Source organism: Pangasianodon hypophthalmus, chromosome 10 (assembly GCF_027358585.1).
Source record: "Pangasianodon hypophthalmus isolate fPanHyp1 chromosome 10, fPanHyp1.pri, whole genome shotgun sequence".
Taxonomy (NCBI): domain Eukaryota; kingdom Metazoa; phylum Chordata; class Actinopteri; order Siluriformes; family Pangasiidae; genus Pangasianodon; species Pangasianodon hypophthalmus.
The window spans coordinates 16203877-16348055 of NC_069719.1; the positions used below are offsets into that span (position 1 = coordinate 16203877).

A 144179-nucleotide genomic window follows, 5' to 3' on the forward strand; every position below is an offset into this window, starting at 1 on the left:
ATAAAACCCTGTATTCTGTTTTCTGTATATACACCAAAGTGAATTTATGTAAAGAGACAGAGTCATTACGGTAGGTGATTAGTAGAGAGGAGTCTCACTGAGCCATAGACAGACACACACACACACACACACACACACACACACACACGGGTTTGTGTTACTATCCTTGTGAGGACCTTCCATTGACAATTATTAATACAGCTAATTAATGCTGTGTTTATTCCTAAACCTAACCCCAACCTTAACCTTAAAAACTAAAAGGAAACCTTTCAGCTTTTTGGTTTTATATTCTTTTTAAATAAAAGCTGTAGTTTTTATTTACAAAACAACAAAAAAGTCATTTTGACATCTGCCAAATGTCCCCACAAGGTCAAAACTGAGATATTCTTATCCAAGGAGCCTTTGGTCCCCACACAGATACAAAAACAAAGACACACACACACACACACACACACACACACACACACACACACACACACACACACGCACGCACACGCGCACACACACACGTTTTTTTTCTTTCCACAATCATAGTAACACGCCCAGGCCCCGGCTCATAATACTGGGCTGAGTGTTTGTTGACTATACACCCGACACCATTGCTGCTGCTGATAGTAACCTTACACGAGCTGAACTTCTGGAGAGAGAGAGGGACAGTAAATACTGTAACATTCAACTTTTCTGACGCACAGAAGCAGTCCATGAAGCGCTGCAGATATGGAATGTAAAGCGCAGCAGTGAAGCTTTTAGCGTAAATACGTGTTTAGAGCTGAGACTCACAGCTAGAGTGGGGCTGTCAGTGTGGCGGCTTGTGACAGCGCGGATGAGTCCGGCTCTCCAGCCCCAGCGCGCCACGCCGCCCAGCTCGCGCTCCTCTCCGCCGCTCACGCACAGGAAGCGCCGACCCACCAGCTCCATGTCCCCGCCGAAGAAAAGTGCCGCAAACACTATATCCGCGGAAAACTAACTTCCAGGAAGCGCTCCGACTACCGTATAATCATATTTCAAAACAAATAAAAACAAGCCGACTAAGGAAATAACGGGGCTGGAATTGTCACTGTGACAGAATACCGGGTGACCGGTTTAAATTCCCTGCTCACCGTCTCCGGCTACAGAGCGGTGTGTGCGCGCGCGCCGTGAAACTGATTTACACTGAGAGTAGTAACAGTCATTATGGCTCTCTCTCTCTCTCTCTCTCTCTTACTCACTCACTCACTCTCTCACATGCTCAGTTTCTCTCTTACTCACTGACACACACACACACACACACACATTTGTAGTATTCATCCGCCGTCACTAAATCGCGATGTAAAACACACGGCACTAGCAGACCGCACACATTCAAGTCTTTGTCCTTCCGCCAGACAGAGTTCACTCGCTCTCTGAGTCTATCACTACATACAGGAAAAAAATAGTCCGTCCTGTAATTTATAATTCTAAAATGATCCTTCTATATAACTGCTTTCCAGCTGATTAAGATCACAACCCATGAGTCAGTGAAGCTTTAAAACAGATTTATAAAATGATTCAGGGACTAGATAACTGTCGGATTAACAATTCACTATTAACTCTTTACTGCCCGAGATGATTAGGACTGCATTAAGATTATTAATGCGTTTTGGGTTATATAAAAATATTTAAAGACAACAAAAAGGACCTATGATGAGTATATATATATATTTTACTTTAGTCAGCTAATAGTTTTAAACTAACTTGCAGTAAACCCTAGTAGTAATATAGATGTAATTATAGCTTAGATGAATATAGCCAGCTGACACTGTATGATATCAGTGACACAGTAGGGCAGAAGTGTTGTCACTCTCCATAACAACACCATATCATATAGCAAACTACATTTTCTTATTTCATAACCTGGACTGAGCTGATGAGAAATTCTTCAGCACATCACATGGCATAGCCACAAACCAGAAATGACACAAATGACAAGAAATTAGATGAGTTCTGGAGTGACTTGCCAATGACATCTTAATGACTATGGCTTACTAATGCATAATGTGGTTGTTGTTTCTTTGTACACCAAGAAATAGGCTAATGAACATAATTATAAGTTGGAGTGTGAAAGAAAAATAAAAACTAAACAGTAAATTATGGGTCTATGGTGATATGATGATTTAGCAAAGGACATTGTATGTAATTTTGGAAGTAGGCTAACAGTCACTCAGCAAAAGTTGTGAACAAAATAATCCCCTGTTGACACTCACACTCATTTCCATAAAACAGCCTCGTCAAAACCAGACTCTCTGATTTGTAGTCACAGTTCCACACTACCACCTGCTACCACAGGCCAACTTGCGCCATGACAACTCATGTGAGTAAATATATCCCCTTAGGGTACTGGAGACTGTGTCTATTTTAGATATCTTACACACTAGCTGTCCTTCCTCTACAGTTACAACACACTAGCTTCCATCAGCACCACTGGCATAGTATCAGGATTGTTAATTAACGCGTTCTGTAGCGTGCTATATAATCTGTTTTATATCGTAACTGGAACATAATTTCATCCATAACCATCTCCACACCCTTTACAGAGACCGTAACTCTAAAGGAGTTCATGTATTTGAATATGAGCTTAAGTTCCAAACGCACTAGCTCGCGCACACGTCATCTGCTGATGCAGGTCTTATACGCGTCAAGGTTTTCTTTGTATTTCAGTTGATCACCGCTAGATGTCGCACTTTCCCAAAATCCGGATTTCACTACAACGCTTACCTGATTAATAGAACTTCTGTAGTTATTTTGCTCTCTGGTGGTGATCATGATCAACTGCTAGCACTTAAACATAGGTATAGAACTAGGGCCTGGGGTTCTCAGACTTTTTGCAGGCAGACACAGCATTTTTTTTAAATGAACATTATTTAAACATTATTAATATTTCAGTAATACTCTGTGTATTTTTGTAGCTATTCCTGAACTTTCGACCGCCAAAACACATTAGGTCCAAACTGACATTATTTATAGGTCTACATGTTTTTGAGTTATTGAGGGTTGATTACACCAATTCATTTGAAGAAACCAATTAAACCGCCTAATAACCATAAAACCTCAGTAATGATATCATACCTTTGATAACGGTGGGTTGTGATTTCCATCGCCGCACCAAACAAACAAACAAACAAACAAACAAATAAATAGCGAATCACTGGCTATGTTTATATATATATATATATATATATATATATATATATATATATATATATATATATATATATATATATATTTGGCATGGATAATAATGTACATAATAAATCTTTCTTCCTTTATATATGTTGTGTGCGCATTATGCTACATTTCTTCAGGTCATTAAAATGATAAAATATCATAAAAATGCCTAAAAATATATATAAAATGACCGCTTAAACGTTTATACGTATACGACGACATAAGTTTGCCTACCTTTAAGCCAAAAATAAATAATAATAACAATAATAATAATAATAATAATAATAATAATAATAAATTAATTTATAGCAACAAGACACTTAGTGTGTCCGGATTCACAGATGCTCCTTTATAATAAAATATAGCAAAACGTAGCCTATATACAGTCACCCAATATTCGAAACCAAAAAACACATACACACACAAAAAAGATATGATTTAGAAAAAAAAAAAAAACACTTTATGACGTAGGCGTGCGTTTGTGGGCGTGGCCTATGTGAAGATCACCTCCACTTCTCGCCTTTCTTCACTTCAGACGCTGGACTTCCTGTGAAAGGTAAACAAATGGAACACCAAACACCGACCTGTCAAATGATTCAAAATGTAACCCGCAAGCGGGTGTTTAAAGGAGCGAAATGCCTGGACAGAAAAGAAAATACAACGTTCGTTTTCCACCCGTGAGTAAGAGCAAAGGTTTCTTGGTAATTTGGAAGTTTTTCTGTGCGTGAAGTCTCCTCACACTGAGCCAGCCTGTGTTGCATTCCCAAGCAGGGTCGCATTAAGAAAATCATGCAGAAAGATACGGAGGTGGGCAGAATGGCCACTGCTGTTCCGGTTATCATATGTATCCTTTAAGAGCACTGTTTGCTGTTTATCTACCTGATGCTGAATGTTAATTTCAAGAAAAAAAAAAACGTTAACCCTGTTATGTTCCCTGACTTGAAGCTAAGCTAAAGCTCTGGAAATGTTCTTGATCTCATTGCTCACCAAGACCAGCTTAATCACTCAGTCCAAGAACAGCAGAGTCATGTCCATCAACCACATGTGAGTGGCTAAACACATCTTAGAAATTTTACACTTACCAGCATTTACAGTCATTATTCTGCTCTTCCTTTTTGCCTGTAAGTAAGTGTGTGCAATGTGAAATCTTACACATCCTTGCACTTGAATGTTCATATGCTTAACCCTCTATACCACCATATTCTCTGTTTCCTACATCCTCCAGGAAACAGTGCATTGAGTCTGAGAAGCTGTTTGACTTCCTGAAGGAGCTTGCGGAACAGGCCTCCGGCTCGTCAGCAGCCAAGGAAAGCAAAGCCAAGGGCAAGTGTTTGGGGCACAGGTACATATCCATCCTTCAGCTGAAGACCATTGTACAGTTTTATTGCCTGTGTAGTTTTGTCATATCACAATGAACGCATTATTTCTCAGCACTCATACACATACCAGATGCTTTGGAGATGATATGCCAAGGATTCACTGTCACATTGTAGTTGCATCCTTTTGAGAATAAATGTTGACCTCCATTCTAGAAAGAAGTGGCACAACATGGCCATCAAAACCAAGTCACCAGAGAAGGAGGAGCTGCCCAAGAGGCATAACACTGAGCCTTCAGACTCCTCTAGTGTAGGAAATATTTTTAAAACCTTTCCTAATACCGTTTAATGTCATGCTCTAAGCTTCAAGCAACACAGTGGACATGGTATCTGGACACAGTAACACTGCCACTGTGAGCTCTGCATTGAAAATGAAGCTGTGTGCACACCCTTCAGCTCTCTGCACAAGTTTTCATTCACAGTTTAACATAATCCATTTCGCTTATGTTGTGTGTTTTGCTTATGCTTGATTTCTCTCTCCGTCAGGAGTCTGAGCTTGTGATCTGCTTGGAGACACAGTCACCTTGATACCAGCCGCTGAAATAGTGAGTCCCACTCTTAAGATTCATTAATTCATTCTACTGCATGTGCTAAACAAGGGCAGGAGGACATGAATCCTCTCAACATTGGTTATACAATAGATAATAAGAAAAAATGGTCTAAATAAGAGGTATTCTCCATGTTGCATCATCTGTATTATTATGTTATGATGTTCAAATGTGTTATTTACTCTTCTAGCTGGCTCTGTAGCTCACCTCAGTGAAAACTGCAGCAATATTTATGAAGACCCAACAAGTTTTTCTTTTAATATTTCCCAGAAAAAAAATTTTTAATTTGTAATTTTTTGCTACCGAGGCTGAATTAAAATGCAAAGAAAACTAAAATATGACAAAAAGCTTAGAATTTGATAAAACAAAAATGTCACTATATATTTGTGAAAATGTTAATGCAAATATCTTGATGTTCATGACTTTAGTATGTTTTAAATCCTTGTAAGGAAAATGACTTTGTGTTTATGCTGTAAGGGAGATATTTTTTCTATTCTGAGCACTACTGCTACTTTTTTCTTTTCCTCTGTTGGATTCATAACTGTTGTTGAACCTGCGACTGTCTAATGTGTTAAAGAGCTAATGAAATATCAATGCTATTGAAGTACAGAACTGTTCCTTAACCAACTTTAATTTACTGTTCATGTAATCCAGAAGAAAATGGGCTTTGTGAGAATACACACAAGTGGATGTATTTTATAGCTACAACACTATGTAATGTTTTAAGGTTTTCAGTAAAGATGTTCTGTGGATGTTACATGAATTTTGAAAGCCATTTTCTGCTCTTACTTAATATTTAACAAATTACTGATAGTTACAAATACAGCCAGAAAAAAAACATCACTAAGCATTATAAAAAGGAGTGAGAGGTTGATGAAAATGTAATTTTATTTTAAGAAAAAGTGAATGGAACAGTTTCACCCGTTTCCAAATTGTGATGCTGAGGTAAAATAAATAAAATCAGATTTCTATAAACCTAGAGCATTTCCTGATTTAAAACAAGACTTTTTGTTATGAAATGAGTTCATATACTTTTTTTTTTTTTAATCTGTACTTATCTTCTGCATGATGTCTTGAGGAAAACTGCTCATTTGAATATCAGATACATAAAACAGACAAAATCTGCTGGGAAATTAATACATTACTTAAATGAATTCAAAAGCAGTCACATAAAAAAAAATGCCCACTTGCGTATTCGACACAAATTCTAATATATAGTCTGCTGAACTATATACAGGGTCTGGTTCAAGCCTGGGTCCTTTTCTGAGAATAAATGTTTCAGCAAATATCACATTTTATTATAATACCTTATGATATCATGTTGATAAACAGTTATAGAAATGAAGATTTTTCTAATATTTTTGTCATATCCAATCAGAACAAAACAGATTAATTTAGTGGTTTGACAGTTTATTCTGCTCGACTACATGACATGAACAAGTCTTTGCCATAGATCCATACGTTAAACTCTCAATCCAAAGAAGGCACTAGTCAAGTCTGCCCCTGTCCAGACAAGGTCAGGAGGTGAGAGTGCCAAATGTAGGTCTTACTGCACTACAATAAAAATGTTTCTTACATACATATGCAGATGATACATGAAAAGAATGACTCAAGTCTCCCCCTTTCTTACTCCATGTCAATCATAGTATCTATTCATTTTCTTTTCTGATTTTTGGATTTTTTTTTTTTAAACACAGAAACCAAAACCAGAAAGGTAGAACATGGTGCAATGTTAAGTCTGTTTTTCAGTAGAGTCACATTCCAGGTGCTCATTTGTACACAGGGAAGAAAAAAAAAAATCAGCCAAAATAGTGATGGTTGAAGCTGGAGCTCAGCAGAGTCGTGCACCAAAGCCAAATGTCTGTTTGATGGCCTGGCAGTAGTACCTCTGCCAGCCTTCTCGTGTGCGGTCCTCCTCACTCTCTGGTACAGCTCGACACTCGATCTTCAGCTCCGTCTCATTGCCCTTGTCTATGAAGGTCAGCGTCACTGTCGCATAGTGCTCTACATCCCAGCGTAGACATGGACATGCAAGACAAAGCGAATTGAAGCAAAGTGAAATGAAGCAAACAAGGAAGGCTTAACTCTGATTATAACCAAAGCAAACACCAAATTTTTGTGTCAGTGTTAAGCCCTCTATTTAGGCATGCCACAAATATGATGGAAAAAGATTTTTATAATAAGCAGACTACCTTACACCTATTACAACAAAATAATGTTTAGGTAAACAATTTGGATTTCTCTCATTGTACTGGAAGCTGATTATAAAAGTAGAAGCATAGCTAATTAGGCAAAGACTTGCCTTTTCTATAATTGTTCAGACAACAAGGATATAAAAATGCCTTAATCCTCCTTTTCTACATGTTTACAAAAACCTAATGAACAGATTAGAACTGGATAAAATTATCTATAGTTTTTTCTTCAGCAAATTAAAAATTATGGATGATAGGCAAAAATTAAGCAATGGCAGACACTGTGTTCTTTCTTAGTGTGAAAGTATATTTCAGTAAATCTATCAATATATCCATCAATACATTTCTCAAGAAATCATTATGTAAATGATAAAGCACTTATTTATAGATTCATTTAGTTTCATATTTATTAAAGAATATACTGATGAATTTAATAACGTGTTTTTAAATTTGGAACTCTGTCCTCCATACTCATGCAATGTGGTGCTTCTTAAAGTTTCATCTCTTACCGCTTGGCCACGTGTTGTACCTCCATTTCATGACTATCTTCTCCTCAGGAACCTGTGGAAACCCCAGCGAGATTTTCAGTCATTATTCACAGAACTATAATTTTCATGAGGCGAATTAACTTATATTGTAGATATGAAGCACCTGTCTCTGTAACTCATGCCCTCATGTTTAGCAAGCTGAAGATTCTCCACAAGAATGTGGGTGAACAAACAGCAAGATAATCTCACAAATGCATACATCTGAATTGTACAACTGTGGCCTGGAGTCACCCCAATATTCAACCTAAACCATTCACAGCAGTGACACTGTGACCTTCTTCTCGTCTTTAACCCTCGTATATCTCAGTGTATGCACTGCTAATGTAAATAAGCAGATTCTCACCAGCTCCTGGAACTCTCCGAATACATTTCCACCCAACAGACGGAACTTTCCTCCCTTCTCTGGCTCAACCACGGCAGCCGTGTGTGTAAACGCCTGCACCATCTACGGACACACACACAGAGAATTCACTACATCATTATAAAAAGAAAATACTCAAAAGAAAATACTCAGCACTTTCCATGTGTTAATAAATGGGACTACACTGACCTCTTGGTTGAGGAAGGCTCTGTAGAGGTCCTCCGGTGAAGTGAGGAAAGTGTCTTTCATCGAGAACTTGCAAGTGGGGATCTTCACTCCTGTGCAGGGAGGAGGAGCTGCACTGCCTGAGCCAATCTGTACATGAAAATTACCCAAACACCATGACAAATCAAAGCCCAAATTAGATAAAGCCATGGTCTTTTAATCCATTAAAACATATTACTCAAAATTAATTATAAAATTAAATATGATCCTTTTCAATTTAGAGGATTCATTTGTGCCACCAGCAAATGCCCAAGCCTACCTGGGTTTTGTCCATCTTGACTTTTGCCTGAGAGGTCGGCTGTTTGGTCACCCCATTGGCTGTCGGTAAGATCATACCCTGCGTGAACTCTGCAAATAAGAGGTCAGACAAATTCATCATGAAGCTGCACACATACAGTATAAAGCCAACATACTGAATAACTCCTAAACTTTGATAAAAGACATATTCCAATGTTATTTGTGGGGCTGATGATTAACCCCAAAAAACAAAAGAGAAAAGACTTTCTGTTATAAAATAAGATGCTTTCTGATTTGTTCTTATCAGCATACTTCATGAAATTTAGGTGTTTTTAATATTTAAAACTAAATCTGGCTTCATCTGTTGACCTCTAGTGTTTCCTCTCTGCAACTGCAGCGTACTACTGTCCTGCACTGCAGGGAGCCAACTCGCCATCAAGGTGCCACACCTTGCTTATAGCCCTTTCACACATCTGTATCCAGAGCTAATGCAGTTTCTCTTGTAATAATTAGGTTAAGGGTAAGTGGTTGCTAGTTCTTTACTGGAGTATTAACAAAGCAGGCTGTCATAAGCTCTGTGAGAATGGCTGACCTGTTTTGAGAAGCTCAACGTAGCTGTCTAGTGCCTCGCGGACTTTCTCTGCCCCCTCCACTTTCATCAGTGTAAAGAGTGGTGTGTCAGGCTCATCTTTACAAAGGGACACAGTGATCTGTTTCCCCCACCAAGAAACAAAAGCCACAATTATTGAACAGTCTGATAAGTGGCAGCCTTAGAAAAAAATATTTAGGAATAGTAAGAATTATAAAAATAAATAGATATGAATAATGAGAATCATTTGAATGGGTGTGTAATGATCAAACACACACACACACACACACACACACACACACACACACACACACACACACACACACGCCCTGCATGTATACACATAATGTAATCTGATGATGGGCTTCTCAGGGAGAAAAACGAAAAAAATAACAATAATGTATAATACAGAGTGTGCTCAAGTGTTTTGGGCACTAGAATAACTTACATCAAGGTCCTCCTTATCATTTTCGTCAGAAAGGTTTGGAATTTCAACATCGCCTTTGTATTTGATCCCCGATTTCGTTGTCCCTATTTAAAAAAAAAAAAAAGGAGTAAAAATGATCTATTATGATTAAGGATTGCTTCAGTGGCACAGGGCCTGAAAACAGTGGGGGGAAAAAAGCTATAGTCTTCAGTAGATTTTCTAACCAGGTTGGAAAACACTGATGCACAAAACTCCACAATCACTGCTTTAAATCAAAACATACACATTTTTTATTTAAGAAAACATTTCTGATGAAAAAAAAAAAAAAGAGACTATCTGAACTGTCAAGTTCTTTTTAACCTGTATTTAAATTTTGACTGCTTAAAAATATTTGATGTCTGAATACATGTGAAAGCTAATGCATACGTGCTTATTTTCTACTGTCATAGTATCACTACACTATTCCTATTCGCTTTCACAAGGAGAAAATATGATTTTATCATAAACTTTACTGTCTCAGATGTGTTCATATTTATTTACCCACTGTACAGTTTTCTTGTTGCTGATATTTAACATTTCTTAGATCCACAAACATCCTCTATTTTCAATTGGTCATCATGCAGAATTCTTTTAAGTTTAGCTTCTCCAACACCAATCCAAAATAGCTTCCTGTTCCCTTACTGTGCTCACTACACAGGCTGGAACGCATTACAGAACCTGCACTGTGTACTATCTGGCCAGTGGAAAGCCAGTTAAGGTTCAGCCACAGGACAAGTCTGAGTCAAATAGGTGGCACAGGTTGGTCCTTATTTATGTATTGTGATTTCAAAAGACACAAATAATAGAAATATGCTGCAATAAGAAAATAGTATTGAAAATGAGTAGTATTTAAACAGCGACATTCATTCTGACAGCCATAATGTTGATTATGCACCAACACACATGGCTGCCAACCTCCACCTGCGATTACATGTTGGTGTATACTTTATGATTATCTTGTTCTCACCTTTCCACTTGGCCTTTAAGTTCCACTCGTAGAAGAAGATGAGCTTTCCTTTGCGGTTGTTGATAGAAGCCTCTCCTTCCATCTTGCTGACCTCTGTGATTTCACACTTGCCCTCATCGTTTTCTACTTGCAGTCCCACCAGAAGCTCTTTCAACTTCTCTGATGACCAGTTTGTGGCGTCCCTCTCCGTCCTAACCAAGACAGCAACAGCTTGGGTTTACAAATCCAAATCACAGATACAGGGACATAGCAAGTTTTACATCAGCACTTAGCGCATGAAGAACAGTTGTCTAACAGTCAAGAAATTACAAAGTGCAATATTTACATGACTTTGTTTGCATTCATTAAGAAAATCACTGCACATATGATGACATAAATGCCTTTGCATTCACTTGGAAGACAACTGACTTAATGGCAACTGGGAAAAAAAATTAAAAAAGGGAGGGGGTGTTGTGAGTCTCTCTCGTCATCCCTAAAATATTGTTCGAAACGTAATTTAGCAGGGCATGGTGGTGCAGCAGGTAGTGTTGCCACCTCACAGGTTCGATCCTGAGCTCGGGTTACTGTTTGTGTGGAGTTTCTGTGTGGAGTTTCTGTGGATGTTTTCCAATCCCCCAAAACACGCATGTAAGTAAACGTGAGTGAGTGTGTGTGTGTATGGTGCCCTTCGATAGACAGGCGTTCCACCCAGGGTGTATTCCTGTCTCACACCCAGTATTCCCAGGATAGGCTCTGGATCCACCACGACTCTGACCAGGATAAAGCAGCTGCACAGGAGGGATGAATGAACTTAATTTAAATTATATCTGCAACGAATTCTTCTTCTTTATTATTATAATTCTTCTTCTGGTAGGCTTGTGGACACTCAAACGTGATTTAATCCCAGAAATAGATGCTTGTTACTATAATTCAAGGAATCGTTGTTGGTCCCGATTTTTCTAGATTATTCACCCATGTGGAGAAAACGAGAGGAAACAACTAGAACAGCCTGGAAAGCATCTCTCCAAAGCAGTGCAGCTCCTGCCTATATAGGCAACATCTCGTTATTAATGTTGCCCGTGTCCCGTGTCCAGAACCCATCGCACTGCTGTGGATATACTGTAGCCACCTCGACTGTGGTCCAAAGGAAGCAACACAATCAGAGGCTACGGAGTGTCCATGTCATGATTAATGTAGCCAACAGGCTAACACAGCGCCTGTAAAACAATGCTACATGTCTAAGCTAACTGCCGACAACCTCCACGTCTATCATAAATACTCCCTCGTCCGTCAGCTATTAAAATAACCTCGCTATATTACTGGCACACTGTTTAAAAAAAAAAAATACATATATATATATCTATATATGTAATGCTAGCTGGTTACGTTGGCGCCGGTGATGTTGCAGGCTATGTCTCCATGGTTAGCAAAGATGGCTATCAGCAGCCACACGCCGGCTCAGCGTCCTTTTCTCATCTTACCAGTGCCAATTGTTGACATTTGTAGCATCCGCTCTTTCTTCCACAATCCACCGAGGGTCCCCTTCTCCCCACTTAGCCATGTTTCCTCAAAAGTACAGGACGGATTATATCAGCGGACAGACGTCTGAAACAGTCGGGTCAACAAGCGACTTCTGGAACACTCTTCACGCGAACCTCCGATTTTGTTGCCCGTAGAAATTACTGGAAACGGAATTACGTGTAACATTTAAAAAGCTCCGTGTGCGCACCGCGGCTGTTGGGACGGTTCCCGTTTCTCTTTTCCGTCTGATCTCTTGCTCAGAATAATAGTAAATTATATAAATACTTATTATTTTTTTTTTTTTAAAAAGATACTGTATCAAAATAATGCATTATTTCATTTGGTTATTGCTTTATTAATTTTCTTTTTCTTCAAAATTCTTCTGTAATTCCGTTCACATTTGTTCAATTTATGTATTCGTTTATGTAATATTCATTCATTCATTCATTCATTCATTTCCGTGTTTTTCCATTATCCATGAAAGTATTTATTTATTTATTAGTTTAGACAAATGTATTTGTTTGTTTGTTTGTTTGTGTGTTTCTATTCTAGATGCCCGCTGTTTCCACATTCACGCATGCTCTGTAGATGCTGTGATTTGAAATACCCACTAGTGGATATTGGTAGTATTGCAATTTAAAACTGCCATAGTTCAATCGCCTCCCTCAGCCTGTGGAGGCAGTGATAATAAATCATTTTACCACACACGTTTTTGAGAGAAAATGCCACACCCTCCATCAAAACAGCTATCCAAAGACCCTCTCTCCAAACACATGCACATACACAACAAATGAAAGATGGAAGAGAAAAGCAGTAACAATTTTCTCACACACAAGCAGTTTCACACACAATCTTACACCTGATTCTACAGCAGGAAACTTAGCAAACCTACTCTAGGTTTGCAGCCACCTGGTTGGATAACAATTTTGCACTTATAACCATGACACTCACACTTATTTGTGGTCACTACACTATTTCCTGTCAGAAAGAATCAAACAAGCTATGACGTCAGTTTTCAGTTTCTTCAAACTTTTTCAAGTCTCACCAATGATGAAAGGTTTCCTGTTGGGAAACATACTGTAGAAGCACAGAAAATTATGCCAATAAATGCATCGTATGCATCTAAAAATACATAAACAGCCTTAAGTAAATCATGCTCACCTTTCATGTCTATTTTATTAAATTGCTGCATTTAAAGTAACTTGTGTGGCTATAACATAAAATTTAAATTAGATTGCTTACTGTTCAATTAACCTATGTGCTTCCTATTTTGGAAAGCATCTATATGGTGATATATATTAATGTTTGTCCCTTAAAAACCCTCCCTAAATGAATACTTATATTTTATTTTCGAATTTATTCATTTTTTTGCTTGTTTAAATTCATGGTCAGGCTACTGAATAATTTTCAGTAGCAATTTCAGCATATGGTTTAACATAGATGTTAACATAGCTAACTAACCTGGTCTAGCATTCTAACGGTGCCTGCATTGATACACTGCTACTCTCTATGTCTGTGACAAACAATCTGTTTTTTTAATGTTTTTTTTTTTACCGAAGAGCTAGTTATAATGTTACTGTTCTGTGTTGGTTGTAGATCTGGAGTAGAGACAAGCTGGCTCAGAGTTGCAGTTAATATAGAGTACTGAACAATAACAAATGACCTCCTGAAGTTGACTGACAGATAGTCATGAAATGAGAGAAAGACGGAGAGAAAGAGACAGAGATTTAAATGTTTAAAATGTGTCAGAGAGAGAGGGAGAGAGAGGGTTTATTTTTTTTTTATCAAAGAATATGTTTAATGTATTATTAATTTAAAAACACAGTGACATTATAGGGGGTATACTGCCCCACTGCTGAACTTAAAGGCTAAAATAGGGCAAAAAGCAAATTATCTTTATCTTCAAGATCAGTCAAATAAAAATCATAAGAGAGGAGATTTACAAAGACAAGGGCAAATAGATCTCATCTTATTTAAGTCTGTCTTATTTGTTCAACTGAAGTGTTTTAGATTATTTTTTATACCACCTTTTTGATAAATGTTCTCTACGTAATGCAGCTGAGATCTAAGCCACCGGTAGTTCTTAGTGTAAAGGAAGAGGGTGTGATGTGTTTTAGCATGACGGATATGTAACTCAACCACCACACTTGTTCCTATTTTTTTCTTTTCTTGAAAGTACAGCGTGTGATTCATCTAGAACATCCATCTGTGCTTGTTTTATGTATGTAAGTATTATAATTATTTTAATCCATATTAGGATTGAACAGAGAAAATCAGTGTACATCTCTTTTTAAATTCATGTGTGCTTTAACAGACCATTAATGCTGGTTCCTAGTGTTTTAGAGAACTTGAATTGGTCTGTTTGAACTGTGTTTAATCTGCCGTGTGAAAAACTTCTCACAGTTGGGCATGATGTTTCAGCTACATTTCTAATAATAAAAAGAGAAGAAGAAGCTACACTATATGACTGTTTGTGGTCTGTATTGTGAACCAACTTTGCACAGAAATAGTACAAAGTGGCACTTTGACGGAAAAGATCATGCTAGATAATTTTAAACCACATGTGCCTGAAGGCACCACATTTATATTTATTATACCACTTGAGTACATACATATTTAATAGAGCTGTATCTTTAACTATACGGATTACTGATTCAGTCTCTGTCTCTCTATTGCCAGTATTTCTGTGTTTAGTGACCATGGAATCAAGTAATGGAACCTCATCCAATGGACTGAATTCAACATTCAACTGCAGCCTTCCCTATGAAAATGACCGACTTCCACTGCTGGTTCTGTATGGTATTGTCCTCATTGTGGGAGTACCTGCTAACATTGTCACGGTCTATCTCACTTTCCTCGAGGTGCAAAGGAAGAATGTGTTGGGAATCTACCTGCTGAGTCTGTCTGTCTGTGATCTGATGTACTTAGGCACACTACCTGCATGGGCCGTTTACATACACCATGGCCATCACTGGTACTTGGGCTCTCTGGCTTGTAAAATGACAGGCTACATCTTCTTTAACAACATGTATATCAGCATCTTCCTTTTGTGCTGTGTGTCTGTGGACCGTTACATTGCTGTGGTGTATTCGTTGAAATCTCGAGGTTTGAGGCAGATGAAGTTGGCTGTGATAGTCACTTCAGTGGTGGTAGTTGTGGTGGCGCTGGGCCACATGCCAGTGTTTACCATGGCAGAGGGTGAAACAGAAACAAAACAGAAACGGTGCTTTGAGCCTGGACAGAACACAGCCACCTTGACTGCCTTCAACTACGCCCGCTTTGTTATTGGGTTCTTCATTCCACTGTGCATTCTGCTGGTCACCAACCGTGCCATTCTCTCTATGGTCCAGGCCAGTGCTGGCTTGAATTCAGAGCAGAAGATCAAAGTCCGGTACCTCGTTCTGGCAGTAATCCTGTTCTTCCTGGTCTGCTTCGCCCCTTATCACATTATTCTTTTGCTACGGGCTGTTAGTTTCCATTTCTCAGAAAGGCCCTGTACCTTTGACATAACACTTTACTCACCGTACAGCATCTCTCTGGGACTGTCCACTCTTAATAGTGCTATGAACCCAATTCTGTACGTGCTGGCCAGTGATAACATGCGCAAGGAGATCTGCAGAAGCACGTGCTGCCCGTACAGTGGCCTCTTGTCTAGAGAGGAGGCAGGACCAGCCCTGTCATCACGGGGGCACTATCAGAGAAACTGTCCTGGGGCGAGGTCAAGTGAGGGGACACAGGAGGGTTTAGTGGTCCTGTGACATGCAGAATAAAATCATGTGAAATTTGTCTGTCTGATCAAACTGTGATGGGCAAACACATAAGCTATGTATGTTTGGTGGGTGTTTGTGTTTGTGTATGTTCTTAGGGGTCTTTTTTAAAAGGTTTATCCTTTATATATATTGCGGGGCTGGATAGGAAGTATGCATTAAAACATGGCACTGGACTAGCAGTGACTTTTTTCTGACCTGGCTTTACATTCCCCAAACTGGTGAGATTTGATATTTTCATTTTGGGAAAAACATGTTTAAACATTGAACAAGTTTTAGGTCTTACATTTACGTACTGTCAGTTATTTTATACCCTTGCTAACAGAGATGAAACTTCCTATTAATCACATAATATCAGACAATCGGATTGCCTCACAGGCCTATACATTCCACTGCCTTGCTGCCAGACTCAGTATAATAAAAGCAGTCTTGAACTGTTAAAACCACACTTCTTGTTTTAGCAGGAAATAGTTTGACATACTACAGGGAACAAAAGCCATTGTTGCTTAAGGATGTGCTAAAAGACATGTGCACAGTATAAGCCGGAATTGAGTTGTACAGTCATAATGAGCAACTGCACTGCCTAAATAAAAGCCCTGTCAGATGATGCTGCTTCCGTATCTGTAGTATGTGTTGTGTGGATGATCACTGAATTGTTATGACCACAGCAGTTTCGGATACCTGCACTTCTGATTTATCTTAACAATAGACCTTTTATAGGCCTTTAATCTCAACAATTATTGGCATTGTATTCGTATACTTTATGTTCAAACCATGCTGCAAAAGAATTCACTTAATTCAGGTCATTATTTAATTTAATTTAATTACTAAGTGCAGAAAAATAATTCAGAATTAATCCTGCTACATACTGTCATCCATAAGGATATGCACCTTAAAATTAAAATACAAAATGGCAGTTTTTGCACAGTCTTACCGAAATCGACAGCTGAAGATTGGAAAAAGGCCAGGCTGTCCAGTTACAGTAAGCCTGTGCCCACTGTAGCCTCAAATCCTTGTTCATGGATGACAGAGTGTAAGCTAACAAAGGGAATCTGCGGTTGTATTCCATCTGCCTCAAGGTTTGACATGAGATACTTTTCTTTTCACCATGGTAGTAAAGAGCGGTTGTTTGAGTTACAGCAGATTTCCGGTAAGCGCGTCTCAATCTGTGTAAACTCTAGAGACTGTTGTGAAGATTTATAGTTTCTGAATTACTCTAACCAGCCTGTGACCAGACTTTGTCATTGTCAAAGTCACAGAGATCATATTTTTTCCCCATTCTGATGTTTGAGAGGAGCATTAACTGAAGATCTGTAGCACAGCTGCCAAAGATGATGATTGGCTGATTGGATAATTGCATGAATAAGCATGTGCACAGGTGTTCCTAATAAAGTGCACGGTGCATGTATATAATACTTTTTAGATTCAATTATTTTACAAGATCAAAAATAGACCAGAACATAGAATGTCATGTATACTGGGGAAAAAATCCCGATGACTGAATATTTCTTGGGGGTCAGGCTCAGGCACTCATCTTTGGAAGGTAGAAAGAACGCCACACAGGTAGATCTATGTACCCTTTGACAAAGTAATTAATGAAATATTGATAAAGAGGGAGGGGAGACCCTTAAAGATTTTGACTAACAAGAGTGTCTGGGGCATACTGTGTTGCTGAAGCCATTCCAACATTGACTGTTGATGTCAAACATACACTGCAATCACATCCTGTTTTGCACACTCTGGGAAGTTTTTGATATTACAGAATTTCGAAGTGCCAGTTCAGAATGTCTGTATTCACTGCACACTTCAACAGTGAGCTTAGTAGGCCTATTGCAATGACTGCTATAATTTGATACCTGGTGAGCGACTACCTTGTACTGGTAACCCTTACAGAAAAATCACATACATACAAAGTTTTTTTTTTTAATGTGAAAAACATGTGAAGGTGCATTTCAACCTAAAAAAAATCAAATGTAAAAAAATGTGATTATATGTGCAAAACATAATATGAAATCTAAATGTTACATGTGAATTGTGTGATTATTCACATGTAAATTCATGCAGCTTTTCTGTAATGGAAATTTTGAAGTAGGTTCCTGATGTCTGTTCTGTTCTTTCCACCTGAAAGCTTTGTTGATGGCTATATCATGACCTTTCCTTCACAGAATTGTATTGTAGGTTATCGTATCTTCAGACAAGGCAGTGCACATGGTCAGATGGTGCACATCACAGCAGTCTTTAAAAGTCTGAAGGTCAACATTAGGAAATTACCTAAGAAAAGGATCTTACCACATGAAAGAGTTGTACTCATCCCCTTGCCATTTCTACTCATTACTGTTGATTTCTTGTGTAACTTATCTGCATACTTAGCAATTTGCTCTGGTTTTGAATGTTTTCTGATAACACTGTAGTTAATTTGCTATTGAAGTGGCCAGTGAGTGTACATCCTCTCTCTCCCTGGCATTTGTAACATGTCTTCTACTACATTCTGTCTTAAAAAAAAACACCTTCCTTTCATTCACTCTGACTGTGGGCTAAAGTGGAAATAATGAAAGAGAGGTGGGAGAAAAAAACATGGGGGCGGTTTGAAGGGTAAGAATAAGTGTAGTAAACTTCACTCTTTCTGCTCTGTGTTGTAGAAGTTTTTATGTGATAAGTGTATGAATATGTGCTAAGTAGATTACATAATACTCCAGATAAGATTTTTCTTTCCTCCTCATTGAGTATGTAACACAGATTTAAAAATCGTACTTTACCTGAATGGGAACTGCAGTACACAGAATTTAATAATCGTATAATCCTGTTACAGGACTTATCCTTGTAAATGTCTAATGCTTATGTACATATTATCGAACCTACAGCCTCAATATTAATCTAAATATGCTAAATATATAAGGTCTGGCATCATATATATATAAAAACATATCAATATTGCAAAAATAAATAAAATAATATTCCTTTACTAATATAAAGCAAAGTTGAAGCTAATATATATGAAGCAAATATACAGTATATCAGATCAGTCTGACTTGTCTTTAACGCCTCACTTGTGTAAACTGACATTTTCACCTATATACTCTGATCAGCAATAACATTATGACCACCTGCCTAATATTGTATTGGTCCCCCTTTTGCTGCCAAAACAGCCCTGACTTGTCGAGGCATGGACTCCACTAGATCCCTGAAGGTGTGCTGTGGTATCTGGCACAAAGACGTTAATAGCAGATCCTTTAAGTCCTGTAAGTTGCGAGGTGGGGCCTCCATGGATTGGACGTGATGGCCAGCACACCCTATTGGATTGAGATCTGGGGAATTTGGAGGCCAAGTCAACACCTTGAATTCTTTGTCATGTTCCAATTTTACAGTGTGGCAGTGCGCATTATCCTGCCGAAAGAGGTCACTTCCATTAGGGAATACCGTTGCCATGAAGGGGTGTACCTGGTCTGCAACAATGTTTAGGTAGGTGGTACTTGTCAAAATAGCGTCCACATGAATGCCAGGACCCAAAGTTTCCCAGCAGAACATTGCCCAGAGCATCACACTGCCTCCGCCAGCTTGCGTTCTTCCCATAGTGCATGCTGGTGCCATCTCCTCCCCAGGTAAATGATGCATACGCACCCGGCCATCCACATGATGTAAAAGAAAATGTGATTTATCGGACCAGGCCACCTTCTTCCATTGCTCCATGGTCCAATTCTGATGCTCACCTGTCCATTGTAGGCACTTTCGGTGGTGGACAGGAGTCAGCATGGGCACTCTGACAGGTCTGTGGCTACACACCACATACACAGCAAGCTGTGATGCACTGTGTGTTCTGACACCTTTCTATCATAGCCAGCTTTAACTTTTCAGCAATTTGTGCTACAGTAGCTCTTCTGTGGGATCAGACCAGACGGACTAGCCTTCTAGTCACACTTCCCACGCACATCAGTGAGCCTTGGGCCCCCATGACCCTGTAGCTAGTTCACCGGTTGTCCTTCCTTGGACCACATTTGGTAGGTACTAACCACTGCATACCGGGAACACCCCACTAGACCTGCCGTTTTAAAGATGCTCTGACCAAGTCATCTAGCCATCACAATTTGGCCCTTGTCAAAGTCTCTCTAATCTTTACGCTTGCCCATTTTTCCTGTTTCCAACACATCAACTTTGAGAACCGACTGGTCACTTGCTGCCTAATATATCTTAACCCTTAACAGGGTTGTTATGTTACAACCTTTATGTTACAATATTATACACTTCACCTGTCAGTGGTCATAATGTTATGTCTGATCGGTGTACATAAGGTATGTTCAATGTATTTAGTGTTTAATAAATTCGTATTTATATGTCAAATAGCACATAGTGTGGAAAAAGTGCTGCTTGTACTGTAGTTACATAATACTTTAATATTAAAACAAAATAATCCATTCAGTTCATTCAATTCAAATGTTTTATTTTTCTGGAGCTATCTCCTCTTCCAACACCTAATACTGGGAGCATAAAAACAGTGATATGCTTTAGGGCATTTTGTGAATCATTAATCGGTATTTTGACATGCTTACCAAAAAATGCAATGGCTTTGAGCAGAGATTTTGGTGGGACAGGACAACATTAATAACCACATAGCCTCAAACAAAATTCAGTTGAGAGGCTAATCACACTCATGCTATAGGCTACTATGTAGTGAATTTTTTTAGTAAGGGTGTAATAGGCAGTTGAGAGTCAGCAACATACAGGCATCCAGCATACAGTCTAGTGGCCCATGTTGAGTGATTTTAGACATACATTTGTTCAGCTGTGTTTAAGGAAATGTCAATAACCAGGTTGACAGGTTTCAGCCAAAAAAAATAAAAAATTCAGCCCATCTACATCTCAAAAACACACAAAAGGCCTGAAGCTAGCCCCCAAAAAATCAGGAAATGGAAAGGGGGCATTCTTCTCAGCCTCTGTGTGGCAAACAAGTAGTTCACACATATTTTTGATGTACAGATATATCCACTCCATAATCCCTCTTTCCCTCTCCCAATACATCTTTGCAATACATCTTACAATAGAAATGGTTCAGTAGATTACAGACAAACTGCCAGCACTTGATTAATTTGATATATGATGAATAAATATCTAATTAAAAACTAAATTGACTAAATTGACTCCTTACAGGCTGGAATTCAAAACAAATTTAAGTGTTATTAACTGTCTGTCCACTGCTCCTACCCCAGTGAAACTGCTCATAGAGTGAGCTTGGTGCAGAGCGATCCCTGCCACTATGGGCCTCTATTGGAGCTTGCTGCAGGTCCCATTTTCTGAACACCAAGTTGAAATTTATGAAGATTAACATTTACTGAATGACTGATATAATTGAAGCTCTGCCTCACTTGCCTGTTGACGAGCTACCACTGCAGAAAAATTTAACTATTAATTATGGAGAGTCTTGACAACTAGTTTTCTACTAATATACAATTCATGTCTAGGGTTGTTCAAGCATGTATTTACAGCTTCCATTTCCACTACTTGGTTTCACATGTAAATAAATATGTCTGACAGTGAGGTAGAAATGTTTCCATATGATGCAAAATGTACTGAAAGTACAACAGTGGAAAAGCTGATGGTGAGATATTGATAGCCTAAATTTCCCAGTCTTGGTGTTGACAAGCAGGATGACAAGGAACTGTTGGTGTAAACCTAAAAAACGGGTAGGCAATACTTTTGGACTGATCTGCAAAAGCAATTAGCCACTAAAGCTCCAGGTTTCTCCAGATTACTTAAAGGGAGTCAGTGAAAAAACTTACAGGACGTCCCTGTTTCAGAACAGATTTGTAGAAACTTGCTCTGTAAACACTTTATTTTATTGCCTCAGACACAGTTTATATATATTTTTGCCTAATTCTGGACTTAATTTGGTTGTTAACTATGATATTTTTTGGATCAAGCATAATGGATGTATACACAGAGTCAATTTATTTTGCATTCAGAATATTCTCAAGCCCTTGTAACACTTACTTCTAATGTGTGAAGCTCAACAAAAAAAGGTCTTTTTCTGTGTTAGTGTTAATGTGTTGATATTTTCTCTATTATCAGAAAGACTGATGTTATTCTGTGGACAGAATATTAGTGTTTTACTGCAGTAGGCAGTGTGTGTCATTACAGCAAGTCTTTCTTGTCCTGATGATCCTGTAGTCTCAAACTGTACTGGCTGAGCCACTGGCGAGAGATCTGGTAGAAGAATCCAGGTGAATTCTGACACCACGTGGGTGCTGTTAGCTACACACACAAATACAGGACAAGAGTTTACTTTCAGCCAGAATTTATAGTTGCCTGTAAGTGCACATTATCAAACCAGAACACAAATACAAAACCACGAACAACACTACAATAAATTCAATTTTTTTAAACTGCTGTGTTTCTCAGTTTGTTGTTTGTTTTTGGTTTTGTTGTGTATCTTGCTGTTGTGTTTTTAGGCTTACTGGTGTGTTTCTGAATTTTGCTGCTGTTTGTTTTTGGTTTTGTTGTGTTTTCTATTTTACTATTGCATTTTTAGTTTGTTACTGTGTTATGTACTTGCCACTGTATATGTATGTGTACAGTACGTGCCACTGTAAAGACCCATTGTTACAGTGGATATAAAAAGTCTACACACACCTGTTAAAATGGCAGGTTTTTGTGAAGTAAAAGAATGACACTAAGATAAATCATGTCAGATCTTTTTCCACCTTTAATGTGAAATTGTAAAGTATACAAATAAAGTGAAGAACAATCAGAAACTTTTTCAGGAAAAAAAAGGAAAAATAAAAACAAAATAAAAACAATAACCTGGTTGCATAAGTGTGCACACTCCTAAACTAATACTTTGCTGAAGCACCTTCTGATTATATTACACCACTCAGTGTTTTGGCTAAGAGTCTATCAGCGTTGCACGTCTTGACTTGGCAATGCTTTCTCAATCGTTCTTGCAAAAACATTCTAGATCCATCAAATTGTAAGGGCATCTCCTGTGCACAGCCAGCTTCAGGTCACCCCACAGATTTTTAGTTGGATTCAGGTCTGGACTCTGGCTCGGCCATTCAAAAACATTGATCTTCTTTTGGTTAAGCCATTCCTTTGTTGATTTGGGTGTGTGCTTTGGGTCATTGTTGTGCTGAAAGGTGAAATTCCTTTTCATCTTCAGCTTACTAGCAAACACCTGAAGGTTTTGCACTAAAATCGACTGGTATTTGTAGCTATTCATGATTCCCTCCACCTTGATAAAAGCCCGAGTTCTGGCTGAAGAAAAGCAGGCCTAAAGCATGATGCTGCCACCACCATGCTTCACCGTGGGTATGGTGTTGTTTTGGTGATGTACTTTTTTTGCATCAAACATACCTTTTGGAATTATGGAATTATTATACCTTTTGGAATTGGTCTCAACAGACCATAACACATTTTGCCACATGGTTTGGGGTGATTTAGTCAGGCTTGGATGTTTTTTGTGAGAAAGAGCTTCCATCTAGACAACCTACCCCATAGCCCAGACATGTGAAGAATATTAGAGATTGTTGCAGATATTCCTGCAGCTCTTTTACTGTTGCCTTTGGTCTCTTGGCAGCCTCCCTGGTAAGTATTTGTCTTGTCCTTTTGTAAATTTTGGAGGGACATCTTGTTCTTGTTGATGTCACTGTGGTGCTCCATTTTCTTTATTTGTTGATGATGGCCTTCATGGTGTTCCATGGTACATCTAATGTTTTGGAAAATATTTTATACCCTCTCCTGATTGATACCTTTCGACAAGTGAGATATCATGCATACTTTGTAAGCTCTTTCCAGACCATGGCTTAAACAGTTGGATGAAACCAAGAAGATGTGAGGAAAATCCTACAGAAACAGCTGGTCTTTATTTGGGATTAATCAGAATAATTTCATTGATGACAGCTGTATGATAATTACTTTTGAACATGAGATTGAATGTGATTGGTTCATTCTGAACACAGCCACATCCCCAATTATAAAAAGGTGTGCACACTTATGCAACCGGGTTATTGTAACTTTTTCATTTTTCATATTTTTCCCTAAAATGTTTCTGATTGTTTTTCACTTAATTTTTATATATTGTAATTTCAAACTGAGGTTGGAAAAAGTTCTGACATGATTTATCTTGGTTTCATTTTTTTTTTACTTTGCAAAAACCTGCCATTTTAACGCAGGTGTGTAGACTTTTTTTTTTTTTTTTACATCCATTGTATCTCTTCAAAAACACAAACCTACCTTAGTTTGAATGAGAGCAGAAGAGGAACTTTCAGGCTTCTCAAACCCAAGGTGAGGTAAATCTCTGTTCTGCAAATGTAATAACCAATGGCTGCTTACTTCAGTTAATCTACTTGCACCCCCTAGTGCTCTAGAATAACCTAGAAAAATTTTCATTTTCTCTTCCAAAATCATCAATTTTTCTGCATAAATTGCATCCTGTCTGGTCTTAGTAGGTTGCATGTTTGCCATATTAATCCAAACCTTTACAGATATTATTATTATTATTATTATTGTATCAGATATCAACAATTTAACAGTTGTAAATGTGTCTGTACTTTGCTTACCTGCAAAGTGTTGGATTGTTTGAGCTGTAGTGTGTCAATGAGCTGCTTGTGGGAATGCAAGTTGGGTTTAGAACCCGTGATGCTTGGAGACTTCGGCTCACACAACAGCTGGTGGTAAAAGCTGGCACCCTTTCTGGACCGAGACAGAAACAAAACACAGATATTACAAATGTATGTCCTGTTTGTGGTTTGTAAATAATCACTGGTGGATTGAAGTGAACGACAGAGTGTTCCAAACATGCAGTGTGTGTAAAATGTCTTACACTGCAAGCCGCCAAGCAGATAAATTTTGTGGCCAGGATTTTGTCCCAGATCGTCCACAACATACATTCCATTAGTTGAAAATATTTTTCAGCTTTTCTCATAACATGTCATGTCTCACCTTAATAGTACTGCTGGCAGAGGAGGTGTGTGTGTGGAGATGTGCAGTAGCTGTGACAGTGGCAGGACATCCATCATGTCTGTATCTCTCACCATCTCCTCAAAATGAAAGCAATCATGGATCACAGTCCAGGGCTCATCACCTCTCTCTACCTGCACATACACACGCTTTAAGCTCTTCAGTAGTCAAAACATTTTTCCATGCACTTTGATTTAGATCACTGTACATGGAGAAGTTTAGGTGTAGTCACCTTTTTAATACTTGAGTTTCATTTTCAGATAGCAATAAAAATAATATAGCATTTATCAGTATTTTTATGGGTCTGAAGAATTTTCCCCATAATTGTAGAAGTAGTGAATAAAATTAATCTATTAGAAAAAAAAAACACTCAAGGGATAAGGGAAAAAATTTTTAATGCTTTGGATAGTTAATAGTTCTAGTTTTCTAAAAGGATTCTACTAAGAATCCCAATATTAAAATACACTAAAATACACTAACTCTAAATGAAACTTTCGGCTTGATGGTTCGTGTACTTCTCCAGAGATTTTCACTTCCCAAGAATTACTACTGTGATTATAAGTTGTTGCTTTGCATGTAACCTAAACACCAGAGACAATGTTCTCATATTGTCCTGTACATTTTCACACACTCAGTACTGTTAGAGTACTGTTCTACTTTAATTCATCACTAGATTAATATCAAAACCAACAATCAGGACTGTTTGCACAGTTAAGGCTTCTTAGCTTATCAAACGGGTTCTACATCTACATTTATCATTTATTTTACTTAAATTTTTTAAAAGATTGCATTTTCAATAAGAACACTGATTCACACTGAGTTCTGGGTGTGTAACTATATTTAGTGGCATTTACAAATGCAACTGTAATGGATGTTGGTGTGTTTACTGTAGCATAGGCAGAAAAACAGAAGTTTCTCCCCAGTGCATTCTCCTTTCCAAACCCCAAAATATCCACAGAACTCTTGTAACATATTAGAAATTTACTGGCAAATTTGTATGCATGAAAAGAACTTTACAAGTCATATTGATCACAACTATAAAGATGAAGAAAGAGCTTCCATTTAGTTGCCAAACATGTCACACATCATAGTTGAAGTATAAAAAATTACCTTGTGTTCATGACCAGAAATTTGTCCTTCCTGAGACGACAAGTCTGCAGAATCACTCTCTTCACTGAGATCTTCTTTAAAACTAGTCCAGTCCCCAAAGCCACTGCTGTCCCTGTGATCCTCATCCCAGTGCTCAGAGCTGCAGGTGGACCAGTCCCCAAACTGTTCACATCTCTCAAAGCCATCTTCACTAAGGTTCTCCATCGCTGCACACTCACACTTCATAGACACACCTCTTTCATCTAATCTGTGCAATAAAAATCTAATGCACAGCTTAAAGCAGGTAAAATAATCCACTGGCGTCTTCAAGCTTTGCTGGCAGTAGCAGCTGACTTTATCATATCTCCTCCCTCATAGTCCTTCTAATCTTTCAGCAACTATATAAACAACTCCGCTGTGATTAGTACATGCTTATGTTTTCAGTCAAAACTCCTCATTGTGAAGGCTAGACCTCAGTTCTTTAACTCACGTCTTTTATTTTTGGTGACTATACACGTGTCAGATGTTGTGGGAAGTTCTTTTGAGTAGCAAGAAAACAGGAAGTTGCCATTGTGTTTCATCTGAACACATGAAGCCAAACAGTTGCTTCCTCTGACTGTATGAGCTCCTGCAATGAGTTTTCTGTGTTAAGGTCGAATTTCCTGGAATAGAAGACAGAAGAAGATGGAGAGAGTGAAGGACATGCTGGAGTTCACACAGCCTAATGAAATAATTTTACATGAACATATACATTTACATCATATCTTGGGTTTTGTTTAGAAATTATGCTGCGATAATTGAATTTGATGACATCTTAAATCTGCATATTACACATACAAATACTCAGGGCTGAAGGAAAAGAGGTGTTTTTTTTTTTTTTTTTGCCTGGTAACTCAAGCACACTTTCGCTTTCTCTAGTCTGATCTTTTGAACAGATAAAGTCTTAGCATTTCACCTGAAAATGACCTCAGATCAGTGATATTGTGCAAAGAAAATGTAGAAACACAGACATGCGCAGACGCGCCTCTCACTGACAGCTGCCACTTAATCTGTTTACTGTCGTTTGTGTAACATTTGTCTAAGCTGTTAAATATATTAACTTCATTATTTATTTATTTTAAAGCTTGATTTGCAGTTTAATAGTGAGCCAGGTGATATCTTACTCCTGAGCACCAGGTTTCTCCTGTACTAGTGTGAGCTTTAATTCATTAGCAGCACCTTATCATTTTCTAAGAAACTGGGACTCTAGAGTCAAGTATCAGTTCCTATCAGAGTCTAAACTGCAGGAAATATCACTAAGCATATACAAGATGATATCATATACAAGATGATATTGTTAAATTTCTGAAAACATAAAAGAAAACAGTGTACATACTTTTTTTTTTTTTTTGCCGCTGAGGATTAACACACAGGTGTGCGATGTTCTGACTAAATGCTTCCGCACCGGTGAGCCTCTGACGCAAACAGGAGGAGCACAGGATGAGCGCAAATCAATCTTTCTCTCTCTCTCTCTCTCTCTCTCTCTCACTCACTCACACACACACACCTAGCACAGGTATGTAAAGGATCAGTCCCCTCCTTTGCTTCACTGACATTTTCTAAATGGTATTACATAAGGTGTACCCATACAAATCATTATTACTATTTAGGGAGTTGTGTGAATTTCCAGAAACAGAAACATTTGTTTTGAGAATGTTTTGAGCAAACAGATTTGCTCTCTTTAAAATGATTTTTCATTCATTCTTTTATCTTCAGTAATTGCTTTATCTTGGTCAGGGTGGTGGTGGTGGGTCTGGAGTTCTATGCCGGGAACACTGGGCATGAGGAGAGACACACCATGGATGGGACGTCAGTCCATCAGAGGACACCATGCACACACATTCATGCCTAGAGTAGGCAGTCCACCTAGACAATATGGCCAAAAGTTTGTGGATGTTTGACTTGCCTGATTCTGGGGCTTCCCTAAACCGTTGTCACAAAGTTGGAAGCAGACAATTGTATAGGATGTCTTTGTATGGTGTAGCATTACAATTTCCAGCATGATAATGCCCCTGTGCACAGTGTGAGGTCCATGAAGACACGGTTTGCCAAGGTTGGACAGAACCCTGGCCTCAAACCCAATGGACACCTTTGGGTTGAATGGGAATGCCAACATGCCTCCTCACCCGACATCAGTGCCTGACTTCCCTAATGTTCTTATGGCTGAATGAACACAGCCTTGCTTCAAAATCTACTGGAAAGCCTTCCCAGAAGAGCGGAGATTATTATAACAGCAAAGGGGGAATAAATCTGGAACAGGATGTCCAAAAAAGCACATATAAATGTGATGGTCAGGTATCCACAAACCTTTGGCCATATAGTGTATCTTTGGCAGGTGAGAGAAAACAGGAGAACCTGGAGGAATCCCACATGGACATGGGGAGAACATGCCAAACACTGCACAGACAGTGAGGTGTGAGGTGGCTATGCTATCAACTATACCACACACTATAAAGCCAAACAATACTACTAACCGGATGTTCAGTATGAACACATTGTGACTAGGAGTCCTGGGATAAGCACAGGACAGGCATCCATATGGGACCACAACATCAGAAGGTGGGTTAAGTACAGAAGCACCAAGAAGTAGTAGAGAATCAGAATGAACCAAATCAGATAGTCTTATCACTTATCATAGTTTTTTAAATATTGCAAAATCAAGACTTATATACTGTAATCCTTATTTTAATGTAATCTTATTTCTGCCATTAATGTATGCTGATAAAGCAGCTTTAGAAAAATCCAAGTCTAGACCCCTCTGCCATAAATACAGCACTTCCTTACTCCTAGTAACAACTAATACACATAATGCCAAAAGCATGTGGACACTTGACCGTCTTGTGCTTGTTGAACATCCCATTCCAAATGTGATCCCCTCTTTGCTGCTATAACAGCCTCCAGTCATTTGAGAAGGCTTTCCACTAGATTTTGGAGCATGGTGTTCAGTGGGGTTGAGGTCAGGGCTCTGTGCAGGTCAGCTGAGTTCTTCCACTCCAACCTTGGCAAACCATGTCTTCGCTTTGTGCACAGGGGCATTGTCATGCTGGAACAGATTTGGGCCCCTTAGTTCCCAGTAAGAAAAATCTTAGATCTACAGCAAACAAAGGCATTCTAGACAATTGCGTGGTTTCAATTTTGCGGCAACAGTTTGGGGAAGGCCTACATATTTGGTGTTTGGTGTTCAGTGCTGTTCGGTGTCAAATCTATTTGAACATTTTAATGACATTAAATGCAGCATGGACATGAAGTTTTTGTAGCTAAATAGTGATAAAACTGAAATAATCATCTTTGGTCCACCAGTCTCATCTGCTGGTATTGTTAATCAGTTAGGTACGCTATCTTCCAATGTGTGTGATTATGTCAAACTTATGTCAAACTTTGGTGTTATTCTAGATCCTTCATTGTGTTTTGATAAGTAGATTAGTGCTGTTGTAAAAAGCAGCTTCTTTCAGTTGAGATCTATTGCTAAAATCAAGAAGATGCTATCTTAGCAGGATCTGGAAACTGTAATTCACACATTTATAACATCACGGTTGGACTACTGTAGTTCCCTTTATTTGGGGCTGCAAATACACAAATGGCAAATGGCTTTCTATGCTGGCTGTCAGTCAATTTCCGCATTGAATTTAAAATTTTATTATTTGTTTTTAAAGCTTTGCATGGGCTTGTTCCACAGTACACATGTGATTTCCTTACTCTGTATACTGCCTAGGTATTCCCCATGTTAACATTTCAAGCATTAAAGAGAAGAATAAACACTGCAATCAGGCCAAAAATATAACAGAAATGAGGATCCCTTTATTATAGACAAGCTTTAGGCTTTATGAATGATACAGATTATGAGAAAACTCAAAGACAAAGATGTAGAAGATTTTATATTTCAGTATCGGTCTAAATCACAGAGACCAGACGAGAGTCTCTGCCTCAATTTCTGACAGCAGAACAGTACATGTGTGCTGCCTATGCCTCACACAAATATATCCTGAGAGTTAGACTGAGACAATCTTTACTCAGAGAGAAGCAGATGACACCAGCATGATCATGACTACGGGTTAATGTAAAAAGGAACAATGGTTTTCTGAAATTCATGTTAGTACATTTGTCAATTCTAAGATGCTTTAGACTCTAATTTGGCCTGGATTCAGGTAGAGAGGTTTTTAGAGAAACCCTTCTCTTAATAACTGCGACCGAATAAGGTATAGTACTGGGCTGGCTCTTTGCCGCTGACGCACATCTGGCCTGGCTGGAGGGTCTTTAGTGGTTGGAAGGGGATGCACAGACTCTTGGCTCCCATTGAGGGTGCACCTGGCTCCAGATCCTGATCCCTATGGGCAGGAAACAGAAGTAGGGTATGTTAGTGCTAAGTGTGTTAGTGCTTAGGCCAGGAACAACACACGGTACTCTCTGTGACATAATGGGATAATAAGTAAATATGGTTGAGATTAGGTAGTGCTAGTATCTTACTTCGCAGTGGTCTTCTTTATCCAGTCCTCACAGTCAATGCCTCCACAGAATGGGATCTGTACAATCTGTGAACCATTAATAAAGTACATTGTTAGTGTACATTGATTAGTTTTGGCCATTGACACAGCTCAACTTAGACACAACTGAATGAAATGCACACCTTTCCCTGGTCCAGCTCTTTCTGGAACTCTTCCATAGTGTCAACTGCCACCATGTGTGTTTTCATATCAGCAGAAGCCCTTGAATAATATACAGATTAAGTTTTATTATCATTATTATTATAAGAACATTGTCATAGGAGTCTAAGGGACCTATTTCTCTTAATATATAATGACGGAAGAATGCATGATAATACACAGATGTGTTCTGGTAATTAGTTATATGTTTATGTACACATGAGTGTGTACCGTTTGAAGAGGTTGTCCTGGATCTCCTCAAGTACGTGCGTAATTTTCTTTTCAAGCTCCCCATCTTGAAGTATGATCTTCTCTCCTGTGTCTCTCCTCACTGCCACACACTGGTTCTGCTTCAGATCCTTTGGTCCAACCTCCAAACGAATTGGCACACCCTGGATTCAAGTAATAAAACATTTATAGAATTATTAACCCAGAGAATTATGGAGAATGCTGAGGATCACCTAAAGAGAACATATGTTTACCTTCAACTCCCAGTGATTGAACTTCCAGCCAGGTGAGTAGTTGTCACGAAGGTCAGCCTTCACCCTGATCTCTGCTTTTTGCAGCCTGGAGAGATACTTGGAGCATTGAGCCAACAGGAGCTCCTTCTCAGCTTCAGGCAGAGAGACTGTGATACCACAGGGAATGATGATCACCTGAGAGAACAAAAAGTGAAAATGTGAGAAACTGAAGTTCAGAGGTACTGAGAGAAGCTTCACTGAGTCTGAGCAGTTTGTACCTGCAGACAGGCCACTCTGGGTGGCAGCACCAGGCCCATGTTGTCTCCGTGCACCATGGTCAGGACGCCAATGGTGCGTGTGGTTATACCCCATGAGTTCTGGTAGGCCAGCTGTTTCTCACCAGGCTTCTTCGGGTCTTCAAACATGATCTCAAACATCCTAGAAAAGTTCTGGCCCAGGTGATGTGATGTGGCACCCTGAGAGAACACAAAGCATCAGATTTAACCTCAAGTTCTCTCCTAGTATGTACACCAACTCTAATTGACATTTCATTTAAGAATAGATAATTAAATTGGTCTTATTTCAAAGAGGAGAGCTGTATAATTTACCAGAAGAGTGAGCACTGACCTGAATGGCTCTTCCACTGGCTGAGATAAAGGCCTCTACGGTTGTAGTGTAGTCTCCTCCTGCAAACTTCTCTTTCTCTGTTTTCCTTCCTTTAACCACAGGGATGGCCATGAGCTCTTCATACACCCGTGCATACAAGTCCAAAATCTGTAGAACCTGTTCTCACAAACACACACATACATGTACACACTGCAGAGGGTTTTATTTACAAAGGTAACTGCAGTAGCACAACAGGCTCATGTCTAACCTCCTCTGCAGCCTCCTCCTTGGTGGCGAAGGCCGTGTGTCCCTCCTGCCAGAGGAACTCTCTGGTCCTGAGGAAGGGCTGGGGGTGCTTGAACTCCCACCGCTAAGCAAACGAGATTAAAAGAGAATGTTAACAGGCTAATTTTAGTGTGGACCAGCATATAGAGCTCAAGTATCAAATCAGAATAGTCTTATTAAACCCATTAAACAGGTCTAGACCTTGGTATTACATAAAACTTTTCAACTTTATTTTTATTATAATGTTAATTAATATTTTGGTGTAAAATTTCACATTTAAATACTTTATTTAAAATATTTATAGCATAAATTCAGACAGAACCTTATAATTCCAAGGTCTTGAAATGAATTTCTTCACTTAAATGTGTTTATTTAATATTTGCCACATTAAATAAATGGCAAGAAAATCCATCCAACAAATTTCCACCTGAACATCTAAAACATTTGTACATTTTATTTTAGTTTCTCAAATTTGCATTTAGGAATGATTGGATGTATTGAATTCTTTGCATTGGTGCGTGGATTTTTCAGGCAGTCCAGCTACGCTCTGATTGCACACGTGTTTGAGTGCTTCATCCCTAACCTCATCATGTCTGTTCTGTTTCAGCCAGTTTCATTACTACAATCATACCTAGTGTTATTTTAAGTGATTATATTTTAATTGATTAATATAACTTAAGTTTAGCACTGTATTGTAAGCTAAAAAAGTAAATGAAAACTATCAACATGGCACTATACAAAGCTGTTTGAACCTCAAGCCATTAACTTTGATCCGTTAATCAAAGCCAGACTGAGCACAAAGAGAGGTGCGTCATTGCACAGGTGGAACAACGTTTTAAAATACTCATTGTGGATTTTCCTGACATTTATTTTAAATGAGTGCACGTGTTAACATGCTTTGTGCTTTTATATTTAATGGAACAATCTTGATTTCAACTCACCACAACGTTACACCACTGATTGAGTTTTATTGGCAGATCTCTGTGTGACTGGACCCATTTAGCATAGGCGGGGTACATTACTGAAAAAGAAGCCAAAAAAAAAACCCCACTTTTGCACCAAGGTACTCTTTTTGATGCTATACTAGGTCACGTGAAATCTATCATGTGCCTCACCTGTCTCACTAGTGGGACGCACAGCAATAGGCTCCGCGAGTTCAGTCTTCCCTGATCTCGTCACCCATGCAACCTACACAGAGAAGAGATCAGAATGTATGGCTTTCCTCCAAAACGCCTCCCTATATTTCAGGCTTTTGGAAAATTGATCCATACCTCAGGAGCAAAGTCAGCGATGTGAGTCTTCTCCTTCTCCAGAGCTGCTTGAGAGACAAACATGGGGAAGTAGCAGTTCTCCACTCCTAGCTTCTTGATTTCCCGGTCAAAGAATTCTTTGATACTCTCCCAGATTGAATAGGCCCATGGCCTCAGCACGTAACAACCACTAACATCGTAATACTCAATCATCTCTGACTTGGTAATCACCTGGAGACACAGCAGAATCCAGTTAAGCATGAAGATGTCACAAACATTTTATTTCTGCATAACACACAACTGTAAATGACATACAATATAAATCATACAACACAATACCTGAGAGTACCAGTCAGCCAGATTTTCCTCTTTCTTTGCCTCAAGTCCTAGCCTAAAGTATAACAAGGAAATACAGCAGAAAAAGTGAGCGTACTGATTAAGCAATGTTGCACGCACAATAGTGCATTATCTAAGGCACCCGCACTGCAGGTGAATCACAGTCTTGCCAATATTCAGCACAACTGCACGAATGTGAGTGTTTTTATACAACAGTTCTATAAACAAGAAATAAAATTCGAGTAGTTGACATTTTGGACACAATATGGCCAAAAGTTCTGTTTATTTTTGCTCCACTAGGGGAAATAAATCCAGAAGAAGCTACACTCACTTTATTGCATGTAGGCCATCTGGCTAGCTAGCTCACATTGAGTTGTACATTCTCGTTAAAGGTGTTTCCGGCAAAATTGGCTTCCTTTTTTCCTTTTCATCTTCAACTGATGAGCTTTCATATTTTATGGCAATATTCCTAAAAAAGTACCATTTGCCATGTCCACTGACACTACTGTAGTAACCGCTTCGAACTAGGAAGCGGAATTTTTGGTGAACACAGAGGAGTGGATTGCACACAGTGAAATGTCCCACTGTGGTTATAGGAAATATAGGCACTCTTGGAATGCTGGTTGACCAATCAAATTAGTGAACTAACTTTTGTATAATGTTGGTTGGTTATGTCACTTTAAGTCTGTACATTGTTTAAAAAAAAAAAAAAAAAAAAATAATTTTTTTATATATGTATATTACCAAGACGACTTTTAATAATATGATCCCATTGAGCATTTGAACATACCAAGAAGCTTCTCTGATACCGATCTTGTTCTCATAGTGATTCATTATGTATATACACTCACTGAGCACTTTATTAGGAAACACCTGTACACCTACACACTCATGCAATTATCTAATCAGCCAATCATATGGCAGCAGTACAATGCATAAAATCATGTAGACCTGGGCCAGCAACTTTGGGTAATGTTCACATCAAGTATCAGAATGGGTATATAATTAAAATAAATAAATAAATAAATAAATAAATGTGATCAGCGATTTTGACCATGGCATGATTGCTGGTGCGAGATGGGCTGGTTTGAGTATTTCCATAACTGCTGATCTCCTGGGATTTTCACGCATAACAGTCTCTAGAGTTTTCTCAGAATGGTGCAATAAAGAAAAAAAATCCAGTGAGCGGCGGTTCTGTGGAAGGAATCGCCTTGTTGATGAGAGAGGTCGGTGGAGAATAGCCAGACTGGCTCGAGCTGACAGAAAGACTACAGTAACTCAGATAACCACTCTGTACAATTGTGGTGAGCAGAAAAGCATCTCAGAATGCACAGCATGTCAAACCTTAAGGCGGAAGATCACGTCGGATCCCACTTCTGTCAGCCAAGAACAGAAAGATGAGGCTGCAGTGGGCATAGGCTCACCAATACTAGACGGTTGAAGACTGGAAAAACGTAGCCTGGTCTGGCCAGACAGTCAGAATTTGGTGACAACAGCAGAAATCCATGGCTCAAACCTGCCTTGTTTCAACAGTCCAGGCTGGTGGAGATGGTGTGGGGAATGTTTTCTTAGCACACTTTGGGCCCGTTAATATCAATCATTCATTGAATCATTAAAGCAATCAATCATCGCTTTAATGCCATAGCCTATTAGAGTACTGTTGCTGACTATGTGCATCCCTTCATGGCCACAATTTACGCATCTTCTTATGGCTACTTCCAGCATGATAATGCACCATGTCACAAAGCAAAAGTCGTCTCAAACTGGTTTCAGTAACATTACAATGAGTTCAGTGTTCTTCAGTGGCCTTCCTAGTCACCGGCTCTGAATCCAATAGAACACCTTTGGGATGTGGTAGAACAGGAGATTCGCAGCATGAAAAGGCACCTGAAAAATCTGCGGGAATTGTGTGAGGCAATCACGTCAACATGGACCAGAATCTCAAAGGAATGTTTCCAACATCTTGTGGAATCCATTCCACAAAGAATTAAGGCTGAGAACAAAAGGAGGCCCTACCCAGTATTAGTATAGTGTTCTTAATGAAGTGCTCCATGAGTGTATAGTCCTGATAAATGTCCTCGACCATAGCGCATAATCTGAACTGAAGTGACAGACATGAATGCATTGATCGAGATTTAGTCTTGGAGGTTATAACCAGTTATGGCGGTACTGTAACAACGTCCAAACTTTCTCAAGCCTCCACTGACATAACCATTCTCAAGATCTATTGTGTAACCATTATAACCACAGAAAATATGATAGATAGATAGATAGATAGATAGATAGATAGATAGATAGATCACTTTATTCATCCAAGAGGGAATTTCACCTATTACAGCAGCACAGAGAAAAAGTATAACTATATATACTATAAAAGTATAGTAAAAGTAATTTATCATTATAAATGAAAAAAAAAAAAAGAATATATATTCTTATATATATAAAGAGTTATATAAAGAATACAGTGTAAGAGTGCAATGTGGTAGTGCAGTCGGGTGTAAATATTGTAGATATAAGCAGCAGACTTGAGTAGATTTAAAGTGGCAGTGCACTGCAAACACTGTCAACAGTGTCAACATTGTAAACAGTGATAAAACGAACAGGGATATACAGTATGTATATAGTGAATATGAGAAAAGGAAAGAAAAGGGGAAAATGAACAGAAGTAAAACGGCAGCGCATATGGATATGAATAGTGGATAGTGGTAGCCCACAAAATCTTTTTAGGTGTCATACCGTGTTTGTTTCTTCAGTCCCTGACCCTCTCCTGCTCCTCCTGCCCCACTCTCCTGACCCTGTTGAGGTTTTTCTCCTCCTTTCTGTGGCTTGCGGCCTCCTCCTCCTTGTTTCTCAGAAGTGTTCTCACGCTCCTTGCGACTCTTGTCCTCTGATCCTGTGCTCCCAGTTCCCGCTGTAGCACTCATCGGCTTGTACTCCTGTCCAGTGAGAGCTTTGTACTGGCCCTTCAGCTCCAGCAGAGTCTTCACTGCCGTGTCCACCTGTTCCTATTCAAAGAAAGCGAAAGGAGGATGTAAATAAATAAATAAAATTTGTGATGTAAAAGAAAAATTGTGATGTAAAAAAAAAAAACCACAGTATAAATCATGTGAGAACTTTAACCTTTAATGTGCAATTGCAACGTGTACAAATAAAGTGAAAATCTCAGAAATATTTTACAATATTACAAAAACAAAACTCACAAAAATGTGGTTGCATAAGTGTGCACACCCCTAAACTAATACTTTTTTGAAGCACCTTTTTATTTTTGTTATTTATAAATAAATAGATAGATAGATAGACAGATAGACAGATATGCAGTTCAGGATCTACCAAATTAATAATAAGCAGTGTGTGTACAATGTGAGGCTCTGCATCTCCCCAGATTTTGTGATGATTTATTTATTATTTATTTTAAGCACTCAGCCTTTTTGGATAAATGAGCTTGACACATCTTGACTTGGCAATATTTTCTCACTCATTCTTGCAAAAATGTTCTACAATCTGTCAGAATGCGAGGGCATCTCCTGTGCGCAGCCCTCTTCAGGTAACCCTACAGATTTTAAACTGGACTCAAGTCTGGGTTCTGGCTGGGCCATTCCTAAATGTGGATCTTCTTCTGGTGAAGCCATTCCTTTGAATTCCTCTTCATCTTCCACGGTCTAGCAGATATCTGAAGGTTTTGCACCAAAATTGGCTGATATTTGGAGCTATTCATGATTCCCTCCACCTTGATTAAAGCCCCAGTTCTGGATAAAGAAAAGCAGCACCAAAGCATGATGCTGCTGCCACCACCATGCTAGATCTAATATAGGAACTTCTTTTTCCCCTCTCTCCTGATCAGTACCTTTCTACAATGAGATCCTGTTCATGCTTTGTAAGCGTTTTGGGGACCATAGCTTTTGCAGTAGAAAAAAATCCTACAGGAACAGCTGAACTTTATTTGGGGTTAATCAGAGTCACTTTAATTGATGGCAGGTGTACATTAACTGCTACGTAACATGAGTTTGAATGCGACTGGTTGATGTGACTGGTTCACAAATCCACATTTATAGGGTGTGTACACTTACGCAACCTAAGTTTTCAATTTTTCTTTAAAATGCTTCTGATTTTTGTTTTCCCATTATTTTTATAGCTTGTACATTAAAGGTGAAAAAAGTTTTGACATGATTTATTGCTGCTGTCTATAGCAGAACACTACTTGTTAGAGCAAACATATAATCAATATACACCGATCAGCCATAACATTAAAACCACCTGTCTAATATTGTGTATGTCTCCCTTGTGCCACCAAAACAGCTTTGACCCCTCGAGGCATGGACTCCACAAGACCTCTGAAGGTGTGCTGTGGTATCTGGCACCAAGACATTAGCAGCAGATCCTTTAAATCCTGTAAGTTGTGAGGTGGGGCCTCTGTGGATCAGACTTGTTTGACCAGCACATCCCACAGATCCTCGATTGGATTGAGATCTTGGGAATTTGGAGGCCAAGTCAACATCTTGAATCCTTTGTCACGCTCCTCAAACCATTCCTGAACAATTTTTGCACTGTGGCACGGCGCATTATCCTGGTGAAAGAGGCCACTGCCATTAGGGAATACAGTTGCCATGAAGGGGTATACTTGGTCTGCAACTATGTGTAGGTAGGTGATACATGTGAAAGTAACATCCACATGAATGCCAGGATCCAAGGTTTCCCAGCAGAACATTGCCCTGAGCATCACACTGCCTCCACCGGCTTGGCTTCATCCCATAGTGCATCCTTGTGCCATCTCTTCCCCAGGTAAGACACACACACGCACCCGGCCATCCACATGATGTAAAAGAAAACGTGATTCATCAGACCAGTCCACCTTCTTCCACTGCTCCATGGTCCAGTTATGATGCTCATGTGGCCATTGTAGGCACTTTCGGTGGTGGACAGGGGTCAGCATGGGCACTCTGACTGGTCTGCAGCTACACAGTCCCATACGCAGCAAGCTGTGATGCACTGTGTGTTCTGACACCTTTCTATCATAGCCAGCTTTAACTTTTCAGCAGTTTGTGCTACAGTAGCTCTTCTGTGGGATCAGACCAGATGGGCTAGCCTTCGCTCTCCACACACATCAATGAGCCTTGGGTGCCCATGACCCTGTCACCGGTTGTCCTTCCTTGGACCACTTTTGGTGGGTACTAACCGCATACTGGGAACACTCCACTAGACCTGCCGTTTTTGTGTTTCCAACACAACAACTCTGAGAACTGACTGTTCACGTACTGCCTAACATATCCCAACCCTTGACAGGTGCCATTGTAATGAGATAATCACTTCACTTCACCTGTCAGTGGTTTTAATGTTATGCCTGATCGGTGTATATTCTGAATAGAAACTGAATTTATATATGAATTACAAAACTCAGAACTTACAAAAAATAAATCATCACAGAGTAAATGTGAAGGCTTAAATGTACCTTTGGGGCTTTCTCTGTTTTGAGCTTTCTCACTTGCTCCCCCTGCTGGGCAACCTGAGCATACAGAGCCTGGGCCTGAGGGGACGCGCTGGACTGAGGAGGTGCGGGGCTGGCCTGTGCAGGGGCTGAAGCAGCGCTGGGAGCCTGGCCTGGTTTATACTCTTTTCCAGTTTGCTGCTTATATTCAGCCTTCAGTTCCAGCAGCTGTTTCACAGCAGCATCCACCTGGTCCTAGAATAGGAAGAAAACATCACTTATGAATTAAAAAAAATACAGCATTGTAACATTATGGTGACATGAGCACTGCAGGTATAGTTATGAGCTAATGATTAGATGATTTTGAGTTCAAACTGTAGGCCATTGGAGGTACTTTTTGGGCCCTTGAACCCTCAGAGCCTCAACTCTGTGATTCAAGATGTATCCAAACTTATTTGTTAGTCACTTTGGATATAACACCCTGCCAAATCAATGAAGAACTCGAGCAGCTGTTAAAAAGGCACAAGAATACAAACCTTAGGTGCCTTCTCTGTTTTCAGTTTCCTCACAAGGTCACCCTGCTCTGCCACACGTTGATATATGTCCACGGGGTCAGTGTTGAGGCTTTTGGGTGCTGAGGAAACTGTTGGCGTGGTGGCTGATGGAGTAGAGGCTGATGGAGCAGAGGCTGATGGAGCAGGGGCAGCTCCTGGCTTGTAGTCTTGACCAGTCACCTTCTTGTACTCTTCCTTCAGAGCCAGCAGCTGCTTCACAGCAGCATCAATTTGCTCCTAGGGACATAAAGAAAGTTAATTTAATTCTCATTTTATTAAAACCTAAGAGGCTGCTAAGCACATAACAGACCTTAGAATCATGCAAGGTGACCAACTCCCATTCAGACTAATCCAGCTAGGCTGGTACTTTAACATTTCACTAGAAACAACAGAGTTTCCCCCCCTAAAACTTAGCTGCAAACAGCGAAAGAGATACAAATTAGGTAATGACACAGGGCATTATACACACTGCCGTCCAGAATTATTAGCGTCCTTCATGAAAATGAGTAAAATTATATATAAAAACAAAAATATATAATAATTGCATGTGTTCTATATAAAAATAGAACAAATTATATGTTCCTGTATATTCTTTTTAGATATATTACATATAACCGCATATGCAATAAGTGATATTTTGAGTTCATCCAGAGACATATAGTTTTATTATGTAATGTTTTTTAAAGAATGTTTTTCCCCCAAACACAAAAACCATCAAGTACTGCAGTTTTTTTTTCCTACAAAACTTTCAAAATTATCAGCACCAGTATAATTAATATTTTATGATGCCTAGCACTGGGACTCATCCTGTAACGTCTAACGCTGTTAGAGACACTTTTAAATGGATCTCGATCCACAACTTAATGGCAAACATCTTAACAGCAAACATCTTATTAGGTCTGTGCATGTGGACTCCCCTTCACTTCAGACCTTCACTTGGCAGAGACAACCAGGCTGAAATATCCGGCAGCCTATGGCATCATAGGAACTCAAGTTAAATCATAAGTCAGGATGTACAATCGACCTAAAATACACGTTGAGAGTAGTTAGTTTAAAACTAGCACTGTAGATTTTTGTGTGGCACCACAGACACTTAAGGTACGTCATAAACAGTATGACGTAAACATAAAATGTTCATAGATCAAAACTTTTTGTCTATCTTATTGTCAATAATGTCAAAGCAGTTTTTTTTATTAGTAGTATAAAAAATTACCAGATTAATTGATTACTACAGTGTAAATTGAACATAACATCAGTTCCAGAGCCTCACCTTCGCTGCTTTCTCTGTTTTGAGTTTCCTGACCGCCTCTCCCTGTGCTGCCACTTGTGCATAGAGGTCAGCAGGTGAGGAGCTAGATGATGGGGCCGGCTCTGTTGGTGCTGCAGAAGGAGGAGCCATGCCTGGTTTGTACTCCTGACCTGTGAGCTGCTTAAACTCAGCTTTTAGAGCCAAAAGCTCTTTCACAGCTGCATCTATTTTGTCCTGTAAAAGACAGTGCAGAAAATAAAAAAAAGAGAATGCATTAATACAAAAAGAAAAATAGCTGGGTTATTAAAAGTATCTATTAACTCAGACAGAGGCACACCTTGGGTGCTTTCTCAGCCTTCAGTTTCCGCACCACCTCGCCTTGCTCAGCTACGCGTGTGTAAGGGCAAGACGAAGATACGCTTGGGCTTTTGGCTGCAGGGGTTGCAGACACTTCCGGCTCAGCGCTTACCTGAGGACAAATACACATGAACAGAACCATAAAACAACAAATGAAAGGAAAACTATTCAAAGGATATAATGGCAAATGTTGCACTCACCGGCTTAGTGGTTGGCTGGCTCTTGCTTTTGTCCTTGGAGCCAGATGTGGGCATCTCCTTGGTGTGGCCATCTGGAATATACAGCAGGATACAGGGGCTCTCCTTACAGCTGTGAGGACTGGACAAGTAGGTCAAATCTATAGGTCAGTACAGCCTAAATCTTCAAACTACAGTATTATAATTCATTACAAAACGTTATAATCAATCATATACCAGCAGCTTCATTAGCCAAACAGAATTACTAAAACTATATTAACCTGACTGGTTCATAGGGCTGGTCACAGATATAGAAGCCCCTCCTCTGCAGCTGGATGACGTCACCTTTCTTTAAGTCCTTCAGGCATGGGTCTCCAAGCATGATCTCCTCTGTCTTTAAAACACAGACAGACAGACATTGTGTCAGCATAATCCTCACATCTGCATTTACTTATCCGCACTGTAATCTGATATCTGCAAAAAGATTCAACTCTGAATTGAATTTTCTATATAATAAATCAGAATATAAAACAGAGTATAAGACCAGACATAAATTCTGTCAAGAGAAATTGATGCATGTATATTGCTTCATTCAATTCCTACTGTACTACTTCTAAAACAGGACTTCTATTTGGCTTATTAGGTTACACCACTCAGACGTGGCATTAATATCTGTGCCTGTTGAGGAATGGATCACACTTCATCTAAAAGATATTTCTTCAAAGTAATATGTATCAATTTGAAGAAATATCTTTTAGATGAAGTGTGATCCAACTTAACTGGAGCAAAAGAAACTGCATATAGTCTGGAAAAATCTGGTATAGCAATGAACCATGCTCCAACAGCCTGAGCAGTCACCTTGCTGTTCTGGTTAATGTAGTCCTTGAAGTTGTCGTCTTTGCCCAGCACAGGTTTGGTGATGAGGTGCTGGTAGTTGACACACACAGCAGGGGTGAAGGGAGCTTTGGGGGTTTCAGCCAGCCAAGTGATTTTAGTGGTCTTCTTATAGTCTGTGTTCTCCAGGTTCAGGCGGCCTTCCAGAGATGAGATGGTGCCACTGCTGTCTCTGAAGCAGACAAAGTTTTAAAAAAAATTATCAGGACTTTGTCTTGTGTTTAATCAAGAGATATGTTAAATGTTGAGTGTCCATTAGCTGTCAGATGCCAGAAGTATTTTACTTGTTAATTTTAGTGATGATGATGTTGCCCCAGTTAATGAAGGTAACAGTCTCTCCCTCAGTGAAGGTCTCAGCATCTGCCCCCTCAACAAACACCTTTGGGCCATACCATACCTGCTTCATCCCCACATCTGTGTTCTACATAGGAAAAAAGAAAACACTTAAATTCTCATTGTTCAACCACACCAAAGCACTCTCTGTAGTATGATACTCGATAAGACTAATTCAGCCATTAATTTATCCCTGATTTCAATTTCCTTTTTTGAAATTATTGTGATTAAAGTGATTATGGAGATTTGAAATTATTGTGATTTAATCATCCCCAACCCGTACCCTATAAAAGACAGGAGGAAGTGCATTTCTGGTTTAAGCAGAGCAGGGGAGGGTGTACTAATATTCCCAGCAGTACAGTCAGAACTGCAGCATTCACAAAAACTCAGCAGGATTCTGGATTTTTAAATGATTCTGCAGTAATATGCAGTAACCCATTAAAAAAAACCCTAACAGCACATGTTGATATAATTCTTTCACAAATTGGTTGTCTAATGTTCACACGGCTGACATTTTCTCTGTTCATGCTGCTTAGAGTTGAGCGGGAGAGAGTGCAGGAGAGTGCCGGTCAAAAGAAAAGCAAAACGGCATATTTAATCACCTTCTAATTATCATCACCATTAATATTTATAAAGTGTTAGATCTGACAGTTTGCTGTAGGCCCATTTAATCTTTTTGGGTCAAAATCTTTGTTTCTTTTTCCTTCTGAAAGATTTCTGTGGTAACTATAAACTGACGTTGAATGTATGTGTCTAATGTCAAATGTCAAAGTCAAACACACACCGATAGATTTTATTTTACTTTAATGAACTCAAAACTTTCTCCATTTACCTGCGGGTAATGCGAGTCGAGAGTACGGAGATGGGAGGTAGGGGACACAAATCATTCCAGAATTACATGTTCATTGGCTCAGGTTTTATTGGGGAAAAAGAAAAAAAAAAAAAGACTGCCCTTTTGGCATATTTTTAAGTGATAAATCGTGCTAATTTTTTCTTTCTTGTTTTCTACATTGAGAGCATGGTCAGGGGAGCCTCTGTTCTCGGAGCTGGATTACGTGGCAATGTAATACAATAGGGATGATAATATCATTATATCCCACATGCCTAGCATCATCCCTTAAAGATTAACACTTGGTATTTACCTTGGGATGTTTGGCCACCTCCTTCATTTCTTCCTTGGCATTGGAAATGGAGATGGGAACGACCTGTGAGCTTAGCAGGGCAGTGTACCTGGGTGCTACCGGGTCAATGACCTACAGCAGAGAAAGCAAGAAAAACCAGGAGACAATGATGAAGAGGATGACAGACAGGGAAAAGCAAAACATTCTGCTATTGCAAGAGCCCAAAAAGTTAACAAAAAGGAACACATGATGGAGGAGAGACAGATGAAGTGCTAGGAAAGCTGAACTATTGTGTATTTTCCACAAGTTACATCCAAAAGAAGAAGATTAAAACGGTCTGAGTTTTCCACGATTACATCAGCAACTCATACTGAGTACTCAGTGTAATGTGTGACTACAAAACCACTGCATGAAGCAAAATGTTTTAGGCTTAAATTATTAAGTTGCAAAACAACAGAGTCCAACTGAATGTAACTAGGAGTCATGAAGTGGAATACTATGGTGTGTGGAATCTGCCAGAAGCTGTATGAAGGGAGGGAGCCACAAAAAAGCAAATACACATTCGGAAAGCCAGGAGGAGTGACGGTGTCAGGTGCCATCACAGAAAACTGTTATAACATATGAATCAGATGTATTAAAACTTTATAAAGATTGCTCACTTAAAAAATATGCACAACAGACACATGTTCTTGCCAAAATTACACTTTTGCCTTCTGTGACAGATGGCCGGGGGGTTGGAAAGATAGAATGAGAGGAACTATAAATATTGAATAGAAAGGACAGAGAAGTGAGAAGGGAAAACAAGAGGAGAATGCAGACAAGGACAAGGAGGAGGAGTACCTTTTTACAGCTAACTGGCAGCTTGGAAACAGAAGAGTGAGATGCATTTTAATGCAGAACACAGGACAAGAGTTCAAGAGGTCAGACAGTTCAGGTCAGAAAGAATGGAAAATGTTTTCAAGTGCTTTGTCCTTGCTCCTATCATTCAGTAACACCTGAAGGATGTGTAAACTATCCTCCACCTGTGCCTCCTCCAGTCTTTATTGGAATAATGGGACTATAAGTTGCAGCCAGATCAGAGTCAAAGACCAATTACAGGGCTATCCTTCTACACAAACAAAAAACTAGTAATAAACAAAAATGTTAATTGTACACTAAGAAAAGTGATGAGAGAAAGGTAGCGTAATTAAAGAGCCAAGAAATGTCTTCCTGACTGCAACCGCAATAAGATGCTGTTTATAGCATGTTACAGGTTCAAGCGCCAAGTGAGCAGGCAGCTTAAGCCAATGGCACGCTTTTGGTCGAGAAATGAGATGCAGATGATGCAAAACACTATGCAGAATGTGCTGATTATTTACTGTGCAAATGACAGGTAATGATCTCCAAGGGTTTAAATCAGACAGGCTGCATAGCCGATATGCTGTCTTCATAACATAATTAAGACGTAGAGTTTCAAAAGAGCAGCTGCCAAAACAACACACCTACAACAAAATAAAGGGGGTGGGGTGCGGGTGGTGGGGGTCTAGAGTTAACAAATTGCAAATCAAAACGTAGTACGAGGCAATGAGATAGAATGATGAATGAAAGCATGAAGGAAAGAAGGCGAGGATAGGAGTTAGAGCCATGCTCACACAAGGCCGGGAATGAGGAAACACAACAGACTTAAAGAATACAGGGCCCTCTTAATGTGCAAAGGGCATCCAAATGTAGATTAGGCAAGCAGCATAAAATTAAAATAAATAGTGGATGAATCTTTTAGTAAGAATAAATAGAACATTATATCAAAGCCCAATGTATGTAATCAGTCCACTGGTTACTGTCAGGTGTCTGAGTCTCTGCATCAAGCTTCCAGGAAAAAGTGCTGATTGCAGAGTGCTTTCTGTAGTTTACTGGAAGCACTTTTGCAACTCATGTCCTACATCAGCATGCTTACTGAGAAGTGTGACACTACCGACCACAGATGCTGTCTAACTGAATGCAATATAAGACTGCAGATCTTTACCTTTTTGTTGAATGACCAGATCTTATCCCACTCCATGTTGACTACAGACCTGGATCCACCCTGTGTGAGGACAGGAAGTGTAAGGAAATAAAGACAAAACATACGGACACACAATAAAGACACACACATATGCATAAAGGGTCACATACCTGGGCAGCAATAAATTGCTTGAGCCCTTCAACGGTCATTCCCCTGCGTAGGACTCCTCTGACCGTGGGGAATCGTGGGTCATCCCTGGGGGGAAAGACAAATACCATCATTTGTATTAAACAGTAAAACTTAAATACATATGGCTACACAGTTCAGTTCACCGCTACACATATGGCTACACAATTCAGCTTACACACACTTCAATCATGAGCCTTTATTTCAGAAGGTTTGACAAAGTTTTGACAAAGTTCTCTGGAATAACTCACCAGCCATCCACATAACCCTGATCCACAAACCAGGTGAGTTTCCTCTTAGAGAGCACAGTGTTGTTGAGATTGAGTCGAGCGTACTCCCAGATGTAGGGCTTCCGCAGCCGCAGGGCATCGATTACCCAGTAGAACTGCTCATCTCGGTCATGATACTCTGTGGTGCGGAGAGCGTGGGTCACACCCTCAATGCTGTCTACGATGGGGCAGGCAAAGTCATATGTGGGGTACACCCTAGAGCAAGAGAGCAAGAGACATCTGTATAAACAAGTCAAACTCAGAACACAAGTCCACCAAAATTATTCATCAAAGTTATGTACAATCAAACAGTTAAATCATAAAATGATTATATACACGTTTCAATTACAATATCATGTTGGTATTCAACATTTATCTACATTTGATGTGTCTGTATAATTAAACTTGCATCTAGGAGACCACGAAAACTTGCGTGTAACATCTGGTTTCCAATTAAAGGTATAATTAAGGACGTCTTAAAACACTGATACATTGATTATTGATTGGCACATTATTTTCTCAGTGTGTTTGCTAGCTTTTTCACATTGTAGCGTATTAGACTACCATTTAATATTGCCTGGCGTAATAGCTGGAACCTAAATGTCTTTTTTTTTTTTTTTTTTTATAAACATCCACCTAATTTTCAGCATTCTGATAGACTCAAGTCTTTTTGAAAGTTCTTTTTGCAAGACTTCCAGTTGGTCACTTCCATTTTTTTTTCAGCTGACTAGTTTGTATTCATCACAGCATCTATCGACAATATCATTTTACATCTCATATCTAACATTAATAGTTATGGATTCACAGAAAACTGGTAATGTTTGTGCAGTTAGGGGTTGCCATAAAAACTGGAACAAACAAAATATTTTCTGTGCTGTGTTTTGACCATAAATGGCGCACCAGAGCCAAATGTGAATGTGAGACACCATAGGATCTCCAGCCACCTCCTAAACATGAAGCAGCTCTTCAGCTGTGGTTAAAAACTTTGAATGTAAAGGAAACACAGTAGGTTTGCTCTTTTCACTTTGTGGAGCCTTACTCAGAGTAGAGAAATGCTGAAAAACTCAGAGGCGGCGTCTTGTCAGGAAAATATCAGGGGTTGTTTGTACTCTGATATAAATGTGAGGCTGGCTAGATAGCAAGCTAACGTTAAGTTACGTCTGTTCATAACAGCAGCTTGCAGAGTCAAATAGCTACGCTCATAGTTCAGAATTAGCAGCTAACAAAATGCAAAAATATTGCATCTGAATAAAGGTAGAGGTCTTCTATTTACATTTCTACTTAAATGACAAAATGTAATACTTGGAAATGTACTGGCAATATAGGTATCAAATATGAAAGTATGGCGAGTTATTGCGGTTAACGGTTACAGTTTCTATTAAGGAGACCTGAGTGACTGCAGAAATGAGTTAGCTGTTCATGTCTTCTCCATACAGGTCTTAACAGAAAAAAATAAATAATAATGGCATCATCATAACAAATAACAGCAATAACTCACAGTATTTTTGTTACTGGAAGTCTAGAAAATGAATATTTGATTTATTTTGGCAATAAAAAAATGGAAGAATGATAGGCTGAAATGCACTTTAGGGAACCAAAAATGACTTTTCTGGCACCTTTAATTTTTATTAGTGTAGGCTAGAGTAGAACATTCAGTGTCTGTGGCACCTCTCTCTCTGTAAACTGAAAAAAAAACCAAGTTATGTCTAGTGCAATGGGAAACTTTTTCAACAGATATCAACAGATAATATGACAGATAACTAGAAACACGTCCTTGTTCTGAATGTTTGGACATAACTTGTTTTTTTTTGTCTCCAGTTGGCAGAGTGAGAGGTGCCACAGAGCCTGGAGTCTCCTGTGTGCAGTCTCGCCTTTAACAGTAGCCCACACACAAAGGTCAGGCTATACACACATTATGACATCCCTGTATAAAGACATTTAAGGCATGTGCGTATGTGTGCGTGTATGTACGCACTTGTATGTGTTGCCAGTGCGGGGATGGGGGGTGTTTTTGCAGCGGTACAGTGTAGGGTCACGCATACAGCCGTTGTTGGAGTTCATATCAATCTTAGCTCGCATACAGCAGGTCTGACCATAATCTGTGCCTGCCTTCATCTCCTCCCACATCTGGAAGTTCTTCTCCACAGCTACAGAGAAGGGGAAAAAAACAGAAAAAAAAGAAATAAACTATTATTAGTTGTCTTCATTTCAAGCCATCTACAAGCCTCAATTTCTGCACAAAGCAGCAGCAGGAACTCACAGTTGTTGCGGTTGTGTGACTCGATTCTTTGCTCCCTCTCCTGCTTCATGGTGTCAGGGGGAGTGTTGTCAATGTAGGCCTTGCCTTCCTGAAGCAGCTGCTCGGCCAGACGCAGGATGGTGGGGAAGTGGTCGCTTGTGTAGGTGAACTGATCTGGCTTAATGTGCAGCATGGCCACATCCTCCAAGATCACCTACAGCAAAAAAAAAAAAAAAAAAAGCAGCATCTTACCTCAGAAACTACACAAGAGCCTTAAACGTTTTAGAAGTCATCCTTAAAAATAGAGAGAGAGAGAGAGAGAGAGAGAGAGAGAGAGAGCAAACAGCAAAGCTGCTTGTAGAAGTAGTAGGAACTGCGGGTAAGAAAGAAATGTTACACACCTTCTCAAAGTCCTCCTTCTCCTTCTCAGGATTTGTGTCATCAAAGCGCATGATCAGCTTGCCCTTGAAGTTAACCTGGTAGTGCTGGTTGAGAAGGGCGGCCTTGGCATGGCCAATGTGCAGGTACCTGCAGACATTATTGTGACATTAAGGAACATTTTAGAACTATGTGATAAATCTGAGGGGCACAGCTCAGCGGTTTTGAACCACTTTGTCCTAGGCAAGCTTTGGCCTTAACGTACCCACTGGCCTCCGGGGGGAATCGCACCACGACTTTGCCCATCTCAGCACCAGGCAGCTCGACAAACTTCCCAACATCCTGCTTCTTCTCTTTCACAACAGGCTGAAACAGAAACGATGAAAAACAGAATAAAGTTCTCTTTGAAAATTCCTTTACATTTTTTCCCCCCAGCATATTGATTGTGTTTATGGTATTATTAAGTTTTGTACCACATGTAATTAGGGTTTGCTTGAAGGTACAATTTGTAATGTGCAATTATAATTTCTACAACACAGAGGTTCAGCTCAAGCCCTTTATCTTGAAACTCAATGCATCTGTAATTTCAACATAGAGGTTTGGTACGCGTTGCATGGAAACGGAGGCCTGTTTAATGGTACAAACATTCATAACAATGTAAAACTGCTGTGTGTGGTTGGTGCCTTAGGTCTATGTCATTTAGAAAAGAAAAAAAAAAAAGAGAGACTTACAGTGGCCTGGCTGCCAGCGAGCTTGCTGGCCCACTTGGTGCCCACCTCACTGAAGGGCACCTGAGAGCTCAGGAAAGAGAACCAGCGGCACACATGAGGAAAGGAGCCGGGTTTAGCCTGCACTGCCTGCCACTCCCCACTTCCTATAGACCGGAGAAAACACAAACTTCTATATTTCATGATGGCTTCATTAGCAGAGTGACCAAGCAGACTTTTCTGTTACTAAGAGATGTTTGAATAAAGCCAGGTTTATGCTAATACAAAATGACACTGATCAGGTACATCAGTTACCTTTGAGAGCAGCCCACACACAGAGATCAGCCAGTGTCACGGTGTGTCCCACCAGGAAGGTGCGCAGTGACAGTGCTGCATCCAGCTCTGTAAGAGCCTGAGCCAGGTCTGGCTGTCCACTCAGACGCCGGGCGCTGAACTCAAGCCAGTGGTCCACCTAGAGACATACAGAACGGCTTATACGGCACTTATCATAGTATTAGCACTCAGTGTATGGCAATTCTACAAAATCATAAAGTAAAATAAGCGTGCATTCCTAATATTCTCTGGAAGATTATTCCTGATTTTAGGGATGATAAAAGCCTGTCTCATCAGAGTGAACTGCTTGTGAGGGGCTAACTAAACTTTTTAAAGCTTTACATTTGTCAAACTGGAACAGACTGGTTAACAGGGAGTCTGAGTAGATCTCATAAGCCTGTACACGCTCAGAGTGTCCTGCTGGTAAGGAAGCAGACTGAAGATTATTTAAACATACTGCAAGACAGAAAGCTAGTAACATCATCCAGTCTGGCATGTACTAGTTTCTGAGCTTTGTGTACATTTTATCTTGGACCACCTGAGAGAAGACACTTTAAATAATGACACACCAGTACTGAACGCTACACCAAGGTTTTTAGTGATCAAGCTCTAAGGAAACAAACCTTTTTCCAGACTGACTTTTGTTTTTATCAGAATTGAATAAACCTTTTTTCAGACTGACTTTTGTTTTGATCAGAACTGAATAAACCTTTTTTCAGACTGACTTTTGTTTTTATCAGAACTGAATAAACCTTTTTTCAGACTGACTTTTGTTTTTATCAGAATTGAATAAACCTTTTTTCAGACTGACTTTTGTTTTTATCAGAATTGAATAAACCTTTTTTCAGACTGACTTTTGTTTTTATCAGAATTGAATATATTTGTAAGGTTTAATGTCTTTAACACAGCCTTCCATTTTGTGTAGCAGTGTCGCTGAATCTGGCTCAACTCATCAGTCTACATTTTTGTATGGTGTGGGAGCAAGAAAAAAAGCCTTATTCTCTGACCTCAGTTTGTTCCAGCATGTTGGAGCCATACAGACCCAGACTGGGTGCTACACGTGCAAGGTAACGTGTAATGGAGTTCACATCACTGAACTGCACCTGACTAAAAAAAAAAACAAAAGAGAGAGAAATGGGAGAACATGGGGGTGTTTCATAATGAACATATTCTAAATTTCCAAGACAAACCACCCCAAACCATAATCATTTATTCATTCATTCATCTTCAGTAACGACTTTATCAGGGCCGTGGTGGATCTGGGTTAAGGGAACACTGGGTACATGTGGGAATACACCCTGGATGGGATTCCAGTCTATCCAAAGCACCGTGCATATACATTCACACATTCATTCACACCCAGGGGCAATTTACAGCAGCCATTCCTCTTACCGGCATGGTTTTGGGAGGTAAATGGGAACCCACATTAACATGAAAAGAATATGTGAAACTCCACGCAACCACCCCATAACAATGTATTAGAGGTAAAAATAAAAGTAATAAAGATCAGTCATCTTTTTCACATACATATCTGTTCAGTTTATGTTGTACAGTACGCACAATCATAAGAACACTCACTCAGAGACTTGGAGCTTGGTGTCTTTGCCTTCCTCCACAGAGACACTGATGCTGCCCTTCACATGCTCTGCTGCTAACAGCGCCCCTGCAGGCACAGAGTAGTACTACAGGTCACATCATGTGGTCTCAACATGCAACATACACATAAGGAGAAACAGAATTGTGTGGAACATCAAAGCCAGTGTGTCCCAAAAAAGGCAAACAGCTGCTGAACCTCTGCCCCATCAGATCAATGTACAGTGTACAATGCCATTAAACACTGCTCGCATACAATCCTGTCACACCCAAGTCTATAGGGTAAAATGATGGCAACCTGTCTTTCAAGTGGTTTTATATTTCACCTGCCAGCCAAACTGAAACTGCAGGCAAATAAACTGGCTGTGGCTGGCTATTCTTTGTGTCTCCCTATAATACTAGAGGCGGTAACACAATCGAAACAACATAAGGTAAAAAGCAAGCGGACATGATTTAACTCAATTCAATGCCAGCTTTACTGGCATAATCATTACAGCCAAAGCACTGAAATAACAGAGAAACTGTTATACAAATAGCAATAAAAAAAAAAAGAAAAAAATATATAGAGAGAGCAAATCAAAATAGAGATAAATAATAACAGAGCAACGGTCAGTCAGGGCTTTGTGTGTCACTCATTGTTCCTCATACTGTTACAGATGTACTTTTGTGCCAGGATGTGATTTACTGCCGAAGTGTGGCTCTCCATATGTTCTCCTAAAAGGATGTGCAGTTTATCAGTGTTGGTGAAAGTGAAGAATTGTGGAGGAACATGCTGATTTTTTCTGAAGTACATTTCCCATAAATGCCTGTATTTTCAACACTTGTTGTGGAGAGAGAAGAACTTCTGAACTGTGTGCACGTTTTCTGCTCTGTATGGATTTCTTATATTGATCTGTCACGACAGTCTGCCTGTGTGCACTGAGACTATGGTTCTGTATTTTTGGATAGTCATTGTGCCCAGGTATTCTGCCAAAATGTACTGTCGCTTTAGGGCCAGAGCGCACTGCACTGTATTCTGTGCTCACGTTTGGCTTCTTCAGTGCCTCATGTAGTTCAGTTTTTTGGGGTGTCATAATTTAGTTGACTCATGATTTGATTGTACTGAGGTTTGTCTGGTCCTGATGCAGGACCTGATACATTATTAGTGTGTGATAACGCTGTGTCGGAGTGTGTCGGATTGTGTTGGCGCAGTGTCAAAGTGTGTTGGCACAGTCTTGATGTGAGTTAGTGCAGTGCTGGAGTGCAGTGTTGGAGAGTGTGTTGGCGCAGTGCTGGAGTGTGTTGGCGCAGTGCTGGTGTGGAGTGCTGGAGTGTGTTGGCATAGTGCTGGAGTGCAGTGCTGGAATGTGTTGGCGCAGTGTTGGAGTGCAGTGCTGGAGTGTGTTGGCGCAGTGCTGGAGTGCAGTGCTGGAGTGTGTTGGCGCAGTGTTGGAGTGGAGTGCTGGAGTGTGTTGGCGCAGTGTTGGAGCAGTGTTGGAGTGTGTAAGTGCAGTGCTGGAGCAGTGTTGGAGTGTGTAAGTGCAGTGCTGGAGCAGTGTTGGAGTGTGTAAGTGCAGTGCTGGAGTGTGTAAGTGCAGTGCTGGAGTGTGTAAGTGCAGTGTTGGAGTGTGCTGGAGTGCAGTGCTGGAGCAGTGTTGGAGTGTGTAAGTGCAGTGCTGGAGTGCAGTGTTGGAGTGTGTAAGTGCAGTGCTGTAGCAGTGTTGGAGTGTGTAAGTGCAGTGTTGGAGTGTGTAAGTGCAGTGCTGTAGCAGTGTTGGAGTGTTGGAGTGCAGTGTTGGAGTGCAGTGTTGGAGTGCAGTGTTGGAGTGTGTAAGTGCAGTGCTGGAGTGCAGTGCTGGAGTGCAGTGTTGGAGTGCAGTGTTGGAGTGCAGTGTTGGAGTGCAGTGTTGGAGTGTGTAAGTGCAGTGTTGGAGTGCAGTGTTGGAGTGCAGTGTTGGAGTGCAGTGTTGGAGTGCAGTGTTGGAGTGCAGTGTTGGAGTGCAGTGTTGGAGTGTGTAAGTGCAGTGCTGGAGTGCAGTGTTGGAGTGCAGTGTTGGAGTGCAGTGTTGGAGTGCAGTGTTGGAGTGTGTAAGTGCAGTGTTGGAGTGCAGTGTTGGAGTGCAGTGTTGGAGTGCAGTGTTGGAGTGCAGTGTTGGAGTGTGTAAGTGCAGTGTTGGAGTGCAGTGTTGGAGTGTGTAAGTGCAGTGCTGTAGCAGTGTTGGAGTGTGTAAGTGCAGTGCTGTAGCAGTGTTGGAGTGTGTAAGTGCAGTGTTGGAGTGTGTAAGTGCAGTGTTGGAGTGTAGTGTTGGAGTGTGTAAGTGCAGTGTTGGAGTGCAGTGTTGGAGTGTTGGAGTGCAGTGTTGGAGTGCAGTGTTGGAGTGTGTAAGTGCAGTGCTGTAGCAGTGTTGGAGTGTGTAAGTGCAGTGTTGGAGTGTGTAAGTGCAGTGTTGGAGTGTGTAAGTGCAGTGTTGGAGTGCAGTGTTGGAGTGCAGTGTTGGAGTGTGTAAGTGCAGTGTTGGAGTGCAGTGTTGGAGTGTGTAAGTGCAGTGTTGGAGTGTGTAAGTGCAGTGTTGGAGTGCAGTGTTGGAGTGTGTAAGTGCAGTGTTGGAGTGCAGTGTTGGAGTGCAGTGTTGGAGTGTGTAAGTGCAGTGCTGTAGCAGTGTTGGAGTGTGTAAGTGCAGTGTTGGAGTGCAGTGTTGGAGTGCAGTGTTGGAGTGTGTAAGTGCAGTGCTGTAGCAGTGTTGGAGTGTGTAAGTGCAGTGCTGTAGCAGTGTTGGAGTGCAGTGTTGGAGTGCAGTGTTGGAGTGCAGTGTTGGAGTGCAGTGCTGTAGCAGTGTTGGAGTGTGTAAGTGCAGTGTTGGAGTGCAGTGTTGGAGTGTGTAAGTGCAGTGTTGGAGTGCAGTGTTGGAGTGTGTAAGTGCAGTGTTGGAGTGCAGTGTTGGAGTGCAGTGTTGGAGTGTGTAAGTGCAGTGTTGGAGTGTGTAAGTGCAGTGTTGGAGTGTGTAAGTGCAGTGTTGGAGTGTGTAAGTGCAGTGTTGGAGTGCAGTGTTGGAGTGCAGTGTTGGAGTGTGTAAGTGCAGTGTTGGAGTGCAGTGTTGGAGTGTGTAAGTGCAGTGTTGGAGTGCAGTGTTGGAGTGTGTAAGTGCAGTGTTGGAGTGCAGTGTTGGAGTGTGTAAGTGCAGTGTTGGAGTGTGTAAGTGCAGTGTTGGAGTGCAGTGTTGGAGTGCAGTGCTGTAGCAGTGTTGGAGTGTGTAAGTGCAGTGTTGGAGTGCAGTGTTGGAGTGTGTAAGTGCAGTGTTGGAGTGTGTAAGTGCAGTGTTGGAGTGCAGTGTTGGAGTGCAGTGTTGGAGTGTGTTCTGTCTTAATCAGCTGAACCCTGGAGGCCTAAAGAAAAATGGCATTTGATAAACGTCTTCAGCCTGTAAGTTATTTGCCAGCTGACTACTTCTTCTATTAGAACAATGCTTAAATTCAATAAGGAATGACTCTTTCGGTTGGATTGCATCAGCCAGTAATACCGGCTCTTAACAAGCGGTGGCTCCACTGGAGCTTCATGGATCTGGAGCACTGTGTCAGACAGATAACACACTGTGTGCAGAAAAGACTCTGAGCGAGTAAAAATACACTCTGAACAAAAACAGGCCACACATCAGTTCTTTGTGTTCAAATAATCTCTGAATGTAGCGTTATACAGCTAGTTTATAATACAGGAAGTCATGTTAAACTCACTGAATAGAAACAGAAAGCAACATTAACATTACCATTAGCTAATGTGCGCTTTCATCATGCACTGAAGCACTCCACAAAGACATAAACAAACCGGTAAATAAACAGATTTGAACTGGCTGACAGTTTACAGCTCACACTGTTTAGAGGAGAGAAACTGTGATGTGAATATGTGCAGCTATACAACATGTGTCTAGCTACAGTACTCATTGCCACGACAGCACCGGCGCGTGCACCATCCACTACAAATGAGAATTAAAAGCAAGTCTCGCGTTTTCACACACATACGCGGTTTAAACTTTAATATCAGCTGTCTCACCTAGCGGTGGGTTGCTGGGGTTGACGGTGAGGTTTAAAGCCATGCTGTTTCCTTCCTGACTGCTCCTGGTGCCGCTTTATCACGCTGCTAACACGAACAGCAGCTCTTCCCCCAAACGCCACGAAGTATCTGTCAGGATTACGGCCCTCGTTTTTCCTACCCGTATTTAGACAAACCCCGCCCCCGCGCCATGATTAGTTAGTAGCTCACGTTCGTAAACCCACTCAGCGATTGATTGGTTGTGAGAATGTACCGCAAACCAATCATACAGCAGAGGGCGGGATTTCCACCCAAATACAGGCGAAGAAACAAAAAAGGAGCCGGGTGAGACTTGAGAGGGTTTCTGCTCGGAATGATGGGTAAATCATGTCTGAATAAAAGTCCCTGCACTGGACTGCTTTTACATTACATTATAAATTACATAAATGAATCTTATGCAAGTCAGAATAAGTCTGGTACACACGTGGGTGATTAAAATGAGGTGAAAGTGTGTATGAAAAAAGGTCATCATATATGAAGGAAAATATAATTTTGCTGTATAAAATCAGTTGCAAGCTAACATTTATTCATGACAATATATAAATCACAAAACCATTTTAGCACCCTAGTTGAAGGACTAGTGCATATTTTAATACTTTTTTGAATAATATATAATGCTCCCCTTCAGAAGTACAGATTTAATGTATTTTTTGTGAAATATACATACATACATACATACATACATACATATATATATATAGATATAGATATATACACACACCATTTGTTAACAGCCGGTATGCATATGATGCAATCCAACCAATATATAATATTTATTGAATATATATAGTTATTGGACTGCTTTTGTGATCAGTTCTTCAGAGTTTCAAGCTGGTTCTTGATGTCAGGCTACACCACAGTTCTGATGAGTTCTTGAATCTGATTGGTCAGAAGGTGTTGATTAATTCTCTATAACAGCAGCTTGGACAATAGTGCTGATCATTTCTATAGTAACAACTCATTCACAGGGACTTGTATGGTGAACGTGCACAGAATTTAAGCCTAACAAGAAGCAGATGAAAAAAGTTAATAATTAAAAAAAGTAAAGGTGGTGCTCTGGGAAGGCTTTCTGTAAGGAGATGTGTAACATTTATGAAAGAAGCCTTCAGTCAGCATCAGTGCTTTAAGATAAAGCTGTTTGTTGTAGCTGTCTTTAAAACAGAACACTTTGCGGTTTGTGGTTTCTTGTGACAAGCTGAATTTATTACTCTTTTTTAAATTATTAACTTCAAGAGCAGGAAAGACTGTCTATACCTGTTATAACATGAGTGATAACCGGAACTTGTTTTGCGGCTGTTCCAGTAAATGTAACTGTAAACTGCTAAAAATACAAGTTTTTTTTTTTTTTAATAAATAAAAAATGTAAATCGTTGGCTGTGGTATAAGAGGAAAAAACACAAAAAAGTGCACTGTCTAACATGTTGGCCAAAAATCTCTTATAGTTGTTCGTTGGTTTGAGATGTTTTATATCATTTTTATACTCACTAAACTATTTAGTGAGTGCTCATGCCCTGGGGATGGGGGTGGAGTCCCCAGGAAGAGACCACTTTCTTCAAGATAGAAAAGTTTCATCGTAGGACAAAGGTGGTCTGTCAGAATAACTTTTAGACATGCAGTGACGCTTCACTCTATATGTATGTACTGTATGTATACACTGAGCAGCCATTAGGTACAGTGTGTTTACACTGTCTGGTTATTTTATCATGTAGGTACACATTGTAGGAATACAATTACTGACTGTTGTCTACCTGGTTCTATACACAATGCATCAGAGGAAAGAGTCTACTATAGGACAACTGCTTACCAGATATTCTTTGGGTGGTGGAGCATTCTCAGTATACCAGTGACGCTGACTTAGTAGTGGCATTGTGTAGTGCGGGTGGTGTATCAGGAACAGCAGCATTGCTGAAATACAACAAACAAAAAACAAAGAGATAATAATATCACTACTGGGTTATGAACAGTCTACCCACAAGAATCTTCAGTGGGTAAAAGGGATGTCCAATAGAAGGGATGATTAACACAAATTGTCTGTATCTTTACACCTACAAGATGGACCCACATGGTAGGTGGTCTGTAAGTGTACACTGTGCTTAAAAATCCCAGTAATGCTGCTGATACACTTACTGTATATCATTACTGCGTACACTACATTGCCACCACCATGGCAGCATTACTGCTGTGCTTAGATTAGTTCACCACCTAAGTAACATCTGATAAGTAGTGGTTCTATGGTAGTCCCATTCCACTGATGGGTGCGGGTGTGTGTTTATGGTCTTCAGTAGAAGGATTGCTATATATGTGGCTATTTGGTAGATTATATTTATATAATTGTTATGGATGAGAAAATTAAAAATCTGCACCTCTGCATGTAGAGGTCAGAGAAAAACTTTAGAATAATCAGAATTTGAAAATAGAGAATTTTTTTAACCTAGGGGCCTCTCAACTGATTAGTAATTACATTTCAAGGGGACCCTCACTGAGCATGACCTCAATAACTTTAATTAGATTAGTTATGATCTGTTCAGTTTCAAAAGGGAGTTTAAAATGTACAGGCAATATGTTAAATAATATAAAAAAATTGGAGGAATTGTAAATGAAAATTGTAGCCCATAATCAGAAATAAGGCCTGCAGTAGGCTTTTTGGTGTGTATAATTAGTGTAGCTGAGAAAGCTGAAGGGCCAACAACAGACTTGTTACATGCAATATGCAATAAAATAATACATGGCATGTAAGGCACATTGATGAATGATGAATCATTTTGTGAATATTCGATTGCACCCCTGCTTTGTACAGTCCTTAATCTGACAGTTATACACACGGTTTCTGATGTCTGATCTACACAAATACACATACTGGGCATTTACATACATAACATTTATAACATTCACAGATGACTTTGGCATTTTAGCTTCAACCAGAGGTGGTTCAATTCAACATACTGAATGGGATGAACAGATTGCTAAATATGATACACTTCTTAAGATCAATATTGTTCACTAAAATAAAATCACTCATCTTGCGAAAAGTTTAACTGTGAATTTAAACACACACAGCATAATTTAGTGTGAGTCGGAATGCTTAATGTAATGTAATTCCGCTTATGTAATTCTGTTTCCATGTTAATATATATTAACCTGCAGGTATGACTGCCTGTCTTACTCATTTTAAAATAAGCTGCCAAAGCTCTAAGTGTTGCATTTATTTTTTGTATTCCAGATTATGTTAGTCCTTTTTATGGTCTGTTATGAGACAAGGACATAAAAAGCTACAATTATCTCTTTGTGTTGTAAGCCAGTATTTTAATGAAATTGTCTCTTGCAAAGCTTCTTGGTATGCCAGTCATGGCAGCATTCCAGATTTGGTAGAGCATTAGCATTCAACTCGAAATGAGAGTGGCACTCAGATGCCACATTATATTTATCTCTTCAAAAGGCAGATACATAAAACCTAATAATGCCTGACACTTCAGCAGGTACACCTCTGTCTGATGAAATATGGAAATGCGGCTTGTTGTTCTACTGAAGTCTGTAGTTGGAACTGACATTTTCACACATTAAGCAAGAGTAAGCCTATTAATGTGGAAAAGATTTTTATATGTGAAAACATAGAGGAAGGAGAGAGGAAATGATCTCTACAGAAAGGTGTGTGATAAATGTGCTCAGCTTGTCTTGCTCTCCTTGTTGAAAAATAGATTTTCCTTTTTTCCCTTTCATTATAATACATTTTGCTTTTTTCCCTTTCATCAGACGGAGGTGTACCTGCTGAAGCGTCAGGCTAGATGTGTTGTAGAACACATTTGTGGAGCTTTGCCATTTCCTTTGCTGGTTTTGACTATTGTTTTTTTTCCCCACTACTGAACATATGACAGAGCCCTTCCTGAAAGAAATCAGAACTTGAGGCATTGAGAGGACTCATGAGAGGAGCCATAAACTGTGAAAATAAATTCATTTTTTTAAGTGATGTTTCATCACTTAATTTGACCCAGCTTGCACCAAAATATCATGTACTGTATGTCATTTGTAACATCTGTAATTATTCAACACTACATAATAACCTTATGGATTGTTTGACTTTTCTGTGTCTTTCTCTGCCAGTTTAACACAGTAGGACCTGTCCATATCTTAATTAGATGCCATGTCAGGTATGTAATTGCAGAAAAAAAATGAAAGGTCTTGCACTCGATCAATCTCAGTGCTGTAATTGTCTTGTCACCTCACTGAGATGGGAGGTCTGGGTGAGAGGAAAAAGAAATTACTTTGGACATTTACACTTTGCCATATCCTCATCTGGGAATAATGGATTCAATTGAAGAAAATTACTACATCATACTTGTTCTCAGCGGCACCTCTACAAAGACAGAGAAAAGTCTCATTTACAGGGCTGAATCATCCTTTGGATAAATGGAACAAGTTATGTACGAATAAACACTATGAACATTGTGACCAGCAGATGGAGATGTGAGTCTACAGAATGTAGGTTTGGCTTGCTTGAAATGGAGTGACTGAACAAAAGAACGACAGAGGCAGTGCAGAATAAAAACTTCCATGTACGTCCATGTACATGGTCTTATAGAGTGGTTTTGTAATTAGGATACTACATACTACAAAATTTTAACAGGAAGTCCTTTTCAGTTTGGTCCCCATTCTCTTACAGAACAGCAAGGCCAATTCTTTTGTTTTTCTGTAGACTGAAGACATTTGGGTTTGAGATCAAAAGATGAATATTTCAGCTTTAATTTCCTGTTAGATGTGTTAAACAACTTAGAACATGGCACCTTTGGTGGCAGACCAACCAATTTTTAGGTGAACAAAAGTATTGGAACAGCTAATCTTAAAGTAAATTCAAGTAAATAACACTTAATATTTGGTTGCATCGCTCTTTTTTTTTCAATAACTGCATCAGGCTGGTGACCCACATCACCAAACTCTTAAATTCTTCTTCTCTCTTGTGATGCTTTTCCAGGTTTGTACTTCAGCTTTTTTTTCATTGTTGTTTGTTTTGGGGAGTTTCTTCCTTCAGTGTCTTATTCAGGAGGTGAAATGCTGCATAGTTGAGTTAAGGTCTAAAACTTTCCACTTTTTTCCCCTGATGAAGTCCTTTGTTGTGTTAGTGGTGTTTTTTGGGTCATTGTCTTGCTGCATGATGAAGTTTCCCCAATTAGATGGGACACATTTTATGTTTCTGTAGACTTATGAATCCATTCTGCTGCTACCGTCATGAGATAATAAAGATTAGTGCGCCTGTTCCAGAAGCAGCCATGCAAGCCCAAGCCATGACACTACCTCCACTGTGCTTGACTGATGATCTCATATGTTTTGAATGATGAGCAGATCCTTTTTTTCTCCACACTTTGGCCTTTCCATCACTTTGGTAGAGGTTCATCTTAGTTCCAGAACTTTTGTGGCTCATTTCTGTATTTCTCTGTGAATTCCAATCTGGTTTTCTGATTCTCACTGCTGATGAGAGGTTTGCATCTTGTGATATGGCCTCTATATTTCTGCTCTCTAAGTCCTTAAATGGTGGATTGTGATACTTTCACCCCTGCCCTGTGAAGGTTGTTGGTGATGTCACTGACTGTTGGTTTTAGGTTTTTCTTCACAGCTCTCACAATGTTTCTGTCATCAACTGCTGTTATTATCCTTGGCAACCTGTTCGATGACTGGTTGTTAGTACACCAATGGTTTCTTTCTTTTTCAGGACTGTATGGGCTTTTCTCCCATAAACAGCTCTCTGGTCTTCATGTTGGTTTATCCTTTTTAACAACTAATGCAGTCCTCACAGGCAAACCCAGGGCTCAAAACAAGTAGTGAGTTCTCTGAGTAGCCACTCAGAGAAACAATCAATCTTACAGGGCACACCTGGACAACAGGAAATACCTGTCAGTCGCATGTTCCAATATTTTTGATCGCTTGAAAAATGGGTTGGTTCAAACAAAAGGTGTCATGTTCTAAGATGTTTAACACAGCTAAATGTAAATATCAGGAAATGAAAGCTGAAATTCTGATCTACTGTGTCGTATTCATCTTTTGATCTCAAATCCAAATGTCTTCAGTGTATAGCAAAAACAAAAGAATTGGCCTTGCCATTCCAATACTTTCAGAGCAGACTGTATGCCACTAGATATACAGTATGTATTAGGTGTTATGACACTATATACATAATAGTATTTATAATTTTCATCAGTGCAAAGTCCATTACTACAATGTAATAAAAAGTGCTTTACCTAGAAGTGTGCTGTTAGCCTGCCAGGAATTTTCTTTGACTTGCTGAGAGAGAGAGAGCAGCTTTAGTTTCTCTGAAGGAAGCAAACAAAAAAAGCTCTTAAAGGACACAGTAGCCTACTTGGCAGAGGTTTGAAAATAACAACCTGATCTCATTGCCAGCCTTATTACCTGAGCCCAATATCGCAAAGACCCCTTAGAGGCTGTGCAGCCAGTCTTTTCTGCTACTCTTACTGTTTCACATATTTACCATGTAAGGTGTAAATGTGTTTTTGTGTTAATGTATTTGTGAAAAAAGACTAGCCCAGTAGCCCTATCTTAGTCTGTGTCAATCAGATAATGACAATCTGTATGTGGGGTTGCAGTCACCATTAGCTTTTTACAGTAGAAACTTAGGTGCAAGCATATATATATATATATTTTTTAGTACAAACTTTGTTATAGATTTTTATTTTATGACTTCTACATTATTGATTCAGTACAAAAACCTTTTAGATTTCCACCCATTAGTTTTCCAGCACAAAATTAAATGTTACAGAAAAATGTTTGTATGTCAGTAAAGAAAGCAGCATATTACATAAGAGACCACTTTTCAGACGAAAAAACATAATGAAGGCTGCTGGGTTTTGCTGCAAAAATAAGAAGCAAGTGTGACAGTCGAAGTCTCCAGAAGAACTGTGGCTGCTTCTGCAAGATGCTCAGTTCAAACTTACAGCTCATTTCCTTATAAAACTGCACAAATTGTACCTGAGACTACTTTTTTTCTATTTTATTATTTTACTATTTTACTACTATTTTATTCTAAAGCGAAGGATTGTCACACCAAATATTGACTTAGTTTCATTTATTACTGTTTACTGCTCTTTATAGTATTTTTTTAAATGTAAAAACATTTAATTTCATTATTTTTGAAGGCATCTTTGCTCTACAGCATTTTTTTGCATGTGCCTAAGACTTTTGCACAGTACTGTATATATATATATATATATGTACTGATATTGATATTTGATATTTATTTATTTATATATATTTTTTCTTAATTATTAATGTCTATAAATATATATTTCCTTATTTATGTAATTCTGTATTTATGCTTATGCATAACATTACTAGCTACAGTACATCCCACTGTACTCGTATGAGGGCATCACATTTCCTTCAAACTAATTTATATCCTTATGAGATCCTGATGTGAGAGAACCTGGGTTTTACAGACTTCTTTTTATTCGAAGCCATTGGGCAATTTCCATAGTTATTGTGCTAATAAACAGAAGCATTCATTCATCGTCAGTAACTGCTTTATCCTGGTCAGGGTCATGGTGGATCTGGAGTCAAACTCGAGGGGCGCGAGGCTGGAATACACCTTGGATGGAACGCCAGTCCATCACAGGGCATCACAGGGCATCACACACACTCACACACACTCACAAACACACACACTCACACACTTATTTACACCTACACACACTTTCACAGGGAGAGTTCAAGACAAGAACTGGGGACCCTGGAGCTATGAGGCAGCAGCGCTACCTTCTGCGTCATAAACAGAAATAGTGAGGGAAAAATGACAACACACACAACAGTATAGTTATAGTTATAGTTATAGCATGGTGCCCTGTGATGGGCTGGTTTACCATCCAGTGTGTGTACCCAGATCCACTGTGGATCCTCTTAGTCCATCGCAACACTGACCAGGATAAAGCAGTTACTGAAAGTGAGTGAGTGAACTCTACCTTAAAGAGACACTATGGCCAAAATAAAATTTAAACCTACACTATTCTCCCAGTTGAGTTGTAGCCAATTAACACCCTCCCATATGGCACGACAGTTAGCATGTGTCAATCAGCCATCACATCTTTTCGTACTGCTGCTCATGCAGTGTTACTGGGCATCTAGAAAAGGAGCTCTAACTACACTCATCTGTATACATACACGAACAGATGGCCCAGATTGACTAGTGTTGTTCTGATCGACAGAGGATAGACAAATGGCATCCATTTTATGAGATGGGCCAATTTTACTCTCGTGGCCTTCGCACTACAGATGGCTGTGGCATCGTCAGGATTCAAATTAGCAATCTTACAAATACAGGGTGAACGCTTAGGCAATTCCACCAATTGGGAGCCTTAATTGGTCAGGATTCATATGTCTGATGTAAAATCACTTCATATAGTGGTGACACAAGAATTCCCAGTTTGGATACTGACAGGTAGAATGAGCTTCTTGAAAAACTGGAGGACGGGATGTTTGTATTGTCCGTCTCTGTTGGCTGTTTTGTGTAGAGGATAGAATAGCATTGGAACTGCTGGGTGTGCACTTCCACTATCCACACATTTACTTTTCTGTTTTCCCTTATAGCCACTAACCCCTATTTGGAAGCATCTTAGATCTTAGATCTTTTTTTTCTTCTGGAAAACAGCTTGTAACTTTAACTTTCACCTATTTATATTTGCCACACTGGATATGCTACACCTTCATATTATGTCTAATTTGTGATCTTGGTAGTTCACAGAGAATGTAAAAAAAAAAAAAACCTTCATCATCATATAAACAAAGAAATAAACTAAGCTAAATATATAAAGAAAGAAAGAATGAACAACTAACAAACAAACGAATACATTTTGGAATAAATAGTACAAAAATAAACAAATATAGAAAAAATATAATTAAAGAGAAATTAAACTCAGAAATTATATAGAAATAAAGCATGAAAATAAAAAAAAAATCAAATTTCACAATCATGTAAATAAAACCGCATGAAGTCTTGCATATACATAATATAATTTGTGTAAAAATGTTAATGTTATAAATAATAAAACTTTCAAATGATTTTATTTGCTAGGAAATTTATTTATTATAATTTTTATTATTACACAGTTCTTCATATTTATGGTACATTCCTTTATATGGGATTATGAACCTTCATCCTTAGCTGTTGTTCCAGAAAACCCTACAGAGCATACAGTATGTATGAGTGTTGAATCCACTAGCTTATCATGCTATGTGTCTGTCAAATACTGCAGTCTTACCCAACACTCCACCTCAAAATTTCCCTCTTGAATATGTGGGGCAGTTGGGGCTCTATGTCTGTTATTAAAACACCATTACCTGAGATGAATTGAACTATTGCCAGGTTAATGGCCCCAGTGTTTTTTTTTTTTTCATCACAGACATCATTAACGTGGGGGCTTTGTTGCCCTCTGCTGAACTCCTTAACACCAGAGATGATTTCACAGAGGAAGGATATTTGTTTTCCTACATTGTTGTGGGCTTTTTGAGAATCACTGCAATATATTCTATTGACATGAATCCATAGAGTATATTTTTCAGCCATGTCACTTTCGCAGTTACTTGTCTACATGCAAGATGAATGTGCAATGCTAAACAATATATAGAAAATACAAAACAAATAAGTACAGTCAGTCAAGGTACAGTCCAAGTATCCAAATGATTTAGTATATACTGTATCATTTTAGGCTTTTCTAGGCTTGTGTTCAGAAGGTTTTTCTTGTTAAAACCGAATGTCTTTAATATATGCATTGCTCACACAAGCCTCACTAAGCCACTAAATGTAAGTTATTGACAAATCCCTTTAACAAACATGACACAATTTTCAGTTCTCTTATTAATAATCTCTGGGCTGTCATTTTTCTGTATGGATAACACTACATAAACATCTCTCAAACATTCATGCCACTATTCTACCTTAATTAATCTCACAGCTCCTCACAGCTCCAGGGTCCTGGGTTTGATCCTGAGCTCGTGTCACTGTTTTTGTGGAGTTTTGCATGTTCTCCCCATGTTCGGGTGGGTTTCCTCTGGGCTCTCTGGTTTCCTCTCACTGTCCTAAAAACATGTTGGTAGAAGGATGCTAAATTGCCAATAAGTATGAATGAGTGTGTGAATGTGCGTCCCATACAGGGTGAATTCTCTCACCTTCGCCCAGTGTTACCACTATAGGCTCTGGATTCACCACCCTGACCAGGATAAATTGGCTACTGAAGATAAATCAACAAAATAATTAGTAAAATGTCAGAGGAAACATCCTCCAGTAAGAAAGAAAAATCCAGATGTTTGTTAAATTCTGAATTTGTCTGAATACTGTCGATTTACATTTTGTTTAAAATAGATATATAGGCTTGTTAATACCAGCGGAATTAAAATTTGACTTCAATTTTCATTTCCTTTATTCTAAACTGAATGCTGTACTTGCTATCTTGTATCCTCTACATAGTCATCTTAAATCTCACACTTCATCCATAAATTATATACCCTCCAGGCAAATCAGCACTCTGAGTAACATACAAAGAAAGAAAGAAATGGGAAAACAATAGATTCTTCACAAAACACATTTTCATGAAAGGTATTACTGAACTGTAAATCTTTTCCAGTGCGATTTGCCACAGTCATTAGCGAGCTGCAGTACAGCGCAATACAAAAGGCAGTAGATTTTTGACAAGACTGTATTTGCTGAGTGCAAAAAGAAATGTGAAATAATAGTTTCTATTGTGGATACAGTCATAATAAAACTCTCACTGGAGACATGGGCAGTGGAGTTCTCCTGAGTGTTCTCTCTCAGATCAATCATTTGCAATAAAGCCACTTTTGCGGAGCAGACTAAATGAGCCGGACACTTTTACTGACATGTGCACTTTCAGCCCACCTGCTCCAACATAGCAAGGCAATCACTGTCCTCCTCCAAAGCCTGCAGACTCAAGTCAGGAGAGATGAAACACACACATGTACATACACATACAGAAAAAGAGAGTCACATTTACATATTAAGAAGTTTCAGCATACAGATGTCACTATAACATGTATATATTGCAGTAATCAGGATTAAAGCAGGCATGCTCGACTACACACTGTTACTAAATTAACAATGGCACACGAGGTAAAACATTCTCTTCCACTCTCAATTACATTATTCAACATGACAGGAAGTGGAAACAAAAAAGCCCCAGCTTTGCTATGATTTTACTTATTCAGGGAAAGCAAGGTTTCTCTAAGTAATGCGACATTCAGCCTTGAATTTCTCTCTTTTGCACCATCTCTGTCATCATCATTTCCATCTCCTCAATGCCTAGGAATAAAGAAGTTGTAATTTTAAAAAATTATTTTGGGTTTAAAACAAAGTTTCTGTAACTCCTGCTTTCATCTTGAGGGTATCTCTTGCTGGTCCAAGACTAGTTAGCTGACATACAGTATGACCGAGACATAGCATGACATCCTGTGTAATTTTGTCAGACAGCAAGCAGACTGTTAATGTCAAATTGTCAGATTTAAATGGAAATAATTATGGTCCAAGGTACAGCCTAATTTATCCACTATGACTGGGCTCATGTTTGAAGTATACAAATAAATGGCCTCTTTTGAGTAGTGGAAGAAAACAGGGGAGATTACACTAAAGGTCATTCGCTCTCTCTAAGACATGTTTGTGTTATGACTGGTTAGACGGTTAGATAGGCGAGCCGAGCTGAGTGTGTGTGTGTGTGTGTTTGTGTGTGTGTGTGTGTGTGTGTGGGGGGGGGGGGGGGGGGGGGGGGGGTGTTTTGCTGTTAGGTATTAAATTTGCTGTTATATTTGCTTCCTTCTTCATTTTGCTATCTATTTTATCCTTTTCACACAATAATAAGTTTTGGAATAAATCTGAGAAAGCATTTTTGTGGTTCAGCATAAATAAATAAATTCTTCAGAATGTTTAGCATAATGAAAATATTTATATTAGTACCCAAGCATGTTCTGGTTGAGAGATATGGCCTGGAATATTATCAAGGGCTGTATTCACAACTTCTTATGACTATAAATCTACTTACATGACTCCTACCTGCTCACTGCAGCCTCTTTGTGCATAAGCATGGGCAAAACTGGATCTAGTTAAATTGTTTTTTTTTATATACACTGTTTTAGTGTAGTAATTTATTCATGGTAATGATGAGTAGTAAAGGAATGAACATTATTAGCTGCATTATGATTGAGATGATCTTCATCTACCTAAAAAGGTAGGCAAGGTGTATTTGTTTGATTAACTCACCCAAAACTCATTGTTTACACTTGAGGAAAAGGAGTTTCTGACAATGCTTTTCTCATTTGATAAAATCTCACAATGTTATAAATGGAAAAATACAACAAAATTTATCTGACCTTGCTGAGCTTCACTGGCAAAACCCACAACCCTAAATGATTAATAGCTGTTCACCTCTGCATGATAGTAGATAGTTAAATGAGGGGAGAGTAAAGCTAATTTTTATTAAACCGGACAGAATATGCATGCTTCTTCTGTACATTGTAGTATCATGTGCTGCTGATCAGAGTAGCTTTTGAAACTAGCTGGATGGGGAGAAGAGTGCACAAAAACATTCCCCCATTCCTCTTCACCTCATTTGCAGCTTTCTGTGAGTGATACACTGCAAGAAGTTTGTACAAACTATGTACACAACGCACAATGCTCGCAAACTTGTATAGGAGCAAAAACATTGTGGAAGCACTGCTCTATCATTTCGACAGGGTTTTCTAGCACTAGCACTGTTCCTGAGTTGCTTACTTTGGCCAGGAGACGCTACTGTCAATCAGTGTGTGATCTGACACGCCCACACATTTCTGATCAGGAGTTCTTAGTTATAACTCATAGTTAAATTTAAATTCTACTTAAGGATATATGTACATATACTTCTCGAATATAACATTGTTACATGATTATTAAATTACAGATGTTTAGGTCCACAAAGATTTTTTGCAACCATGCCAGGGGAATATATAACATTTCTACTGGTGTGAATGTTGTCATCTGAACTAAAACAAATAATTAGATTTGACTGCTTACTTTTTTCACATCACATACCTGAAAATTAAAAAAAATGCAAAGAGAAGATATGAAAAGATGAAAAGAAAATGAAAAGATCTGATATGCAAGCTGTGACCATGTTTGACACACATGGACTGATACATTTCTGTTGTGGAATTTGCTGTGTTTAGTGCTTCTACCTACAACACACAGCAAGAAACTCCCTATTTCTTCCTGTTACTCTTCCTGAGAGAAATCCACTGAGAAACACCTTTCATTTCCCAACACCCACCAGATCAAAGTCTTTAATTCAGTGTGGAGATGGGTGCGTGGGTGGGTGCATATATTGGAGGACAAGGCTATACATCAGTGGCTGCAGTACATTTACTATGGTATACAGCTGAAGCTATCACAGCATTGGTCTTCAGAAAAAAAAAAAAAAAAAAAAAAAAACGCTAACACAAAAGCCAAGGTGAGCTCAGCAAGCTCCAGAGTTATGTATTAACCTGTTTCAAATGTGTCCTTTATTCATGTTCTGTCTATCTGCAGGACTTGCAAACTATGCTAATTTATGAGGTCATCAAGTTGTCAAAATGAATATGGAGGTTAAACTCACTTTAGGTATGCACATATGAAAGCTACATGAAAGCTACAGACTGTGGATGTATTTGCAAAGACTGTGATGATCTGCAACTGTTATTATGTTTAATAAAAAAAAAAAAGAAAAAAAAAATCAGTGTAAATTCAATTGTGTAAATTTGAAAATGTATCTGCTGCATGTGTCATAAATCAGTAAAGAATGGCTTATCACTCTCTTTAGTCTTGCTCTATGTCTCTTTCTGCCTGCCTGTTTCTCCCTCCCAAATGTTCAAAAGGCTTTTAGTCTGAGGGGCAGTAGAGGATTTTTCTGTATGTGTTCTGTGTACTGTGAAGGCAGAGGCACATGCCAGGGATATCAAACAGCTTTGAAACAGTGGGGAATCTCTCTGGTTGTCTGTCTACAGGGTTGGTTGAGCTCCTACTATCATGCTAGCAGAAGATAGGTGTCAAATTCTTGCAAGACAAATGCAAAACCTGTCTACAGAACACTCTAAATAATAATTAATTGCATCTAATTTCAAAAATGAGGGAACAATTTGCATGGATCATTTTCAGTAATACCTACCTAATTATTATTAGTATTGTCAGACTAACACAACTACATTATGATTTTCTTCAATCTTAGAAAGGTCAGTGAAGTTGAAGAAACTTAATATTTCAAACTAATGCAATATGAAGGCAATGTCAGGATTTGAACCTTGATCACCTTATTATAAGGCAAAGAAGGGATAACTACATCACTGAACAACTGTATTTAATGCACTTCGGTTTCACCTAACAAGGACCAAACTACTTATTAGACATTACTTTTTAATTATGCATTGGCTAGGTAGCTAGCTGCACCAAGCTGAAGACTATGACATGGTGTCAGGCTAGTATGATTTAAAGATAATCACCTAATTTTTAGTATAAAACATAGGAGCTGTGCCTGGAAGTGTTGTGAAGGAAGGGAGAGATGATACATCCAGCTGAAGTGCTATTTACTGTCATATGCTTTGCCTGATTACGTAAGGCTAGGTTTATGTAAAACAGCTGTGTAGTGAACCTATTTTTTAGTGTTCACTTATACCACGGAAAACAAACAAAAAATAATAGTACAATAAGAATGAATGGTGCAAAAATCATCAGGCATAAACAAAGGTGAAGGCATCAGCATGCTGTACACATGACTGCTAAAAGATTAGTGTCATGCTGAGCTAGAATTTTCCTCGCTGTGGGACAGATTTGCATATTTCCTCATCTGTCTCAGAGCCATCCAACCTGCAGCTCTGAGGCCAATCCCACAACCCCCCCTCTCTGCAATCACGCATAGCAGGGGAATCCATGGTATGTGGTTCTGAGGGCAGCACAAATTGCCTGAAGGGTCTTTCGCTGCATGTCTTTGTTGTCAGTTCATTTGACCGGGGTCAGTGTCTATCAATGTCAGAGCCAATCATTGTTATGGTACAAACATAATCTTACTAGCACTGGGCATCTCAGTGAGCCCTGTGGAGTGTATGGAGTCACATTAGTGGGGGTATATTAGCACTGGGAAGTGGGACATTATGTTTCTTGGGTGCCAAGCACTTGGGATGCCAAGCAAAGGAGGCTGTTAAATTCCTGCTGTTCTTGAATGAAGTGTCAATCTCTGTACTCTTTCCCATTCCGAAACACACCAACTCCCACTGTGTGCTAAAGGAGTGTGTTATTTCATCTCTTCTATGTCACCTCAGGGCTTGATTGAAGGCTCTAGATGATACTGGCTATGGTGAACTTCAGGGAGGTATTTCTGATGCCTCCAGTTTTAGATGGAAGCGCTGTCAGTCTATTATACCCTTTAATGCATTTTTTATTGACGGTAGTTGAAAACAAACAGCTTGGGCACCTGACGTCATAAACACAATATACTGTATAGCTTTTAATTGAGACAGTTTAATGGAATGATCAGTAGCGGCTCCATCTAAGATTAAATTAGAGGATATTATTAGAGGATAGTTGAACGTACTTCTTTAAGTGTGTATGCTCAGGTCAAGAGAGAACAGAGTTATATTTGCCATATTTTGTGCAGGAATTTACCAGAAATGGAGATTGAGTAATGGTAGCATAAAAACCTTCAACCTTCTGCCTGCATTTTCTGTTTGCTAGATATGGCCTCTTGTGTGTAGAGGTGGAAAGTAAATATACTGTGTTACTGTTCCTAAGCATCATTGTAATTGAAAATGGATCTGTGTAACTGAGTAAGAGTCTCACTTTCATTTAAAAATAATCTGATTTCCTGATCAGAGTGAGGACCATGTGGTTGGAGTTTGTTTATTTTCATGCAAATTCATAAGAAAAGTCATAAGAAAATTTTGAATGCTAACTTTCATAAAGGTTCATATAAAGTAAATCATGTTATTTGTTAAACATTAAAATGTACGTTTAAATACTTGAGTACATTTAAGTTTGGACATTTTTCAACTTTCACTCAAGTATAAGCTTGATTAGCTACCTGAGTGAATGTCTGACACAGTACCTGTGCTTTCACTTTGTGTAATTTTATTGTATTTTTCCATTGCTGCTGGTGTCTAAGTAGGAAGCAAGCCAAGCAAACACCCCCAAAATTCCTCCACTCAAACACACACACACACACACACACACTGAAACCATTAACATCTATAGTTCACACTTTCAATACAGTACAGAGAGCAGAGAATTGGGATATGCACAGAGACTGCACCCACTTCGAGAAGCATCTAATCTTCTCCTGATCTCTCTGCTCCCTGCAGACTTCAATCCCCTCAAGTCCTTACCCAGACAGCATGCCAATGAGCTGTCAGTGTCATAATAACTGACATTCATTCTGCATCTGCAGTGTATACAGTACATACTGCAGCAGGCACAAAGGCAGGCGCCATGTTGTATTGAACCTCAGCATGACATGAACTGGCCTTCAAGCGTACTCCTTTATAGTGTGAATTTATTCACAGAATGGTTGAGCAGTGGCAACTTTACTCAAGGGGCAAGACATGCATAAATCATAACTAAATGGTCTGATAAAGCGGAGGAGCTTTGGCTTTTCCATTTATTAACGTGATCTAAGGCTAGTTCATGTATGTTGGTTGAATATCAAGCTCTGTGAAATGCCCTAGTCACGTCAATCTCTTCTGGACAGTTGAATCAATTGTACCAAGGAAATAGCTCCTTAAATTATTCTCCACCTCTTTCTTTCTCATTCTCTCTCTTTTCCCTATCTCCGATTTATATTGTAATGTTTATTCAGCAGGGTCATTTGAAAATCACTCCCTGACTTCATATGTAACCTGATTAAATGTTATACATTGAAATTTACACAGAGCAATAACCTCAACTCTGGCTTTCACATTTACAATTCTCCAAAGGCCTTTCCTCTCTATCCACTTTGCTTGTCAAGATAATAACTTGCACACCACAACAGCTTTACAGCTACCTTTCTTCACTTAATCCCTCTGGCTGTGGTGGAATTATGCCAGGGAAGCAATTGACGTAGCCTGTGCGTGATGCTGTGGATTTCCTGTTTTCATAAGATAACAGGCTGTATTTTTTTAACATAGAATAAGAGATCTTGACTAAATGTCTACACCAATAGTGTACAAATAACTGATTGTTGATTTGTTTTTGCCCGTTGCCAATACAGGCTAGATTTTTATCGCAATCCTTGTCTCATACAGTTTATTCTTACATGAAGCTGTCCTCTAAAAACTTTGTTGCAGGTCTCTGGCAATACTTCTTTCAGATGTAATGATGTAGGATGTAGCAGAGCTGGTGGATGATGTGTGGATTTGCAACCTCCTGCTAATTCGAACCCAACTGCTCTGATTGTGAATTACTATCACAGGATTTCCAGGATGACTCACAGCTGTGAGTAATTTTTTCTCTTCTGAATCAATAATGATTTATTTTTTAAAAACTGACTGTAACTTTAATTGTAAAATATTTTTTAAACTTTCAATCATTTGCCTACTTTCCCATTTTTTGGCCTGTAGTGCAGGTCCTCATGCTAAGTGAAATGTAAAGGAAAAGAGTGATATTGATAATTGATAGAGGCAGCTGTCCAGGAAATATTCCACATTTTAGTAATGCATGTCACCAATGGAGTGTCTTGAAAGCACTTCTGTTAGGTTTTCAGTCCTCCAACCACAGTCTGCCTTTCTGCCTCTTTTTCTCCTCTTGGAGCGATCAGTCTCCTTCAGGGAAGCTGATAACATCATGACGTGCTTGATCTCCCACTCTTTCAAGTACAGAGCTTTTTCCAGCTAGGAGACCTTGAGTTGGAATGACACGTCAGACAGCCAGCTATGTGATCCCTTTTGCTTGTTTGAGTGAGTAAGTGAAAGAAACATAAAAAGACAAAGAGAGAGATGTTGTGAGAGAGGTGTATGAGTGATGCTCAGCCACTCCCAGCTATGGCCCCCTTGGTTGGATAAGGTCAAACTAGTCTGTCCTCCTTGCAAAGTGTATTTCAAAGAATTGCTCTTGTGTATTTGTTTTATCTGTAATTCCATATATGGGTAGACAGACAGTACAGCCTTAGGGATGCAAAAAAAAAATCCTTAGCTGTATGTAGTGGTATCACCCCAGGAGAATCTTTGTTGGTGTGCATGTACATGTAGCAGAAATGCCAGGAAGCAGACTGTGAGGCCATGCCCAAGCAGCTGAAGCCGAAGCAAGGGGGTGTTGTGACTATAGGCATGCCAGGTGTTTGTGTGGTCAAGGATAACTGCTCTGTTTGTGTCTCAATACCTGCCAACACTTCCTCCTCATCACTTAACTCTGAGGACACACTCTCTGCCGTAATGAATTTTGAAACTCTTTTTGTGTTTAAGCTCAGAGCTCCAACAGGGTGAATTACAGCAGCTCCATTTTTAGAGGACTGTAATTTGACGTCTACAAACTGATTGCACAATCTCTAGGGGCTGGAAATGGAGAGGTAAATGTGCATGTGAAGTGAAAAATACAGGCCTGCTGTAACAGAGCACAGCAGTGAGGACACAGCATGAGTCTTTCATCCATCTCCCTGGCTACCCTTAATGCAGGGGAACCTGCCGTTCATCTTTTCTATGCTTAATTTCACAGTGTAAATGTAGCAGAAGCACTTCTTATACTTCAAAAAAGTGAAGTAATTACACCCTTCATTAAAACTCTTATATCAGCTGCTAATTGCCCCCACTCTGCCAAACAAACACTCTTCTAGTCCTCTGGCTTGCCACTGCAACCGCTTGATACCAGCCAGCTTTTGAACTGCCACGAAAATTTGCAAGAGCCCTTCATTACAATTGTGGACTAATTTTTAAAACAATTTTGCTTTTTGCTTTTCTTTATTCTATATATATATTTTTTTACATTTGGGAATGGGTGGCACTCTTGCTGGAACATTGCGCTTGGACTGAAAAGCTACTTAGAACACTGCTTGAGTGGAACAAATGATGATAATTGGTGTCTCAGAGTGCTTCTGATTAATATTACTGGCTGATGAACACACATATAAATAGTCCGAACCCCAGCAGTGATTTGCAAAACTACAAACAACAAAACCTTGGCAGAAGCCTTCCAAATGTGCAAAATATTAGCACGATATGTTGACAAGACATATACTGTATATTAATTAAATATATATTCTTCACAAATTGACTGTTTATTTACAGCATTTTAATGTAAGTTAGAATTACAGTGCTTTACTGATTTTCTCAATACAGCTGATAAATGTATTTTTTAGATTTTTATTCTTGAGCCTATATATATCTTATTCACAGCTCATAACTGTATTTTTATACTATATATTATAGCTATATTTTCTCTCACAATTGTTGTGAGAAATTTAAGTCCCTGCATTTATTACCAGATTTCTGTTCCTACATAGTCATTTATTTTTCTCCTACAGAATTGCCAATGGAATTGATCACAGATCTCTAATGGAACCTGCAGTTTTATTCTAAATACAGTTCTGCTTACTGCACAAACACCAACCAATTAACACGTTTTGCATTAGCACTTAATCTTAATTAGGTATGATAGTTAAATCAGAGCCTTCTCTTTGTGGTATTAATACTGAAGTTACATAAATTCATCTGTATGTGTATAATCTGTTTTTTCCTGAATTCAAAGTAAATACTTTGATTTGAAATGTTGAAGTTATTGAAAAATAGGCCATCTTCTTCAAACAGATTACTGAAGCCTGATGCCTGGAAAACACCAGATATCATAAAAAGCTTTTTTCATGTTGCGCATCATAACAGCTTCTAGGCAAACATCATCCCTAAGACTGCGTCAGGGTCACTGAAGAAGCAACATCTGAATATGTGTCTGTTTCAGACACTCACCAGGAATCAGAGAGAGAGAGAGAGAGAGAGAGAGAGAGAGAGAGACAGTGATGCTCTGCAATTTTATCTTGGTCATGCTTCATAACCAGATTTCATGACTTTAATGAGCTCATTACAGCAATCTGGCCTCTTGAGAAGGAGCTCTAGCACTGCTTTTGGCCTCTCTCAGTCAGTCAGGGGAGTGACTCCTAAATAGTCCTACAATCAGAATCAAGCTGGTGACAGAATATTTATTTTCAGTGACATCCAATTTATCATAAACACTACCAAATGCATCTGCATATATCACTGGCCCATGTTGAGATTCTAAGATGTGCTTCCTGAACAAATGATTTAATGGAAATGCTTAAACTTCACAAGAATTACCAGATGAAATGCACTTTGTTTGAATGAAATCATTAAATCATGCAGTATTTGAACTCACTCATTTAGTTGTGCAGAGATAATTCTCATCAGTGAGTTAAATGCAGGAGCATGTAAGATACTCGCTGCATGTATTATGCATAATTACCCAAACTTAGTGTGCCATTCAGAATTTCACTCCAATCTTCTGATTTGAGCAACATCTGTACTTGGGCTTTTTTTTTCCCCCAAAAGTCAATTTACGTTACTTCAGGAAGAGTGGTTAAAGACAAAACAAAACTGTCAGGAGTAAAAGTTTATAAAGACAGATTTTTACTATCTCTATCTCACATGTTCACATGTTCACATGAACAATTCATACTTCATAAATTCTGAAATTTCCTCTTCCACATCAATTACCCAACCCAACTTTCACTGTGATGTCTTTATTTTATTTTAGTGCTTCTCTTAACCTGACCCATTTCAGATGTTCGTACAGATACTGGACAACACATAAATAGATTAGACATTAATAATAATCTTGTATGTCTTGTTTTATCTGCATTTCTTCATCTGGCCAGTGACACAGATCCTCTAGTTCTGATCATATCATCTAGAATCTCCACCATGACCTTGCCAAATGTCCTTTGGGTTAATGCATGTGAGACTCTTTCAGGACTCTACATCACAATATAGAGTTTAATCCCAGAGGAAGCCGCATATAGACAGGGGCAACCAGGGGAGACTGGAGCTTGGAGTGAGCTGAATCGGTTAATAAGAGAGCTCTAGATTTTGGAGACAGGCCTTTAAAAATGTACACAGCTACAGCTGAAAATAGACAAGAACAAACAATGATAATGATACAGTGAATACTACTACTACTAATACTAATACTAATAATAATAATAGGATCAGGCTATAGAACAATGAATATACTGTATAAACCTTCCTATATACTTTGTACAGGTGAATGGTACTTGGCTGGCCCCAGACTGAGCTGCTTTGTGGCTGGGGTGTTGTGGTGGATTGGAGGCTAATGACCCATTTGAACAGCTCTTCCCCCTGACTGCTCCTGCTCTCTTGAGTGAGATGGAGAGAGCCAGTCAGGGGCAGCATGCTGATGCAGGAAAGGGAGCTGTAAAGAACAACACTTCATCCTCTTTTTCTTCCTTCCTAAATCCTCCTTTCAAATCTATGTGCTTGCGTGCTTATTTTTTTTCATAGCCACCCACTTTAAGTTTATTAATTTCTTATCCTTGTTTAATGCCACAGCAATCTCTTTTTCATCATTCTCAGTCACTTGCTGTAGTAAAATTGAGGACCATCATGCATCTGACAGGTTTGTGTGAAATGGCCTCAGACCCATCTTTCTTATTTAGTGGGATGTGAGCTCTCCAGAATAAATACTACAGGACTATGCTTGTACTATCCAAAACAAACTGTGAGCGTAGGTTCAAAAGCTGGCTCGTCTGAGTAAATGATTTTAATCTTTGGTCTAAAAACTCATTGTTTGTAAAGATAATGAGTGATTCAATTGCTTTGAGCCTGCACTTAAATGTTAATTTAAAAATGTTTATCAGCAGGCATTATTACTCATAAACAAGGGGCAATTTATTTCATTAGCGGACACAAAGTGCAGAATATCTGTCACTGCACTGTTCCACCATTTATTTAACATGCTTTGGAGAGTGATCTTTACGTGTCTACAAGTTGTCTATAACGTTAGAAAGTCTGTGGATGCACAGGTCCTAGAAGCCCAGTGAAACCCCAGTTTGCAGGCAACCCCATCTACAGTACAAATCACAGGTAACCATTTGTTTACATCAGCTATCCCCTTACCCCATCCACAGAAACTGAAGATGAGTGGAAAAGCACTCAGATCTATTCTGTAGTATTCACCTGTTCAGCATCTTTTGTCTTGTGCTACACTGAGTGAAACTCCATCTAGTTAGAATTCCTAACCATTTTATACACACCATTTAGTGCAGTGGTTTATGTGTGGTTGTGGCCAGATAGGGTAAGAACAGGAATTAGCAGAGTAGCTGGACTATGGCAAGATCTTCAGCGGTTGCCCTAGATGTCTCTGTCTAATGCTAGATTAGGAAAGGCCTCTGGTTAATTAACTTGTAGCTGCTTCCTTCATTCATCCTAAGTAACAGCTTTATCCTTGCAGTGGATCTGGAGAAAACTAGACGCAAGGCAGGAGGAATACACCCTGGATGGGACATTATTCCGTTGCAGAACACCACACACACACACACACACACACACACACTCATTCATACCTAAGGGCAATTTGACATAGTCAGTCCTCCTACTCACATGTTTTTTGGGAGGTGAGTGGAAACCGGAGGACCCTGAGGAAACCCAAACAGACATGGAGAGGACATGTGAGATTCCACACAGACAGTAACCCAAGCTAGATGAGAACCTTATTGTAGAGAGTTACCTTATTTTCAAGTAACCTGACAAACTACAGAATAGATCTGAGTGCTAAATAATGTTCTAAATAATTTATTTAGATAAATAATTTATTTAAATTAATTATTAATATAATTATTAATATAATTATTAATTCTGTCACAAAGATGTCAAAAGCATAGATTTCATATGGTCATAATAGCCAGTGCGTAATAGCAAATGGTGCGTTTTCCACTTATCTGAATTTAGACTTAGAATGAATACATCACTTACAACTATTCCTTTTTCACCATGTTTTCCATGTTTTGATTTTCCTCACATTTTAGTAGTAGCAAGTTCCTGTAAACAACCACAAGCACTTTTTACTGTGCACAGTTGAATGCCATAATCAGTGCCTTGTGAAAGCAGTGTATTTGACTTTATAACCTACAGTAATTCATGCACTGACATTAGTGCAGGTGCGTTGGTTAATTACTTCAGTTCAGTCACAAGAAAGAGCCTCCTCCAACATTCAAAGCTGTTTCTATAAAGGGACCATATTATTAATGACATTTTGACATCTGTAATCAAGTCAGAAAATTGACTCATCTCCAGTCGTTTTCGTAAATGTTACGGACAGAACATTTTACCTGGACGTCATCTTCACATTGTGTATGCCCCACCAGATGGTTGTTTTTACAGTAGTAAAAGTGCTGTGAAGAGCTTCCATTAGGAATAACCACTTGCTGTAAACCCTTCAGTCTGTGTATGTTTTATGGCTGGCTATATATGGCTGGCCAATTCCCGTACTAACAGCGCAATGAGGCTGTAATCACTGTCTTCATGTTCTGTGCTTATGACACTGATGCCGGGACATTTTAATGCCTGCATTGGTGCTTCATTTGCCACCTCATAAAGCAGGCAGCCTGCTGTAGGCCAAAAGCATTGCGTCTAACACCTGGGACCAAAGAAATTAGGCATGCCAACCTTCTGGATGCTATGACAGTTGTATAGGCATACCTCCTGTACATATTTTGTTCCTTTAAAAAACAATTTATGTAAAATTACATGTTTAGTCTTTTTGTTAATTGGCACAGAGATCCTCAAGAATGGGCCTTAAAAAAGCCCAGTTTTGTATATCAACACTGCATGCTCACTGTAAAAATTTCAGCCTGAACATGGATTAGTCAGTTCTGAGCCACCTGAGGGCATTTCCCTCTATGTACCAAGACAGTGTGCAGATCAGTCAGTCAGAAGACGCTGTCACCAGCCATAACAATCACAAGCGTCGTCAATCACGCATAGCCCAAAGCACTCCACTTGACTTCCTCTTTGCCATCTTGGCAGCCGCTGGATTGGAGCCTATTTATGCGGAAAATGATTTGAGCTCATACGAAAAGGAATGTGTGTAACCCATGAGTCAGTTAAATACATACTGTATGTTCATTGGGCATTTAATGGGGTACACCTACCATACAGATGCACTTTGTAGGTATATAATTACTAACTGTAGCCCATTTTTGTACAATTTCTCAGTCACTATCTACCCTGTCCATCAATGGCACTGCCATAGGATCACTTCCAACCAGATATAATTTGAATGGTTGACTAATCTCAGCAAAGCAGTGACGCTGATATCACTGCTGGTTGTAGGTATAGGTATAAGATGTAAATCATAAAGGAACCAATTAGTGTTTAGGTTAAGGCTGGATATAGTCTGATGGATACAGACTGATGCTGTATAAAATGAACCACTACCTTAATTTCATACTGTCTAACTACTCACAGTAAAACCTAGTAAAAAACTATGACCTAGTGGAACCTAGTACAAAAAAATCATGGAAAACTTGTTGCATTCTCTTAGGTGGCTGGGTGACCATGCATTGACACTGCAAATTAGATGCTTCTGTTTGCAGCTGGGAAAGTGCGGTTTTGGTTCATTGGAATCTGGATCCCCTTACACTAGCTCCATTAATCAGAGTCCATACCCACTGGAGCAAGGCAAAGACATTGTCACACCACCTTATGGTGCACCAGCTGTGAGCAGATGAACCTAGGCACCATTTTAATTTGGGAGTGCGTACATGCATAAAAACCAAACTGCAGCCCACACATTTCAGATACTGTTCCTGATTAGAATATAAAACATGGTAAAATTGTTGAAACGGCTGCCTATGCATAAAATACGAGCATAGCAGAGTTAAGCATTGAGAAGTGCTTTCTGAAAATAGCAGACATAATCATATGTCTGTTGTTTTGATGTACTTGTGTTGAATACACTGCACCCCTAGGCATAAACTAATGTTAAAATTAAATTCATTGGTAATTATACTTCCCATCACATATTTTTGTCCCTACACACAGAAGACTAGAGGTAATACAGTAGACTACAGATGATCTCTTTCATGTAACATTACTGTAGCAGACTGCACTAATGACCATTTGTTGTTAGAAGTTCATGAATGACTAGGTTACTTCAAACTCAGTTAAACAGAGTATGTTTGATAATGCTGATTACCTCAAGTTATATTAATATTAGAATTTTCAAAGCATCCTTCAAATAATATTTAAATATTTGAACTGCCACTGATAGACCTGCAAAATGACTTGTCCACAGTATGTGTGAATTTTACAACATCCTCAGGAGGTGGTGAGTTAACTTATGGTATGTTCAACTACAGTAGCTAATGCTCTGTTTGTGGTGCCTTGTAAGTAGTAATTTAAGTTGAACTTCAAGTTGATATCAAAGTGGAAAAAACACATGCATGCCTCCATGAAAGTGTTAATTTATTTTATAAATAGCTACTTTTACCGCACTTTTCCAGTTAAGTACTATAGTGAACTTCAAACAATCATGCAACATTTTGGACTGAAATTGCAGTACAGCAACAAGAGGGGGAAAACAGAGGGTGGCATTAGCAACAAGCTAGCCAGCTAACATTATATGAGTAATAACTCTAATGTTGATGTTTACCTTCTCTAAACAGCGATTAGTATAGTCAGCCATATAGATTTAACCAAGTATTGTTTCGGTATATTGGTCTAAAGCCAATACTGCTATAAAGAAGGGGTACTTTACACTGTTCACAGAGTGTGCGGCCATGTTGATTTGACATCACTCTTTAAATGGGGAAGGAACTGGTCATTAAAAAGACTACCCCAAGTTGAGGAGTTGAAATTTCAAGTTGAGGAGGTGTTTTCTGTTTTTTACCAGTTGGTGTTGGGGACTTACAACTTGCAGCCTTGCCTCAAACTCAGCACAAGTTAACTGTGTCCAGTGGCATCACTAGAGATTTTTGAATAGGGGATTACACCTTTACTAGGGGGGGTCTGGGGCATGCTCCCCAGGAGAATTTATTTTTAACATAATGGTATTTTTTACATAATGGTCTGTTCATCGTGAGTTTTTAAAATAGTAAAATGTATACATAATAGTGATTAATAGATGAATGTCATCAAATTCAGTACTAATTTTAACTGAAAGCTTAAATGACTCCTTTTTAGGATATTTGCCCTTTTGGTGAATCTTTCTGAAGTAAAGATTTTTTTCTGTTTAATTCCCCCATCTCTGTCTCCGGGAGTTTCTGTGCAATTGAGTCCAGCCTAGCCTATTGAGCAGTGGTTAAGTTGTTGGATCATCATGACCAGGGTTTGATTCCAGTCCAGAGTCACCAACCCTTACACTCCTACTCTTTTCCCAACTGATCACTAACCTCCATGAGACCTGCTCCTTCAGCCCTGTCAGTCTCCAGCTACTTTCAATCCCTCTCCAAGCCTGTGTTAAGATGTTATTTTTAATAACATTTGACAAGAGATCAATCAGTTCAAATTTTTGTTTGAACTGCCAAAATCTTTTTATCAGACTGGCTTTCAGCAGAGCCGCCGCCTCTCTTCCCACATTTTTCCCTAATTCGTTCTCGACCAATTCCCAGCCACCATTCAGGTTCCCCCATCATATGACAGCTACCAATCGGGGAGGGTGAAGTCTAATATGTGTTTCCTCTGAGACACATGAAGCCAGCCAAGAGCATCTTTTCAAACTGCTGCTCATGCTGCGTCACAGAGTGATGTAACACATTCAGAGGAAAGAGCTATGTCCCCCCTTCCACATGCATTAGCTCACAGACTTGTACGATTGGCTAGTTTCACTGTGATTGACAGGGAGAGAGAGAGAGTATGCCATCCCTCCGACCTTGGGCGATCCACCCTATTGTCCAACAATCGCTGGACGATAGGATAACTGCTTTTCTGTTGTGCCACTGGAGAGAAACTTTGTATATCTATCTACAGATATTGTAGATAGAGGAACTGAGGAATATAAAATTGCGTTATGATCAAAACTATGCTACTTTGTCACTGGTGTTACTTTTTCACATAATTAATTGGCTGCATACAGATGATGAGCAGAAAAATCACTTTGCACTGGCCAAGCCTTGCTAAGAATTTTATGCCTTTCACCTGTAATTAATTTAATTAAAAGCCAGGTTTGACCCCGTTTGCAGCTTACCTTTCAAAGCTCAACCACTGAAACAGACCACAGAATGATACGTGGCAAAAAGTCACAGTTTATACAGGCACTGAGGGAAAAAGCACTTCGCTTCACAGCACTGAATCATTTACACATCCGCCATGAGACCAGGCTAAAAGTACTGCACAGCAGGGGTGAAACTACCACAGTTCAGCTGGGGCATTTGCACTGGGGCCTGCAGGGGGGCCCGAGCACTGATGCCACTGTGTGGCTAATTAATTAATCCGAACTGTGGAAGTGTGGATAACAGCATTATATGGAGTTAAATTACTCCTTTAAAAAAAAAAAACTCTAGCTTCTTACTATTTTACCTAATGCCTCACAACTTTACATTTATCTGAGACTTTTCCCTCATGAAATATTGCATTATTTTTTCTAATCTTGTGGAATTTGAATGGTAATCCATGGTATTCTAGATTTTGTAGGTATCTGGGAGGTCTACAAATCATGCATTCTATCCAATAGCATATGTCTAATTTCATCGGTTCAAGTCAATAAAAGTCAGTCTAATTACATTGCTTTGCTTATTTAAAGTAATTTCTAACAGTATCTAACAGTACAGAAGCCCACCAGCTTAAAACAAAGGAATCAGACACTGCAAAGCTCCCATAATAAGATAAAAATGTAGTTCTTCTGGTACCTTATCTTCCTCATTGACAACAAACTGGCTGGTAAGTAGTAATCTATCATGACTATGTTAGCAAAGGCTAATGGTTTGGTACTTTTAATGCACCTACTACTTAGACAGCATATTTAAATGCTATATTTTACTTAGCAAAGTCACTCATTGCTTCACCAGGACTGGCATTATAGCAGCTATCATTTGTGTATGCTAAGGGCTATATTCAGAGTTGAGTGATGTGCATGTAGTGAGGCATTAATACTGAAACTGTGTGCATCGGTATTCAGACCTCAGACATATCTACAGACTTAAGCTCTAAGAGCTGCATGAGAGTTGAAATGCATGTCTCAGTTATGCACAGTTCTGACCTTGGATTTAAGATTAATTTTCTTGCAATATACTGATTTAAGTAAGGAGCAGCATAAAGTCTATTTAAAGTCTGAAAAGTTATTTTTGTATGCTGAGGAGATCAGAGGAGACAACATATTAACCAGATTACTTAATTTTTTTATTTGGATAAAATTATAAATTAAATTAAAGTGCAGAAGTATCCTTTGAAGTATCCTTCAAACCATAGGCACATTTTCTTTACAGGAGTGCACACAGTATTAACCAAAATGTTGCAATTATTTTATTCATGCAACAACTCAAAACAGTGAATTAAATGCAGGATAAAATTGAAAACATCCTGCACACATACACTGAGCACTTTGTTAGAAACACTATACTAATACTGGGTAGGACATGCCTTTGCTCAGCATAGAGCACTTTCAAAGGGTTATGGAGGCAAAGCACATGATCAGGGAGGCTGAGCTGCTGCACACACTCTCCGGTCTGAGAGAAACACCAACAATGCAGACTTTGATCTGAGATTGATCATGACTCAGGACATGCTTAGTCTAAACAAATAGTAATGACACAAAATAGCAACTGAGCCAAGTAAAGATCCGTGAGTGTGAACTCAGAGAACATGATGTAAACAAACAGAAGATGCAGGCAAAAAACAAGTGTTTAAAACATACTGTATATGGCACATTATATAGAAAAATACAAATTAATAGGATGTGATGGATCAATTGTTATTTTATAAGATGCAGAATAATGAGAGGAAGCCATATTGTTAAATTACACTAAATTTGCAGTGTTTAATGTGATAATTTCAACTAGGACTATTCATGCGGTCATATATTGGCAATCTGCTCTTATTTTTGTTTGAATGCATACCATCATCTCATTCATATAATCATCATCACTGACATTTTATGTTTTAAATAGTCTCTTGCTTTTATTCTAGATCATATTATATCTGACAGGGAAATAAACACTGTTTGGTTTGTTAGTCCATATTTTCTATTTCCTGTAAAATAGGCGAGTGCTTTTGTTTAAATGTGGTGATCAATATGCTGTTAAAAATCCTTCTATGCACTTCTATTCTAGAATCTGCCAACCTTAATCTGCACACTGGTGATTTGCATAATCTGAATGAGCCACTCAAAAAATCAGTATGTTAACAGTAATATTGTGCTCTTTGAGACAATTTAAGATGAACCTAATCAATAATAGATGCCAAAATAGTGCAGTGGTCGCAAATGTCATTATTTGTGTATGTGTGAATGACTTGGTGCTTCATACCCAAGCTTGTTTTCTGCTTTGCTATGATAGTGTTGGACCATGTTAAGCAGGTGTAGATAGTACTAATTCTCCCTTTATACCAGCTCACTCTGTGAGGTACTATCCTCACATGGTTTTTCACACCACTGCTGTGCTGACACTCATCCTCTTCTTTCCTTCCTCAGACACTTATGTTTCTATACAGATTTCAGCATGTCTGGCAGACATCTTGTCAAGGATGGCAGGTCACTACCTAAAACTAAATCCCAGCAAGACTGAGCTGGTGTATAACCCTGAAGAACTCTTGGATTACGGCATCTGACAATGCAAACAACCTTGGTGTAGTTCTGGACAATGAAGTATCTTTCTCATCCCCTACTGTTAAAGAGACTCATTCAAGCTGGTTTCTCTTATAGAACATCAAGATGATCTGGCCATGTATCTCCATGGCAGCCACTCAGGTGCATGTGCAGTCCCTTGTCATCTTGAGATTGAACTACTACAACTTGCTTCTGGCAGGTCTGCCCAAGCACGCCATCAGACCCCTGCAACAGATCCCAGAACGACCCCAGAACAGAATTCAGCTGCTTGACTCGTTTTCAATCTTGCCCCATTTCAAACATCACCCCATTGCTATGTTTCCTTCACTGGCTTCCTGTAGCATATTGAATCAGATTTACACTAATGCTTGCCTGCAAAGCCAAAATGGACCAGCCTCGACCTACCAGAAGACACTTATCACACCCCGTTCTGCACCATGCTCCCTTTGAGCCTCTAGTACAGCTTGACATGACCCACCATACCTGAAGACACAAAGAAGACATGCATCTATACTGGCATCCAGAGAAGCTCCCCTGGCTGTTAGGTGAGCCACTGGCTGTCTTCAAAAGAAGACTGAAAGCCTGCCTCCTTTACCTCTAAAACAGCACAAATAATAAAAAACAGCAATTTGACATCCTGTACCAACTCATACTCTCCTCTCTAACAGAGCTTGATAGTACTGTTACACTTTCACCTATTTCTACTAGCATGAGGATATGTATTTGATGGTGACTACAAAGCACTTTCATAAGTGCTGGATAAGGGTGTCTGCCAAATGCTGTAAATGTGAATGTACTACTAGCCATAACAGGGCTACCAGGTTACTGCCTCTTTACAAAATATTAAGGCTGTGGGAATATGTACATGCAAATACTTTATTCTGAAAGAAAACATGAGTAAGGTCCAAAACTGCAAAATTGCATCTGGAAAACTGAAGTGAATAGCTTTCATATGTACAGACTATCCACAGTGAGAGTGTCTTGATGAAACAGCACAACAAAGAAGTAAGCAAAGAGAAAAACACTCATATCTATAGAAGCAATATTTGATTCTCTTCAGTGATTCGAGTTTTAAGTGATTTGTTCAGATTCTTTCACTATCATTTGTACAGTTACATGGTTTGCCCAAATGTGCTGTTGTCCCTAGCAGACAACAAACAGCTTGGTGTAAAAAAGCTAATAATTGTTGCTAATTCGTGCTATTTTATAATGGGTATGTATGCCTGTGTTTAGAGCTTATGCTCTGGCCAAATGAGATTAAAGGGGACTCATTGAACTCAGTGCAACAGATGCAGATGGTAAAGGGGGATGTGAAGCACATCTCAGTTGTGACTGAAAAGATTCAGTGACTCAAGAGGCCAGATCAAGTTTGACATACATGCAATTGCAAATACGACTAGCACAATTCGCGCCCGACAAATAAACATATAACACAATTATACATAAAATCTCTGCTTGATATTCATGATGGAAGTTATGGATATGCATGGAAATGTAGTGCTTACATTACAATTTTACAAGTATATTTCACTATTTCTGTTTTTCTGCAATTGCAGATCCCATCAGCAGCATCTAAACTAAAGGAATGACTTACTTCATATAAAGGATTGATACCGATGCATTTACCTTAGTGACTTGTTCAAAAACACAGAATCTCTGCTCATAAACTGCAGGTAGCAACACAGCTCTCTGCCAACAGTGCACTTTCATGCTAAGCATGCAACACACAACAATGATTGCTATTAAATAATACTTAGAAATGGCTAATTTACTATTCAACATTTCAGACTCATGAATATCAAATATTCAACAATATGTACTCAGCTGCAAAATTTGGTGAGATGAAAGCTGTAGATCTAAATAGGAAGACATATTAGTCAAGCTAACAATTTGTCAAAAGCTAGCTAGCATTCGACTTCCTTGTCTGACATAGGCTATGCCTGTCAGTGTTTAGGATTGACAACCAGACAACCAGAGGTCTGGCATGGCTGTGCAACATTTGTGTATAATGTAATGACAGGAAGTTGAGCTGTTCAAAGATAGAAAATTTTGGATTTTGAATTACCAGTACATGCTTAGTGTAATATATCCTGAGAAAAATAACCTCAGTGATAATATTTAGTATAAAACTTTAATCATGTGATAAGTCAGATGTCATGTGTACCCCAGTGTGGTGAGCAGAACAGCTTGGAGGATGAACTCTAATGGATTATACTAACATTAGATTTGTCTGTCAGTGCTGCAAGGAAAGCAGCATATATGAGGGAGCTGTAGCACCTGAAAACCTGAGCAGCATGCAAAGGTGCAGTGACTGATTTATGAAGTCCAGTCTTTTGCAGAGTTTGACTCTCAGAGAAGGGGCCTAATCTGTATGAAAGGTAACTGACAGTGTTTGAAACAGTTCATTGCCTATGGAACACATTATGAACACTACTATGCATTTATCATGTTCTTCTCTGGCACATTTGTGCTATTACTTTTGCATCATGGCTTTTATGATTATCTGCTGCACAGTGAAATTTTCAATTAAAAATTATATTCTGTTGCTATTATGTGCTAGGATATGAAAATGTTCTGAAAGTCTCTCACATATAACAATGAAGCTAATTCAAGCTAACTGAATTAATCAACAATCCAACTAATCAAAAGTCTATTGGTGTGTAGTAACTTCAGGGTGTAATTAACACTCAGTCTGAAGACACATGCAGCAAGCAAATAAGAGCCAATAAAGAATGAGATACAAAATATATTTCATTATGATGAAGCTGCTGTACCACAGAAATAAAGCTGTCCAATAGAGATAGACCTGGAAATGTCAGTTTCATAATGTAATGAGGATGTTGGCAGATAGCAAACAGTTTGCATGGTAGAAAAGAAACAAGTTATTATGTCTACACATATGCATTTGTAATCTTCTGGAGATTTTTGATATGTAAAATATGCAGTTAGAAGGATAAATTGACAAGGATACCATATGCAGTATTCAGTGCAATGCAATGGAGTGGAAGATGGACTCAGACAATCCTGACAGGACAATAGTAGTGCTGATCTGTAATATTCTGACTTCTAGAAGTGAGGGAACACAGAATAGAGTTATTACTAAGTTAGAGCTGGGTGACCTCGACTCTCATATGTCAACTCACACTGGAAGCACAGAGTGTTCTGACGCTATGGCAGTGAGAAAAATCCATCTCACCCTTCAACACGCCAAGATGAGGAATGAGGGTGATATTTGAGAAAATGCTGTCAGTTATGGTAATGTGTCACATGAGAATATAGTGTAATTACTAAATTCTGAAGTACTGTGGTTTCTAAAATTGCTGCTTTTCCTAAAATTAATTAAAATGTAATATTTCTGCTCACATTGTTTTATCACATTGGCTTTACTGATCAATTTCTTTCAGAGATTTTGTTTGCTGGTATGTGATATTGATAATTACATTGAATGTGATGCATTATTAAGTCTGTAACCACAATGAATTAAGTATATATTTACAATATCTTTTAAGTTTTGAGCGTTCTGTCTTGGTTCACTGACTGTAGCACGAATAACAAAGGGGGCTTGAGATGAAGGTAATTAAATGATGCTGGGCAAGGAATTACACTAGCTCGCAGCAGTGTCTTCGCAGCAGGAAATTGTACCATTTAAAAAACTTCATACGGAATCTTGCTCAAATCAACGTTGCACACATACCCACACAAAACACCTACCCACCCAAACACACACATACGCACACACACACACACACACACACACGCCGGCCCCTACGCATGCACACATGCATACATACACACGTGCGCACATGCACACCATCCACCCAAACACACACACACACGCACACACATGCAGGCCCCCATGCATGCACACACAATGTTCACTCTAAATCCAGACCACATGACTTCACTCAAGTAGTAGTACAAGTAGATGGTTAAAAAAGAGACTTGACTTAATACACATAATGGGTATTCTTTGTATTTTAAACTGTTCCAAAGATTTCTGTGGCCTTATTTATTATGCTACTATAGTGGACGTTTTAGAGTAGCTAAAAGCTTGTGAAGCATTGACAAAAAAAGTAAATGGACTAAATCCTAAGACCAGACTGTTTCTTTGCTGGTACGTGTTTTGTCAAATATTACAGTGAACTGAAATGTCTTAGTGCTTTTTAAAATAATACGAAAAATAAAAGCAATTGTGGATACACTGGAAAGAAGCAGGAATACACTCTAGATGAGATTGTCATATGTGGCAAAATGATTGATAAAGAATTTGGACATGTAAAATTCTAATGAAGAAAGTTCATTAACCTCATTACCCTGGTTTCCTAAGTGGCAGAGCATTTTGATCCTAAGGCAACCTAAGAGCCAAATATTATAGTGGAGTGTTTTAAATCTCGTGTTAAATGTCTAGAAGCACTTGATGATGCCATAAGAGTGTGCTGCTAGGCAAGTTTAAAGTGTGTGAGATACTAATAGGGAGCCACGCAGGTTCTGCTGAGGTTAGAGAGCCCATTTTAGGCATTTTCTACTTCTTTGCTGATTGGGTACACCGGGAGCTCTGGCAATGGGGGTGTGTAACTAAATTTGAGGGTGATGCCAAGGTAGCTCTTGTTCTCTGGTCATTACAGTAGATTACTATGAATATTTGGTTATGACATTTGGCTTGGCCAATGCCCATCCATGTCCCAGTTCATTGTCATTGTTCATCTTCCATGACATGGTTGCTGAAGCCCGGGTTGTCCTGGTGTCCAGCTGTTAAAGAAGCATTCGCTTCCCTCAATAATGTTCCAGCTCCCTTCATTGTTATTTGTCACTTGCCATTTGTTGTCAAGGTGGATACTTCTAAGCAGAAAGTCAGAGATGTGCTTTCACAAAAAGGACAATCAATGAAACTCCTCCCAACTGCCTTTTACTACAAGTAGCTGACTATGGAGGAAAAGAATTACAGTGCAAGCAACCAAGGGCTCCTTGGCCTGGATGATTGTTGTCACTGGCTGTGTGTGTGTGTGTGTGTGTGTGTGTGTGTGTGTGTGTGTGTGTGTGTGTGGGGGGGGGGGGGGTGGGGGGAGGGGGGAGGGGGGGGTGGTGGTTGGCGGTGGGTGTCTCATCATTTTGCTGTGTTCGCTGCCCATTTGAACCTGCAGCGATCAATATCAGGAGAATTCAAAATATATGTGATAAAACTCAGTCTTAAGGAGGGAGTACAACATTTATCTATTCCACACCATATCTCTCCCAATCCAGCAGAAACTGGAGCTGGCCATATCTCATGGGAAAGACCATTGACCAAAATGCAGGAGGTGGTGTGTCTGGGGGATCAGCATCTTCCTGAAGGGTCTGATGATGTGAGGACTGAGTGTCTTCAAAGGAAGGCAGCGATGAGCGTTCGATGTAAAATTTCATGGCCTGTTTATTGTGCCCTCAGTGTAGTGGTGATCTTGTATTTACATTCATAGCTTGAACAAGCAATCCACTCTACATTTTATGTAAGATTTTTGTTGTTATGCTTTGTGTATTTGTCACTGTTACTTTATCTTGTGTTCCTGCAACCTCTATAAAGTATCTTCTGTGTTTATTTGTAGTGTTTACATAATTACCCTTTGTAATTATGTAAATTATATCTTTGTGTAATTTTTGTTCATTGCGCTTTTGTTCATAATCCTGTAATAATCTCAGCAGTACACAGCTCAGAGAACATAGCAGACCCAGGGTAAGAGTGCATATGGGCTTTTTTTTTTTTTTTTTATTTTAATTTGTGCTTATGCACTTGGCACAGTAATCAAACAGTAATGTAAAACTTGTTTTATTCAACTTAGGCTTTGACCTTCTCATGGTCACACACACACACAAACACACACACACACAAATGGGACAACTAAAGTGCCCAAACACCTCCCTCCCAGTGCAGATCCATGCTAAATGATGCCCTCATCTGATACAAAACCTTTAAGATCAAAATATTTTTAAAGGAATGGAAAACCTACAGTTCAGTCATTTATGTTTAGGTTAGTGGACAGGCTCTCCAACAGTCAGTGGGAGATAAAGTACCCCTCAAAACATAGGTGCATACCTGCCACCCCTATATGCGATAACAGGTGTGTTATCTGTTTAATTTTTTATTTCCCTATAAGAACCACAAAAGATATGTGTAGTATTTCAGAGCATAAAGGAAGAGGGTGCTTGGGTGACTGGCATAGATCCTTCCTCCTACCAAGTAGCTAGATCCTGAGATACCATGGTGATCACACCCACCAAACATCAAGTCACAAGTGATATAAAGCAGTATTGCTTTAAAACTACATGGGAAGTCCGGTCTCCCCAAAGACTTCATTTAAATGTGGCAATGACATGTTTATTATTTATCAGTCTTGGTGAAATTCAATATTTTAGGAAATCAGATAATCAGATATCACACTATTCATTCAACACAAACTGTTTTCGGTGGACAGCACAGCCAGTCAGACTCGCAGAGTGCTCAGAGCTGCAGTAGTGGTCTGTGGCCTAGTCCATGACTAGTAACTAGTATAGCCTGTTATTATATTATTTGTAATTGGTAAATATTATAAATAAATTGTAAGTATAAACTTAGGCTTGGTTATTTGCATTTGTTTTGTAATTTCTTTAGCTAGCTAGATTGTTAGCTAGCTGTCACCACCTTCTTCAGTGAAATTTAGCTAATTAATTATTACCTCAGTGGCTTTTTATTGCTACATGGCAGATATTGCTAAAGTTGTTGATTTTAGAAAAATCTTTTGATGCTCTTAGTTTTGAAGAGAGAATTAAACAGGAGGCCAGATGAACAGATAAAACAGAACACACATATGTATATACTTCAGTAAATAACACCTGGTTCCTGTTTTTTTTTTTTTTTTTTTTTTTAAAACACCAGCCACCACAGCATCAAGTATTATATGCTCCAGTTTATTGGAAAGTTGATAACTACTTCAAATATACAGTGCAGTGACCCTGATGTTAGAGGAGGTAGAGACTGAAGACACCAAAGCCATGCTCCCCCAGAGCATGGACACATCAGGAGAGGCAAGATTTGTATAATGTGGGCCTGACATTTCCAGGGTCAGAATAATTGATATGGGTCATCTACCCCACTGTGAGTTAGCGCACCAGAAATATATTATTATTTGGGATACTTATAATAATAGGTGTACACAGGTTTTATTTCCTTAGGTACTGTAGGTGTGAGCGCAGTGCAACTAAAGCAACTAAGGAAGAAACTCTTCTGAGCAGCAGAGCACATGGTGAGCTGTACACCGCATATGTGTTAAAGTTATTGCCTATGTTCAGTCCAGGTTTATTTATGTCCCCCTTTATTATGTGGCCTGTGAGGACAAGAAAATTATGGAGCATGTGGCCAACCTCATGGTTCAAATGAAAAGAGTGGCAGACACATTCTTGACATGTTGCTATATAAATGGCTCCCTTTGCTGTTTTTGTACAGGTGAGGCGAATTGATAAAGTGTACAGCACATACAAGCCTTAACCATTTATCCCTGACTGCCTTTAATGCCCCCTCTGCTGCTTCAGTTGCCTACATTCCATTAATCTCAACTGCAGGGCCAGCCTCAGCCTTTCCAGCACTCTTTGTGACTGTCTCCATGTTTCATTCTTCTACCCGCAGCAGCCTCTCACTGTCTGTAAAAATATCTCCTCTTACTGCATTCCTCAACACGTGATCCTGTATGTACAAGCTATGCTGGCAAGGGATTTCACTTTGTCTGTATATGGGGGAGTAACGTCTCGGAGCAAGAGAGTGCAAGAGAGACAGACAGTGTTAAATGATGCACAGTGGTGCTGTTTGGCTGGAGTGGTTTGTTTAGGCTCTAGGGTATTGATTCCCCAGCTGCCCAATACTAAACAAGACAAACGGTCAGACTCATTGGGAATAAACTGCTGCAGAATGGGAAAGATGGAGAAAACTACTTACTGTGTGCATAGTGTGTGTGCGTGTGTGTGTGTGTGTGTGTGTGTGTGTGTGTGTGTGTGTGTAGGAAGCACTGGATGTGTTTACACAAGCTTGGAGCTAAATGTTAGCAAGCCTACACCAGTGAAGCTGCTAAACTAATTCTGCACGTGGATTTCCTGCTGGGTTTTCACACTTCTTAATGGATAGAACTGAAATGAGATGTTCTCTGATTTTCATACTTATCTCTAGCTCAAAGAAGCACGGTTACATTTCAGCCTTAAACCTTAGCAGTTTTTATTTCATTTAGCACAATTTCTTTTTACCAAGCGTAATAAATACTACTTTTCAGACATATGTGGAGAAAAAAAACCCAGCAATTACGCACAGTCGATGCCAATTACAAAGGGCTTATAGCTGTCACCTTGTAATGAGCTATCAGGAATGACGTGATACTACCAGGGGCTTGTGCTTGTAATTTATTGTGACCTTTACTTCAGAAGTGCTGTGAAGACAGATCAGACTGCTGGCAGAGATATGTAGCAGAGTGTCAGTCAATCTCTCTCTGTCTCTCTCCAAATATTTCTGTCTGTCTGATAGATTGTCTGTCTGTCTATTTGTCTATCTATTTAACTATTTATCTAAATGTCAAATTTTTACCTCAATCACCTAAAGGTAAATTTCCATTTGGCATTTACATTCCTTCTCCTTCAACACTGAGAGAGAAATAACTTTACTGCAAGATCCACATCGACAAATAGTAATTATTAAGATAAACTGTTACCAAAAAACATCCACTATTGCATTTTTAAGCATAATTACCCTTCAATTCCAATTTGTGAAAAAATTATTTTTTAAAACTGAATACATGGTAAATGGTACATTTGATTTTACTATTAATAACTTGAGGGCAAAGTATTAATTACTTTTCTTGAAGAGCAATCTAACATGTAGTTAATGCTTAATTTAAAATTTAGATCTGAAAATACAAATTAATGGTGTGTTAAGTGTATTAAGACATGCAATCAACACCATCATATGATCCGTACCATCTTTTTTTTTTCTGAAAATATGTATTTTTAATTACATTGCCATTGTATGTATTTATTGTTCTACTGTTGTATTGTCTATTGTGCACTGCCACTTTGTCTCCCTCAATTTTTGCACTACACGTTATCGATTGTGTACAATGCTGACTGTGTCTTCTCACCAAAGCCTTGGAGAACGCTATTCCATTCAACTGTATACTTGTATATGGCCAAAATGACAAGAAAAACTCTCTAATCTAATCTGTCCCTAATCATGAGAGTTTATAGAAGACAAAGTAAAAGTGCAGTATGCATCCATCCAACCTAAACTGCAATAAACTGCTGATGCCCTTTCAGTCATCTGCTTGATGTACGTTGACAGCTTCAGTCTGGTGGGGGTGTGAGGTGTTGTGGAGACCAGTCACAGCCAGCAGGCCCTGAAGCCTCAGCTACTGAAAGGGGCTGGATCTAGCGGTGTGCATCTGGACTGGGATCCCATACGACAGACGAAAAAGTCATGGCTTTTTTTTTTCCTTTATGTGGGCTGGAGGTCAAAGAAAGGCCACATTCATTAACATATTGGACATTGCACTGCATGACGCATTTACCATGTTCATTCATTCATCTTCAGTAAATGTTTTAGCCTGGTTAAAGCACTTACTGGGGATGAATTATTAACTTAAACTGTGGTTTAAATTAATAATGTGTTTATGTTTCAGATGTTGGTCAGGTTCACTATGGTTTAAATGAGTAATTTTATTTATATTGTGGGGAACATAACCAACTTATTGATTAGAAAATATCACAGCCAAGTACAAACAAAAAATAATAACTATGGGAGGGGCAGGATTGCAGTGCCAGATCCAGAATATTTTGACTGCTATTTCAGCATATGCACATTTCAGTATTTGAGTATATTTGCATATGCATACAGTATATTAATAAATTAACTGAACTATTTATTTTTCATTTTTAAATAATAGTTTACAATATTGGAGTTTGCTATTTCTGTCATTTCTGAATTTGTATTCTCAATCAATGATCAATTTGAGGACTGGTGACAGCTTTCCCTAAAATTACAGTAAAACCTATAACAAAAAAAAAGATAATTACTGAATAAATTGACTTTATTAAACCAATCAAAAGAAATATGTTTGTAAATAAGGTTTTATAACATTAGCAAAGTTCACTTTAACACACATACATAACCTCAGTGTGCTTTTTTGCTGTATATGTAAAATAGCACTTGAATGTGCTATATGAATGTGTGGGTACCGTTTATTATGGGTCTAATCTACATAATGCAACATACTCTTTCAGATAGATTCTCAGATTGCACTCTTATTTTGACAGATACTGAGACCAACTTGCACATAACACGATGAGTTAATTCACTCAAAAAAAGGCCAGTTTGCTCAAAAAGCAATCAAACAATCATGTGTAAACCCACAGATCCCTTCAGAAATCAACCAACAATACAGTAGGCTACAATAATGATAATAAGCAGACCACTGACTTAAAAAAAGTGATTGATGGTTGATTTGAAAAAAAAAAAAAATGCATAAAATACAAGTCAATGTATAAGATACAGGACAGTATTGGTAAAACCCATGTGAAATTACCTATGAACTGCCCTTTTGTAACCTTATGATAGTAGCTAAAAGGTATTTTAAATATTAAATTTAGCCAAGTGTAGGGTATTGATGACATCATAGAGAAAATATGAACAAAATGGATTGTTTACCTCTAGTGAAAGTGCACATACTGTAATATGCACATTTTCAGGTATATTGGGACATCAGGTAAACTGGGACAGTTTAATTTATGATGCATTATAGTGCACAAAATCCTCTACTACACTTTTATGAAAAAAAAAACCTCAAGGTTCTACTTCTAAAGGGGTTCTACACAGAACCTTTTAGGATTCTCTCAGAGTTACAAAACTGAAGAACTCTTAAATTAAAATCACCCTCTTCTCACTGTTCCTCAGTTTCTGAGACATACCATGACAAGGAAGACCTACTGAATTGTAGAATCAGGTTTGATTTGTATTTTCGGTTTGTGAGGCTTCACACAGCCATTATAACTTCCAAACTTGCTATTAGATCACGTCTCTGCCTGCCATAGAGATAAAAAAGAAGAAAAAGGAGCTATTTCACTGCTGTCATCTGTACTGAGAGATGAAGGCCACTGCTGTTCATGAAAAGCAGGATAAAACATAACTTCTTGATAAATATGTACCCCAATCCCTCTTTGAATCTCTCTATCAATTCCTTTTTGAGTCTCTCATGCTGAATCTATGTGACAGCCAGAGAGAGGCGGTACTCCAACATCTAAACATCTAAGAGTCAGTTATTTTTATAACAAGAAGTGGCATTCTTGGCCTTTCCATTACTTTATTGCTCTGCCAAAACAATTGTTAGCGCTTTTTTTTTTTTTTTTTTTAGATCAATCAGGTAGTGGAAATGCCATGCGCTCATGTATTGAAACATGCAGTGATGCAGAAACTGCTTCAGCTATAATAGACAAAACAGTGACTTTATGTTTCTGAATCAGCAATCAGAACAAGAGACTGGAGTTTGTAGAGCTCTTAGACACCTGATACTGAATCCTGAACAATATAAAAATGCTGTGCTCTGCACAGATTTTTCAACAGATATGATGAGTTATAGCATTATAAACTGGTTATTGATTTTGATGTTAATTATACAAAATCTATATTGAAATTATTCCTGCCTTATATGTTACCGTTTTAGAGATTTTGATCAGGATTTTATCCCTTTTGATGTACTGTATACGCCCATTTTGTGATGGTATTATCCTGCTTAATTAATGGTTAAAGCCAGACATTTTCTTCTGCTCCCAATAGTAGAACTTTCAGCACTTTCGGAATTGCCTGTGCATGTTCTGTTGACATAATTTCAATGCGAAAATCAAAGGTAAAATTGTCAAAGAATTTTGAAGTGGATGGAAGGTTTTTGTTTTTTACATTTTTATTATTTTTGAATAACAAACCCTACCACTATGCCCTCCAGAAACACTGGAAAACACTAGAAAAACCCAAAAGTAGAATTGCCAGCTCTGTCAGCATGGTCTGTGAATTCTGGCTCAGACCGTTCCTCAGCCTCTGCTCAGCCTCTGATCTCAACAAGAATGTGTGAGGTACTGTTTTTCAATCCCGCTCATGCAGTTATTGTTTTTGTTTGTATGTCTGTGATATTTTCTGATGAATCTGGTTGGTTCAATTTTCCAACTATGAGCCTAAATTAAACCACTGCAACCCTGACCAGGCAGTTACTAAGGATGAGTGGATGAACGCTGCAAATGTGTCATGCAGCACTGCATGTTCATGATAATGAATGTGATCTTTCTTTGTCCTGTGAGCTTCATGTCTGATACCTTGCTCATGCCTGCACAAAAGTAAAAAACCCTGGTTGCATGACTTTTTCCCACTGACCTCTAGTCTGAACCAGTTTTCCTATGAAACTTTCTGGCAAGCTTTCTAATTCCTATCTGTATTTGGATCTGAATTAGAAAATACTTTATCTGTTCATTCCAAATAAAGTATTTGTATTTGCATACATCCCTTGTCTGTTCATAGTCAAGACACTTTATCTGCTATGTTGTTGGTAATATAATAAATAATATGCTGTATGTACTCCAGTAAAACACTGCTGTCCTAACAATCCAAAAGTATCTAGCTGACATGCTAATAGCTATCTAGCTAGTTATTATACCAGCCAAATCCTTCTTAAATTAGAGGTAATGCCAGTGATGTTCAATTTAATTTTATTTTTATAGCACTTTTAACAGTAGACACTGGCACAAAGAAGCTTACAGCTTCTGAAATGATTTACTGTAGGTTTAGATCCCTAAAGGGCAATCCTGAGAATATATAAGGACGAAAACTTGACAAGAACCAGACTCAGAAGGGAGCACATTCTCTTTTGACGACTGAAAGTCGAATTTTTAAATCATTATTCTTCTAAAACCATATATTATAAATCAAACAGTATTAACTGGGCTGAAAGGATGTTCGATTTGATTTGTTTCAATTGAGTCCTGGGATAAGCACAGGACAGTCTTTAAGATTACAGCAGTAGTTCATAGGTGCAAATCTACATTATTCAGGTGAGATTAAAACTATTTTTCAGATATGCAAATTTTACAGGTATCCATGTGGGACCATCCACAACAGCAGAGAGTGAGTCATAAGTGCAGACGCTCCAAGCCAAAGTAGAGTATCAGGATGAATCAGGCAGGTCTGGAGGGTGAGCCACAGCAGAATGTTGAGCTAAACCTAACTTTAAATACTGCTTTAGGCAGGTTAGCTATGCAGCAATTTCATCAAGTAGACAAAGTCATTTAGTCAGCATAATCATATTAATCATTTCATGTAAACTGTTTGGCCTATCATTGCTTGATTGAACTGGGGATGATATTCAAATGCCACCAAAGAATACTGAAGGCCAAAAATTTGGCTGTTTTTATTTATTTAATTATTTATCTATTTATTTATTTTTATTTATTTATTACAAATGCAGACATACCCATGAGTAAGAGTGTGAATGTGTAATAATTAGAAGGTAATTGGAAGGACCAGTGGCAGAAATTACACTCAAAAATGAGGTCCATTAATATGTTAACAAGGTTGAACTTGATGAGACAAGTGGGATAACTGGTGAGATATGCAAACGTTGTCAGAAAGCAAATTTTTCCAGACCAATGGAAGTGATACTCATTCTTCTCAAGCCTTCAATATTAAGAGTGGTAAAGATTTTGATTTGGACTCTTTGCTTGCATATGATTCTAATTTGCATTGCATTCTCCAGAAGCGTAAACTTGTCTTTGCACCTTAAAAGCATGACCATGGTAGGGTGTCTGATGATGTTATCAACCCAATCAACAAAAGTATCCTAATGAAGCTCCTTCTTGCTTTAAGTCTACAATAAAGTATACGTTAGCACAGTGTGTAATCTGGGAATGTTGCTCCTCTTATATAAACTCAGTAAGGCCAGAACAATAACGTACCATATTACCATAGCCCTCAGAACGGAGACTTACAATTGATTTTCTTGCTTTGAATGTCAAAAATGAATTAACTTTACTTCCCCAATGTTATTGGATCCTTAAGCCCATAGCCAAATACTTTGCTGTGCCAGACCTGCAAGATGACTTTGAACAATTGCTATATGTCCTGCTTCACAATTTTTGTTTTGAAGAAATTGAATATACAAAGAATGCTATGCCTCACCCACATGTTTTCCACAAGTGCGTATGAGTGTGAGTCCACCGCCCCTTCTGGTGCCATATTTTCAAGAGTTGAAAGTATGTGCTGTTAGGTGCCTTTGCAGTAATCTACTTTTGTGTATGATCTCCGTGTGATGTGTCGTTGACTGATTGCTCTCGCCAGTGTGAGGCTCGCTTGCTCCAGCGTATATCATTGTTAGTACCTATGATATTGAGCGTTGCTGCCTGGCTGCTGCTTCCTTTCAGGTATGTCTTTTTATGTTTCTAGCCTTTTCACTTTACTTATTGGGGCTGTTAATTACAGGATTTGTGTATTTCAGCTGTTTTCCTGGTGAGTTAGCATGGGCTACCTGATGAATGACGTGGTCTCCATGTTTTCAGTATGTAAAATCTGTTTGTATTATCATGGCGACCTGACAGGTATGTATACTTTAGCTTTTATCTTTTTGATGTTTTAGATGAGCTAACTAGCATGCCTTAGTATGTCTTTCTGCTGATTTGCTGTGGGGCTGTTTTGTTTTTGCTTCTTAGTTTTACTCTTTTGTTTTTTGCTGTTTTGCATTCCTGTTGTTGCTTCTTTGTCTTTTCTTTGTTTTGTTCTGTTTTGGTTTTTTCTGTCCTTTCATTGTCAATTGTATTTGGAATTATTTGTTTATTTATTTGTTTTTTCTGTCCTTTCATTGTCAATTGTATTTGGAATTATTTGTTTGTTTTGTAATATCTTTGTTTCTATCGTTTGTTTGTTGGAATCTTTATATTTTATTGGTTTAGTTGCTATCTATCACCGAAAAACCTGGTCGTTAATTTAGGGCCCGAGGTTGTTCACCTTTAAAAGATGTATTTTGTTTGTTAGAGCAGGCCATATTTGTGGTATTGCGTCTCTAACCACTGCTGGAGTTTATCCCCAGGTGTGAGTTGTTTTCTTTTTTTTTTCTTGTTTCTCTTTTTGCTTCGATTGAATGATTGTTGCCTTGTTTAGGTGCTTTTCTTTATTCTTTCTGATTTTGGAGTTGGTCTTTATCTTCTGTTTGATATTTCTTTGTATTGTTTTTTTTGTCCTCTGTAAAGGCTGGTTTGGGCTTGTTTTATGGTTTTATTAATTCATGTTTCTTTTGTGTGTTCCCAGGTGCTGCAGTCCCAGAGAAGGCAGGCTAGCTGTCCGGTGTGGTGGTGCTTCTCTCTGCATGGAGTGTTGTGTGCAAACCTTTGCAGCTGATTTTTGAATGGAAGCGTGTGGGTGTGAGGTATTGTGCACATATGGGTGATTCTTGGGCTAGCCCACTCTGCTACTAGTAAACCTAAGCCCCAGTAATTTTGTTTAAGTGTAATAGGCGACTTTCTTTGGTGTCGTGTCTCTTCCTCTATCCCATTCCTCGGCCACCACATATGGATATCTAATACCATAGACACAACGTTGAAAAAAGATTGAGTGACATTTGTGAGCAACGTCTGAAGAGGGGAGAGTTCCTAACATTCACAAAGTCAACAAAAACAACTGCCTGTTACCAGTAATCAGTAATGGCCCTAAGATTTTTTTTTTTTGGATAATTTTTACTAAACTAGCTAAGCATCTGTAAGAAATGGTTATGGAAAGTCCTGCCAGCAAGGCCGGATTTTTTTTTGCTTTTTTCCAGAGGTTTTGTCAGCCTTCTAGCAGCTCAAGGTCACATTTGGCTCAGGGCCAGCCTTAAAGAATCTGTGCAAAGAATGGCAAATAACTGCTGTAGACAGTTGTTTTCTCTCAAGAACATAATAATGTGCTAAGACCTTTGGCCTACCCATCAAGGGTCAGTGTAGCAGTGGAACAAAACCCACAATGCCTGCACAATGCCTGCACAAGACATCTGAACTTCACAGGGTTTTGGGCAGTTTTTTTGCCTGGACCTGAATTGACTTGATTATTTTGGACTCATTACACACCCATACAGCTTTTGCTGAAGGATGGCTATACTGGAGTAAAACTAGCTTACAGAGACATGAATGTGGTCCGGTCCAGACTGAGTGAGGTGTCAATCTCTTCCATTACAGAGGGGTCAAAGTCTGCAGACTGGAGGGACATAACATAACATAGTGCCATTATGTACCCACAAAATACAACATTGTAAATCCTCCTCAGGGAGTCATCAGTGCACCTACACTCTGCACTTCAGGAAGTCATCAGTGCACCTACACGGTGCAGATGAAGTGCTACATCTGGATGTAGCGCTTCATCTGCATGACGCATCAATGGCAGGCATTTCATATTTGCGCAGTGGGCGGGGACTAACAAAAATGAAGGGTGCAATTACTCTTTAAAATATTAAACGATAATTTGTTTTAAGGCAGGTAGTGACGGCTTGGACTGTGGGACAGGTTTATGCATCTCCTGAGACATTGAGGTGTTTTTTTGTTTTTCTGGTTAGAGGAGACAGAAAGCTCTCTGGCCAGTGATGGATCAGTTTTTTGTACTTTACTTTTCCCCTCAATTTTATCTATTTTTACTTCTCCAGTTTTTGTTTTTCATAGTAATCTATGTTTGTGTGTATCTGTCAAAACTATTCTTGCAAGACCTACTTATCAAATAAATCTGATGAGGACTTTTTATTCAAGAATTCATATACAACCCAGTGGTTTCAGGATTTTCTACTTTTGTTTTTATAGCCTAGAAAGATCACTTTCATCTAATTTGGGCTGTTGGGGTTTAATCAGCTGGCAATTCATTTGAAATTGATGCAATTCATGAAAAAGTTATAAATCTGCAAAATCATCAGTTAATGATTTTGATATGATGCACATAAATCTCCTGTAAAAATGTAAAAGTTGTTACAGTAAACTGTAAAACTGCTCACTCTCTAACTTATTTACTGCCCAAAGTCGGGGTCAGAACTGCCTGTGTCATTCTAGGGAAATCCACAGCTAAAAACTTCCCACAGATGACTGGCTTCATCTAGAGTGTGACCTGCAAGTTGTCATTTTATTAGTTGCCAGTTGCCCAGGCACTGCCAGCTGACCTGTGACCCCCAGAATAGTGACCCCCAGAATAGTAAAAGAAATGCAGTGGCCTTTTCTTCTGACATGCTCAGCTTTAAATGCTCCAATGGATGCCAACCGACAGAACTATAAAGAGTTTTCAGGAAAAATGTACTATAGTTTATAATATTGAAAATGGCAGAAGTCTGGAAAGTAGTTAGTGAATGCTTAAGAGCAGCAATGTAATGGATTAGAAGCAGATCTCACAAACATGACAGCACTGTACATACATCTGGGGGGCTAAATGGACCTCAATGGACCTCAACATCTAGGAGATGGAGATGTTGCTCTGAGAGCTGGATATGAATAATACTAGAGCAGTCAAAGTGCCTGTCCTTGGCTTGGTACTATATCAGGACACACAAGCCTTTGCCCCTTCCAGACTCAAACTCCCACAAATTAACCCTCAGACAAATAGAACTTGATTCAGCAGTAACACATGAGATTTTTTTGGCAGTCATCTTGTCATGGGACAGGATAATCTATTTAAGTGCAAGCTGTTTATTACTGATCTAAATTGTAAGGCAAGTCATGGTCAAACAGAAAGAGGTCAATTGTCAGGTAGACAGAGTAATTTAGATGAGGTGCAGGGTGATTGGAGTGAAGACGATGGAATTCGTCAATAATGTTAGGGTCCACTATGGTTGTAGCCAATACCCAGCTCCTCTCCTCAGGGCTCTATCCCTCATCAAGTATTGAAGACTGCCCTTCCACTGCTGTGACTCCGATAACAAGCATGCAATGTAGGCTGGTGTCCCATCAATGTCAAAAGGGGTGGTAGATTTTTGGGAGTTACCATCACCAACATTCCAGGAACCACTGGTCTATGCAGAGGGACATGGAAGGTGAGATTTTATATTTATTAGGCAACTGCAACCAATAGGTTACTTGGTTAATGATTTAGAGCTTAGTTTTTGACTGGACATGCGATGACGAAGGTCCGCTGTCAACAGCCCCTTGGCACACAGAGATCTCTTCTCTGAGGAGGTTGGCCTGTGATCCTATAAGATTTGGTGCAAGTGTGTTTATTGGTGTGAATCCTGCTGTGTACTTTACAGTTGATTTTGTGATTATATCCTCTGAGATGCCGTAGTGATGGAACACTTGCTCAAACAGCACCACAGCCACCTGGAAGGCAATAGGGAGAGATCTGAGCCACACTAGTTTACAGGCTTTTGAGGAATGGTCCACAGTTGTGAACCACAGTTGTGACAGAATGGAAGGTTTGTCACAACAGCAACTGAAATGTCTGACCAGAGTTGTTGTAGGATAGGTAGTGGCACGGGCTTGCTACTGCAAGAGGAATGAGCAAACCAGGGTGTGGTGCAAGTAACACACAATCTGACATAGAATGGGCCACCAATTGTGTTGTTCCCTTAACAGAAATAACTTGGTGTCCCATCATGACTGCCTTGTGTGCCCATACCAGGAGTTGTTCATTGTAGGACATACGCTTTTCCCCCTGTGGATGTGCTGTAGTTTGGATCTGTCTCACTGTGTCTGGCAAATTTTCCTTGCCAACATGCCAGATGATAGGGGTCAATATACATGATGACAGGATGATGGTGCTAGTTTCACTTTTAGAGAGTTCCTTTGCATAGATGAATGATAAAAGATCAGCCTTAAAGTTCTTAGACCTTGTTTGGTAAGATATGGTAAAATTAAATTGGGAAAATAATAAGGTCTCTTTGCCACTCATACATACTCAAGATTACGATGGTCTGTTAACAACAAGAAAAGGTGCAGGGCTCCTTCCAGCCAGTGCCTCCAATGCCAATTTTATGGCTAGAAGTTCCCAGAAGACGGACAATTCTCTGCATAAAAAGCACAGGGATACAATTTAGGAACGTAAATGGTTCCAATCTCCATGTCAGAGGCGACCTCTGGCATGAATGTTACGGAAGCATGAGCATGCTTTAGCACAGAGCCAAGATTAATCACTTCTTGAGGTTCAGGAGTTCTGGGTTAACAGTAAGATCCCTTCTGAGTTTGTTTTTCCACCTTTTAACAATGAATTTAGAGGGGCTGTGATAGTGCTGAAGTTTCTTATAATGTGGCGGTAGAAGTTGTCAAATCCTAGGAACCACTGAAGTTCCTTTATGGCCACTGTGCCACTGCCACTATTTTCCTGTATATAGAGTATATACAGGAAATATATAGGAAAATGAGGCTTGATGGAACAGGCACTTTAATGAACCATAACCATTATCAACTGTTCATTAACAGATTCAGGAAGCATCTCAAAACCTTATGAACATGCTGGATATTTTCAGGCAGGGTAGCAAAGTATATGAGAATATGATCAATATAATCATCACTGACAAATGCCTGAAAACTGAGGGGCCATTAACCAGTCTGTAAGGCATGACCAAGGATTCATAGTGCCCTGTAACAGAGGAAAAAGCCATCTTCCATTCAACGCACTCTGTAATACCAATGTGATTACATGCGTTGCTGAGGTTCAACTTGGTAAAGAAATGAGAGTTGCTCAACTGTTCTATTGCCGATGACACTAAAGGGAGAGTGTTTCGATACTTGACAGTGATTTTGTTTAGGCCTCTAGGTCCATAGTCAGAATACCAGTTCAGATTGGCTGCCTCCTAATAACTGTCCTTCTTCAGTGACTGTTTTGCAGGGGTATGATTTGCTTTAATGTTCCAAGTCTTGTGTGCTTGATACATCCATGCTATGGCGAGGTTTCTGGATTCCTGGACTGGTGATGCACTCATACCATTTCCTAATGGACATACAGTATATGGCCAAAAGTATGTGGACACTTGATCATCACACCCACATGTACTTGTTGAATATCCCATTCCTGAGTTGGACCCCACCACTTATCTGGGAAGCCTTTCCACTAGATTTTGCAATGTGGCTGTGGGGATTTGTGCTCATTCAGCTATAAGAACATTAGTGAGGTCAGGCACTGATGTCAGGTGAAAAGGCCTGGGTCGCAGTCCACATTCCAATTTATCTCAAAGGTGTTCACTGGGGTTGAGGTCAGGGCTCCTTACAGGCCACTCGAGTTCTTCCACACCAACCTTGGCAAACCCTGTCTCTATGGACCTCGCTTTGTGCACAATGGCATTGTCATGCTGGAACAAGTCTGGGGCCCTTTAATTCCAGCAAAAGCAAACTCTTACTGCTACAGCATACAAAAACATCCTAGATAATTGTGTGTTTCCAATTGTGTGTTGCAACAGTCTGGGAGGTCCCTCGTATGGGTGTTATAATCAGATGTTCCCATATTTTTTGCAATATAGCGTAGATCTCCCACATCTCAACATGCTTAAACTGTCAGAGACCAGATACAATGAGGCAAATGTGCCCTAAGGTTCCAAATATGTGATAAAGATGCATTTATTTATTTACTTACTTACTTATTAATTTATTGACTTAACATATCAACTTATTGATCTCAAATAGTATAGTAAAGAGAATCTGACTCCTTATTTAAGAATCAGGGTCAAACTCATGATACATATTTCATAATAAATCTGTTTCAGTCAAAGTAAAGACAAGGTTGATATTTCTTTTTATTTCTTTCATGTGGATAAATTTGCTCTGCAGGTTATTTCACAGTTCTGCTGCCAAATTACTAAAGAAGCCTGCCTCCAACAATTTATTTCTTAATCTTTGCAGAAAGAAAAATAACAATATCTCAAATGGAAACATTTCTGTTGTCAGCAGAAAAGAAAGAAGCATTCTTTTTAAAAGGAAGGCAGCGCTTTAACAATAAGCCTCAGAGAAAATGAGAAATCAAATTTAATACAATCCATATATTTCCCAAATCAACTTAAACAATTCTACTTAATAAAAGCTATATTCCGACAATGTTCCTAAATTAATATATCTAAGTAGTTTAATTTCCACAAAATTCAACAGTTTTACTAAACATTTAAATGTAATGTATCACTAAATACATAGTAATAATTCCTATTAAATAACTGCTATTAAGCAGCAATTGATGGTGATGTGTTTACTTCTCTTTGAGGAACTACAGACAACCTTTCTGAAACATGTCTAGGGAGAAGAAAGGGAAGAATTACTGAAATGGTAACCAAGTACCATATGAAATACAGAGCATGTCTGATGTATGACAGCTGCTGTAATTTCTGCTGCTTTGTAGAGAGGAGCCTGTTTCCGGGAGATAGTCTAATTTAGGCTCTATTTCCTGAGATTTTATTTTTTTTTAAAATAGAATCAGTGATTAATCACCACATACTAAAATGACAACATTCCCTACTGCAGGCCAAGCAGCCATTCTGGGATAAAAAAAAATCCCCATGAGACAGCTGCTAATAAAGCTCTAGTCTACCAAAATACCACAGCAGCATTTATGTGATGTTTACTGTCTTTTCTGTTAGCTTATTATGCATTAATTCTTCATATTCTCTAACCCTCAACATATGAACCAAAGAACTCTCCTTTTGTGGCAGAGAATAAGAGAATAGTGTGGAACAGTGGGAAGTGTTTGACCTCCTCAGTGCAAATAATCTCAGATTTACCTTTGCTAATTCTGCCATTCTTATCTCAAAAGGGCAAGCTGCTCACTCTCTCTTTTAGGAAAGAAAAGGTGAGGTACAACTAAGTGCTTAATTGTTTCTCCTATTAAGGGAAATGAATAGGACTGATCTTTTTTGCCTCTGAGCACAATGCTCTGAAACTGCCATTCACTCAATTATTGTCTGAATATTAAATTATATTCATAGCTTTCAGCTGTACCAAAACTTTATTTATCAAAACCACACATTCTTCCATACTAACTAGAGAGCCACTCTCCTTAAATTGTGCTATTACTGTTTAAGGCATGATATTAAGAAGTAAAGATACCAATAGTTCTATTCACTGCTGAATATCAACTCAATAGAGGACAAAATGTATGAGATATACACAATATACAGTGTAGTGTATGACTCAGACATGATGTAAACATAAAAAGATCAGCAATGACGGCAGTCAGTACAACTAATCTCAAAGTTTCTATATGCATTATAGAGGACAAATTTGCAAATCAGTTTGTCATGCATGAATTATGTCATGCATGATTTTTTTTTTTTTCCAAATTGTTTTACAAGGCGAGGACACCTTATGCTTCAACAGTCAATTGTTTGGAAATCAAAGAAAGTAAAATGCATTTTCATGCTCTAAAACACTGAGAAAATGTTGTATATTTCTAATCAAAACCCCAACCAACCCTGACACCCCCCCCCCAATAAAAACAATAACCAATGCATTCTATAGGTTGCAAAAAAATCTTTCCTTCTTGAAAGCATTGTAAAGTATAGAAATACAGACTTATTTGCAGAATAAATATAAATAAAGTATAAGCATTTTCATCAATATATGCACTTATATTGCAACCTAAGTGTTTCCTACTAGGATGTCCACTTTAGTGGGCACATGGTTATACGCAATGTGCTACTTACAATATTTGAAAAACATTACAGTTATATGGTTCCTTAGATATTATTTTTTGTGATCATATTTTATTTACCTTCAAGGGTCTTTTCCTGTAGAAGAATTGAACAGAAATCCCTGGAGTAATTGATTATGAATTAGAGTCCACCATCTTTGTTCAAGATGTCTTTTGCTGCACTAACAATTATTTGCCAGTAGGTGGCGATGTATAGTGTTTTGGGGGAAAGTCCAATAAAGAGGCTAGCATACAACTTTGACATTAAAACCTACACTTATACAAAACAATGACTTTTAAATAGCTGTCCTCTGTACTGACCACCATGCACGAAAGGGTTAAAAGTCATGCAACCACCAATGACTTTAATGCTCTGAGAAGTCTGACTTGTTTTGGGATAAACTGCTTCTGATGCATTAATCACACTTAAACATAACAGAGGGATTAATTATGGCTAATTATACTGATAAAATGAAGATGTATCCTTTTGTTCACCTTTTGTATTCCCAAAAGGAACGTTCTTAAAATTAACAGGAACATTGCTCCTGCATGTAGTCTAGACTGCATCATGCATGTGTGACCATGTAACATGCAAAACAGTGTATGATGCTTCCAGTCTGAATCTGTGTTAACAAGATTATCTCTGAAGGTTCTTTTATTGCGTTATAAAACAGCCAAAACGACCGTGTTATTAGAGATTTATACTGACACCACTGCAAAAAAGACGTTAATGTTTGAGTGCATTTGTCTGCTACTTCACCACTTCCACCTAGTTTCCAAATCTACACAGATTAATTCATTGTACTCTAGTGGTACAGAATTTGCCTGCTACTTCACCACTTCCGCCTAGTTTCCAATGCTACATAGATTAATTCATTGTACTCCAGTGGTACAGAATTTGTCTGCTACTTCACCACTTCCACCTAGTTTCCAATGCTACATAGATTAATTCATTGTACTCCAGTGGTACAGAATTTGTCTGCTACTTCACCACTTCCACCTAGTTTCCAATGCTACATAGATTAATTAATTCATTGTACTCCAGTGGTACAGAAGCAGCACGGTTAGCATTACTGTCACACATTTAGCGGTCACACTGACGCAACACAGTAATTACTCAGTCACCGTTTTACAGCACCACACATAGTCTAAAGGTGACTGCTGAAGATTGTGGTTATCTTGTCATAGTACATCCACTCTGCTAATTCCCATTCCTTTTGCTGTATCAAAGGAAAAGTGTGAGGCTCAGTTATTCGACAGAACACATTAACTACTTTGCTAAAATACTACTATCTACACTATATGCAGTTTCACTCACTGTGAGTCAAAAGAGGTGCACTGAGCCGGAATGGAGTTACTTCAGTTTATGTTGTTGGGGTGAAGCAGATAGGTAACATAAGCATACTATTTATTTGAATATGTATATGGCATTACCTGACATCACATACTCTCAATATATTGTAGGACTGCCAAACTCAAATCATCCAGAAGAAAAGAGGAGAATAACCTTCTTTTGCAGTCGATAGTAAATTAACCACAGAAGCTATAGTGAATAGTTGAGAGGGGATTTAACCATAGCAATGTTTGATGCTGTGTAGTCAGTAAATGGTATGGCTGACTTTATTGTCAGTTTATAATGTATTTGTGGCTTATTTTAGTCACAGCGTAGCTGTACTTAATGGTGTAGTAAAAGGTGAATCTGTCTGGGGCTGTTACAGCATAGTGTGCTGAATTCTATGTTACATCTGCAAAATCTAATTAACCCACTATTTATAGTTATGAATGTAATTTTATTTGAGGAGAGACTAGGATGTTAAAGGCAGCCTACGTCTCATAGCAGCACATAATTATCACGTCCATGTCTATAAATCCTGAAGTTGCAGAGTACAACAGAGTATGATGCTCAGCCCACAACCTCAACACATGACCTCCAGTCAAGCATTGCCATTGCTAATTGCCATTACACCCTTTAAATTACCCACACTGCAAAAGACACTTTTCTAAGTCTCACTCCAGCATTGTGTTTGTAACATTCCAAGCCATTGTTCTCTGCCTGTCTTGATTAGTGTTGAGCATAGCCTGCTTACTGTTTGCCTCTTTTGCCTTGTTTAGTTTAGGCTTATTTCCATGCTTCATGTTTCTGAGTGTTGCCTAGCCCTTTTGTTTGTCTGCCATACTGGTTTAAATAAAACCAGAAAACCTGCCCTTACATTCATCTTTTCACTTCATGGCAATAATGACACAGGAAGCAGAAGGTGTAATTTGTTAGCTCTTGGGGAGAATGCTCATACTGCATCACACATTTCAGACATTAGATCATTTTCACATTTCAAGATGATATTCTGCAATTGTAATAGTTTCAGATTTAATGACATTTTGCAGTCTATGTTATTTCCTTGATTTGTGTCCCTGATGGTACTTTTAACATTGGGGATAATGCTCATACTTCATCACACATTTCTGAAGCAAACATTAGATCATGTTCACATTTCAAGGTGATATTCTGCATTTGTAATAGTTTTTAATTTAATGACATTTTGCAGTCCATTTTATTTCCTTAATTTGTGTCTCTGATGGTACTTTTAACATTGGGCTAATGAATAAAGCCTTCAGGCAGGATTTTAACAACGGTCCCTTGGTACCTGTATAAAGGCTACAACTGCATTCCTAGAGTTGAAATATATTGTTATATTAATTTCATTAAATCAGTTTTAGCCACAAGCTAGCAGTTTTCAGGTATGAGACACTAGCAGCCAATGAAACAGACACTAGCACTTTTTACACACAGTAGCCAATGAAACAGAGATTTGTTATGAAATAAAGAGATTAATAAAGTGAAAAAACATCATGGACACTGTTTCAAAGATTCACAAAGACCTTTCACATGGACACTACAGAGGGAATTAGCTGGCCTTTGACAGGAAGTTGAATGTATGCTTGGTGTGTGTGTGTGTGTGTGTGTGTGTGTGTATGTGTGTGTGATTTACACCAATATGCTAGTGTCAGCATGTTTCTCCCTGTGGAAAACTGCCCAGGCTTTAGACGTACTGACCTCATTTAGATTGAAGTCCTGGTAGCAATGACTCTTGACTGAGGACATATTTCATATCTTACACACACACACACACATACACACACACACACACAGATTGAGAGAAAAAAGAGGGATGGGAATGAGCTCCTTGTAGATCTCTGTCTTGTATATCATGTTCTTTGGCTGATTGCATATGTTTGGTGGAGATAGTTTTGTGCTCTCTGGCTTTCAAGTGTGGCTTAGTCAGGAAATTGAATGGGGGCCGTTTTCACTCTAAAAGCCAAGAGTCAGGAAGAGCTTCTTTTGACTCTCTAAAGATCTGTGTGCTTTAGGAGGATGGGTTGCCTCTACAACAAAAATCTGTTGCCAATTAATATTTCCTTTCAAGCTAAAACAGTGTGGAACACAAAATATGCATGCTCCCAGTGCATTTAGTTATATAATGTATTATACAGTATGTATAAATACAATACAATTACAAGTGTATATATTTGTATTTTGTTTGTTTTTGCACACCGTGCTGTCTTCTAGCCATCTAGCTAATGTTTGCTAATTGTTTATTTGGTGTTTTGAGACTGGTCCTTAATCTTAAATGTTCCTTGGATGTGTACTGATGCCACTCACAACTGTGAGATTAATCTGTTTTGGGAAGATAGGATGGAATTTTTGTTGAATGATTTGCATTTCTCATCCTGACTCATGCAAATCATCTGTTCAGCAGTTCTGAAAGTCTGTTCACTCTATCGCCATCTTGGGAATGCTCCCAGGCAGTTATTTCCAGTCTTACAAGACCAGGCTCATACTCACTTGAATGGGGAGAGACCCATAAAACCAATAAGATCATGTTTCAAGCACAGATTTGAAATCACTGTTAAAGGGCATAAATACATTGTGATCCTGGCCACCAAAAAACTTTCTCTCGCTACTCCATATACATATTTCTCCATAACAAGCCAAGAAAAGACTTGATGATGCCAACATTATTTACAGCTATTTCTGCAGTAACTAGGGTTGTCAGGCCAGAGAGTAGGCAGAATCCCAAGTGCCTTCCTGCTCCCTGCATATGAGCATTAAATATGTCAAAACATAATGGGAAGTCATTTAGGATTCAGACCTCAGCTCAGTAGCAAATTCCCCTGAAGTTCAGGCATTTACAGTCAATTTCCATTGCAGGTCACAAATATTTGTCTTGGTTGGGGACTAAACTGAAGTATTACTAATGTTTTAGAGTATTGCTTACAGTCTACACCTTGCTAGCAATGTACCTGTCTATTTATCTTCTGTATCTGTCAAGACCATGGGTTCTCAAACATATTACAGAGACAGACTTATTTTATGAACCTAAGCCAACTATTTGAATTATCGTATTTACTGGAGCTAAAAAGTTATTTATTCTGGAACTTTACACCAACAGCACAAATTAGGTTCAATTATTTATATGCTATTTTTAGATATATGTGTCTTTGAGTTGTTGAAGTATAAATACACAAACAAACAAACAAGCAAACATAATTTCAGGGAGCCCCTGGCTATGCTTTAGGGACCCCTGGGGATCCCTGGACGTGAGGTTCTAGTATGACTTCTGAATTCCTAATTAGTTCCTCAACAATTTTTTTTTTCATTTTCTAAACTTACTTGAGACATTACTAAGACATCTGATCTGCAGCCAAGGTTTTCTGCATGTCAAAACCAGCATATTTTTGCGTTTCACTTGTTTCATTACATTTTATCTAGAATCACAATGTATGAATGCCATTTAGTGTCTGCAGCAGTTCTGAAGTGCTGTAAAGCTTAATCTTATTGGTCGAGCACATTTTGGTGGGGTAGATCGCAGTTAGTTGGGTGTTGGCTTGAAGAATTCTAAAAGAATTGTTATGTCTGAATACTTTCACAATCAATTTTTTTTTTGCATACTCTTTTGCATCACAACACATGCAACATGCTGTAGGGAATCAAAACACATTACACAAATTAATGTGAGGTTATGTGGGTGGTAAAATGGGCATCAAAATAATATGTAGGGTTTGATAATCACCAGACATCCTGAAAGTCTTCATTTATAAAAATAAATAAATAAATAACAGAAGACTTTACTATAACTTTATAACCTTTGTTTTTGTGCAGTTATTCCCAGGCAGTGTTTTTGATAATATTAGAAGTTAAGTAAATGCAATCAATCTGTTTTTATATCTCCATGGCCAATGAACATCATGTACATTTTGTTATCAACTAGATCATCATTTCTGAATGTTGAGCTAATCTCAAACAAGTATGTTCTGTGGCCACTAATAGCATACAGTGTGATGCTATATAGGTAAGAGAACATCTAATTTTCTTAGCTAAGTACAATACAGTAGTTATGCTATAAATGCTCTTGAGATAAAGGAGATTTGATACCTGCAGATGGGACAATAATGCAGACCAGAAACAGGCGCTAAATCAAATATATCAAATATATGGTGATCTCATGACTTTTTTGTCAACAATGCATGAGGAACAAAAGGAAAATTAAACTGAGCTTTCCTACATTTGCTCTGAACGACTGCCTGTCTGACTATACGCTCTGAGTGTAACCATGGAGACGACTGACTTGCCTTGGGAAGATAGGAGGGAATCCAATAGCTCATTGCTGAATTGCTGGAGACTGCACAAAAAGTAGAGGTGTGGAAAATACTCAACCAATTACTTAGCTGTCTGTGTTTGGTAAAAGTGACCGTTTCAATTTCAAGGTGTATTTAATGTTGCATGCAGTGTCATTTACATAAAAATAAAAGTAAAATAAAAATAATAAACAAACAACTTAACACATTCTTAAACATTTAATTATTTATTTAGGGTATTCTTTTTCCTTAATTCTACCTGGTTACCATATTTACTCATATTCATCTGTTGCTCATTCATCTATTTTGTCCTCCTTTGCACTTTTTGTGATGTCCTCCTGTTTTACCAGTAAGTTTACTGTGTTAGCTTGTTGCTTGATTTCTCATGTATTGACTGGACTGTTTACCTGTTGTATGGTTCTGCTTTTGCCTTCACATCTATCTGTCTATAATGTCAGCCCTGACGTGGGCTGTTTATTGCACTCGGTTGCACTGGACCTTGTGATTTGATTTTTATTTTAAAATACATTAGGTGTGTAATTTTGAAGTGGATATATGCACTGGATGTATATTAATTTTTGAAAAAAACAAAACTGTCTGAATTCTTATTTCCCCTCAGTATATAGATTCTCCCAAGAGCTTCACTGTGATGCAACATATAGTTTAATTTTGTCATTTCATTGCTCTCTGCTCTGTGCTAGCTGAGTGACTACACAATGAAAAAGCTTATGAGATTAGGTTGTAAAGCAGCATACCACACCAAACAGAGATATCATTACGAAGCTCACTTTATTGTTTTGAGAAACACTTAGCATTTCCCACAGTCTGACAGAAAGGAATTTTATCTCCTAGGCTGAAATGATTTGACTTCACTATCTAACACATATTTAAATATAGTTATAAATTAATCATTGTTTTTACTTGGTTTAGTAAATGATACACCAGGAAGACAAATCACTACTTTATGGTTATATGAAGTCCTGATGCGTTGCATTTTGCTTTAGTGGGGTAAGCTCTTTTGTTTCTTAATGCAATACGGTGTTGCATTAACCATGGTGTTATTTGACTTTTTTTTTTTTTTAATGTGAGCTTGGGCTGTTAAAGAAGCTGTACTTAGTGCCACAAGTGTGAGACTCATGCAGAGGATTAGCCTGCAAAGCCAGTGTGTCCTCCAGAGGTGGGCGTGATGGTGCTGATATGCAATGGCTCACTGCAGGTTCTACAGAACACTGTGTAGTTCTTAACATTTACATATTTAGAGTGAATGCTATTTACTCTCCTACTCTGCTATGCACTTTAAGACCTCAGAATCATTACACTCCAGTAACAGATTGCTTTGCTGGAATGGTGTTCCCCTGCAAGTATCCAACTTAACTTTTCAGGAGAAAAAAAGACCTTCACTTTAACAGTCATTACATGACTTTTGAAATGACAAGGCTTTTAAAGGAATTTCATATTGGTCTCAGATTATATATTAGAGCATGTGGATTCAGCTTTTTCAGACTGTTAATAATATTGGCCAAATCAGAGAAGCAAAGATTTCTGGGGAAGGCTGATAATTGTAGGAATGCACACTGACCATGACTGATGGCTTTATGGTGGCATAACAAAATTTCTAAAGAGAAGAAATGCACAAAGACTTTATGTGTGAAACTTCAAAGATTAAATGATGAAGTTTACAACTACCATCAGGCTGAAATATCACCGTAGTTCAGTAATGGCAATTGTTATTTGGGAGTTTTTTTTGGTGGAGTGGTAAAATTATCATTTCCACTTTAAATGAAAAATTTGATAAATTTGCTCCTTCGCTGAAGAGATCTCCCATGCAACAGTTGCCATTACTGAGCTACATCATATCAACAGCTTATTTATTCTATCATATAAAAAATTAATTTTGCCATTCTCTTCACTTCATATTGAAGAGCTTGTGGTGTTCTGACAGAATTTAATTTAATTTAGGTCTCATTCCCAGTACAGATAAAAGTAAATTTTGCCAGGGGCTTTCCAAGACCCAGTCTCCGAAGCATCATTTGTCTTGATTGAAGAGTGGATGGGAAATGACAGCTATACTAATGCCATAGTGCACAAGATAGTGGACGCAAAGGAATTCCATTGCTGTATGATTGGAGCTGCTAAATGAAGTGGTGAGATCAGGGAATACAGCTGCCCAATGAAGACAAATTAGAGAGAATGGTGTGTTTATGGATGTTTAGAATACATAATTCTGTATAGGTGTAAAATTGTGAAAATGAAGGTAGAAATAATGGGACAGACAGCTCAAAATGACTTAAAGCCCTGCACATTCTCACAGTGACAAAAATACCATGTAAATTTACAGTAATTTAGTGGCAGGTAGTTAACTTTTCTGCCAGATAGTTACTGTAATAATATATTAATATATGTACAGTATTCATACTGTAATGGTTGTTTACTGTTAGCACACTGTGCTGTATTTTTAAACAGTGCAAAACAGCTTAACATATTAACAGGACTACATACTGGTAGTGGTATTTTACTGTAAAAAACACAATTCTACACTTGTACTGTTATTTCACATCTTTATTGCCAAATATACATCTTAAATATATTTGAAAGAGTTAAAATGGGAAAGAGTCTTAACAAAAAATCTTAATTTTTTTAAAGCGATCATTTCAGTCCACATAAAAAACATGATATCAAGTCACACAAAAAGAACTTGCTATAATGAACAACAAGAACAACAGTGAGAGTATCAATGGGTCACAAAAAAGCTGGGTTTTATGGGTTATATATTTATAATATCAGGGTAGCTAGCAAACCTTAGCTACCTAGCTGTACCTCTAGGAAACATACTACGCTTACCTTGCTTTGTTAAAATAATACAGTATATGCTTTTTTTTAAATCTAAAATTAAGATGGAAGAAATGAAATTTTGAAAAATGGCCTAGGTCAGTGTTACCACATAAATAGTTACAGCAGTTTTACTTTAGCTATACAATGAGGTTTAATATGTTTTATACCTTTCATACCATATGTACTGTAAATATTTTCTGGAAATATCAATTAACTTACAGTATTCAGCTTTAAAACACATTTAAAGTACCATACTGGTTCAAACACAGCATTTCATTGCAGAAATTACAGAAATTCTCTACAGTGTTGGAGACATGTTAAATGAATTCCACTGCGGTCAAATGAGCTTTATAAATTTTCTTTTTATCTACTTTATACACAGATGTGTCTGGAATCTATGATACTTACAATTGACCTAAATGACTCAAGAAAATCATAGCAAGCTCTAAGAGCTAACATGTGCACAGAGCTTTTTTTCCCCATTTTTTCCTTGCTGGCACTGAGGTATAAGATAATCAGAAGTTATTTTCTGGGGGAATCACAAAAGAAAGGCCCTGTGAAATGCCTTGTGTAGGTTAGAAGCACCTATAACAAGATATATACCGGCAGTGTTATGTAATGCATCTTAATTAAATGCCCTTGTCTTTTGCTCCTACTTCCTTTTTTTTTTTTTTTTTAACAGACATTCAGATAGGAGAAAACACCATTTATTATACAGCTTCGAGATTATTTGGATGTAAACACTTGCACCATCATTGTTAACAGCTGCATTTGTCTGCTCTGTGATAAAGCTACATCCTACAGAGAAGTAAACATTTTAATTAGAGAAAAAACTTTATCTCCTCCCTTTTGCTGTATGTGTCATGAAGAATACAACCCTCCTCCATCTTCTTCCTCCATCTGCTTACTCAGCCATATGGTTACTCATGTGGTCCTCCGCAGCTCCAAAATACAATACGAACCCTGGCAGATGAACAGATGAAGGCCACACTACTTACCACTTACCTACAATAGTCACATCACAACCTAGCAAGAATCAGGAGGGATGAAGACACCACACCCTATCACTCCAACCATGCCACAGTGGTGGATGTAAAATCCAACATGAATTAACATCTTATTTCATTGTCTCAGAGTAACTTTTTTCTTGAGTTGTGGCTAAGATGAAATAGCCTACAAAATGTGAACTGATTGAAAGGAACATGATATTTCCAAACTTTGAATGGAAAAGTGCTTGCCCTATCATCGGGAAATTGCAAGTTCATATCCTGATGATGCCACAGCCATCCATGGCCAGCAGTCTAGAGAGCAAAATTGGCTGCGCTCACTGGGTGGGAGCGATGGCATTACTCTGTCTCCTCTGTAAAGCACAGCAATGCTAGCCAAACACGGGTGTCTATGAGCTCAAGTGTGGAAGAGGGAAGATAGTGCTTTACGCTGAGTGTACTATGATGCCCCATGATGCAGCATGAGCAGCAGATTGAAAAGATTTGGTTGGCTGGCTTCACTTGTCTTGAAGGAAGCACATGCTAGTGAATTGAAGACCCTCCCAGGTTAGTAGCTGCTGTATGATAGGGGAGAGCTGACTGGTGGGTGGGAATTGGCAAATCTTGTGACCCCATTGCAAATTGTAGCATGAATGTTGTAATTTGTAGTATATCTAGCTAGATACCACAATAGTGCCACAGAAAAACACACTTAAAATAAGTCACAGAGTGGCTAATTAAAATAAAAATAAGCATATTTTTTGTGTGGCACTGTAAAGGCCACTTTGATTAACATCAGAGCATGTTGAACGTGACGCTGTTGTGTTCTTGTGTAAAAGCTCCAAATTGAATGAAGGCCAATTTTAATTATCATGAAATATTCCATAAATCAGTATGTATTTGCATAGAACTACATTATAAATAACAGTTGGTAAAAAATCTCCTACTATCCAAAACTGATCTCAGGTGACCCCATGTAAAGTCGCAACCCCAAGGTTTAGGACCAATGCCATAGTAGGTTGGTTTCCAAGAGTTTTAATAATGTATTGTTTTAGTATTAGGCAATAGCACTATCTGATAATGTATCTTCTTTTTACACAAATTATACTCAAATAGAACTTTCACACCCTGTTAAAACAATCAAAAATAAACAATGAAGTGCCTCCAGCTCTACGTTATACAGAGGAAATATTAATATGAATGTTATATTTGCACTTTGTAAAGCATTATTATATCCTCTAGTTAAGGTCAGCCTGTATCCATTTCAGGCACTCAGACAGTGATAAAAATAAGCTTAGTAAATATTTGCAGAGGACTTTTAGGGCCATTCCTAGATGCAAATAATGAATAGCAGGCGTGAGTTCAAAATAGCTGCAAGTAACCAGTGGAAAAAAAAATGCTTGTAATATTTATGTAAGCATGATCTTTCCATTCTTGTACTGTGAACTTAAGGAGAAACAGTTCTGGTAGTATCTTCTGGGAACAGTTCACCTTGAATATTGCTGCAAATATGAAGAAACAGTTTTTAATTATATGTGTTACAGATAATGTGGGATATAAAATGCAAGAAAACTGATCATTTGATGTGAATAACCCTGGTCTATATGTACACCCCTACCTTTGCACATCTGCTCAGTGTTATATTAGTCTCCCATGAGATAATGTAGTTCCATCTTTATAACTATTGCTATGACAGCAAATTCTTGAAAGTAGTACTGTAATGGGACAGAAAACCTTCCATGGATATTAACATAAATTGATTCTTCGCTCAATAAGGTCAGTTCTTTGAAAAGTGAAAAGTCTGGACTTCATAGTGTCTTACAAGACTAAAGAACAGTGTGACTGAATTCAGGCCCAAATACTGGTTCAAGGGCAGTCCAGTGGGTGATTTCCTTAAGTCCAGCACTCCCATATATCATAACACATTGCTTGGGAACAAGTGGTTTTAATGGAATTTCAGCAAGCCGGCTGGCAGACTGCTCCACCATCTGTCTTCATCAAATGACTTTGTCAAAGAGCACTGAAGCCCAATGTACTTCATCAACCCAGCAATTGCAGTTAACCAGAGGTAGTGCACAACTGCTTTAGCATAGTTTTGCTACAGTTAGCAAATTTATCCTGGTAGGAAAAAAGGATTATGTTTGTTTTAAGCATTAATCATGTTTTAACAAATTAGTGGCATGTCTTAGACAGCATATATGGAATTGATATTGGCTGGAATGTTGTAAATGGATTTCTTTTTGTGCAGCGATTTTTTTCTGTTCCTTTCTGATGCTGTTGCAGGGACAGTGTTCATTTCCTCCTGGGTTCTTTGTCTTCTGATTAGAATTGATGCTATTTGGATGCTATTAACTGCTTGATAAATAACAGCCATCCTCTGTAGCACCAGGCAGATTATAAACAAATGCATAACATGGTGGAATCGCCAGCGAAAGAATAGCATTTAGCTCTTATTGATTTTGATTGGTAAATTGTCCAGTGCTTTGAATGAATATCAGGGTGAAGTTTAATACAGTATCTGCTTGACAGTATCAGCCCCCCTGCTGCATTTGAGTGATCATGAGAATTTTATATTCTGTCTGACGATACTGACAAATGCTTTAAAAGAGGCTGCTGGTTCTTGCTGAATCCTGTGCTTCATTGGTTCAAAGGTCCAAACTTGCAGCATGATCAGCCTGCTAATGCTAAACCTATGTAGAGCACTTGTAGCTCTTTCACTTAAATACAGAAGGGATACAGAAGAAAAATTTGACTTCTTTTCTGCACAGTGAAGTTAAAAATTAAACAAAAATGTGATGCCACACAAATGCTATGTGCTTTTATTTATTCATACACAAAAGTCTTGGCCCTGATATTTACTTGACTATAACAAAGGTGATATGCTGCCCTTAAACGTGCAAGTAGAATAGAAATGACCTTCAAATGGCCACATTTAGAAAATGTATCATGCACAACATTAGCCTTTTTCATTATCAGGCTGACGTTATTCTATACAGTGAGTAATTATCTGCTCCTCTGGCTAATGTTGAAGGCTGAAGTAAATGGATAATGGCAATGGTTTCAGACCTCAGCTTGTCCTTAGGAGATCAGAGAGCAGTATAGACAAACTTATGAAATTCATCCCTCCCACACTATCCTGCTTTCTCTTGGAACAAAGCTGAGATTAATTGGCCTGGGGTTGCAAGGACAGCAGATTCCACGGACCAGTGCACTGACTGCTGCTGAGCTCTGATATAATGTCCATCCTCTCTCCGTTTCTCCACCCATCACAGGAAGGCGTGCATCAGATGCACAGGACAGAAGCGTTTTGCCTGAAGCACTGACGGCAATTTTAGCACAGCTATCAAGCTACACATCCACAGCATGAGCAATCATCTCTCACTGAAATCAGAGAAATCTTCCTGCACATACCCGAGCATTTGTATGCTGTGCAGCATGCAGTCAGATTGCACATTGATCAGATGGAGTCGAAAGATTTTGGCAGCGAGGACCTAAAATTCAAATGCACATTATGGAGACTGATGAGCTTCCTCTTTGTGTGCTCATGAACGCAGCAGGTTGAGATGTCCTCAAAAGCCTGAGTGGAATAACTGAGACTCTGTCTGCCATAGAGCAGAACAGCCAGGTGTCACACAGTCATGAGTGACCAATTGAAAAAGGAGACAACAGAATTATAATATGCAAAACAGAGGCTATCTAATTCCTTTGGGTGAATCCATGTCCGAAATTGATTAGCATGGTGAAATGGTTATCCACTGCAGAGTTCATTACAGAATACATGTGCTCTGTACTGGAGAAATGTTTCCTTGAGCACACTGCTGTTTCATTTGAAGCCTCTGCTGGCACAGATGGCTTTCTGCTCATGACAGAAGATATATTTTATAGAGACTTTTCTCAGCACATTCAATGCGAATCAGAGATGATTTTCTAGCCAAGGCATTACACTTTCTTATTTCACACTAGAGTGACGACAAAAAAAAAAAACTACTCTTTGCCCTGAGGAGCTTGACATCTCATAAAAGATTAAGATTAAAGCTGGCCTATTTGTAGAAGGTTATTCGCAAGCTCTAATACTCCATATCGAATGTGATGAGACTGTTTATTGGGATGCAGCTTCTATTTTTCCCTCAGCTATTCTGCCTTTCAATCCTACAGACATGGATCCACCACCAAAATATCATATGCCAATCCTCAATCATACAACCTTTCTTTGGGAAATATCCTCTTGCCTTTTTGGTCTCATGTGTTGAACTTAGTAGCAGTTTGCATTACATTTAAGCAGTAATTGCCCACAGATTAACTACAGAGTACAGAAACCTGAGGTTATATTTAGCACTAATCATTACAGGTGTGTGCCCTGTTCCAACACACCTGACTCAGCTCATTAAGAAATCAAGCTAAACCGTTAAACCACATATAATTGTGCAGTGATAAGGACAGTGCTAGAATATTAAAAACATCTGCTGCTAACAAACCACCAGGTGCTGTATGATTTTATGCAGGCAAAATGGACATTTGCATTGTTGTGGGTAGGGAGTTTGAATGGTCATTAGTGCTGGCACAGTGATTAAGGTTCAGTGTTTAAAGCTATAGCCTACTAATCAGAAGGTCATGAGTTCATATTCCAGCATTGCCAAGCTTCAGTGAGCAAGGCCCTTAACCCACTCTGCTCCAGAGCTGCTGTATCATGGATGACCTGTCACTTCCTAACAAGCTAGGATGTGCAAAGAAAAATAATCACTGTTCTGTGCCTGTCGATGTGACAATAAAGCTTGTGTCTGTGTAAAGTCTAAACTCAGTGTGTGCACTGAGCACTCTTAATATCACATAACTAACCCATGTGATCTCTTACAGCCTACTGAGCACAGCAAGTTTTTTTTAAACTGAATTGCAAAGGGCTAAATATCTCTACACATGATTCTAATGTGCTAAGTACTTCACTGTTTGGCTACCCTACTCTGTGTCACATTTGCTTTTTTTTTTCTTTTTCTTTTTTCAAATGGACATGTTGCTAAATAGTCAAACAGCCATTTCATGTATTGTCTTCCAAGTTTGGTGTCCATCCCCTATCAGTTTTGAAAAACTGACATGAAACCTTTGGGTTTTTTCCTCTTAATGACATTCAGTGCCATACCAACATAGCACGCTCCATTCCAGCAAGTCTGTTCAACAGGGTTTTTTTTTGCCCCATTACATCTGCTTATGTCAAATGTAAGAGGTGATATTGCGAAATGGACATGACTAGGTGCAACAACAACTCAACAGTGACGTGCCAAACCGCAGAGACTGACAGAATGGGGCCATAGAGTCCCTAAATATGCTGTGCTTAAAAATCATCTGGATTCAATTGAAATGATCACTACCAAGTGCTAAAATACCTGGAAGCAATGTCAGCACAAGAAACGTTCATTGTGAGCTAAACAACCTGGGTTTCTATGGCCGAGCACTACAACCACCTAATATCATCATGCGCAATGCCAAGTGCTGGCTAGAGAGGTGTAAAGCTCACTGCCATTGGACTATGAAGCAGTGGAAACACGTTCTGTGGAGTGATGAGTCATTCTTCACTGACTGGCAGTCTGATGGATGAGTCCTGGAGAACACTACCTGGTTCAAATGCATAATACCATCTATACAAAGCGTTTTGGGAGGAATAGTGGTTTCGGGTTGCATTCATAGTTCATCCTAGACCATTTTTTATGGGAAGACCAGTAGTGTACAATGGCATTCAGGATCACCGTGTATTATCTAGTTTCTGGAAACAGTTTGGAGAGTTTGTAGAGAGCAGAATGGAAATACTTGACTGACTTACAGAGATCCCTGACCTCAACACCATCAAACACCTTTTGGATAAATTTGAACCATTTGCAAGCTAGAATTATGTAATCTTAGTCCCTGACCCTACTAATGCCTCTGGGACTGAATTTCCCACTAGATGTTTAGTGGAAAGCCTGTTGAAGAGTTGTTAGAAGGGAAGAGGCTGGTAAGGAGCATCCGGTAAAATTGGCTCATGGTGTCTGGAAATTTTTGTGCATATAATTTCTATAAAAAGCTGGAAAAAAAACCCAGAAGTGATTTTTTTTTAAGTACAGCCATTCTGGGATTTTGAATCTATGTCAGACAGAGTCTTTCAAGAACCAAAATGATTTTATTAACACTAAGACTTTAAAACATACACTAATCACTTTTAATATATTTCACATATGAGTGATATATCACAGTACAGAGGAAGTGACACTATAACCTACAGCTCTTAATCTTAAGATGGTTAAGTTAATATGGCCTGTTTGGGCCATTACAGGGCAATTACCATAGTCCCAGATTTTTAAAAAAATGTAAAATATAATTGTTGTAATAGCAGATTTTAATGATTTTAGACTACAATGACCTCTCATGCAGCAGTTCTTGGCTATCGTCCTTGAAGTCCATGGAAGCATTACGCATTTTAACAGATTTTCCTGCTCTATAACACCCGGTTCAACTCATGAAGGGCTTGGCAACTACAGTACCTAATTGAGTAAACCAGCAAAAATCTAAAAGATACAATATATACAGTGAGATCCAAAAGTCTGAGACAACTAGTGAAAATGCTTCTATTTTCTATTCATTTCTAATTTAATATAACAATTTTCATTACAAATTATATTATTGACAACAACTTCAGTGACGAGTAGAATCTTTGAAATATTGGCATAAATTTCAGAGTTTTTAGTATGTGGTATGTCCCCTTTGCTGCTTTAATGACAGTGTGCACTCGATCTGATATGGTCTCCACAAGTTTCTGCAAAACCTTATGATCCATTTTAGATCAAATCCATAGAAGTGTTGTCTGAACAACTGCTTCAATAGAAGAGATTAGGCATGAGGAAAATCTGATCTTTCAAAGCAGTTAACATGGTCAATATCACAAATTTACTTACATTTAAATAGGGACCTAGAAATAATGTAGAATCTTGAATACTAAATATTCAAGATATTGGACATTTATATTTTCTTTGCTTTAAATATTTCAACATTTAAATATTTCAACAAATAAACATAAATCTTTCTGTTTATTTCCAATTCTAAATAAATAAATAAATAAAAAAATCCCAGATTTTCAACATGGTCTCAGACTTTTGGACCTCACTGTATTTATATATGTTTTTAAAAAGAATTACTTCTATCAATTTTTAACTTGAAAAGAAACAACATCAACACCATCAATGCTATTATATACAGTACCTAAGTACCAACCTGGACCCATTTTATTAGGGACACATGCAGGAGTCCACTTTTCTCACAGACCACCTTGTTTCATTTCTGTTCCACCTCTGCATGTCAGACTTGTTTTGTGTTACTTGACATTGGCAAACAGAATAACAAAACATCCACAGCCCTCAGTCAGGCTCCAGCTTGCCCTTCATTATTCACATCAGTAGGCTACATATGAGTTCATGCTTCTATCGAACTGGCCATCAACTCAGAAAAGGTCTTGCACAGAAATGAGTTTATGGCAACTAAGACTCCTGTGGTTTGAGGGATTTGTCATAGAAAAGCATTTAGTACAATCTTTTTGCCTCAGGAATCTGGTAGACTGTACAGCTGGGCTATGTTGTTTTTACAACATCAGTTTCTATCCAGCTGTTTTATTCTGATTGGATTGGAGGTATGCTGAATGCAGAATGGCCACATTCACCACAGGAGGTCTTCATGCCAGAGCTCCAATCACAGCCCTCTCACTGAGATTACAGTGATAAGAACTCTGCAATGTTCCACTCTATCAGGCAACAGCTGCTGTTAATTATTAAGTTGAGTTAATTAAAACACAATTACAAATCTGATCCTTGCAGACAAATGCATCAGCTCTTGAACAGAATGAAAAGAAGTATTAATAATGTGTTTAGAGCTCAATCAAATGAGGGTTTGGTCAATGAACTTTCATTTGGCCCGTTCGCCTTAATGATTATTGTGGCTGGCTTCAGTCTTGTTTGAAGATTGAGAGGTAAATTATAGAGATTACATGAATCATTAAAGAGATTAAGTTCTTAGTTAATACTGTACAACACTAAAGTGGGCCTCTTAATAAGCCAGAAACTGATAATAGAATGTTTAGCAGAGATTGTAGCACAGAGGAAGTTTTCTATAATCAGATGAATAATGGGGTGACTGTCTGGCTCTGTGAAGGCTGCGAAATACAGCTGTTATGGCTTAGGCAATCATGCTGAAACCCCTGGCTGTTTTCATATCAGGCTAGTCTGGTAGGATGGAAATCTAAAGGTTTAGGTATCACCCACTGGGATCTGCTGATTATATTGCACAGACAGGCTTAAATGGCTCGTATGATATGAATGAAGACATAATACAATCTAACATTTATTAGATCATTTTCAGTGTAATCTGAGTTTTTAGTGAGTTTTTTTTTCTGCATACCCCTAGGAAAGATGTGAATATTAAAATGGATAAATGGTAATTGGGGACATTATTGAGCTTTTGTTCAATTGTCATTATGGATTAACTGGAAGATGTAGCATGCATTGATTAAGCCATTTATGCTCACACTGGAATGATGAAATTTCCTTTATTACAGCAGTTCCTAGAGCTTCGCTGAACACAAAACTGAAAACAAAATAGAAAATATTCAAACTGAGTGGTGACAGCCTTAATTAATATTTTCTACTGATTCTTGTTTTTCTGTACTTTATAAAGCTCTAAATGTTTTTACATATGTTTAAAAGTATCCAAAGAATAAAAAATATAGAAAAATAGGCATTGCGGACATAAATGAACTTTAATTAATTAAAAATAAATTAATTAATTGTTTATTTATTTGTTTATTTGTTTATTTATTTGATTGTTTTGGCAATTCTATGGTCGGTTGCTTTACTGTAATTTTTCTGTTTGAAAAAGTCTGTTTGACTCTTGATTGTTCAGGCTTGTTGAAATCTTTACTGTACATAAAGAAAATGTTAATAGTGTGTGCCCACTGATGTCATCTAATTATGGGTAATAGTATAAATATAAAGTGTAAACTGGTGATGTGCCAGCATTTACTGTATAAGTTAATATATAGTGCTTATAATTACTGTATAAGCTAATATATAGGACAGAGGATGCTTGTTGTGGTTTACCTGGGGAGGGGAAGGCATTAAGGGCTGTTGACACACATAAAAACATAAAAGGCTAGGTTATGATAGAATGGTGCATTACTAAATGTAAGGGGATACTGATGTGCAGGTAGTTGTTACGCCCTGAGAAAAATAGGGAGAAATAATCGCGAGTGATACTGTGATGTTTCCTCAGTGAAAACGTTTACTCAGATGAGGAAACTCTCGCGATCTCACCTGAGAAAGTGAGTCGAGACATAAGCGGTCGATCCCAGACTAACGGATCAGGTCTCTTTGGCCAATCACCATCTATTCGGGCTTCCTTGTAATGAGCACGACAAAATAAAACAATTATTTAATTGACAATTTCCCCATTCCATTCCCACCTCTTTCGAACACAATTAATGTTATAACAAAATTATTTTGTACATTAAACAAAATATTGAACAAACTGAAATATGACTTTGTATATTGAACAGAATTATAACCGTATTAACTTTGCCTTAATGTTAATATCTGTTGGGTAGTGTAATGAATACTATGAATACTACCCGTTACATAGTGAGGGATAGTATGGCATGGAAGTGGATCGTAGGTACAATAAGAAGATAGCCGGAGAGCATTAAAGGGTAAAAGAGAATAGTGGTCACTGATGTTGTGCACTGCACTGTGTATAGCAGATGTTCAGTTAGCATACGAAGGAACAGGCAGATAAGATTTTGACCAGAAGATGAAATGTAACAAATAAACACACATGATGGGATTGTGGGAGAAGTTAATAAGTGTATAATAAGAAGTGAGTGCACTTTAAACAGAATGTGTTAAATTCTGTTGTCTAACTCAGGGCTGTGTGTTGGAGTATAGAGGCCTGATGAGAACACATGTGACCTTTTCTGAGATAAAGAGCAGAATTCTACTGTGTGACATTTTAAGGTAGCTGGATATGGCTCTGTATGGGGGAGGTAGAGGTTTAGGATCATTGTCCAATTTTATGATGCATGACAATCTACTCCATTTTAGTAGGAATTCTCCTATACAGAAAAACACACACTTTCTGTTTTTGTGTGTGTGCAGCTGGGTATAAAGAGCAGAAACATATTTCAGAGCAGAAACAGCAAATAGGTTGTTCTGACAAGAAACAAAAAAGAGGCTATTCAAGTATGCTGCAAAGAGCAAGCAGGCCTAAAAAATAGATCCCCTTCTTTCATACACACTTCCAATTAATGATAACTAAGGGTTCTCAAAAGTCTCCACACTCTCAATTATAAACAGCTATAACAAAGCTTCTCTGTGGTAAATGAAACCTAGTGAAGCATGCACAGGGTATAATTGTTACAATGTTGAAAGTCACAGTTAATTAAAGGTCACCTAAGCTGTTCTGAATAATATTGAATGGTGACGAATGGATCTGAAAAGATTTGAAGCTGTGGGACAGGTTGTGAGCCAAAGCAGCAAGTTCACTCTTCCTGTATGTGTCACTAAAGCTATGTTGCTGCAGGGTTTACAGTGGGCTGAGTGCCACAGGATTTTGTGTGCAATGAATTGGGGGCGTTTGTGTGAAATGAAATTAATGTAAAAACCCATGTCAGTTGCTCTGCATTAACCATTGTGCTTCCTGCATGGATTGCTTTTTGCTTGCTCTTTACTGTCTCCTGCTTACCCAGATATAATGAACAGCGCAAACATATATCATAGCACACATATATCATAGCACACATATACAGACTCACTCACTCAAAAGACTCAAAAAACTTATAAACATATAAACAACATAGCAAAACTAATCAGGTCCCCAGCAAGGACAGGGCCTTCATTTGTTTGGACCTCCATTTTAAAGTTTATAGGTAAATGGAGTCATAACTGGACTAAACTTTAAATATATAGCAAATACTGGAGGCATGCTTGAGGTTTATTTTGCCTCTCAATGGCACAAATGCTTATCATTTAAATGTGGCTAATTGTGATTGATGCAGGAGCCATAACAAAGCAATGCATTTCAAGGTATAAAAAAAGATTTTTGTGTTACGCCCCTGATACTCATACTAAATGGTAATGCTTGTCTATAAAACTCATGTATGTATGAGATTTATTTGCCAAATCATATGCTGTAATCTAAGACTTAACCCTGACCTGTTAATCCTCTAAATCATACAAAGCTGTGCATATCTAATACAACTGAAGAGAACTGCATGTTGTATGGTTGCACATTAAAGGAAGCTCCTGCCAAATACCCACCATGCACAAAATATTCCCTAAAACGTTCTTATATGGCCTGATGTCATATAGTGAGGTTTCATACACAAGCTGATCTCTTGCCAGCTCTTAATGTCATTTGTCACACTCCTGAAGCAGACTTCATGGCACAAGTACTGCAGAACCCTTAGCTGGGGGCATCTCTGTCACAATACAATATTTTCGATCTAATGGTTTTTATGTCCTGGGAGTTCCAACCCTCTTACTTACAGCGATCATTAAAAGTTTTCTTTGAGCTTGTGGGAACTCAGGCTGCTAGCTGTGCCCTCATAAGTATTCTACTAACTCTTCTGGTGAGGCCAGACTGGGTAAAATGCTCTCTTTTTTTTGTGCATGTTAAAATGGATGAAGGTCCCCGTGTCTCCATGGCTGTGGACTGCCGAGTGTCATCAGTGGCTGTTTGAAACTATCTGCCTGTGGTGCCCCCTACGCCTGGCTAATGGTTTACGGAAAACACATCTCCTGAAGGCAGAGCATGGCCGAGCAACTGTGGCCTGTTTGCTTTGATCTCACAGAAAACAAAACCTAGGCTGTACATACCCCAGAGGTATTTCAAAATCCAAGCATTGGAAAGCACCATGCATTTAACGATTTATTTTCCATCATAATAGTACAGACTCTATAAAATATACAGATGATGGGTAAATACACAGATTCTTTTAGTCTTTTACTAGTCTTTGTGCCCATTAAATCCAGATCCTTGTGGCATGTGCTGCATCATTATAAGAGCTAATGTGTGCACCACATTAATGTGGCTGAAGGCACAGGATTGTAATCTAATAGAAATATACTGAAACAAACTGGAAGTAGAACTTTTGTGCTTCAGGAAAACAAAGAGGACTGAAAAAAAAAAAAAAAAGATCTGGACCAGCTGTTAAGAAGTACAAAATAGTTTGAGGTGGAAATTAGCACTTGTGAAAAGTACACTTTCACTAGAATATGTTGTGTCCAGTATCCGAGATGAAGAAATCCATTAAATCTAGATCCAGGTGGCATGCACTGCTCTATTATGAGAATTCAAGTGTGCACCACATTAATATAATGGATGAAGGTACAGGAAGGTACTATAATAGAAATATACAACTGGAAGTGGAACTTTTGTTCAGAAAAACAAAAAAGACTGAAAAAACAGTTGCTAAGGCAAGTATCCAATAGTCTGACCATTCTTCAAAGAGAGTTGAAAATGGAAATAAGTACTTGTGAGAGGAAAACTTTCAACAGAATATTTTAGGTTCAGTATCTAAGTTGAAAAACTTTAATGGCAGACACCCGATTGCTGGTCTTCTTCACGGCCTTGAGTATACTTTTGTACTGGGAGCTCACTGGCTGAAGAAAGCCTGCTGTAGTTGTTACAAAGCCCACAGTACAGGAATCAAAACGAAAGACTTAAGATCAACCCAATCTGGAATTCCCTAACTATGATCACAAATCTTCTGTCCATTGTTTGTTAAGTGAAGGTCAGTCATTGGAGCAAGCAGAGATTTCCTACATTTCCTTAAAAAAAACCTTCTGGACCCCAATATCATAGCTTAAAAACCTTTGGTGTGTGCTAAACCTTACTTCTAGGCTAGCACATCACAATATTTGCCCTTTGTCGTCTTTTTATTTTTCAGTTGAATGCTTTTGCTGCCAGATAATTCTCTCATCTTCAGATATCTGTTGGCCCTCCAAAAAGTTCAGCTTGACAGTTTGATAGATTTGGTTTTGAGGAAAGCCAAATTTTTTGTTTGGTTGTCAGATGACCTCATTGCAGAGGCCATGAGATGCAGCGTGACAGATCAGACATGGCACTCACTGTAGACTACATGTACAAGGAAAGGAAAAGATTCTCTACACTGGCAGCAAAACATCACAAAAATCTGTCATCAAGTGTTAAACCATCTTTGAATCTCATGTTTCATTTTTTAATGGTCCAGTGAACACAACAGACTACTAAATAATTTGCTTCTTCATGCTGAAAATACTGAAGTGTTCACACTTGATGAGTAATACGTTGCTAAGAATAGGAATCCATTCCACTAATAGGTTACTGTTTTTAGACAGACCCTTTGATTGGCAGGTCAATAGCATACTGCAACAAGATTATGAGCTCCATCTGTTAAGCTGGCTTTGTCCATTGCTTTTCTTACACAAGGTTTCCGAGTCAGAAGGAAAAGAAAACAGCAGTTGCTTTTAAGGCAGTTATTAGCTGGCTGTCACATTCATCCTTAGAGAGGGTGTTCTAAATGATTTTCCTTCAACAAAAAATTGGATTGAAATTGTATTACTTTTCTTCATTGCATGTTTCCTAAGACAAGCTGCTCCACTTATTCAGCACCCTTTTTTTTTGAACTTGGGAAATTGCAGTGGGCAAGACAATTCTGAAACCTCTGCTTTCTATTCATTCTCCATTAGAGGATCTCAGATCTGAAGGACTGAATGCTGCAGGTAACCACCAGCTACCAATACCTGGAGCGGTCATTGTCATTCCTTCCCCGAGGACCACGCAGCAAGTGTCATATTTCCAGGTTTGGTGCTCAGTCAGCCGTAAAAAGACGTGTCACTTTCCTGCTGCAGAAGGCTGCACATGCTAAGTGAAACTCAGCACATGCTACTGCCCCAAGCACCTGCTTAGAAGCTGTGATATTCACTGCAATGAGTTGGAACATCAGCCCATGGCCACACAGGGGGATAACGCAGTGGCATCGCTATAACTAGGTCACTTTATACCGATCTGAAGCAGCCCTGTCAGGTGCTCCCAGGGCATCCAAAAAGGATATAGCATATTGCAGCTCTCCACATTTTCTGCTTGAGAAGCCCTCAGGGCAGCTTACATCCAAACCCCTGAAAGTGCCTTCCCACCCCTGCCCCACTTGCTTACTGGCATTTTACTGAGTGTTTATTTTTGGGGGTTTGGTTGCACTTTGCTTATTTACATTTTATTTAAATTTGTATTTCATTAAATGCCTCTTCATATGCTTCCATGCTTATTAATTCTATTAATTAATTGATCATGTAACACTCATTTGGACAAGTTTTAACAGACGTGGTGGAGAATGTTAAACACAATATAAGGATGAGAGAGATGAGGAGAGAGAGAAAGAAAGAAAGATTAAAAAAGGAGGAAGGAAGGGAGAGGATAAGAGGATATGAGCAGAGAAAGGGGTGCTTTGCTTAGTTCTAGAAGTTCTAGAAGTTGACTATAAAGCGCATTGCCGCCTACTTGCTTTATCTTTTCATTTCTCTGTCAACTATGAAAAGCACTAAAGCATCTAAAATTACACCCCCAGTCCTCCTTTAAAGACCTAAATTTTCTGTGCAGATGAATAACTTTATGCAGATCAACACATTTCTTGGACATGACTGATAATATGACTTGCAGAGAAGAAAACATGCGCTTAAACATTTATTGCTGGCAGCCTTTTCATCCTATTCCACTAGTGCCTCTTCTGAGTACAACGCCTTTACATAAATTCATCTCAGTTGTCACATTACTCAAATTCATTTTCACACAATGGGTTAGTCCTACATCAGAGCAAAGTAAACTTGGAGAAGTTTGAATGAATGAATGAATGAATAAATAAATAAATAAATAGGGAGGAAAATGGTCATTTCTTCAGTAAAGTGGATTGCTGACTTTAGTGAGGTGGAAAAGTAGAGTTGGTGAAAGCTGAGTGACAGGGCCATCCTTCCTCTAGCAGCCGGGTTCACAGCGTATTAAATTTGGCTCTAAGAAAATAAACTACCATTGCTGATGTGAGAAAGCTTGTTAAAATTCTAAGAGAGAGTGCCATAATGGACGTCGGTGCAGCCTCATCATGAGGAAATTCTTTTTCATGTTCCCACACTGAGAAGGCCCCCAGCACTCTTTGATGTTCATCTAAAGCACTTTAATCCTTGCTCCTCTGAAGACCCCCTGTCCCAAATCTGTGTCTCATGTCTCTGTAATCCATCCTTTCCCATGGAAATCGTTATAAATCATAATATCTCACATTTCCTCAGGATCTTCTTTTTATGCTTATGACACAGTCCAACAAAAATGCCTATGTTCATTTGTGCCAAACAGTATATATGCTATTTTTTCTTTGCATGTTTCTCCAATGCACATGCAGTACTTACAGTTCATTAGTGTAGTCCTCTGATTCATGCTGATGATTCATTAGAAGTGCACACTTCTCAGTGTGGACAGACGATATCCAAAGCTTCAAAGATGGGAAAAAAATTCCACATGGGTTTCTCTTTATGTAATGTAGAATTAATGCAGGGAAAAATTCTGCTTTGTTTAAAAACAAAAGTATTAGAAAACATAAGAACAAAGAGACAAAGTCATAAAGAACATGCTGCTGTCTGCTTAATAAATAGATGAATATCAGAATCATTTTCAGTTGAAGGACAGCAGTTTGCTGAAGATGTCAACCAGATACTTTTGACTTTCTCTACAGAGCTGTTTTCTTCAGAGTAACCATTCTGTCATATGACCAGAACAGAAGTGTCCTAACAGGTTTCAGATTCTGATTATTCAGTGGGCTTTACATGAGTTTCTGTCTGTTAGCCCTGCAAGACAGAAGATGGTTGCACTGGGTGCAAGACAATAGCCCACTTAGGTTTTTCTGCTTGTAAGGTTATGGTATAAACTATCAAATGTAAAAGACATGGAAATGCATTTACTGCTGCATTTACAAATACCATCTGAAGGTACAATTATCCTTAAGGTCAAATTCATAGACAGAAGCATATATGTTGTCCAGCATTGTTCTATTTGATTGCTTTTTACCTGCTTCAAACAGAATAGATCAAAGTCCCTTTAGGCAGAGGTACAAAACAATATAGAGATGCTTATATATATTACACCAGTAAGGGCAAAATACTAATTTGCTCTTGACTGGAATTGGGAATTAATCAGTTAATTTAAGGTACTGCAGACCTTTCCAACAGCCCAACTGCAATATAAAACAAAACAAAACAAACCACCAAATACATTTAATGATAAAATGGTGCCTCAGGTGAAAACCTTTGTCACTAATAATTCATACTTTTCAGCCATAATCAAACGTTCTGGCTCATCTGTCCCTCCCCAATTCTTTCTCAGAGTGTATATACCTCAATGTTATATTGTAAAAGAAAAAACAAGGCAGACAGAAGCAATTTCATGCACCACGACACATGATGTATAAACAAAATGGATCCTGATATCTGCGTGAAAACCATAAAGCCTTCACAAGATGCTCTGCTTAACTAAATTCTTCAGGGCTGATGGGGAAGAAATGTACAGATTGCTGCTGAGCAGTGGCTTGTGCAAGTGTACCATTCTTGCCATGCTTTCACAACTCTAAATTTGAAAATGCAGCTTCAGAAGGGAAATTGCACAAAGAGTGTAATGCATAGGCACAGATTTCATTAGGACCTACAGGCCTGATGAGCTGAGCAGCTATATGGGGCCAAATGCTGGGATGGATCCCAGCTACACTGGTTGTATGTCAGTGATCTGCATGATCATATTAGAATGGCTGTGATATTCACTTCAGAAGCTCTAGGAGAATATGTAGAGCATTAGCAATGGTCAATAGGCTAGGCACAAAAGATAAAACATCATACATATCGTGCCACACAACATGAGAAAAGAACCATGCGTCCAGAAATGCTAGAAGATGAGTTATCAGCATGACTGACCGGAATGTTGAATGTAAAACAGGTATATACATACACACACACACATATATATATATATATATATATATATATATATATATATATATATATATATATATATATATATATATATATATAATATACCTGAAATTTTCCCCTTATCTCTTTTGTAATCAAGATTTTTCATGTTTGTCATGTCTACGTGGGAATCGATGTCGAACTCCATATACCTGAATGCACCATGAACTAAAAACATGGACTCCCACCCACACACCATATTAAGTGTCATGTTCACAGTCACCAGATCCCACACACCTGGACTCAATCACCACCTCATCTGTATAAGCACACTCCAATCACAGATACACAATGCTAAGCATCCGTTCAGCTCTGTTTTCACAACTGACATACCAAGCCTTTATTCTCATTGGTGGTCATGGTATTTGATTCTGGATTGTTTATCTCGATTGTGATTTTGTCCTGATCTCTGATATTCAGTTTGTTCATCGGCTGACTTCAGGCCTGTCTCTTGACCTTGATTATGTCTAGTGTTTTGGATTTGTTTTTTTTACCAGTTCTTTTAATAAAAGCATGTATTGCAACTGTCGCTGCCACCTGACAGTATACTTCGCCTAAAACATGGAGGCAGAGGGAATGTTTGACTGGCACCAGGCTATAGCAGCTCAGGGCCACTCAGTATGGGAGCAACAGCAACAGATAGCCATGCTCAATGCCAAAATAGTGCAGCTATCCACCACGCCAGCACTACTAGTGACAACTATGGCGGCAACATCTCCTCCAGCTCCCCCTCTCATTGCTCTTCCTTACAAGTATTCCGGTAACCCAGCTCAGTGTAAAGGGTTTCTGCTTCAGTGCTCTCTGTACTTCTCCAAGCAAGAAGAGGTATCAATGAACAATGCAAGGTGAACTCAGTTTATAAATCTACTCTTAGACAAAGCACTGACCTTAGAAACTGTTGTGTAGTCCCGTGGTGGAGAAAACATTTCATCCTATGACTGATTCATTGAATTATTTTGCCATGTATTTTATCATGCATCTGAAGGTAAAGAGATCAGAAATGCAATCTATCAGTGTTAAATAAACGCTCTCTGCACTCAAGTCAGTATATCGTCAAGGCTTAAACCCAACAATACTCACCAAGTTTGCATGTCACAATGAACAAAAATACCTGGATACCCTTAGGTTTAAGTCAGCTCCCTCAATCATGAGACCATCTCCCTTCTGGTGACAGTCATGTCCAAGTACCCCATTGTCCTCTGCTTTACTTGGATGCAAACACAGAATCCCCATATATCCTGGACCAAGAGAGAAATCATAACTCGGTCATCACAGTGCCTTAAATCTTGTCTCCATGTGCCCACACTAAAGTCTGCCTCTACCTCCATAGAAAGCCCTGACTCCTCATGCCAAGTAAACGTTCCCTTGGACTATAACGAAGCAAAGCAAATGCCAGTGGTCTGCCTCCTCATAGTCCATATGACTGTGCCAATCAACCTCTGCAGAACTTTAAGGAAGCCTTCACCAGAGCACCCATCCCCAAGCATTATGACCGAACTAAACCCTGCATAGTGGAGGTGGATACCTCCCACAATGGAGTGGGTGCTGTCCTTTCCCAGAGTTTCGGAGAAAAGCCCAAGCTACATCCCGGAGGCTTTCTACTCAAAAAAAAACAACAAAAAAAAACAAAACAAAAACTCACACCAGCCGAAAAAAACTATGATGTAGGTAAAAGAGAACTACTCACCGTAAAACTAGCCTTAGAGTAATGGAGGCACTGGCTAGAAGGTGCTCTACATCCATTCCTCATCTTCACAGACCATAAGAACCTAATTACTACAAAGTACATACTGAAAATTGGCTGAACTCTTCCTTTAAAAGCTTCCAAAATATTGTAACCTTAAGAACCATTTGCATTACACTAGTGTGGCAATTAATGCAACATACAATGAAACTTGACAGAGAATGAAAGTGCAAAGCAATCAAATCCATGAATAACCATGAATAGAGTCTTCAAATCAAAATTATTTTTTCTCCTGTGATTCACCAGTTATTATAATGAAATTGCAGCAAAATGATGGGCCCATTGTAGCCTGTTTGATTGCAGAAACAGTAGCCTCTTGAATAAGAATGAGATGCTGAATAAAATAAATAAAATAAATATGTGTTGGTAGCATGCAAACTGTGCTGCATTACATTAAAAACTTAAAGAGATTCAATTAAATACCATCTATCAGTGTTAAATAGACGCTCCTGACTTTTTTCATGGACACACAATATAATTATAGTTTTGTACTGGCTGCAGTAGCCATTGATAGATTGGTAAAATTTGCGTAAATTACCAAGGCCCAATAAAGAAAACCCAATATCTTCATGGGCTCATGTGTCAGATAAGAATTATTAATAAAGCCTGTCATGATTTGGCAACCAAAAACACTTACTGATGCCTGAAGAGCCTGTGCTAGCTTGGTTAATTAACAAATTAGCAGTGTATATTACAGGACCTTTTGGTAGAGTCACTATTTTTGCTGTGAAATGGGATGTGTTGGCTCTGTGGTTAAGGGTCTGGGCTACTGCTTGGAACTTTTAAAATTCCAGGGTTGCCCATCTGGGTCCTTGAACTTAACCCTCCAACTGCTCAGTATACTGTCTCTATTGTAAGTTGCATTGGATAAAATCATCAGCCATACAAGCAAAAATAATGCTTTTTTGTAGCTTTGATAAAGCATTATTTAAAGCATTACGAGTCTTTACATTTAAGTCCATTTAATTTGTAAATGCTATCCGACATTTCATTGACTGCATGTTGTAGCTCTTGCAAGTTAATATTAAAATGATCTCTTATTCTTTATCCATCTCTCTTCCACTCTTTTATTATTAAAAAAAAATTACAGTGTGTGCCATTTGCATGTATTTGGTGAAAGGGGTGAGAGAGATACCTGACTGAGTGAGTGTAACATGAAGTTAATGAAGTTATTACCTCCTCTTCTATACTTTTGAAGTATTCTGGCAATAAACTCTATACAACACCCACAAAATAAACCCCAGATAACACCAAGTAATGCACCATGCACCATTTCATGAGGCTAGAAGTGTAGAAAGAATGTGCTCGGTTTGGGAAACTCTCTGGTTCTTATTCATCAAGTCTATTTTTATTAGTCAGTTTTGATACAATAAAGCCACATGCAGCAGAGCAAAGAGCCCAATATTCATTCTTCCATGCTGGTGTATATTGATCATGGTGGTAATAAGGAGAGTCTATTGAAAAATAACGATTTTTCTATGCTAACAAACAGATATTGTTTGGAGGGTTTGTATGCAGGGCCATTAGTAGCTGCTTATATTTCTCATTATGGGAGATGTCAGCATCTTCTGCCCCTAGGCACCAAGGGCAGGGGAGCAGTCTCTTGTAATACTAAATGTATTTACAAAATAATTGATGTTTGGGAGAAACTTTTCTTTTGTTCCATGTGACAAAGTTTATGTACTAACTACATATAGTCATAGGCTAAAACTTGTGATAAAGTGCATTTTGCCATCTCATTATGGAAAGTGACACCAACGCATTAGTTGACAAGCCCTTCCCCAGCTGCCACTATTCTCCATGTGTTGATTCCTCTTGCCCACTACCCTTGTTGATGTCGGTGTTGATATTCCCAGCTACTCCATCTAGTCTGGGCTCATCAGAATCTGCAACTACTTGTACTAGCCTTGCTCCTTCTGAAAGTCCTAACCTTCACGGACACGGCAACTGCATCCTAAAACCTCTGCAGCTCTGGTGTTTTGTGTGCTTCTTCCTCCAAGTCCATATACCTATGCATTCCTCCAAGATGCACCAGGTTTCAAAGAACATGGGAATCCCCTATGCTTGTACTCAAAGATCATTTTTTTTGTTCCCCAACCTCTCCCTTTTCTTAAACATCCTCATCCCTCCATTTTTTCATCCCAGCCTTCCTCTTCCTCTTTCATCTCAAGCTCTCTTCATCCAATCTCTTATCATTATTCACTCTAACCCCTTCCCTGTCAGTCCTCTTTTAATCCTGAGGCTCACACTCTCCTGCCCCATCTGTATTCTACTCTGTCAGTGCTGCTCTGTTTTCTTTGATTGACTGGTGATCGTTGAACTATGAACAACTTGTCTCCTCACGTGTGGTATAATGATCCTCACTATGTCTAATACATTGGTATCTTGATGGCTTTCTACTTCCACATCCAGAAAAAGGAATCCTTTCTTGCCAATGTGATCCTTACTCACTGGGAATTAAGACACTGTTGTTGCCTCAAGAAGTAACCTCAAGACACTACATATTATTTAAATGCTTTGATAATAAACTCTCTCAAAATATATTATATTTTTTAATGAACTATATTGTGCTATATTGTCCACCCACCATCTTCCCGCATCTGCTTCCTCTGCCCCTTTAGTTATATGTCCTTTAACCACCTCCACCTTACATGACAGCCACAAATTGCCAATGATGTGCAACAAATATAACTTTGCAAATTACTTTGCCTCTTTATGCAAGCTGCATCCTGTCTATTCTTAATGTTCTCAGACAAATTCTCACTCTGACATGCCCCCATTCAGTCTGGTGCCAGTTGGCTGCCCAAATCCCTGTCCACCCTGGTCAGTGTTCTCACACTAACTTATTATCTTGTCTACCATCCTGACCACCCCTATATTTTCCCTCTGTCCCTTGTCACACTCCCTTACATACTGCAGTCCCTCTGGGACCTCTGTGCCCAACATAGTCTCCTAAAAACCTTTTCGTCTTTCATATAAACAACCCCTTTTCAGTCCTACCTTCCTTCCAACCCCCTTCCCTTACATCCCAACCCTTCCTTTCACTTTCATCCTTTCTATCGTCTTTTCTTCTTCCTCTATTGAATTCCTGTCCAAGCTTACTTTCCTCATACCAAGGTTGGCTGCACTGCCCTCTAATTTCTAACTCTGAGGTACCATTCTGCAACCTCTTCCCATCATGGCTCACCATAACTTTCTTAGTCTCAGTGATTCCGCAAAAGACTTACGAATTTTTACACATCACTCTGACTATGGGTTTCAATAGTTGCTGCAGTGGTTGTCATCGTCTGCCTTCTGAGTCTGGTGAGTATTTGACCCTGTGGGTAACTGTCATCTTCACTTGCTCTTCCTCGAGCACAGTAATGGAATAGCAGCATCAAACTAAATTAGCAGTTGGCTATGTCAACAATAAAGTACACTCCAATCTGTATGTCTCAGACAATTTCGTTGACAATTCAAGCAGTAAAACACCAGTTCTTCCTGAGGGCTTCACATATTGCAGGGTAATTTAGAGCTATAAATGAATCTCTCTCTCATTTACAAATTCAGAAATTCAGAGCCTTAGCACCTCAAGTAAAGCCATCGCCTACATCAATTGCTCTTAACTACATCTCAGTTCATCATCTCACTAATAACTAAAGGAACAATATTACATGTTGGCTTCTTATGTGTACTCCACTTACTAGATACTTCTTTATTGCGTCAATCATCTACTGTGATGTGGTTTATAATGTGCTCATTGCCTGGCCTGATTGTCCTAGCACCAACACCACACAAGCTACTGAAAATAAGGTCTACCAATGTTAATTACTTCATTCAAGGAGGTTTTATCTCCAACATCTGCCTCAATGTAGTTTAAATACTGAGCACTTGTTTTTTTTATATGCCAGTATATATCACAATGCCAGTCTGTTCTGGTGCCATTCGGGCACACAAACAGAACATGCCTGCAGCCCAATTAATGGGGCAATGATTTCAACATAGCTTGGCCCATGATTAAATAGAATCTCCCTAATTGGATACCAATTTCAGGCCTCCACTCTAGAGGTGAAAGAAAATATTGAAGATGGTCCCTTTGCTCTAGCTGTGGAATGGCTTATCAGTGAGAACAGTTTAAAGCTGCAATTCTCAATTACCTCTCCTCGATATGCCATTGACCTTTCAGTATTCTTATTTCATTATGGTCATTATTATGGCTTACACTCTTTATACACTCAATCAAATCACACTGCTCCAAAGGACTTCTACTGAGTTCTCTACATTAGTAACATTTCAACCAGGGAAGAATGGTCAATTATTTTATGTGCCTGTTCTTTAGAAGCATTCAGTATATGGTAATTGTACATGACTGTGTGGGAAATTTCTTTTATGGTTTTAGTTTTATTAGAAGCATCTGAGGTGTTAATGAAAATAGATGGGCTACTATTGTACATATACAGTACATGCTGTACTATTGCACCAGAGTGGCACAAAATTAGCCATGTTTTTGGTCAATTAAAGGCCCTGTGGGAGCAAAATTTGTTGTGGCTTCAATGGGTCTTCAGTGCAACATAAAACAGAGAGATTCTCAGTCTTGCAGCATCAGGCGAGGCTGAGTGGTTGGCATTTCACTTATCCACCTGTAAGAACAAGGAGACAGACAGAGAGAGCGAGAGAGAGAGAAATGTCACTTATAAAGAGAAACAGAAAGAAAGAGATAGTGCGGTACTGGGGTACAGACAGAAAAATAACAATAATTCACAGCATTAATTAATTACTTCATCTTCACTAACCACTTTATTCTCATCAGGGTGGCAGTGGATCTAGACCCATTCCCAAAATTAAGATGTACCCTGTCTGTAAACATTATGTACATATATGTATATATATAACCATATATATATATATATATATATATATATATATATATATATATATATATATATATATATATATATGGTTTGTGTTGCTTTATTTCACAGGAAACTATTTGTCTGATTTGTTAAACAAAAATAATGGCTTGCTGTGAAATGCATTCTGTATCATTTTAAAGCATTTAATATTGTTTCCCTACTTTATATGACTGTATACTGTAATGATATATCACATCATCCAGAAGATGACTCCCTTTTGAATCCAGTTCCTCTTATAGTTGCTTCCTCATGCCCTCTCTGCAAATTTTCCTTGCCGCTATCACCTCTGGGCTACTCATTAGCGATCTAAATCTACATCCAGATTTTTGTAAAGCTGTGTTGTGACATTTTCAAAAATGTAATTCTTCAATCTCTAGCCTAAGGCTGAAACAAAGCCTTTTATGGAGAAAAAAAAGTTTTATTTTCAAGTTTTATTTTCATCACTTTTTTAATATTGTCTAAGAATACCATTCGATGTGCTAGCTGCAATATTAAAACGTTAAATAATTCACAGGGAGGTCAAAGGGCAAGGTAAATAGCAACTGCATTCGGTGCATGTTTATTTGGCTCTGTGCTTTATAGCACTGGCTGCTAGATTTCTCTAGTAATCTATAACACACAGCAATACTTGTGGTATTAGTTTCTCACTTCACTTTAGCATTCTACAGCATTCTGCTACTTTGAGTTCGTTGCCTTTGTTTGTTAGTGTCTTTACAGTCTGTTGGTCATCAGGAATGAAGAGGGCCAAAAAGGTATGGATAGCTAAGTATTTCCATTTCCAAATTTTGGCAATTATTTGAGTATAGTTTAAAGAAATATGTGTGGAGAGAAAGAAAATTCATATTAGCGGTTGAAATTTGTGCATCATTGAGAAACATACTGTATGAGAAACATGTTGTACTGACCACCCACCATCAGAGAAAGCCGCATTAACAATAACCTTAGGATGACATCTTATTAAAACAACATTGTGATATGTAATTAATTGTCATTTTCAGGGGGTTTAAGTGGGCTCCATTGCTAGTAGCTAATTGTTGTTGGCAGATAATATGCAGGCGTGCCACTGCTTTCTGTCTGGGTGCATTGCGGGTTTGTCAGGCAGCGAGGTGGGCCTTCATTTCCACTCTTAATGAGAGACAACACATGCGGAACAATATCAGGCATCACTGCTAATACTCCATTACTGTTGTTCTTCCCCCACAGACACAGCCAATGCCTAACTAAGGCTTAATTTCAGAATCATGGGAAGCAGCTCATCCTTAATTGCTGCTCCACAGCAGACTGCACACAGCCACACAGAAAGAGCCTATGAGAGATGAGACTTCAGCTTTTATCTAATAAAGTATAATGATGGCTAGGGATGGTATTTGTCTCTTTAACTGGTTTGGCTCTGTCTTCTAAACCAAAAAGAATCAAGAAACAACTCATAACACCATTTATACCAGAATTATGAAAATTAAAAAAAAATTATACAAGTACACTGATACCAAGTTTACCAAGATCAAGCCAAGTACAAAGTATATAAAAACCATTAGCTATTACTGAGTATGGATACGACTACCTTTTTTTTTTGTAGATTTGGTGGGGGGTGGGGGTTAAAAAAACAAAGCATTATAGTACTCATATAAAATGCTTCTTATGTAGGTAAGTTTAAAATAAAATGATTAATAATGTGTTTGTCGGCTAATATTTTGCATAGTATAGTTTTGCTTCAATGAAGTTAATTTGAGTTGCCTCCCTGCTTCATGGACAATGTGAACCGAAAAGGCTATTTTGCAAAATAAATCAAAATTAATGCTGCCCTTCTGAGTGGATTTGCATTTTGTACTTCCTTTCATGCAAAATGTGTTTCAAAATGCAAAATTTAAAAAGTTGAGCAGTTATTATTATATCATGTCTACCCGTAATTCATGGTAGTGTTACTAGCAACCATTGTCATTTTTGCAGCAAGTGTTAGAGCTATTTGATTATGTCAGTGTAGTTATACTCAGCATGCTGATGCCAAATACAAGTACCTACCATGCAGTAAAACCTGATACAGTGTCCACTGAATATGTATGCATCCTCACTATCAGGGCTCCTTTTTGTCTTATTTTGCAAATTTGGTATGTACAAATCTCAAACATACACACCTATATATTTCCCCATTGCTGCTGCAGACTAAGAGTGTAATTACTCATGATGCAAAAAGAACAAAATCTTAATCAACTAACAGCCTCCAATGTTGTGCATATTTAATCCCGAATCCCAACTATATTCTCTGAATTCTATCTGCAATATACTGCATACATCTTGTGCCAATTTTGAAGAAATTAATCAATTACCCATGGGGAATAGTTAATTCGAACTACAGTTTGCATGACAAATTGAATTTTGAGACACCAGAACAGATATTCAAGATTCAGACAATGTGATGACCACAAATTATTGGGCTGTGATTTTCGGCACGGCACTCAGACACTACATGTGCACCTTTCAGTGAACAACTGTCACTGATATTTATGGCGCACCCATAGAAACCAGTTTTGTGATGCTATCCATCTAAGTACTGTACTCCCCTCCAGGCTAAAGCCAATAATCTGCTCCTTCAGTGGGAATGAGAAATAAATAAACAGTTAAACAAGAGAAAAATATTGACCAGCTGCCATGTGTATTTTTTTTTTTGCTTGAAGCATGGCTGTATAAAAGGCTTGCTCTAGCGGTGGATTTAGTGTGTACTTAGCAGACTGAATCAATCTAGTGTCTGAGTCAATGCAAGAAGTTCAACAAATCTCCATTAGTTTGCATTTGTGGCTCTTGACTGCCATCTTGTATGTAACTCAATCCTCTATTCAGTAAGAGTCATTTAATTCTTCCCTGCTCTTACAAGATGTACCATTGCTAAGCACAGTGAAAAAGTACGTTCGGTTATTGGTTAGAAAATACTATACAGATTGTTCTAACCTTGCATTAAGACAAAAAGGCCTCTTACCTCTCACCAGTGTAGTGATCTAAAGAAATTCAGAGCTGCTGTGAAGTCTGACTTTCCAACAGAGCACAGGTGCTTTGATAACAGTATCATTTTACAGCATATTAATTTCATTCATTTTTACTGTCTTAATGGCTCCCACAGACAACACCAGTAACATATTCATTCATGTATAAATGAAAATGGAAAAGAATTGCATAAAACTTTACAACCTAAAAGCAGATGGTGTGGACTGCCAATAATTA

The 144179-nt window shown here is 38.7% G+C and overlaps 7 protein-coding genes and 1 non-coding gene across 12 annotated transcripts in view; 2 read left to right on the top strand and 6 right to left on the bottom strand.

Moving 5' to 3' along the window:
* The window catches only part of jmjd1ca (jumonji domain containing 1Ca), a 65170-nt gene extending 63927 nt beyond the window's left edge, over positions 1-1243 (bottom strand). For all 3 annotated transcript variants that reach the window (XM_053237486.1, XM_053237485.1, XM_026933853.3), the window contains exon 1: positions 781-1243. In XM_053237486.1, the coding sequence (XP_053093461.1) occupies positions 781-918 (138 nt within the window). In that variant the 5' untranslated portion in view covers positions 919-1243. The remainder of the gene's footprint in view (positions 1-780) is intronic.
* A 2443-nt stretch (positions 1244-3686) lies between these two features.
* On the top strand, positions 3687-6047 carry LOC113538985 (dr1-associated corepressor). The gene is made up of 7 exons (XM_026934499.3): positions 3687-3860; positions 3955-4027; positions 4134-4227; positions 4409-4525; positions 4716-4809; positions 5046-5104; positions 5298-6047. The coding sequence occupies exons 1-6, from the start codon at positions 3819-3821 to the stop codon at positions 5085-5087; spliced, it is 462 nt and encodes a 153-aa protein (XP_026790300.1). The 5' UTR covers positions 3687-3818; the 3' UTR covers positions 5088-5104; positions 5298-6047.
* A 694-nt stretch (positions 6048-6741) lies between these two features.
* Positions 6742-12365, bottom strand: ahsa1b (AHA1, activator of heat shock protein ATPase homolog 1b). Its single transcript, XM_026934497.3, has 9 exons — positions 12153-12365; positions 10693-10883; positions 9708-9790; positions 9263-9380; positions 8693-8781; positions 8398-8523; positions 8191-8292; positions 7809-7860; positions 6742-7111 (listed from the first exon to the last, which is right to left on the bottom strand). The coding sequence occupies exons 1-9, from the start codon at positions 12230-12232 to the stop codon at positions 6939-6941; spliced, it is 1014 nt and encodes a 337-aa protein (XP_026790298.3). The 5' UTR covers positions 12233-12365; the 3' UTR covers positions 6742-6938.
* Positions 12366-14297: 1932 nt separating this feature from the next.
* Positions 14298-16566, top strand: gpr132a (G protein-coupled receptor 132a). Of its 2 annotated transcripts, none has more exons than XM_026934494.3 (2): positions 14298-14417; positions 14872-16566. In XM_026934494.3, the coding sequence occupies exon 2, from the start codon at positions 14892-14894 to the stop codon at positions 15948-15950; it is 1059 nt and encodes a 352-aa protein (XP_026790295.2). In that variant the 5' UTR covers positions 14298-14417; positions 14872-14891; the 3' UTR covers positions 15951-16566. The 2 variants fall into 2 exon arrangements, with proteins under 2 accessions (XP_026790295.2, XP_026790296.2); XM_026934495.3 differs by having other exon boundaries at positions 14299-14413.
* A 3489-nt stretch (positions 16567-20055) lies between these two features.
* si:dkey-229e3.2 (uncharacterized) lies at positions 20056-29392 on the bottom strand. 2 transcript variants are annotated; one of them, XM_026934496.3, is made up of 5 exons: positions 26016-29392; positions 24888-25039; positions 24506-24638; positions 24180-24248; positions 20058-22202 (listed from the first exon to the last, which is right to left on the bottom strand). In XM_026934496.3, the coding sequence occupies exons 1-5, from the start codon at positions 26238-26240 to the stop codon at positions 22083-22085; spliced, it is 699 nt and encodes a 232-aa protein (XP_026790297.3). In that variant the 5' UTR covers positions 26241-29392; the 3' UTR covers positions 20058-22082. The 2 variants fall into 2 exon arrangements, with proteins under 2 accessions (XP_034164274.2, XP_026790297.3); XM_034308383.2 differs by lacking the exon at positions 24180-24248 and having other exon boundaries at positions 20056-22202.
* A 419-nt stretch (positions 29393-29811) lies between these two features.
* Positions 29812-55586, bottom strand: eprs1 (glutamyl-prolyl-tRNA synthetase 1). The gene is made up of 34 exons (XM_034308068.2): positions 55428-55586; positions 51389-51473; positions 50818-50917; positions 49793-49949; positions 49502-49644; positions 49036-49136; positions 48794-48920; positions 48414-48606; positions 48129-48300; positions 46136-46369; positions 45869-45953; positions 45720-45779; positions 43739-43849; positions 42548-42684; positions 42228-42435; positions 41651-41763; positions 41394-41511; positions 41174-41305; positions 40858-41070; positions 39570-39824; positions 39058-39288; positions 36348-36616; positions 33615-33666; positions 33297-33506; positions 33141-33213; positions 32967-33046; positions 32009-32110; positions 31762-31917; positions 31413-31610; positions 31156-31329; positions 30905-31065; positions 30658-30736; positions 30498-30562; positions 29812-30358 (listed from the first exon to the last, which is right to left on the bottom strand). The coding sequence occupies exons 1-34, from the start codon at positions 55468-55470 to the stop codon at positions 30208-30210; spliced, it is 4788 nt and encodes a 1595-aa protein (XP_034163959.2). The 5' UTR covers positions 55471-55586; the 3' UTR covers positions 29812-30207.
* LOC113539022 (small nucleolar RNA SNORA47) lies at positions 35681-35813 on the bottom strand. Its single transcript, XR_003403899.2, has one exon. It is a non-coding gene; the product is annotated as a small nucleolar RNA SNORA47 (small nucleolar RNA).
* An 81835-nt stretch (positions 55587-137421) lies between the features above and the next one.
* zgc:174356 (uncharacterized protein LOC100137120 homolog) overlaps positions 137422-144179 on the bottom strand; it is a 19574-nt gene continuing 12816 nt past the window's right edge. The window contains exon 7 of the mRNA XM_026933756.3: positions 137422-140693. Coding sequence (XP_026789557.3) covers positions 140642-140693 — 52 coding nt within the window. The 3' untranslated portion in view covers positions 137422-140641. The remainder of the gene's footprint in view (positions 140694-144179) is intronic.

What these genes read in the sequence shown, in the direction of transcription:
- gpr132a (XM_026934494.3), top strand. Translation starts at nt 14,892, where the DNA reads ATGGAATCAAGTAATGGAACCTCATCCAATGGACTGAATTCAACATTC.
- eprs1 (XM_034308068.2), bottom strand. Translation starts at nt 55,470, where the DNA reads ATGGCTTTAAACCTCACCGTCAACCCCAGCAACCCACCGCTAG. An exon ending in AGGCTGAGAAAGCACCCAAG is followed by an intron (nt 41,071 to 41,173) that starts GTGTGCCTCTGT and finishes TGTCTTTTACAG; the next exon opens with GACAAAATAGATGCAGCTGT. An exon ending in CCAGAGTGGCCTGTCTGCAG is followed by an intron (nt 31,330 to 31,412) that starts GTACAAACTGCT and finishes TTGTTCTCTCAG; the next exon opens with GTGATCATCATTCCCTGTGG.
- si:dkey-229e3.2 (XM_026934496.3), bottom strand. Translation starts at nt 26,240, where the DNA reads ATGAAGTGTGAGTGTGCAGCGATGGAGAACCTTAGTGAAGATGGCTTT. An exon ending in AACAATCCAACACTTTGCAG is followed by an intron (nt 24,249 to 24,505) that starts GTAAGCAAAGTA and finishes TTACATTTGCAG; the next exon opens with AACAGAGATTTACCTCACCT. An exon ending in CTGCTCTCATTCAAACTAAG is followed by an intron (nt 22,203 to 24,179) that starts GTAGGTTTGTGT and finishes TTGTGTGTGTAG; the next exon opens with CTAACAGCACCCACGTGGTG.
- LOC113538985 (XM_026934499.3), top strand. Translation starts at nt 3,819, where the DNA reads ATGCCTGGACAGAAAAGAAAATACAACGTTCGTTTTCCACCC. An exon ending in ACAACGTTCGTTTTCCACCC is followed by an intron (nt 3,861 to 3,954) that starts GTGAGTAAGAGC and finishes ATTCCCAAGCAG; the next exon opens with GGTCGCATTAAGAAAATCAT. An exon ending in AGCCTTCAGACTCCTCTAGT is followed by an intron (nt 4,810 to 5,045) that starts GTAGGAAATATT and finishes TCTCTCCGTCAG; the next exon opens with GAGTCTGAGCTTGTGATCTG.
- ahsa1b (XM_026934497.3), bottom strand. Translation starts at nt 12,232, where the DNA reads ATGGCTAAGTGGGGAGAAGGGGACCCTCGGTGGATTGTGGAAGAAAGA. An exon ending in AATGTCAACAATTGGCACTG is followed by an intron (nt 10,884 to 12,152) that starts GTAAGATGAGAA and finishes TGTCTTGGTTAG; the next exon opens with GACGGAGAGGGACGCCACAA. An exon ending in CGTTGAGCTTCTCAAAACAG is followed by an intron (nt 8,782 to 9,262) that starts GTCAGCCATTCT and finishes TCTTATTTGCAG; the next exon opens with AGTTCACGCAGGGTATGATC.